At 43.4% G+C, this 129,848-nt stretch overlaps 3 protein-coding genes across 6 annotated transcripts; 1 reads left to right on the plus strand and 2 right to left on the minus strand.

Annotated features, from left to right (window-relative positions):
• Positions 1-26,659: 26,659 nt before the first annotated feature.
• On the plus strand, positions 26,660-81,113 carry LOC311024710 (nuclear factor of activated T-cells, cytoplasmic 1-like). 4 transcript variants are annotated; one of them, XM_084027252.1, is made up of 10 exons: positions 26,661-27,233; positions 30,359-31,457; positions 33,253-33,412; positions 41,902-42,104; positions 44,744-44,916; positions 45,884-46,024; positions 54,654-54,709; positions 56,665-56,797; positions 63,135-63,794; positions 80,961-81,113. In XM_084027252.1, exons 1-10 carry the CDS (start codon positions 27,113-27,115, stop codon positions 81,014-81,016), a joined length of 2,802 nt encoding a protein of 933 aa, XP_083883378.1. In that variant the 5' UTR covers positions 26,661-27,112; the 3' UTR covers positions 81,017-81,113. The 4 variants fall into 4 exon arrangements, with proteins under 4 accessions (XP_083883380.1, XP_083883378.1, XP_083883381.1 ...); XM_084027253.1 differs by lacking the exon at positions 26,661-27,233 and adding an exon at positions 29,076-29,234; XM_084027255.1 differs by lacking the exon at positions 63,135-63,794 and having other exon boundaries at positions 26,662-27,233.
• Positions 81,114-92,006: 10,893 nt separating this feature from the next.
• On the minus strand, positions 92,007-96,460 carry slc52a3-2b (solute carrier family 52 member 3-2b). Its single transcript, XM_084026869.1, has 4 exons — positions 96,345-96,460; positions 93,754-94,814; positions 93,423-93,546; positions 92,007-92,734 (listed from the first exon to the last, which is right to left on the minus strand). Exons 2-4 carry the CDS (start codon positions 94,779-94,781, stop codon positions 92,522-92,524), a joined length of 1,365 nt encoding a protein of 454 aa, XP_083882995.1. The 5' UTR covers positions 94,782-94,814; positions 96,345-96,460; the 3' UTR covers positions 92,007-92,521.
• Positions 96,461-101,884: 5,424 nt separating this feature from the next.
• macf1b (microtubule actin crosslinking factor 1b) lies at positions 101,885-121,518 on the minus strand. The gene is made up of 40 exons (XM_084027251.1): positions 120,748-121,518; positions 117,146-117,882; positions 116,866-116,922; positions 116,589-116,759; positions 115,837-116,003; positions 115,567-115,726; positions 115,372-115,456; positions 114,997-115,241; positions 113,999-114,118; positions 113,748-113,855; positions 113,421-113,639; positions 112,841-113,044; positions 112,513-112,744; positions 111,940-112,166; positions 111,722-111,844; positions 111,534-111,635; positions 110,974-111,075; positions 110,667-110,831; positions 110,345-110,500; positions 110,048-110,245; positions 109,549-109,677; positions 109,271-109,441; positions 109,030-109,185; positions 108,719-108,925; positions 108,498-108,617; positions 108,240-108,409; positions 107,996-108,155; positions 107,544-107,738; positions 107,228-107,353; positions 106,752-106,895; positions 106,469-106,657; positions 106,220-106,334; positions 105,894-106,060; positions 105,628-105,790; positions 105,357-105,511; positions 105,189-105,263; positions 104,884-105,001; positions 104,315-104,460; positions 103,827-103,947; positions 101,885-103,670 (listed from the first exon to the last, which is right to left on the minus strand). The coding sequence occupies exons 2-40, from the start codon at positions 117,800-117,802 to the stop codon at positions 103,645-103,647; spliced, it is 6,351 nt and encodes a 2,116-aa protein (XP_083883377.1). The 5' UTR covers positions 117,803-117,882; positions 120,748-121,518; the 3' UTR covers positions 101,885-103,644.
• Between the last annotated feature and the right edge of the window lie 8,330 nt (positions 121,519-129,848).

Consider the following 129,848-nt stretch of genomic DNA (forward strand, 5'->3'; position numbering starts at 1 on the left):
GATCCGACTGAACTCACCTGGTACTGGCAAAGTTGAGACCCAGACCTGATCCAAGACCAAGGCTATTAGTTTGTTGTTATTTCTTCTTCTCTCACAAATAAAAGAACGGTCCAATTGGTTTAACTGGGCGCCGAAAGGAGTCGGGCAGCGCTTCCCTGAAAAAACGTCCTTATTCAGTTACAAACCATAAACAAGCCTGATCCATTGGACCTGACCTATCTACCGCCTCTTACTGATAGGAGCAACTTTACTTTTGCTTCATGAATTCAAACATTCATAGGTTTAACAACTGTCTTTGAATATGTAAAAAGTGCGTATAAAACATCTATTTCCATCCACAGCAGGTTAACAAAACTCTCAAATGCAACTTCATTGGCAATGGAATTCCATATAAATATTAGGCCCACAGTTATAATATATAGGGTTGAACAGGGCTGTCTCCTGGAGCACTTCAGAGTGCAGTTCTGTGTCGTTATTGACACAGCTGCATAACTGAGGTGACATATTTTATTCCCTGCAGGGCCAGGGGGACAGTATGATCCCCCAGAGATGACTTCCTTTTGATAGCCCGCTCTGAAAGCTTCCTGTCACTTAGTGCAGTTTGACGGCATCATCACAGCGCCTATTGATCCGTTTGCTTGACTCTGCATTATTAAGATGACAACTGTGTGCGTGGGCTGCGCGCCGCGTGTGTCCCCGACTGTAATGCACGTCTCTAGATCCATTATAACCCGATTAGATTCCCCTCTCCTGGAAGTGCTGCTCTGTGACAGAGAGCATAATCTTTAATGGAATTTGTGTGAAATTAAATTATACGAGCATCAATAAACATAACATAATTCAGAAGAGTAAATGGGCTTAATTTATTGGATGGGCAGGCGTAATGGCACCGGTGTGTATAGAATAAAGATGTCAGGGAGACAGGTTTGGAGCAGCGGGGTAAAAGGGGTTGACAAATACATCATCTCTGTGTGTGTGTGTGTGTCTGTGTGTGTGTGTGTGTCAGAGCATTTGTGTGACACACTAAGTGAGAGAGATAAATGTTAACGATGAGGCATGGCAGGGTCTTCACTGTTCTTACTGTGCTGTGTGTGTGTGTGTGTGCGTGTCCAATATTCTGAGGCAGGAATTTGTAACAGCAGGAAACTGGCAGATTTTTCCTCCACATGAGTGGGTAAAGAAAGTTCAACCTTTTATTAGAGAGGACTGTAATTTAATGGGCAGGGTGCACACATGGACTGAGAGAGCCGAGCATGAGACGAAGACAGAGGGTGGAGATCAGGAGAGGGAGAGAGAGAGGAAGACAAAGATTAGATTGAGAGACAAATGAAAAGACGGAAAGAAAGCAATGGAGATGGAGACAGGAGGGAAAAAGGGGGAGAAAAAAAAGGTTGGGTGTGTGTGTGTGAGCTTTGAAAGGAAGATTTGATGGAGTGGCTCTGCAGCTGTAACAGTCAAGTGTTTGATTGCCCGGGTGGGAATCGTGCGAGTTGTCATTTTGCGCCTTAACCTTTTTCGGGGGAGCTTTTCTTTTTTTGGGCGGGAGGTTAATAATCAAAAATGATGTGCTTCACTAGAGCAGATAAATAGTGTCAAACACAGCTGGGACAGAGAGGGGCTGACTGGCCACCACAGAGCTAAATTGATGGTTGTAGCTGCAGAGGAGACGTGGTGGTGGTGGGGGGGGGGGGGGGGGAAGCCCCCTCGCTCTACTGTATGACATGAATAGACCACTAAGGTGTCGTTTTTTTTCTTTTTCTTGTTCTGCTCCGTCGTTTTTGTGATGAGCCGCAGTCAGAAGCCAGGAGACACAGATGTAAAGTGTGTGTCGCCGCAGACGTGGCAGCACGCTGCGGCCGAACCGACCGAGTGCCTTCACGACGGCCTTTCAATTTACAATCTGACATTTGGTTGACGTTTTTATTCATTATTTTTTTTTCTTCTTTCACTCAGATTGTGTGTGTGTGTGTGTTTAAGGAGTGCTCACCACAGTGTTGAATCTGCGTTAGGGATTATGTCATAGTAACACACACACACACACACACGCATGCACAATAAGACAGAAAGAGGCACATGCTGTTGAAGACATATGTCATTGTCACATTTTTTCTCCTCCTCCCAGAAGGCCCGACTGTTTTTGAAAGATATACTGTCCACAAAAGCCTTTTCTTCTTTATCCCATAAATCTGTTTGTGTGGCGGATAAAAGGAGATGGACTGAGCGGAAAAGAAAAGCAACTCAGTTTACTTTATCATCTTTCACTCTCCCCCTGCCTCCCCCCCCCTCCTCCTCCCCCTTGCCCTCACTCCAGCACCAGATTTGTGGCCATAATCATGGATAACTTACAGTATAATCTTGTTTGTTCCTTTCTTAAATGGAGCGATAACATCTCTCCGGATCATGAGTGGAACGACAGCGGGGAGGAAGGAGGAGGGGTGTGGGGGGAGGGGGGATTGAGAGTGGAGCAACGGGGGAGGTGGGAAAGGATAGAGAGGCTGTTGCACTTCTTTTCTTTATGTGGAAATCCTATAGTGCTGGCGTTTATGACCAGCTGCCTGACTGCTTCCACTCTACGATTTACAAACCCTCTCTCTCTCCCTCACACACACACACACACACACACACACACACACACACACACACACACACACACACACACACACACACACACACACACACACACAATCAACTGGCAGTGTAGGCACATTGTTATCTGGAGAAAGGACACTAATAAATATCTGCAATATAAGAGGTCAGCAAAGGTCGATCAGCGAGGAAGATCCCCTGTCATAATTTGTTTAAGGGCCGATGGCTGTTTTGGGAATTGTCAATGTTTGTGTGTGTGTGTGTGTGTGTGTGTGTGTGTGTGTGTGTGTGTGTGTGTGTGTGTGGAAGGGGGGGGATGGACGACAGTTCATTTTTCGGTGAAGTGAATTGGGCTTTTGTTTAGATGAGTCACAGCCTGTGACACTGCCATATAAATTGGATTAAAAAAAAATCCTTACTGGCAGGAACAGATTTCTGAGGATTGGTGATGTTGTATCTTGTTTATCTATTAAATACAGTGAAAATCAATTTAGTTTTTGAATTGAGTGCCTCTGTGGAAAAAAATGTATCCATGGTAAATTCAAAAGGCAGTCACATCTACTCTGAAAGCATTAATGCTTTTTGTTGATTGTTTACCTTATGCTGATCACTGACTGGAGATCAGGGATTATCCTCATAACAATTTTGATCTGCATCTTTATTCCAGACTTCCTGTTGACTAACGTGATGACAGAATTAATAAAAACTGAAAGATTGAAAAGATTGAAACTGAAGCCATATCTCCTATTGTTGTAATCTGCTTCTCAAACTAAATAAACCATAGAGAAACAGATTTGATTGTATTAGTTTACGTGTGTGATGAAGTTACTGCGATGTTCCTGTGCAGAAGTAATGTGAGGCCTGGCTGAATTTGCACACTTAAAGCCTGTTGTTTATGCCCCTGCTAGGAGGACAGGAACAGGGGCCATAAACAACAGCTCTGGGCATAAAGGACAGCTCTGAAATGCAGATCCCTCATCAGGAGGGCTATAGAAATGTACGCCTTGTTAATTATTTAAAAGGCTGTGCAGGCTTAGAAGCCTTACCGATAAGACCGATCAGAGATGAGGGGTTGTTTGCTCACTGTTGGGGGAAGAAGCACGATAAAGAAGACCCCGGCCTTTTAGACCTTCCTTGCCGAACCTCTCCCTTGTCCGAGGTGTGGCTGATGGATGGGCCTGCATTTCCCAAGCTGGGGATTCACCCTCTATAAACACACACCCATCCCCCCCCACCTACCATCTCCCCCCCTCCCCCCCACACTTGGACAGGTGATACAAGTGTATATTTATTTATTTCCTTTAATACTCTTCTTTATCTCCTTTGCTAGTAGGCCGGTGAGATTGATCAATATTTAATTTTCTAGGAGAAGGAGGATTCGGGGCTGCAGTGACACTCAGGAAGTCTTCCTCCACACACCGGCTGCTTTCTGGCATCCTTCTCTGATCTCTTGTCACATCCCGTCCCTCGATCTCCCCGACATCTTCCCTTTCACACCTTCTTCCTGTTACTCTGTTAACCACTGTTTCTCCATGCTGAACAAAAGTGCCCGCTAGTTTCCGATCGTCCTGAGGTTAACCTCTAATGTAATGAAGGATCATAAAGGGAGTTGCCGTGCCCTCTTGCAGGACGTTGTTGCTATGAACAGGGCCCTTTGGTGACCTTTGATCCCATATGGTCATTGCCCAGTGCTCTGATGTGCCCTTTAATGACTGAGCAGTCTAATCAATGGATCATTTTTCACTTTGGAGACTGGGAGGTCTGGCCTTATGCCTTAAGTAGAGGAGGAGAGCACAATAAGATTGTTCAATATACTACTTTTTCTGTGTCCCCATCTGTATCTGGCGGCGGTCTTAGAAGATGCTGACACGTGGATGTGCTAAAACCACTTCGCAAAATCCCTGAAGTTGTATCAGGGAAAATAAAGGATGAGCAGCAGTGACAGAGTAAAAACGCCACATCGCTTTGGTTCGAAAATGAGAAATCGGAGGCCAGGCCCTGCCAATAAAGCCTTGAGACAACTGCTTAGTCAGGTTCAACCAATCATGTGTTGTTGTCGATGTATTTGAGACGAGCGGATTGTCGTCGGTGACATAAACCATTATTATCTTGACCCTTGAGCCCTGTTTAATTAACCCGTATGTTTGATTTAATACCGGCTAAACTTCAATCTTTTCTGTACTTTCTCTTGTTCTGGACGTACAGATGTTACACACTGGAAAGTATGTAACCTTTTGTTTATGTTAAAGGCCTTAAAATCCTTTGATAGGAATCAGAGTCTACGGTCACTTGAGGCATCAAAGGAGTGCACACGTGTTGCGGAAAACAAGAGTATTTTTTTTTTCCCTTTCCGATGCCATTTTACAGAAGAATGTTAAATGGCTCTCCGTCCGACTGAACACATCTCGCAGTTACTTAAAAAAAGATGAAGCATCCTCACGTCGATCCTTGCGTTATCAGAGCTGCTGCACAGTAGATGATCATGAAAGGGAGCTGATAGTTTGACTGCAGGCCATGGACTCTCTTTAGATAGAGGGCAGTGCCACCGCCGCTCTCATTAGACCCCCCCCCCCCCCCCCCCCCTCCCCTTTGCCCCTCTTGGTAATCACCACCATAAGGATGGAGGAATTTCTCAGCACATGCTGGTGGTTTTTTGGCTCGTTTCAACCTCTGCTTCCCATCGAGCAGTGAGGAATTTAAATTTTCATACACAGCGAGGAGAAATTACTCTCGCAAAGTTGTTCCTCTCTCAGAATGTCTGGCTCGCTTTGAAATATAACCTCTAAAGACTTTGAAATCCGGTGATAAAATGTTATCAGGAGAGCAAACATAGAGGGGAAGGGGGGTATTCATTTAAAGGTCCCTCTCTCTCCCTCTCTCTCTCTCTCTGTGAAGTGGCAGCAGCCAGTTTTAGCTCCGTCTATCTGTGATCCACATACCTGACTAATAGTGTTGTGCAGCATGTGGTCTCTGGGGCTTCAGACCAGGTGTTGGTGTTAATGTTGGAGTCCTCACAACACCTGTTAGGGCCAACTTCAGCATCAGTACAGACGTCTGCTCTGGTTACTCTGCTTAACCAACCTGACTTACTCTCACTGAGACAGTTAGTCATCTGAAAAACATTACAAAGGAAGAATTAATGCAGATTAAAAAGCATTTTTTTTTTTTTTTATCTGGTAGAGGATTAGCATTCTGTCATAATTAGGCAATGTATATGGTTTATTTTCCTTTAATAGCATTGGCAGTATATTTAATTTATTGTTTGGCATTACAGAAAAATATGACAGCATACTGAATAGTAATGTTTCCTCTATATTCCAGTCCTCATACATGCAACAATAGATACCTTCATATCCCTGGAAAGCAGGCTGGCCAATCATAACGTAGCTTCAGTCAGCACCGACCAGGTTCAGACAGCTACCTGGCTCTGCTCCCCTCGACTCTGATGCAATCATTTTAGACTTTCTTCATTTTTGGACTGGTTTTATAGATTTGGAGCTCGTCAGTTAGAGTTGTGTAATAGCGATACCCACTATCCAGAGAGGTTGGAAGAAGATACATTTTCTAAAATATCACGTTTCCACGTAAAAATCTGTGGAGCTAATATTAGCAGAGTAAGTTAGGCCATTATTAATCAGTTTGGAAGGAAATGTGTGCTGGAAATAGAGCAAGATCATTGAGACGCAGATTGACAAAGGATGGTAAAACTCATCCTTTAAGTATTTTTTTTCTTTGCGTGTCAGCATTTACGTGGTTACTTAAATTGTGCCCCTTAACACTTTCTCTTGTTTTGAAGTTGCCCTCAATTAGCAGACCCCCGGCAAAAAGAGAGCTAGTGGAAAAACAAAGCCACTGTTCGGCATCATCAGAAGGTAACGGAGTGGAAGCGCCAAGGGTCAGGGCGAATGAAAGACATTTGACACTGGGTGAAACACAGTTGACTCACCAGAGAAAGGAACATTTCCCCATTGGGAATAAAACAAGTATATTAAATTATATTCCATGCTCCAAGACTTGGCCTTTGTCTCTTTTCTCAGGTGTCGTTACGTGACCCTCAGCAGTAGCAACCACCCACAGGTTTACAAGACGTTATGACCTCTTAAACAGTGGCACTTTAAAGTATTCCTCTCCCACTCAGTGGTCCACAGAGGCCAAGTTCTTGCCAGGGATTATCAAAGTTAACAGGATTTTAATGGGTCCGGGGAGACTGGTAAAGACCCTGCCAGGGCCAGGTAGTGCCGTTCTCCTGCTACCCCTCTCACTCCCTAATGCAGTCAGGCTGCACATCCAAGCACCAGCTAAATAATAAACAGATGGCCACTACCAAATATAGCCGGCCCCAGTTCAAACTACAAAGGGACCCCGAAATGAAATGATAGGGTTATTAAAGGCTAGATACAATTTGTGGGTCAAAATGTAATGGTAACCCTTCACTGTGCAAATTGAAAATTAACCTTTGGTGGCACTGAATCATTCACAGCTGATGTTCGTACATGCACGGCAGGCGTTTCTGCTGTAGGGAGGGGGAAAGGGGGGAAATCGGTGGCGATGAAAACGGATCATATTTATGACTCTGGTGGTTTTCTCTCATTTGTCTCTCCGCTCTTCAGGACCCCCGCTGCAGCCAAGAAAAGCAGGAATGAGACTGAGCGCCCAGAGAGCAGCACGTGTGGCGCCTTTGGGATCTGCAGCTGTCCTGTTCTCACATTTTATATCATCTAACAAAAGTCAGTTTAGCGCCACGCTCACCAATAACCAACCCTTTCTTGTGTGGTTAGAAGGTACGAGGGCTACCTTTCCGGATGATTACGTCTGCAAAACAAAATGCCACTCATTTTTCCCACGAATTATGGAATCCCAAAAACAAAATGAGTCAAGGTCCAGTGTATTTTTCTCCTGGATTAATGCATTTATGCAAATAGGCTGTTACTCAGGCATTAATCCATGCCCTAAACCCCCTCTGCAAGAAACGGCTTATGATGCTAACCTTGTCATATTCAGCAGCTGTCAGCGAAAAGGCCACTGTACCGGGCCAAACTGGTAAAGTGGCCTATTCATTATCCTAATCTCATTAGTTAAGATCTGTTAAGTAGAGACCGGTTTTAATGCATGCTTTTCCCTTTTAATTATTGACCATAAATACATTGGAGTGCATTAGGGTCCTGGGGGCGAAGAGCAGAGCGGCTCCTAATAGATTAGTGGACAGGCACATTATCTTAATGTATATATCTAACTAATCATGCATCAGCCGCAGCCATGTGAGCGTTGTGACATCAATTGCAGTTTGACATTTGACCCCGGCTGTGGCCAGGTGCAGTCACATAAAGGTCTGATGCGGTCCAAAGGAGGGGAAGAAACTGACGTCATGATTGCAGGAAGGCTCAAGAACACAGCAGCACGCACACACACACAAACACACTTTCTTTTCCCGTAATGATTAAGACCGTAGTGTTATTTCTGAATGCTAACAGATTATTTCTAAATAGCTCCACGGTTAATCATGTTACAGATTAAATCATTTGGGGATTAGCTTTGAATACATGAATAAGCACTGTACTGTGCTGTATGTCTGCCTGCACGCTGGTGATCTCATGTTGAGGAGTTTCAGGGGAGAAAGTGGCGGGAGGGGGGGGGTCTCACTCTCTTGCCTCTCCTTTCTCCTGCTTCTTTTCTTTTTGTCACTTTTGCTTTCCATCTGTTTTAAACAAGCATTTACTCTCTCTCCTTCTGCAACACACACACACACACACACACACACACACACACACACACACACACACACACACACACACACACACACACACACACATCAGTCATTCTATCAGTGATGAGGGAGAGAAGTGCTCCATTCGCCACACAGAGGGGCTCTTTTACAGTTGTGAGAGGCTATTGTGTAAAACAAGAGCGAGGGCATGCTCCTCCGAAGTATCATCCCAGCTGAGGGTCATACAGCGTGTGTGTGTGTGTGTGTGTGTGTGTGTGTGTGTGTGTTTGAGACAGGTTGTATTATCCAGTTTTTATCATTTTATTTGACATGGCTCAAGATAATCGTCATCCTTATCATTTACTTTTAGTCTTATTTTATTTCAGAAGGTTGTAATGAATCTTTTTTCAAGACGAGCTCCTTACAATAGTGGATCCTGATTGGCCAACCATGCCCGCTTTAAATTGAGGTAATTTAGGTGCGCGTCCGTTTTAAATTATGTCCTGATCCTTTAGTGATGGGAGCCAATCACGATCAATCAGCTGTGATGCGTTTACTAGGAATTGATCTGTAAAGGGGAGAAAAAAAATGTTTTCTCATACGATGGCTTCAAATTTAGACGCACTTCAACATAATCCTCACGTTATTATATTATTTACTTTAGGCAGCAAAAATACTAAGACCCCATGGAGATGAATTGAATAAAAATAATACATATATGGAGCGCCCTTTAAACTCAAGCCCTCACCTTCACCCTTTAGGTTGACTTCTAGGTGTTTCGAATCATTGACCATGCGATCCAGACAATGTGTAACAAAGGAGAATTTCTCTGAAAATATTTGTGCTTGTTAATGCAGCAGCGGGCTACAGAGCAGCTGTTGAACTCCACAGCACAATCATCCCCTCAGTCCATACCCAGGCAGAGATGCACAGAATAACGGCTATTGTCTGGTCCAGCAGAGATCCCTAACAGCATACAGTGCGTTTGTGTGAGAAATAAGAGCCTCAGTGTTACTTAGCCTTAATGACCTGGCTCCAGCAAAGTCACCAGGCGCAGCGTGTGCTGTAAGGCACATGTGTAATGTAATGTAAGTAACGTGGAGTCGGTGCATCCGCTCTCGTGTCCTCATCTATTTGCATCGCTGTATGACAACATGGTGTATCAGTCACATAAATTCAATTCAGGTAGAACTAATTGCTTGTTTTTAAAAGCATGTTCACGAACAGACTCGTCTCATACAAACATGACAATTGGGAGTTGCAGTGCTTTCACGTGCGACAATCAACTGTGTCACGGCTCTGCACTCTTTTCTCGATAACACACTACCAGCATGTGAGCATTTAATAAGCCGCTAAAAGGATTATGAGTTTTCGACATCATTATGCACTGAGATTGAAATGATACAAGCGTGCATGCATAAATGCAGTAATTACTGTCTTGTTTTGACACTAAATAAAGGTGAAGTTTCCCTTTAATCCATTTAATTACTGTATGTATGACAACAGTATATAGGACTTGCTTCCATCCGTTGCTTCATCATTATCAGGCCGCTCCATACATTACGGTCTATTTCCACTGAGGCGATTATTGCTTTGCTAACATGTATGAATGGATGTCTGAGAGCGGCAGGTCATAACAGTCATATTGTATTGGCCATATTAGCGAGTCAATAAGAGCCCGGGGCAGGTTGATTTAATTACACTGGTAGCCTGATTAGACTGCTTTCCCTGGAGTAAGTACAGGCTATATGTCATAATCATAACAATGGTGCAAATTATGAACTGGTCAAAGCAATATCCCTGTGTGGTTTGTCATTGCTAATCATTCTGGTAAAGGATTGTGTGCTGATGTGAATTCATGCCGTGCCTGCGGTGTTGATTTTATTGGGTTTTGACGAATTGTTAAGGGAATGAAAAATGCAGTTTTTATCTGAATACTGGAATTGAAAAAAAAAAAAAAATACATTTAACCTAGTATTTTTTTCCTTTTAGAAATGAATAGACACGTGACAATAGATACAGGCATGCTTAAATGACACCCTGGGGCTTAGATATTCATATCTCCTAAACGCATGCTGGGGAGAAAAAAAATGAAATGATTTTCTCTGTAATGTTCAAAGATTTAATGAACTATCCCAATCAAAGCAAACTTGACATTTAGTCGCTTTCTTAAAAATAGGTAAATAAATAAATGAATAAGGTTAATGTTTGTGTTGTCCTTGTTTTAAATTAAGGATTGCACCCCAAACCGAACACCTATCACGGAACAAAATAATTAATTTGGGAATGTTATTTAGACATAATTTACATATAAATGTGTTTTGTATTAAAATAAAGAAACAATACAAATACACCATAGTGATAAATGACACCCTCAAGACTAAAATTTACAATTAAAATGTTAAACGTGCTGATTATATTCAAGAACAATTTCTTCTTGACCTTTCGTCATCCAGGGAGCGTTTGGGCCTCAAATGGAATTTCACATGTTTGCTGTTGCCGTTCAGATAGTAATGGTTGACTTTTCATCATATGTATGATCTATATGACAAGACTTCTGTGTAACTAAAACAGCACGCTACCGGCCCGTCCATGTCAACAAAGATAGGAAAGACACAGAGGGAGAGCGTCTTCATTCTCTGCTCAGGCAACATGAATTACTACACTAGATCTTTACACATCAAATATCTATTCATACTGTGAATGATGTTTATTGTCCCTTTAATATTGTAAACATATTGAAGATGGAAATATTTTACTCCTATATCTTCACTTGTCCACTACATTTATTCAATTTTAGCAGTAACTAGTTGCTTTTAACTCATGTAACCAAAACAATGCTTATTAGTCATTATTATAAATTAAAAGGTGTTCACAGTCACTGTGGCTGATTAGACCTGCTAAGGTTGAAGTTGTGCAAAGCTCTGCTGCTGGGATCTACGTGAGGTCATCATGCACTAATAAGAATGGTAAAAAAGAGCCATTTTTATTCATTTATTTTTTATCTCGCTGCAAACAATATTTGCCTGGGATCTTCTTTGCATTTGCTTGGACGACAAAACAACATATTTCAGGACCTAAGGGGCTCCAGAATTGAACACGCCACCATTTGGCGTTGTGGGTGCTTTACATTTGATACTTGCTACTTTTACTTAAGTTCATTTGAATGCAATTCTGTTTTTGCTACATTGTATTTCTGGTACTTTTAAATAAAGTATATACCACTGAGCTTAGCAAGAAATAATGAAGACAAAAATGTAGGGATCACTAAAAAATAAATAATAATAACAAATAAAGCCTTAATCACAGTATTTCCAGTTATCATATATAAATGTCGCTCCAACTTAAATTTCCTGCCTAAATGTGTAGGATATGGACCATATGGATGCTTACAGAGGGTGACATGTCACATCTCAGCCACATGGTGGCAGCAAAGCACTAGACGTGTCTGAATGCACACCTATAATTTCTGTGTGTGTGTGTGTGTGTGTGTGTGTGTGTGTGTGTGTGTGTGTGTGTGTGTGTGTGTGTGTGTGTGTGTGTGCGCACCATCACATGTTTGACAGCGCTGATTTGACCCATGCTAATGAATGCTGCCGACGTGACTGACACAGAGTGACACCGGGACAAGAAAAAGACCCTCTTCTCTCCAACGCCTCCATTTCCAAGCCTTTAAATAGCCCCACGTAGCCCGCTGCGTGTTTATTAGTCATGTATCAGACAAGCAGCTGATGGACACGGATGCTCATTACCAGTTAGCGTTGCTTCAGAAGAGACCAATCTGTGCCCTGCGAGGGTCATCACTCAGAAGCAAGCGGGCCTGACACGAAGACAGACGTTGAACTTGAACAGAATTTATATTTAACTGAACCGAAACGCAGCCTTCTTTGACAGGAAACGCGTTCCTTATCAGACCAGCATACATGCAGTAGTATGGCAGAATGCTGCATGAGAGTTTTGACTAATAATAATGTCACTGTCCTCTAACCGCCTCTCCAGGTATTTTCTCAGTAGGTTAGGTTACCTTACATCTGTGTAAGTACCACACATCCCTTTTTTTCTTTATATTGAGATATCTGATATTTTGGCAAGTGTGCAGTGTGACATACATATGCCTGGGAGGCAGACCTGCTCTCTCTCTCTCTCTCTCTCTCTCTCTCTCTCTCTCTCTCTCTCTCTCTCTCTCTCTCTTCCATGCATGACATCACCATGTCTGCTTTTAATTAAAAGACACAAATTGGCAGTTGCGGGAAATATGAGCAAAATATTTGAATTTCAATCACTATTACATTTCCCTTATTTCACACAAGCTGCCTCCGTGGAATGTGGCTACACCGCTGCATATCCAATGATGGGATCAGTCACTGAGCATTAGGCCTGGCAGCCGAGCAGAAAGGAGAGGGCTGGACAGTTCACACAGGGACTGAAGAAACGCAGTACAGTCTGACAGCAGCAGCAGGTTCTTTTTATATCAGAGGGCTCGGTGTGCACCGATGGTGACGTTTTCACTCGATGGCTCTTTGGAGCCGCTACAATGTGCAAGGAGCAGTAAAATGTAAATAGAAGCACAGAGAAATACGCAGTTGCAGCAATGTGGGGGGAAAATGGTTAAGGGGACACACATCAGGTAAACATCTGCGTTGAAATATGCAAAGATTTGATTAAATATCTACTAATTTGCACACGTTGAACAGAAATCTGAACATCGGATGAAACTTTGGTTTTGTTTCATATTCGAGTCAAAGATTTTGGATATCTCTTTGTATCACTACATAAATAGGAAAATACTTTCAACAGCCATTAAAAAAAGAAATTGGCATTATATTTGGAATAAAATCTTCTATAAATCAGGATATGAATGATATGTAAACAGTAGACCCATTCAGAATCTAGAAATGAGTGAAACAGGAATGTTTGGTGTTGCTGGAGGAGAGAAAACAGCCTTTAAAAACATCGTAAAGTTCCATACACTTTGAGGACACTCCAGGCAAACGGGGCAAAATATTTAACTATTACATCACCCTGTCGATAACTTACATTCATATTATGTTTCAAATGCAACTAAGACATTATCTAATGCTAATGTTTTGTCAATTTTGGAGAAGTGAAGGGAATACATGTAGTAACATTACCACATCAATGTATATTTTGGATGGTTATGGAAGCAGAAAAGCTAAAAATCTCAAATATGTTTTTTTTTCCACAACAAATATTTGGTGATGCGAATTCAAACTAATGTACATTACATCCACCTATTGGCAATATTAAAGTGACAGGTAATGCCTGCATTGTCCACCAGATGGTGCAAGGCCCCATATAATATAGTCATCGCACCCTTTTACTGTAAGTCTTCTTTTATGCATCTTTGATTTTTTTAGGCCAATTAAGTCATCTTTGTGTTACACTCAACCTTCACAAAAGTCACATGATCTAATACATCCATGGAGAGAATGTGATATATTGTTCTCTGATATATTGTACTTAGAAATTAGTATATGGAAGCAATTTCTCTTTTTACAAACATTAAGTAAATCCTCTAAACACTAATTTTTTATTTATGTTTTGTTTTTATTTAGCTTTTTTTTTTTTTTGTTATTTGCTTTTTATTTGTGTATTTCCTGCACAAAGTAGCTTGTGAAGTACAGGCCAAAAAAAAAAAAAAAAAAAATACATCAGCAACCCAGCAGATGGCAGCAGCAACACATGAACTGGCATCACCGTTTGACAGCCCACACTTGGAGACGCAGAAAGGTCTGCAGATACCTGTCATTGATAAAAACCCGTGTAATGTAAAGACCGCGATGCATTAACTCCAACAAACTACCTAAAGCCTGTAGTGGCTACTTTAATTACATCACGTTTAATTTCATTCTCTGTCAGTGCACTACGAGGCCACACAGACCATAGAGTGACAGCTCCTCTAAATTATTAATATTCCATAATACTCTGTGATGGTGGATGGAATTGACATGAAAGCAAAGTATGACAGCAAATTCAACCTTTTAACTTTGTATCCATCTATAGATTAAAAACTTTCAATATCCTGAAAAGACCTGATGAGGTGAATAAGCAGTCTATTCTATGGTGTCTCCCTTTTGTCAGATTCATCCCAGAAGAGTTCACTATTACCGTTGACGTACTTTGAAGGCCAAAGCTAGAAAAATCCCCCCCAGAAAGTGTGAAATGAGAAATAATTTCGAGTGATTCTGAAAGTGATTTCAACATTGTGTGTGTGTGCATGTGTGAAAAAGATTCAACATGATTTCAAGGACGTCTGAAGGGTGTGAAAATACAAAAACACATGCAACCTGTTAGCTCTGTGACGATTGCAAAGTCTTAAGAAACTTAACAAATTGGATTAAAACATTATGTGACATACTTCTGCAGGACGCTGGTATTAATTTGTCACTCAAATGAGTTCACTTTGTTCAAACGCCAACCTTCAGCTTGCTAATATTTCATCTTGGCTCTTTTACTGGTTTAAAGTCAACTAAAAATAAATGTATCACAAACAGGTGCTGTCTTCTTCTCCCACTTTTCCTCATGTGGTCGTCACTGTGCCAGATTGTTCTCCGTTGGTGGACAGACACTTAATCAAATGTGCTGATGATCCACATGGCCCAACCATACATTTAAATGAATAATGTGGCGTGGTGATGTGGTTTGAGGACATGTCGGAGGTTTTCATGACTGAACAGGAGTCAGTTAAAAAACAAGAATGATGGAATTGGATGGAATGACAGAATCATCCATAGGTCTGTGGATGTGAGTCATGTGCTCTGTCAAATAAACTCCTCTCTGTGAAGATTTACAAAATTACTTTCAGATAAAGCCTATACAGCGTCAAACCCCCAAAGATCCATAGATTGTTCCAAAAACTACAACTATGATCTGTAAAACATTAAGTCATATGAGTGCACGTGTCAATATTGCTCTGTCCTGTAGTTATATGAGGCTTAACAATTGCTTTTCTAGCTAAGTAAATGGTTTGTACAGTCAAAAAAAACAACTTTTAAAGTGGTCAGTTTTGGTTTTGCCTACTCTGTCGGGCCCAGGAGGAACTCCCTGTTCAACATGGGACTTCAGGACACGTATTCCTCTGAAACCACATCATGGAACCATAACCGAGACATAATAACCTATTTGCGCTGCGGGTTTCATAACTGTCTGGTTGTTAAAAAAAAAAAAAAAAAGCCACCATGGCAGCCAGTCTGCACTCTGTCTCTGATGTGAAGCTGGGACACAGATCTGGTTCATATGATGATTTGTAAATACTTTCAGGTCTAAGGGCTAATTTTCCACCTTAAGGATCTCGGAGGTAAAACCCCCAAGGGGACGTACAGATGCTCGCAGACAGACAGACGGACACACTACTAATGCGTTCCGATGGGAGAGCGATCAAAAGCCCGGGCCGATGCGAAAGCGGGAAATCTCATTCGCCTGGAGATCGCCTCACTCATGGCCTGGCTTGGCTTTCTGGGAAGTGCGGGAAGCCGAGGCATTGAGTCACTCTAGACGATGGGTCAGGGCGGTTTCAGACTATTGGAGGAGAATTATGTCGGAGGGGCCAGCGTGGAGTGTGTATTCTCAGCTGGGGTAGCAGGGATTCCCTCTGACAAGACCTGAACTTTATTTTCTCACAGAGGGAAGGGGGGGGGGGGGGGGGGATGGGAAGGTCATGATGTGTGAAATTATATTGTCCAGATGTATTTACACCTGCAGTCACAATGAAGAGTAGAAAGAGCCATTATATGTGGTAACAAACGTTCTTGATGTGTGTGGGTGTGTGTGTGTGTGTGTGTGTGTGTGTGTGTGTTGGCAAACATCACTTTCTACGTACAAACTCGTGCACACGTGTGCACATTTCTCGGCATGCTTGTGTATTTGTTCTTTGGCAGCGTCGCGGCTCATGATCTCCGTTTTACCGGAGGATGATTATGGGCCAAGACGGTTTCCCAGAAGTCATAGCTGTGACGCAGATAGTGGCAAGGTTGTGACACATGGGAGTTGCTGAGTAACACTGCCTCCTGCTGCCAGAGCTGACAAGCTAACAAAGCGTGAAGGCATGCAGGATGTCGCAGTCTCATGTCTTTTTCTACGGGGGGTACACGCGTGTTTGTCCACTATACAGCGCGGTATTATTACACCATGTGTTCGCAGGACTGATGAATCCACCATACTTTCATGCACAGGAAAAAACAAATGTGCTTCCTACAGTAAACTGTATATCCCGCCTGACGCGTTGGATGATTAAAACAAACATCAGGCTGTATCATTTCTGATCTTTGTGTACACATGAATTACTTCAGCTGTAGCCGTGTCCTGTTTGAAAACACTAAGAGAGCACACAACTTCTGGCTGTCATGTCAATAGAAACGCCCAGAGCCCGGCAGGTGGGTACGCAATCCCGCCCTGCCCACTGAAAGTCAACGCAGTCGAGGCTAATCCTGGATACACTCGATTGATCGCACAGGACGGGAGGAGAGTATCCTGTTTGTCATCCGAATGCATAGGAGCGCTCACTACCGTCCGCCTCATATCTCCCCTGAATGTTTTATTAATTGCACAACATCCACAAAGGAGTGCAGTCCAATCCACATCAGGCTCTGATGAGTGTTTACTTGTTGGAAACTAATCAAAATCCATGAGTCATCACTTTTTTTCACTGTCACTGCGAGAAAATGTGACAATGTTTTAACTGAAAATGCTGATCTATACTGCGGGCAGCAAATATGACTGTAAAAAATTGGCAGGCACAACTGAGAAATTACAAAAAAAGAAAAGAAAAATGAATCCCAGATCCCAACAGTCACTGAATACAAAATGGTAATTTGTAAATTGAGACTATTATTTACTGAAATTATGCTTTTATAATAAACCATGCGAGTTATCAGCGGGAGCTGCAGCCAGTTTTCCTACTGGAGTATGTTTCCTGGAGAGGGATCCCTCATTACACGATTATACTATTTGGTTTCAGCGTAGAGGGTCCAAACTGCAGCATCAGGGTATTCCTCCTGATTGGGATCACTGTCTGAGGTCGGGAACACCGCTGTAGGATTCGAGTGAAAAACACACCGCTGGATCAGGTTTCCTGGGGGGGGCTTAAGTCTGCAGGGTTGAGTGGGAATAACTTCAGATGGATCCACAGCAGGGCAGCATGTTCTCTCTCTGCGGAGCAGCTCTTTATTACGTCTGGTTCCATCTCAACAGTGTATTTATTGGCATAAAATGGGCTGACAGGAAAAGGAAAACAGTTAGTCCTCTTGGTTTGATGCGTGCATGATTATGTGTGTTTGTGGAATTCACCTGTGAGTCATTTTTGATCAGCTCATTCTCATTTGGACCCTGTGTGTGTGTGTGTGTGTGTGTGTCTGAACACTTTAAAGTGCACGTGTGGTTGCTGTTAAACGTCGTAAAGGCCTCAAAAAGCAGAACACAGTAGTCCGGTGTGAACCTGACATCTCTCAGGTGATGTGAGGGCGGTGAAGGTCAAACCTCAGCGGAGTCGTCCGACACTTGAGCGTCACACTATGTGGCGTATTCCTCATGTGATGCGAGCTCGGCCCAGCCGTATCACAGCCAGATGGGGGTGAATCAAAGGGTAGGGTTGACTAATAATACAGTGTGAATCACCACACTTTTAACAATGGTTCGTGTGTGCCGTGGCCATATGCACATGTTGAACAGTGTTCCCAGACATAACACGGATCACTACTTCAGCAGTTTAAGTTCCGGGCACTGTGCAAGAACAAGCTGAATAACCGATAATTGTGATTGTGTAAGGGGATTTTTTCATAACATTTCATAACACAGCAATCTTTAAAAGTGATCCTGTGATCCACAGTTTTAGGAGATAGTGTGGACATCTACGGTGGCCTTCAGGTAACCTAAAAACGTGAAAGGCTCTCCAATGTTGGGTTTGTCCATGTTGGGCTACTGTAGAAACTTGCTGGTGCAACACGGCAGACTACATATGAAAGGCTCATTGTAAAGTAATGAAAACACAATGAGTCTTAGTTCCAGGTGATTATACACAAATGAAAACATAGTTATGAATATAATATTCCCTTTCTGCTAATGAATCACGAGAATTGCTAGACACCGGTCCTCAAACGAACAGAGTGGACTTTATTCATATCTGCCAGACAGAGAGGACCAAACGTGGAGCGTTACCTGTAAAAAGTACCCGTGCTGCTGTGCTGGTAAATATTATGGGAGCTGTAACTTTGTTTTTACTTTAAAAAAAAATATTTCTAATGGTAAGTGCTGTAATTGATCACAATATGCTTTATATTTTGGAGTTACAGACACAAAGACACATTTCTTTCTTTTGGTAATAAACAGCGGTTAGTGCAGCTTTATGGCAAAGTATGGGCTCTGTGAAGTAGGAATAATACAATAACCATAAGATAATACAACAAAAAAAAATAGTTTTTAAAGTTATTATTTGCCTTTTCAAGTTCCTTCATTCTCTTACTTGAATCAATTTGATCGTGTGTATCACAAATACATATTTATTTATGGGCAAAGAGGGGGATGAACCAATCCAATTAAGTTGAACACTGCATTACTTTTGCACGTATATCAAAATGCCAACATAAAAACTGGAACGCTTCCCACCCATATGCTGACCTCGTAAACCCCCCCCCCCAACACACACACACACACACACACACCAGTTAAAAAGAAGAAAAAAACCTCTCCCAACTGGACAGCTGCCATCGTTTCCAAGCAACTCACACAAACAGCAGGAAACAGAAGAGGGGATCCCATCAGAGGGGCCATGAAAAAGGAAGGCATGGACTAGAGACAGGAAGAGGAGAGAAAAAAAGAGTTAGGCGACGGGGTGGGTCCTTCAGTTGACCCCACCACCACCACCACCACCAACACACACACACACACTTCCAGTGGGTTTATGTTCTTCAGCTCCTCAGTCAGAATGCCTGTCAGCCGATCAGAGTGTGACTTGGTGCAGGACTGTAAGCCGGGGTCGAGCTATTTTTAATCTTTTTATGACATGTCAATACCAACGCCAAGGACAGGTCATACAATCAAAGTAACAGCAGTGTAAGTGGCCCGCCTCAAGCCAACTCTGGGTCTCTACATGAAAGGCCCAGTAAATCATACCTCTGCAGCAGCACTGAGAGACGCTGACTTCAATTGGTATCTTCCTTCTGTCAATCCGCCATGGCATCTTTAGAATCCATGAATGATATATTGCGAGTGTTAATCTTGGGACTAAAACGGTAAAAGAATGCGGCACAATAAGCTGATGGATGGGATGTTGTTTCAACTTGTCCCCGTTAATCTGGGCTGCGTGAGCGTCCTGCTTGTCTGGCGAGGCTAAAGAGGGTGCAAAAGCTGCTCCTCTGAAATGCGAAATAACATGCGGACAGTTCGAAGGAATCCACAACCTCGATTGGACAGAAGCATCGGTTGGCTTGGCCGCACGCCCAGTCTCTATTTCCAGTCAAATGCAGTCAAAATGTAAGGTTGGAGAGTGAATATCATGTCGTCTGCCAACGATGAATCCCAATGTCTGCGTTGTGGCATGCCGGATCACTTGAAGGGACCTTTCACGTATTGGACTGGACCGTTATGCAATTCTATTTTAGTAGTTGCTGTTATTGCTATTAAAGGCTCCAACGAGTCCAAAAGATCAGCTCAGTTCGCCGTTACTTTAACAGCCTGCATTACAACGTATGGATGAACTCAGGAACCTGCTTTAGAGTAGCCAAAGTCTGGCTTTTGGCAGCACTCGGAAGAAGGTCACCAAAATCAATAGTTTCCTCCTATTGGGAGTGTGAAAGCACAGTGCAAATATTATGTGTTTTATGACCAAAGACTCAGGAGATATAAATTGAATGGTTGGCTTGATATGGTGCCAGTAAAAGAAAGGTCATAGAGTCACCAAAACTCTTTTTTTTCCTCCTCTTGGGATATTGCACGCAGCAACAGTCATGCCAATCAGGTCATTAACGGGGGAAATGTCCATTTATTCGGTCACAGACAAACAAATAAATGGACACGTGGATCTCAGCATCTTGCCAGAAGTAAAAAAAAAAAACAATGAAATCTAAAAAAAGCCTTACAGGAGAATATAATGTAGTTCACACTGACGGAGACAAATGTGAAATGTGAAGGAAACCTGGCTGCTGCTTTTATCATGCACAATTTTACTGGTTATTAAAGAGTAATTACACACACTGTTCCACCCCTCTGTTTTCATGCACCCACTACACACTTAAAAAAAATAATAGTTGACCTTTTGGGGAAATAAGCATAAAAACCATCTGCGTCAGTATTAGAGGCTCGGAGCAACGGACGTAGTGTTGAGAGCGAGAGGGCAGGAGGGGAGGGGTGGTAGGTGGGTCAAACAAACACAGGACTTTTACTCAGGGGACCGGCGGCCCATGTCCTGTCATTGCAAGCAAACTTATTTCAAACCGTGATGTTTTTTTCCTTACAATTATATAAGTCGTTTTGTTGCCTAAACCTAACCGCCCCCTTTTTAAAATGCCTATTTCCCAAAACGTCAAACTACTTTAATGTTTATTCTAATCATAGGATAACAATAGTGTCCAATTAGTGATGTTAAGAATTGGGAAGTAGCGGAGAGAGTGTTTGATCTTCACCTGTGACCATAGCGCTATGCATCCTCGCATTGGTGAATGCTTCATTATACAGAAATGATCTCAGCTAATTCTAAGTATGGAATTCACTGCGTGCCTTGGGATTTTGCTTTAAATAACATATACATCACTCTAGCTCCTGTCCTGTCATCCTGTAGTTAGATAAAACAGCAATGGAAACAATGACTGCCTGTGACAAATCACCTCTCAGGATTTAGTCGACAAAATGATTCAAGACGCCGGGACATTGGGCTCAGATTTGTGAGTGACCCTTTCGCATAACCAGGACCCTGGCTGTGCTGGACTATATAAATGTGTTTTAATGTAGAGCAGCCAAGCTGGAGAGCCCAGCAGTAAAACTGGCCTTGGCATATATACTTGGGTTTAAATCACCGTAATGGACCTGAATGTGACAGTCATGGGCTAGAAAAATGAAACCATCCGCCCTCATAATCCCATAACCATTACTGGGATTGCAACAAAACTGAATGGATAGACATTTTTGGTAGAGGGAGGGGGGAAGCAACACTTATATCACACTGTTTTGTTTGAAACTGACAATATGGTCCTCCTCAGATGTCTTGCCTGAGTAATTAGCTGTGTTAGAAGTGATGTAGGAAAATTGTCTCATAGGTCATATGCCTTTGACCTAAAGAAGCTGTTATTGGCCACAGGTTCTGAATTAGCTACACATGTGGGTAAGAAACAGCACCCATGGTGGAGCTGTTATCAAATCTCACACTGTCAGCAAAACCAGTCGTCGAGAAAACAACCCTGACAGGGTGCAATAATGGGTTATTAGTTAAAAAAAAAACAATGTGCAGATATTTCAACCCTGTGGAGCTGTATTGAATCTAGACGATAACAAACAATAGAGCATTATCGTACTTTTATGATTTTGTTTTTTTTAGTAGGCACTGCTGGCTTGCATTGATGGTTGTGTATTCTGAATGCATTGCATTTTTTTTCGTCTCTTTGTTTTCATGCTTGAAAAGTTATGTCACCTCTTGAATTAACTTTATGATAAAGCACATTTGCAGGATGTGAACTCTTAAGTGGGCAGCGGCAGTGTTAAGTGTTAATATTAATCTCACTCGTTACACCAAAGCTGCAACAAATGGACGCCAGACACATGTTCAACAAACCATCTATCTGAAGTTTATCATGTAAACAACCATGACAAAGTACCAGCCGCACGCCGCTCCTTCCCTATTTTCCGCCGGCACAGAATCTTAGTCAATGGCCCGTGTGACGATGACGGCCCCGCTCCTTGGCTTTACAGGCCAGACATGTACGCTACTTCCTGTTCCTAAGAGGAATCTGAAAAAAGCCAGTAGCTAAACATACGGCGGCGTCCAGACATGCCTAAGATAGCTCCGGGCAGTTCTCCATTGTGAGCACTCTAGTGTGCACCTAAATACCAACAAAGGAGAAGTGAGGTTTCTGTGTACAACCGGCGGTGCGTGTGTGTGCAGCACTCATGCCAAAGGATGGGCCTGACCACAGCCATTCACAACTTGCCTCCATCAACCGCAGACAACCATCGCCACTCACATTAGACTGCAATCAAAGGAGATGAGTAGTAATCGCAGCCACCGACGCTGCAGGGTTCAACGCGACTGAGGAACAAACTTGTATCGACAGAGTGCGCACAAATTAGTGTTTATGGCTATTAAAAGCTGCCGGATTCAAGTTATGGCTCATAGAAAAACTTAGAAAATGGATAATAGTAGTGTAGGGAACTCAAGATGCCAGTTGTGCACATTTCCCCGGATATGTCAAACGTGAATTATACGTTGTTAAAAGGAGAGGATTAACTGTGCAGCTTTGAGGGAAGAGCTTGGGTTTTTGCAGCCTTGGATTTTATGTATCGCAGGGATTCACCCAGAGTTAGCTGCACTTTTCTTGGTTTTACGTGTCTTGTTAGTGTCCACGTCCATATTAATATCTACCTCCAGCTGTTTCTTTCCCCCCCAAATGGCAGCATTCCTGGTGTCGAGGCAAACAAATATGACAAGACTAATCCCCCAGCTTGGAGAGCCTTAGATGTGCTTATTTATACCTGTCAACTTTTGGTTTGACATTTACGTTTAATTTTTTAAGGAGGGTTCTAAGAAACCGTTTCTTTGGCCACGCCAAGATGTAGCCCGACCCCTGGGCCAAACCACTGGTAGTAAACGTTATAGAAACTGGCATTTAGTGCAGCACTCGTACTGAAAAACCCACTCTTGTCATTTATCATATCGTCAGCACTGTTGGCAAAGAATTCCTGTCCCCTGACAGCAATGGATCGCACTGAAGCAACGCACCAATAGCAGAACACAGGAAGACAGCCATAAGGACACAGGAGCGAGGTGGGCTCTCTATAAGTGTGTGTGTGTGTGTGAGTGTGTGTGTGTGTGTGTGTGTGTGTCACATAAGGAAATGGAGCAAAGACGAAACGCAACAGCAACATCTCAATCTGTGCAAAGCAGCACGTGTCTGTTTACAAGACAAGGGCAATGATAATTTTTTTGGTGAAAAAAGCTGCTCATAAATCTGAGCACAAGACTTAGTGCGTCTCTAATGCTCTCCGCAGACATGTTGTGGCTGCTCAGTACGCGTGGCGTCAGAGGGCCTGATGTAGTAGCACAATAAATTAGAATCGTACATTTCCAGAGAAGATGTGAAGGGCTGATTCTTTCCGGATGCTGCGTTTGACCTGTTTAGAGCTGCTCTGTTTTTTTTGGTCCATGTTTTATTTGCGCATTTAACAAACCTAAAGGACAGAGGGAGAATAAGTTAATACAAACTAAAACCATTTGTTACCCCCTACCCTCGCTGACACACATCTGTTAAGTTGGTGACAACATCTGTCCACAAACAGAGAAATATAAGCACCCTGGCAAAGTACTTCTACAAAATACATATGCATGTGAAGTAGAAACCCACTATGGGCTGATCTAAAATCCTCACCTACATGAGAGCAACACATATGGACATGTATAGTCTCATAGATGTATGTATTAACAGAGTAGGAGAACACTAATACTTGTTAAAAATGTGCCAATACGTGCTTTACTTTTCAATAAAAGCCGGGGGGGTTGCATGTGACTTGGTTGGACAACGTTTGGACAAAATGTTTTGACTGCGGTCGAATTTTAAAGCTTAGGCTTCACTGCTAATGTGAAGTGAATCAAAGTGTGGAACCAAGTCAGACAGACCCTCAGACCTGGTGCTCTCACAGAAAATGAAACAACAGGAGACTTGCAAAAGTAGCATGAGCTTCAGCAAATCACACACAGAAAATGACCTTGCAACAAGGAAAGACAGAAAGGAAAAATACCTAACAACTTTCTTACTCCTCGCTGTTTAGGACACGCTTTGGATTTGAACCTCCGTTAAGTTATGATTTGGCCTTTTCCCGCAAATGCAGAAGTGTCCAATGCCGTAGGGGTGTATTTTGGCAAATCGACACGGTCTCAGTATGGAAGTTCTTTGCATAAAAATCTTACCTCATGTGCAGTTAAACTGTGGCAGGGATTTGAACCTGAGCCTGAATCTCACTGCGCTGCAAAACGGCGGCCAGATTTATGATCTGATCCGGAGGAAAAGGTAGAGCTACTTGCATACATGATGAGAAGCATTGCGCCATCGGGTTTTTAGATTACAGACATCTTTTTAATGAAGTATAGACTGCCTAATGAGCTGATGTCTGTCGCTGCAGACATGGTCTGAAGTGCTCTGACTGTTGTTGACGGACGCTGCAGCTAATGGTACTCTACTCAGTAGCACAGAATCCATCAAGATAAGCCTTCAGACTGCCATTGAACCATGCCACACCACAGGGTTTTAAAGTTGTTCAACAACTGGGGTAAACCCATCCCCATGACAGTGCCAATCAGTTGTGCAGCTATCCTTTTTCTTTTTTTTTTTCCTACCACTGGTTAGTATCATAATTCATCTCCTAAAGTATGTGATGCTTCTGCTTCATCTTCGAGCTCACACATGCAGGACGGCCAAGCCGCAGAGCTACTGTAGGCAAAGAAAACATACTTACGTACTATTACTTTTCCCCCCGTGCAGTCTGCTCACGCTTGCCCCACAGCCTGCCTGCCCCCCGAAAATAAAAGGCAGCCTGCTTCTGATTATGTGCGATCATCCCCAAGCTTGCCAGCTACATTTCAGACTCATGGGAGTCATTTTTCTCTTTAAACCTGGCCCCCATTCAATAGGAATTACATTGTAGCTTGTCTAAGCCATTGTTAATTGCACTCATGGCAGCTACCAGCACTCATTGATACTCCTGATCTACTTGTTATATGGAGTTTTTTTAGTTTTTTTTTACTTATCATCATCAATTCCATACTATGTGTAGCCCACATAATGGAGACTCTATATTCAGTGCCAAAAGACATGCATTGAACGGTACCACTCATCGGACTCTGTTAATTTTAAAAGCCCCATCCAGTATCATCATGACACATAATCATTACAAATTAAAACACCATTCATCAGTGTAAGCTCACATTGTCCATTATTCCGCCCATTGCTTCAGTGTTCCTTTTATGAAGTTGGCAGCCAAAGATGAGCGGAGTGTTAATGCTTTGCTTTTATAAAAATGCATCTTAAAAGACCTCCATGTGTTTAGACCTTTCTCTATCAGTTTTATGACCCTAAAATATAAGAACATCATGTAATGGCAGCTATTACTTTGATGAATGGTAATATGAGAGCAGTTAAGGGAATAAGCTGAAAAGTAAAGCCCAGTATTTTCCCTTAACACAGGGCAAAGTGTAAGGCATTGCACCCGCAGATACACAGGGGACTGACTTGATACAAAGTAGTGGAAAGCAGAGAGGAGGAACATGGAGTGTTTGTGCTCTCGGTGGTTCGGGGTAGTTATTTTGGGCCAATCTGTGAAACCGTATTTCCCTCAAACATGAGGAAAACACATTTGGAAATGAAATTTGATCGCATTTGTGTTTTGATTTTCATCACAGGGATACGCTGACTGTTTGAATAGTGTCAATGATGATATAATAACAACATTGGCAGCATTAACGACGAAGGACTTTCGTATCAGAAGTTGTTCATGGTGTCCGTGAACGTCTCTTCTTTCCCTGACTCTAGGAAGTCAAAGGTCAGGGTCAGCTACAAACACAGTATTCATTGCATGCATCCTAATAATATACAGTAGCTGCCACTGAGATTATATAGTAGGCAATATAACAATAATGACTTACATTACGATTATTGATAATCCAGAAGGACAACTATTGACAATTTAATATTCAAAATTGCATGACAACTGTGCATCTCCATCTACCGAGGAAGCGAGCAGTTTGCAGACCGAAAGCTCCAAATGGCAACTAAAGGGACAGAGATTTTATTATATATTTTCATTAAAAAAAAAAACAAATATAATAAATAAATAGTTTAATTTGCAAATTGGGGGCCATTTAGCATCTAACATGACTCCTCTTAGTTATTTTTAGAATGCTATTGTTTTAAAATAAGACTGGATATTAGCACTATGGACCGTTTAAGTAGCAATAGTATCGTTATGATGGATTCATGCCACTGGATGGATGTAAAACAAATAATCGATAGAATAAACTTAGAGGCAAAGTCTCTCTCTCTCTCTCTCTCTCTCTCTCTCTCTCTCTCTCTCTCTCTCTCTCTCTCTCTCTCTGTCTGTCTCTCTCTCCCACTTCCCACCTCCACCGATGGGATCCCAGGGTAGAAGACATCATCAGGCGGTCCAGGAGGTTGCAGGAGCCGGCCGCGTCATCCCCGGATGGGCGGCGCACGACTGACGGGAGGACGGAGGGTGTTTTCCAGCTTTAAAAGCGCCGGAGCCGGCCCCTCTGACAAAACCGCGCTGCGTCATCGACCTGGGGAGACTCTTGAAAATCCTTCACTTGGCCGAGGAGAGCATAACTCACCTCACCCGCGGTCCGCGTAGCAGCGACCATACCTGCGCCGCTCTCCAGATCCAGTAGTACGTCTCTCTCCCCCCCCTCCTCCCCTCCCTCGCGCAGTCCACCGCGGCGCGGTCCCCAAGTTGCATACCCGCCGCGACTTCAACTCCGCCGGCGAATGATGCGCTCATTTGATGGTGTGTGAAGTGATTTAGCTCTTGCAACAGTATCATCGGCGTGGCTCGCTACACTCTCCCAGCCGGAGAAAGTTGCGCATCGCTTGTTGAATGCAGGATACCTTCTGCCCGAGCGCCAATTCCAAGTTCAGCTTTGGAGCAACAGCCGGTAAGGAGCGGGGACTCCAGTTTCCTACCTCTCTCGCCGCCGATATGAAGTCTGCAGAAGAAGGTAACGTATATGTTCACGTTTTGGTAGCTTTACTGCTTTGAGTTTAAGATGTGTTTACATAAAGTGCTATTTGTTTAACTGATACCACAGTAAAAAAAAAAAAAAAAAAGAGCTGTCAGTTTATTTTCTTTTTATTGAATTATAATGCAAATATCTTGATATGAACCTGAGCATTTGTATTGTTATTTACAGTTTGATCAATTATTACTAGTTATATCAAGTTTACATTTTGAGGAAACATCTTTGATTGATGCTCTGGTGTGACAATTTTTTTTTTTTTAAATGTCACCACATACACATACCTGGTCTCTGTATGAGGATCAAATTGTGAGCACTCACTCACATGCCCCCATTTAACATCCACACCATAAGGTGTCTTTGCAGGTGCTCCTCATGGTGTGTGTAGAATGTTGATGGGGGATACACTCGCTGTCACCTGCGCTGCTCTTGGTCAGAGGTCCAACTTATTTTTATTTATTTATTTTTCTAGAATAATAAAAATCATGGAGATCGTCTTTTCTCCAAAATGCACAGCTAGGTCAGAGGTCAGCCATGGAACGGCAACATCAGGGGTTGCTTAGGATTCTGTGCCCTGTTTGAATGATTCAGCCTTGGCTTACGATTAGAGAGAAAGGTTTTTTTTTTTTTAAGGCTGCTGGATTCAGCATTCATGGTAGCAAAATTTCATTTGCTCCATCAGACGTCTTTGATAGTCTGTCCTGTCATAACTCACAGCGTCTTCCAGTGCTGATGTAACTGGCTTTTTTGTGTGGATTTTGGTAATTTCATTTTGTCTTCGAGGTTTCAGAGGGACGGGTGCGGGCTGTGTTATTATTCGTTTCAGTCCCTCAGTCCTAAGCCTTATAATTGATAACAGATGTGTGTGTGTGTGTGTGTGTGTGTGTGTGTGTGTGTGTGTGTGTGTGTGTGTGTGTGTGTGTGTGTGTGTTTGTGTGAGTGAGTGAGTGAGAGAGACAGAAAGCTGTGATCTGTGCATTCAGGGATTTCGGGTAGCTTGACAGTGAGACATGCTTAACCAAACGCAGCTTCAGCAGTATGCCGAAGGCCACTTTATTATCAGACATATACATAAACTCAGATGTATAGACATGCAGATGCATGCAGACGCACACACACACACACACACACACACACTTACATTACTGGTATTTCGCCATAGCCCATATTCAGCCATGTGTGATAAGTGGCCCCTGAGTTCTTAGTTCCAGAGGCTGCAGATGACTTCTCTGGGCGACCACCTATCTCTCCCTGAGGTCCCGTCAGTCTGAGCCAGGCCTAGACCACAATCCCTGTGGATAAACCCCATCCATTCTTTAGTCACGCTGCTTCGGTTACGGGGAGAGAGTGTTTTGATCGTGATAGCATAATTGAGAAAAAATTGTGGAGAAGAAAGAAAGAGCACGCTATAATCAGTCAGTGTTTTGAAATGTCCTCCGTTTGCATTGTATTTTGAACAACTTGAAGAGGCTTTGCGTCGAGTGCTAGAATTACTCTTTTTTTTTTTCTGGTTCACCGCACAAATTTTGATCTGGTAGAATTTTGTTGGTTCAGCAGACGTGACACGTGTGACCCAGGAAAAAACTTCAAAATCATGCAGCACACGGCAGCGAAAAAGCCTCAGCGTGTGTTGAGTGGGTGGTAGAAGAAGTCAAGTATGTTGCGGCGGAGTGCACTGATCTCGAAAAGGAAAAGGAATAACAGCTGCAACTCTTGAGCAAAGTGAGCCAGGCCTGAAGTAAGGAGGTGTGTCACACCGGGTGGAGTGGGCAGGGAAATGTCATCTGTGCAGCACTAGAAGAGGGTGAACGGGAGGAGAAAGGCATCAGAGGAGACTGAGCTTGAAGCCACACGCTAGTTTTGATGTTGAGACTTTGCGTGCGATCACCTGGGAGGCGATGAATTTCCAGCATGAAGAGCAAGAGTTTGATTTCAGCTATGTGTTTGAGTACAGCCAAGGTGTCCAGCATGAACCTGAGAAAGGTACAGTGGAAGGTTTTTATTCTATGTCCTGTATGTTGCACAGTGTGAGGGTACTCCTGTGTACTGGGATTAGAACGAGTTCACTTTGTTTCTGTGTAAAAAAAAAAGTGTCACGTTAAACAACCAAAGATGATTGATTTTGATAGAATTTCATAATACGTTTCATGAATAATACGTGATTGGCACTGGTCCTTATGAATGGTGTCCTAGGCTCCACTCAACTTGTGGTATATCGAACTTGTCTGATGCACATAGCATAATCACCTCTGAAAATAGACTCTCATGAACTAATTTTAGACCGCCTACCCACACATGATGCGGCGTGTGACAGATTCATCATTTCATGTGATGCACAGCGTTGTGGTTAACAAATAGCATGCTGAATTGAGGGGAATGCCCTTCAGCCAGTTTCAGACGGAACGGTACTCATTCTTGGACTACTTTTACACTCATCGACTTTCTCAATAACAACAACAACAACAAAAAAGGCTAACGTGAGGTTTACAACTTGTGACACAGAAACCAGCCGATACGAGGCCGACCGAAGTGGCGTACCTTCTAGGCTGTAGGAGTTTCCACATCATTGCACCTGTCTGCCAGCGATTTCCTCGTGCGCCTGCTTGTGCGTGCCCTCTGTTTGTGTGTGTGTGTATCGCGGCACATCTGTGTGTAACGCTGCAGCAAACTCTCTTAGACTTAATCACAAGCTCAGAGCGATGCAAGAGTGCTGTCAGTTTTCCACAGGGGAGGGCCTAATTCACTCAGTGAGTGATGCAATCAATCAAATAAAGCATCCATCAGCGCTGCTGGAGGAATTCGCGTAGAGTACATATGACAGCAGGGAGTGCCAAATAGAGCCTTAGATGAACTGATCAAACAAACAGACTTGCAACTTGCGACTACACAGCAACCACATACAGTAAATGCGCCGAGATGATTGCTAAGCTTCTCCAGATGTTTGTAAAGAACGGAGGCAGTCGGTTTCGCTGCGGGACACGTTGGTAAGATTTGTGTAGGGGTATTGTTCTGAAATGTAATCAGAGTTAATGAGCATTTGCAGTGGTTTGTTGTCATTCTATACTTCCATATACTTAATAAACTTTTTTTTTTCTTTTTTTTTTCAGATGCATACAGCTACACACCAAATGTCAGCTTATCCCTTCCACTGGGCATGGGCAACCCCTGTCTGGCCACCCAGTACCACACCTTACAGTCCAGCCCAGTCATCTCAGTTTCCTCCTGCCACCAGACAGGCTACAGCCTCCAAAATAACAACCATGCAGCATCAGGCTATTACCTGCCCCATGGCCTGAGACCCAATGGGGCCCCGGCTTTGGAGAGTCCTCGCATTGAGATCACTGCCTACAGCCAGTATCCCGAGGATGAGGTAGAAGAGAGCAGCAGCGAGGACCACATCATCAAACGAGGCGTCAACTCCATTGTGACGCTGACGCTGCCCAATGCGGACGGCTACCGTGATCCCAGCTGCCTCAGCCCCGCCAGTAGCATTTCCTCCCGTAGCTGCAACTCGGAGGCGTCCTCTTACGAGTCCGGCTTCTACAACTACGACAACTCCCCACAGAACTCCCCCTGGCAGTCTCCCTGCGTCTCTCCCAAGGGCTCATCTTCGCTCATGTCTTGCCCCCACGCCAGTGGTCCTGTAGCTTCCCCTCACCACTCACCCTCCACCTCCCCTCAGATAGGAGCCGTGGCCGAGGAAGGCTGGCCGGCACAACCACGCGGCTCAAGGCCCAACTCCCCTTCCTGCAGCGGAGGCGGCGGAGTCAACGGCGGTGTCATCGGGAAGAGAAAGTACAGCTTCAATGGCACCACTTACCGTCAGATATCCTGCTCACCCAACCAGTCGCCCGTCCCATCCCCGCATGGCTCGCCCAGGGTCAGCGTCACAGACGAGAGCTGGCTCGCCAACACCAACCAGTACACCAATTCTGCCATCGTGGCTGCCATTAACGCTCTGACCACAGATGGAGTGGTCGACATGGGGGAGGGAATCCCAATAAAGACACGGAAGACCATGCTGGACCACTCGGCCTCCATGGGCCTGAAGGTGGAGCCTGGTGGCGAAGTGCTGGGTCTTGATGGGGAGCTCTGCCATGAGGACTACCCCTCCCGTCTGGCCCTCAAGAAGGAGAACTACTGTGGCGGGTTCCTTGATGTGCCCCAGCATCCATACTCCTGGTCTAAACCCAAGCCTTACCTCAGGTAAGTGGAGCCGGTCCAGCAGCTTAGTAGTACTGTGACAAAGTTAAAGCATACAATCCAGCCAGTTAGTGTAAAACCAAGCCAGTTGTCTCCAGCTTGCCTTGTGTTAACTTATTTAGACAGTCACATGCTGCCTAAGGAATACCGTAATGTTTTTCAGACCGCGCAAAGGGAGAAACAATTCATCCAATATTACCATTACTTTGTCCCGTTGTTGCACTTTCGTTTTCCATTTTGTGTTGTTAATTTATCGCGAGGACACGATTTCAGTTTTAGTTTTTAATCTTCAAAGGCCATATCAAAAGGAAGAAATCCAAAAAGTTGCATGCTCTTCACTTCCAAAGGAGTTCTCTTTGAAGATCAAAACTATTTCATAAATCATATTTCACAGGGTGGAGTTGCCCAGCGTGTGCGTGGCACTGTTGCCACAGCAACCCTCATGCAAACAGAAGAACGCATATAGACACAATCGCTGCAATACACACACACAGGCACTCAAGTATATCATGGATTTTGACTTTTGAGCAAAACAAGCTTTTTATTCTCAATTGCGTCCTTCATGGCATTTCCCCCCCCCCCCAAAGCCAATAACACACCGTCGGAAATCAAGTGTTTGATTAAGATAGTGAGCAACAGGAAGTAATGGTGACAGGCCTGACTGAAAGGGAAGCAGTCTATGGCTTAATCAGCCTGCTGGCTGCTGTGGTCTGTCGCGCCATCAGCCCATCTCTTTTTGTGTAGCTAACCTGATGTCATGCCCTGACTGGGCAGATAAAGCCCGGCGGGGGAAATCAGTTCGTTTTGGGTCAACAAACAGCCTGCAAGTTCCACAAAGATGCCAGAGATTGTTTTCAGTTGAGCCACCCTGAGGGTCAGGACTTTTCGTTTACCAGGCATCCGGCGTAGCGAAATATTGTCTTGCACGTGTTTGTTTTGGTTTAGATATCTCCACGGTGTTCACATGGGAAGCTCTGACTCTCCATCCCGAGAACAATGCTGTTAAGGGAGGCCAGCTGTAGCTCTGAGAAAAGAGATACCATGCTCCAAGGCAGGGTGTGCTGCTGACCTTATTCCATGGTATAACCGCATCCATTGTCTTTAATACAAGTGTGGCTGTGTTTTACAGTTACCAATCTGGAATATATACTTGTATCAAAGGGCAGGCTGATTGCCAGTTGTGTGAGATTTGTTTTTGTGCCCTAGAAATGTATTTTCCTCCCACTGTCACTGTCTAACTCCTGTCTGTTTCCACCTGTCACAGCATAATATAAAACACAGTGCTCCCTAACCAGGGCACATTCGTCTCTCGTTTATTTTTCATAAAAAGGGCCGCTAATTATTACCCAGGCCTGTAGGAATTACACGCGTCAACAGAAGACTTCAATTGATTAGATCACAGACCATGATGAAATGGAGAAGGATCAGGCCAGTTGATTACAGCTAAGTGTCCTAATTTGAGGCTAAATTAAAGCAAGTTCCGAAACTTTTGATTCCCGTGATGGAACCACGGAAAAGAAAGGCAACCTCGCTATTCCTACTTACCGACGGAAAATCAAATGTGACTACAGTTTTAAGATGAAATAGAATGAAACAGAGAAAGTAACAACATAATAAAAACACAATCATGCGACATGTTTTATTCTAAGCAACCTGGAATTGCGCATCACAGCATGTCTTGCATGAAAGAATAACCAATTTCTCTCGGGACGTGAATTCACCATTATGTCAGAATAACAAACAGACATTTTGTTGTATTGCTGTTTTATCCTAATAAAAGTGTGTCATGTTATTGCAGTCCATCTCTGCCCGCACTTGACTGGCAGCTTCCGTCCTGCTCCGGCCCGTACAACCTCCAGATCGAGGTGCAGCCGAAGTCCCACCACAGGGCCCACTATGAGACGGAAGGCAGTCGAGGGGCAGTGAAGGCGCTGTGTGGGAGCCACCCTGTAGTGCAGGTATGTCTCCAGCACAAGGTTCATGTATACATTGTACACGCTTGTGTTTATCAGAAACAAGGTTCACTTTGTGTTTAACAATTTCCTGTCATTCCAGAAAAGTGGTAACAAACAGAGAAGTGCATTCTGACTGATTAACAAGTCTTTTTTTTCTGTTCAACAACAAGCTGGTGACATGTCTGATGTTGACTTTATGACAGCATGTAGTCTCCCAGCAAAGTCAGTACACTTAATTGAATTCTGAACTATGATTTCCCTTCCAACCAGTATTGTGTGAAGACATACCACAGCTCATTCAGCAGAATTAATAGGTGACCAAAATGTATTTCAAGTTTACGAATTTACGCCCCCCAAAAAACCCTCTATTAAAGTTTGCATCGGAGGATTACAAACTATTATAAAACATTATCACACAACATTGCGAAGCCAATGCATCTCAAATGCCTTCAAGCCATTTCTTCAGCGGCATATGTGTGTATACACACACTACTGTCTATGTGTTACTGTATGTGCTGTTATTGCTGTTTTATTAATGTTCCCTGAAGCCAGGAGTCAATCTAGCGCTGCAAAAGGTCGTCCTGACTCAATTAGTATAGAGCAGCACCATCGCCTCTCACTATTGTGCTTGGCCAACACGTAAAGAGCACACGTCAGCCTCACCACAGCAGCACAGAGCTCCTTTCTCTGCTACGCTGTCATCACACTGCACCGACATCTTGGTTTACTTAAGGCGGGGATGTAGCGCTACGTGTCCTTCGGGACAACATTTGAACTCATAATAAACAGGGACATTTCGTTGATAGTGATTTTTTACAGACTATATTTAAAAATGCTAGCTGACGTTGTCGTTTATCATGAGGCCAAAGCAAGCACTGCACCCTGAGAAAACCTTGTGTTTGCAATAGTAAAGTTTCAGGTTGGTGGTCCATCCTTGTCACACACTTGGCATCAAACGCTGTTAGCGCCACAGCTATTTTGTAAATAGATGTTGTCAGCACATCCTGGTCTTCTCAATGCCAACCGCACTTGACAGCCATTGGCCAACGCGGGGTTATAAACAGGCCTGTCTCTGTAAATACAGGTAATTATTCCCTTTCTTCACAAACCTTTGTATATCATCATGCGGGTGAATCAACATGTTGCCCTCACACCTCCCCGACGAGGCTGACCATACTCAGGCACAGCTGTGGCAGGTGAGGCTGGCTTTTATTTAGCCTGCACCACTCTCTGACTCACTGTGGGTGCCTGAGTCAAAAGTCATGAGTAAGCGTCCTGCGTGTCTCTTTGCATACAGTGTCCACATTCAGATGGATGCTTCGGGTTATTCCTCCCGTACCACGCCGACGGCGATTAACTTAAGTTTGCGAGCATGTGTACGTTGAGCAATTATTAGTAAGTAGTAGTCATGGAGAAAATATGAAGGCAGCTGCTTTGCCGTCACACCTCCCCCCTCTACTCAGCATAGCTCAGACTTTACTCTTACTTTTTTTGGCGAGAGGTGATTTATGCGTCTGATATTGCATGTGCAGTCAATTGGAATATCTTGAGGGTTTTCCTAACAGTGGAAACCACTGGAAGCACGGCAGCTGGTTGAAAGATAAATCTATATGGATTACGCAGTCACGCGTGCACGCTAGAAGTCACACCGTAGAAGGAGAGCACGTGCGCTATCTTCGGGGAGTCTCGCCGCAGTTTGGAGCACAAATCATAAATTTGACTCAGTCTCACTCTCTCTGGCTCCTTTCGCCTCTGTTGTAGTGTTTGGTGAAATGGTGTTGTCTTGGAGGAGGGAGCGCGCTGTAGTCCCAAGCGGCCTGTTGTAATGAGTGGCAGGCGCTGGATGGCTGAGGCGCAGTCAAGGAGAATGAGTCAATAATGACACAGGGACACGGGTGTAGGAAGCAGCTAAGGAAGTGTGTGTGTTTGTGCTTGAGACTGGAGAGAGTAGAGAAAGAGCGAGATGGGAGCAGAGGGAGTCACCAGGCAGCTGGGGCCCGGCCCGGGCGCCCCTGGAGGTGCTCTGTATCCTGCTGATTAGGGCCTTGGGTGGCACCGAGGTTTGCTGAGTGTAGTGGTGGAGGGGTGGGGGTGGGGGTGAGAATCCCAGCACCCATCTGACGCCACCTCCCCTTTCTATGCACCGGTGCCTCCCTCCCTCCCCGAGGGGCCTGCAGATGTCACTCCATGTGAACCGTTCATCCCTCAACCATCTCCCAAACCCACACCAGCGAACCTCCCTCATTGGGAGCCCAGTCATCCACGGCTCTGTTGTTTTTTTGTTTTTTTTCATCGGCTCATGGATGATCAGACTTATGCGCCGTGAGTGATGGTGACATGTGTGTTGGAAAGCGGCGACGTTTGAAAAAAAACAGCGAGGTGAAAAACACGGAGGGACACACTTGTTTCTACAGCTTACAGTCCCCACGGAGAGACGGCGGCTGACAGATAATCAAACCAAGACGGCTCAGCTAACCGCTGTTGTCTTGTTATTCAATAACAAGCTGAGGTGTTTTCTTGACAAACGCCCAGGAAAGTTTAGCATCTGCGAGATCTGACATCATCCGAGGGCTGCAGCAGATAAACCGCGCCGCGTTCGCTTCTGTGCTCACGCACTGGTTGTGGAGGGTCTCCATCCAGCGATGAAAACGTCTAGATCACGGGTTACCTCGACTCATTACCACTCTGCTGCATTTTGGGGTTTCCGTTCCAAAAATGTCCATCATTTATTCTGGACGCGCACTCCGTCCTTCCCCTCCCCTCCTCCTCATCCGCAGCCTTTTAACCTCCTCGTTCCTGATTGGTCCCCTACCTGACCCCCCAGCTGCTTTTCCACTTTATTTCCTGCAGCAGACCACAGCGTCATTAATGGATCTAGGGTACCCTATCGGCTCCTCTCTCTCGCCAAAGCTAAGTCAAACGTATACAGGAGGACTTTCGAAGCGATGTGAAAAACAACAACCAGCTCTACCTTCACTTAGAATATCGCCGCAACCTTGATTGATGGGGGTTTTTTTCTCAGAGGAGAACACTGGAGAAAAGGTTTGAATTGCGCCAAATTATTTTCACTGAGCTCGGAGAGAGCGAGGACATGACCCGGCTCTGATCTAAAAACGTGGGTTCAGTTGAAGATGTTGCAAAGGCTTTCTGGTTCAATCGCATTCAGGAAAGACACAGACATCCGCCAGCCTTTGTGTAACAGCAGACAGCAACACCTGTGGAGTATTAAACCTACGCGCAGCGCACAGTCCTGCATATGGCGAGTTCGTATAGGATAATGACTGGCCTATAGGGCTTTCCCCCCTCACGCATACACACACACACACACACACACACTCGGTCTCTCATTAAATCTAAAGCAGCAACAGACATGGTGCAATTTCAACAGGATGTGGCCATCATCCCTATTAACGTGTGCGTGACTTAATACCCATCTCCCTTCCTTTGCAACTGTATGTAATGCACATTAAATTTGCAGTATGTTTCCGCCACGACAACATGAAAGACCTTGGCAAAACATGTGCTCGGTCCTTTCGCATATGCGGTTTCACCTTGGGATCCGGTGCTCGCTGGCTGCGTAATGTCTCAAAGAAAAAAAGCCCTGATCTACAGCATCCTATACTGTAACTGCTAATTGCTCATTAAATCTACTGCCGCCTCTTGTTTGATATTCAAAAGCCTTGGTGTACCCTGTAGTGCTGTTAGAGCTTAGTCAGGGCTGTTATCCATTGCCCAAAGGGGTATTTATGCCACTCTTAAATTGCGGTTCTCCATCTGCGGGGCTTCCCTTACATTGGTATTGGGCTACCACTAATTACCAGTTAATAGCACATGGAAAAAAATGGAGCGAAATGTGCATCGTTTTCACTGGTTTGAGGTGATAACCAGACAGCCCACAGATTTATGAGGTAAGACACTGGTGGGTAGCCGTGCTATTGGGGGGCACAGCAGTCAACCGTGCAATATCTAACTCATATTCCCTCCAGATTTGGATGATATTTCTTAGTGCAGGCTGTACTGGTAACATAGTCATTTTTTTAATATGGAATTTGGACCCTCACTGGTCTAGACATGGGCTAGAGCTTGAAACTCTGCCCTCAATGACATAACACCAAAGTGCTCAGTTTCAACAAAAACGTTTTGGTTGCATATAAAAAGGAGCACACTTCGGAGCCACGGCTATGCAGCACATGAAAGGGTTGCATACGTCGCCTAATGCATTCAATATAAGGCGCTGGAGACATTAGTAGGGCAGGAGGGTGATGGAGTAAAGTCTGGAAGGAGAGACAACTTGGACGAGTGTACATTTAATTGGACACAGCAAAGGCTGGCCGTGTGACTGTCAGCACTTGACAGAGAGAGGGGAGCGTGATAATGGGAAAAAGCCTGAATCTGCTGTTGTATCCCCCAAACCACCCCCCTCCTCTTCCTCTTCCTCCTCCACTGCTTCCAGTCATCTTCTGCTTCGTCTCTCCCCAATTCTCTGCGCCACGTGGACTTCTACGAGTCATGACATTTCTCCAGGCAGTGATGAAATCACTGTGGAGGGATAGAAGGCAGTCTACTGAAGGCCTGTAGAGTGTATTCACACTCAATTTCTAGCCGGGCCAGACGCATCTAATTTACTAGTGTTCAAATTAACTAGTACAGCCAGGTAAAGGCAGCATTGAGAATGTCATTATTACAAAAAAAGATTCAGGAAGAAAATGTCCTATATATATATATATATATATATATATATAAAAATCAGTTAGAAAACATTCATCATTATTTGATCACGATGGATTGTCAGTGAGTAAATAGCAGAAAATACAATAAAAGCCCTTGGGGCTGTATCCCAAGGGGCTGAAGCTTTCAATACCAATGAGGGATCTGTTTTGTCCAAAGGCACTGTGAGACGAATGGTGGAAAGTGCACGGGATGCAACCCTCCTCTCACTTTCTCGCTCGACACCCCTCCACATCATCGCAACTGACCCAGACAATACAGCTGCATGCGATTACACAATTAATGCGTCAGCTGCCATATCCGCAATGTTTTACTTGAGCCTCAGCTATCAGAAATGGCCCGTGCAGCAGCGGCTTGCGGTGGGAGGTGTAAATGGTTCTAGCTGACACAGTGGCAGAAGTTGGCACCCTGGAACAGCTGCAAATCAAGCCTCGAATTCAAACTCGGTTTAGATTATCTCAAAATAAATATACGGTGCGTGTGCCAGATAGGCTGCAGTTACAGCTAGAGCAGCTCATCTGGTCAAAATTAGCTGCGCTCTGGTCCATCCTCGCAGGCTGCATTAGGCACAAAATACAAAGCTGAGGTCACAGGTGTGTGTGCGGGTGTGTGCATGTGTGTGTGGGTGTGTGTGTCACAGCCCACACTTCAAGTTTACGATACTATCTTGACTTTTTTCCCTCCCCCAGTCTAATTCCCCCTTTGAGAATTAAAATGAAGAAGTGAGTTGTGCGCTCTGCTCGTGGCGTGCATTCGAAGGGAGCATCACAGAAGTTGAGCAGAAGCAAAAGGGGGGTCTCGGGGAGAGGGTCAGAGGAGCACATATGGTAAAGAAATCGGGGGAGGTCGCCCAGGGGGGACTAGACCGCCTTCCTTTGCTGCTGGGAAGACTAGCGTCACCAAGGAGGACTACCTGAGCTCATTAATCACTTCCTCTCCTCCGTGAGGTCACTAAGGCTTTTGAGTGCCGACGCCACCGTCATCGTGTGCTACCACAAGACGAGTGAAGGGATAAAGACACCCCCCCACACCCCCCCCTGCCTCGCTTTGCGGGCCTCCTCACAGCCACGTGGCGGCTGAGGTAATGGTTGGAGGTCACTGCGACATCCAAAGAAGTCTACTCGGGCAAAAGTGACAGACGACACGGCTTTGTAGTGCGGCTGCCTGCGTTTTATTAAATCATAAGGGGAACGTCATGCAATTTAACGCTCCGGCGTTTCAGATTTGTACCTCATGCTCCACCATAGCGCGCTCTCACGAGTCAATACACAAGTAACTGGTAGCATGTGTGGCTATGGATAATTACCACTGGTGACACCATAAGTAAAATATAACAAGCAGAGCGGGGTCTGCCGGTGAGATCACCGCACAGATGAAGTGGTCCCTTGGGATGCCAAGACTTCAAGAAGCCCCTGACCTCGGCCTAACTCGCTGATGACTAGCATGTGTGACTAGCTCACAGGTCAAGACAGCTGCTAGAGACACTACGTGGAGCCGAAAGAGGAAGATCGGACGGTTGGAACTGGAGATGGATGACAGCTTTAGGCTTCACCACTCCCTTTGCGCGGCCTTGATATCTGAATCAAAGCAAACCAGATAACCAGTGGTCGCTGTGAATATTGAGACATATGGATATATACTCCACTCGACTGACTAGTCAGATCCTATTTTTATTCAACGTAATTGGAAATGAAAATTGTTCTACTGGGGGCAAAAAAGGAACACATCATCTGCCTTGTCCCGAATCCAAAATAATCTGTCATCAAGTGCAGACCAAAGGCATTTACTGTTCATGTTTATTATCGGTCCAGACAACGTTTAATACAATATCCAGACAAATTTGTACTCAACCCCCCCCCCCCCCCACCAAAAAAAAAAAAAAAAGAAATGATGGCCATGACACTGCAGCACTAATTTCCGACTACTAATGACAAAGCTCTCCAGTCTTCCACCGGACTACCTCTTCCTCACACCCCCCATCTCTAACCGAGCTCACAAAGGTGATTATAAACCCATTAATCAGATTATGTCATAGGTTACATGTGGTCTGCATTTTGTCATATGACTCAGTGTCTTAGAAAAACAACAGGGGTCTTTTATTCCATCCGACGGTACCACTGCTTTCACTCGTATGGGGCTCAAAGAAAATTGGTCTGAAGCGATGCGCTTGTATGTGCTGGGGTAATTGACCAATTTGTGGGATTTTTCAGATGGCCATGGCTTGCTGAGCCCTGGTCTACAGTAAGTGATCCCTCACAGTAAATGTCACATGCGGTCAAGTAGCCACCTGGGCGGATCCACGGAGGTCCGCCCGATGAGAAGCCGTCTCGGTTTTCTCTCTGGTTTGAAGCAGATGGATTCTGCAGTTTTCTTACAGTTTTAGATGTGGAGAGTATTTTTTTTTTTTTTATTAAGTCCACACCAACATCCGCCCAATTGACCATATGATCACTTTGCACTGCAAAAGAGCAGGCGTATCCTGGGAGGTCTGCTTTCACTAAAAGTCCACATTTGGTTGGCAAATTGTTCTGGTCAGAAATCACTCACGAAGTATCAGTTGACCTTCACCACATTTTGGAATTTGCAACCTTGCCTCAGTTTTGAGCCAGTACACACTTGGTTAAATCATCAAATAAATGTTACCTTAGACATCGTCAGAAAAACATCCAGAGATGCTGAGTGTAAATTGGCAGTTGCACTTCCTATTTGAAGTGGCGTTGACCCCGAAAAAGTCAACAGTGTGTTTCAAACTACGCATGGCCATGAAGTTTTTCTTCTCTTTTTTAAAAGATTTGATCTTTTTATTACTTGAGCAGTAGCGGCTAATGGAGGCCTTCAAGAGGAAGTGGTAGTTGTTTGAAGTGGTGGTTCTGATACAGGAGTCTCTTTCATCACAGTGGGACACAGTCTCTGAGCTTTAATGGAAATCATAATGCATGTTCATAACTGCCCTAAGGTAAAGGGGCTGGATCCTGTCTGCATGCCGAGCTCCACAAAGTGGTTTGGTGTTGATTGGTGTTGGTTTGCAATAGCTGTACCTATATAGACACTTTAAATGTACTTGCATGTTGCGATTTGTCATAGAAAGAAATTAAGAGAGGATATCATGTCCTGTGGTAGTCATTCTAACACACACACATGCCGATTTATGGCATGATTCCATTTTTATTTGCACTAATGATTTCATACCATCCTGTAGCTGCTGCTCATATTTATACCAATCGGTGTTAGCCCAGCCATTCGTTTCATCGAGTTTAAACTCGGGAGACGGTAAGCATCTCACCTTGAGGCTGAACTGGGATCATTGCTCTGATTTCTTATTTTGTCTCTGTAAGGTCACTTTCCACTGAGTCACTTTTGACATTTTTATAAAATAACAGCAGTGAGATTTTAATGAACAGTGAAGTGCTGGGAAGCCAGCCTCTCCATCAGCCTCCATGTGTCTGTACAGAGGAGAACCCAGACAGACGTGGAGGCATCCAGCAACTTTTTTTATTCACCCTCCCCTAAAGGAATGTCGAGGTAGCTGAAAACCGAACAACAAAGACCCCTGAAAAAGGGTCTCCAACCCAACCAAAAAACAAACAAAGAAAGGGGGCTCATTTTCATAGCCCCTCTACCATGTCAGCTATCATTAAAGGCGCCTTTAACTATCAGTAGCCGATGTGCATTCAATCTCTATTTCCTAAATGAGGGGTTGCCTGAGATGGAGGTTTTAAAACCTGATGTTGCCTCTCACCTGGGTCTCTTTGTTCTCCCGCCAGCTTTATGGCTACATGGAAAGCGAGCCGCTTACCCTGCAGCTGTTCATAGGGACCGCAGACGACCGCCTCCTGCGACCACATGCCTTCTACCAGGTCCACCGCATCACTGGCAAAACCGTCTCCACCGCCAGCCATGAAGTCATGCAATCCAACACCAAAGTTCTGGAGATCCCTCTGCTGCCCGAAAACAACATGAGAGCCATGTGAGTGCTCTTAGACCTTCACACGTCGCCTATCAATCTTTCCCTTTCCACATTCTTAACTGGTAACCCCTTCTTTAAAATTCACCCACAAAAACACACACACACACACACACTCTCTCTCTTCTTTCTTTCAGCACCTTCCTCTTTGCTTTAGCTCTACAAACAGAATTCCTGATGATAGGTACTTTACAGCGCACACTTCTGAGTAGGATTGCAAAACGGAGATGTGTGCTTTCACCCTAAGAGATCCATGACATCTAAGGAAGTAGAATAAGTACTCAGTGTCCACACGCTGAGTTCTCAGGTGACTTAGGACTCTAAAGGTGAGAGGCTTTCAGCTGGAAATTAAATGCCCCAACAGGAGCCCTCATGGAAGTCCAGTGGAGAATTATTTGCATGAATAGTATCTTAAATAGTAACGACCGCACTAGAGCCATGATCGTTTGATGTAGTCCCGTTACTTAAGGCTTGGCCAATATTTGCCAGCAAGTTGAATGTATTCTGCTGAAAGGAATACTGCACCCAAAGATCTTGAGTCTCGTTGATATGTGAGCTCAAATAGAAATGAACAAACATATTTGACTTGGAGAAAGTGTTGCTGGAATAACTTAGGTATATCAGCCTTGGCCCCTGTCTCGTCCTTCCTCCGGACTTGCAGTGATCCAAGGGACTGTGCTCTGCAATGTGTCCAGGCAGTAGCTGCTGACCTGGGGCTCCATTCAGACTAGGCTGCAGTGAATGTTGTTGGACTGGGGCCCAGAACTCTGGGTTATGGATTAAACCGCTGTACCTGAACACAGCTAACATAAGATCCTTTGTTTATCTTCCTCGTTTGAACATTTTAAATCCTTAATTGTTTTTTGTAAAAAAGAATCACTTGCATGCAGATTCTGAAGATATTTATAGGACATTCATCCTTCTTTGGTTGAGCATGGTTGATTTTAATATCCGTACTGCCTTACAATATAATTTCCAACAATACCACAATATCCCTTATATTGTATCATATTTAGGGGCCCCCCTCACCCGTTCCACATAATGTGTCCCTTAGGATGAATCCGATATTGAATAAATATTCAAGAGGAAGTTTCCCTTCCCCTTTGTCGTGAGCACGCACGTTAAACGAAGAGGAGTGAAAGTTCTCTCTTTCTCCCCCGACTATCTGAAAGGTCAACGAAAAGCCTTTAACTGTCTCTTTCCACTGAGCTGTTTAACAGTCGCCTTGATAACGCTGCATCCATCTCTCTGCTCTCATGCCAGCAATCATCTGCTCGCTGTGTGGGATGCAAACAGTCAACGGCAATCAAACTTTCAGACCTTTTCAGTCCCTCTTCCTCTTCTGTTCTCTACACGGTAGCTTCATTTAAAGTAATGTATATCCTTCTGCGTGATCATAAGTGCCTGTCACTTAATCGGTAAGGTGATTCTTAGTGTATGTTTTTGACTGTTGTAACTACAGTAACTATGAAAGGGGTTGTTTTGTAGCCCACATATTGAGCTTGTCTTGCTTGGCAGAGAAGACTCGTCTCAACATTCCCTTGCTGGAGATTCATCCTGTGTTTGTTTTAAAACGACACGCAACACTTACGTCACGCGAGGCTGATAACGTCTGGGTAGCCAGCATTGGATATTATTTTTCTCTTATTTATTCAAATTGTCCAAACCAAAAAACGGTCGAGGGGAGAAATGGATTGGTATAAAAGCTGACATTTACCCTGTTCCAGGAATACTGCCAAAAAAGCTACCATGTAAAATAATAGAAATGCCAAACCATATCCCATTCGTATTCCCTCACTTTTTTCTTCTTTTTTTTTTTACCAGCCTCCCTTGTTTTATTTAAATTCATGAAAGGCCGTGTCTGAAAAATGAATGCCTTTTTTCCACTAACAAAAGGGGAAAGAAAATTCACTTCTTTGCCGTCCAAATTTTGAAATGAAATAAAGACAGACAGCTCAGAAAAGAGTCTAATGCTACACATGGCAATGATTAACAGGGTTTTTTGAACCCTAAACATGTGAAGTGTAAAAGGCGTCAATGGTGCGAAGGGACTAGACAGGCTTTGTGCACTCAGAAGGCCATAAAGTGACTTTGTGTATACGGACTACAGCTGATGGGACCACGTTTGATGATGCTACGCCACGATTTGCTCGGTCCAGAGGATTCCTCCAGAGAGCTGCTGGTTCTTGGACCACCGTGACCCTTTAAAACTGTGATGTGAAGCCATTAATGTCCAACTCTGTCTTTGATGACATGCTGGATTAATAACGACACGTTCACGCTCCAGTGGGTTTCCAGTGCGTGATCTGTAACACCAGTGGGCTTCACTGCTGCTCTTTAATGTGCAGCAGCTACTCTGCTCACTGTCTCAGCGTGAACAGCCAGAGTCATCAAAATCTGCCCCCCTTTGTACATACAGTACCTTCTGTAGAAAATATTATTTTTGGGAGTATTCCGCGCGATAATGCCTTGTGTATTAGCAAGAGAAGGCAGTGATTGATGCTTTCGTGAGACAGTTCCAGCATACAGATGTGGCTCGAAACCAAAAACCTTCACTTTTCCACTATCTCGAATATATATGCCATGTCTGAACGTATAACGTCTTTGAAATATGGTCTTTACCTTCCCCGCCTCTGTTCCAGAATTGATTGTGCAGGGATCCTGAAGCTGCGTAATTCGGACATCGAGCTTCGCAAAGGGGAAACGGACATCGGCCGCAAGAACACGCGCGTGAGGTTGGTGTTCCGAGTGCACATCAACCAGCCCAACGGCAGGACCCTGTCCCTCCAGGCTTCCTCCAACCCCATCGAATGCTGTAAGTCGCACACAGAAACTCCCAATTTGGCGCGCCTTGCCTCTTGGCTCGCCACTTGAGCAAAAAAGGTGGCATCTATTGTTGTAATCCAATAAACTGAGCTGCTATTTTATTACTCGCTGGAGAAAATTCAGTGCCTCTGCAGCCAATAAGCTTTACGTGATCAAAGCAATTTGCCAAGGAAATAGATGCATTGTACGTGATGCCAGACACACGTGTTGTCCATCTCCACTCACATTTTTATGACTCAATGCACAAGTTATTGTGTTAAGACTACCCCATTAGCACAGGTTCCACAAAGGTCATTTGCCAGCCCTCGGTTTTGGCACGGTTGAGTGAGCTCATTCAAAGAAACCCTCTGTTCCTTTGACATTCGTTTCTGTGTATAGGTGTGACATTATTTGCACCCAGGAAAACCAATTAAAGTGAGATGGTGAGAAAGCGCTGGCGATCTTGTTTACAATCTCAAGTGGTTGTTAACCTGAGTTGTTTCATCATTACAGAGATGCTTTATTATTTGTTGTTTTAGTGGGTTACTGTTCTAAAATGTTCTATAATGTGATAACGGAATAAACGCACTGTTATGTAATCATCAATATATGTGACCCTGGCTTCCATATGATCACCAAAACCCATAAAGTAAAGGTGACTATAGCCACAGTTGCAGAAAGCAGAGACAGGTGGTTGGCGACGGACTTCTCGATGGAAAACAGTGACTTCGGGTCAGATCGTGAAAACGTTGTTTTGATCAGTCGTCTGCCTTTTTCCGATGTCATTTAAGAGCAGCTGTTGGCTAAAAACCTCTTAGCTAGGGGTCATGAAATCATCATAATAAAGTTGATAAGTCTGTTTTACTGCTGTTTTGCTGGCTCTGTGCCGGCGCTGTGCTTCTCGGAGTGGAAGGAGATCCAGCAAGTGACTTTATGTGGGCTCACGCTGTTTTGAAATGTGTGTCCCCCTCCTGCAGCCCAACGTTCGGCTCAGGAGCTTCCCTTGGTGGAGAAGCAGAGTGTGGACAGCTACCCTGCCACCGGAGGGAAGATGATGCTCCTGAGCGGCCTCAACTTCCTCCCTGACTCCAAGGTGGTGTTCGTGGAGAAGGCCCAGGGTAAGCTGCCCTCACCAGGCCATGTTTACCGCCTCGCCATTTCCCCTCTTAATATCTCTTTCCAACGTCTCCCTCTGTCTCCCTCTCTGCCTCCGTCGCGTTTCCTCAGTCTCTCCTCCCGTCAAAATAGAGCAGGCCCTGCCAGAGTGCCACATGTGGTGTGCATTAAGCCGCTATATTTTTAACCAAAGCGTATTTACATTCGCTGAAGTTTCCATTGCCTGTTCACTGGTGCTCGCCACAAGTTAAGGAATGAATCACAACCAGGGCATGTGCAACGTCTCTCTTTCTCACTTTCCCTCTCTCCCTCGCTGTCGCTTCCTCCCTGACTCCCTTGCATTTGTCATTTAACCCTCGCTTACTTTCACTGCCGTAGCTCCCTCTTCCACGCGTTCTACTGGATAATCACCGAGGCTGCGTGTCAGCAACTTGTGCCAAAGAAGGGATTTCTTTCTCTTATTGTCAGTCTTTTTCTGCCATGAGTTTCCTCCCTGTGTGGGAGGGAGCGATGGTTAAAAACACTCCTGATCAAGTTTGCAAGTGAATGATCATTTCCTTGATTGCACCCACAGCAAAGGTCAAGCACAGTGATATCTCTGTCTGTCGAAACACAGTGTTGATGAGCAACAAGTAAGGAAGAATGAGGGAGGAATCTGTGATAGAATCCCATTAGTTTATAATTGAATTTCATCATTTGTGGTGATGATTTTGGTTTAAAAAATCCCCTAGTTAAACTGAAGAATACTGACTCTCTTTCACATCATCTTTCAGTGTTTTCCCTTTCTCTAACCAATTAATGAATTAATTACATTTTGTTATTATTGTGTCATGCATACAACTATGTCCAACTCGCATGGACTAACTTACAACTTGCAACTGTGTACCAGGTGATTTAGCTAAAAAAACATGATTCGAAAACTATTGAATCCATTGCTGGAAATAATAGAAAATACTTGCAAATCATCGTGACTGCTTCAACAAAGCTAAACATTTGTATTTGTGGGGGCGATTTTCACAAAATGTATCAAAATGTTGTTTTGTGCCTTCCAAAAAGAAGCTAAAAAACGTGCCTCACCCTGTGAGAGTGCTTCTAAGCACCTTAGGGGTTAAGGGATAGGTAGAGATGGAGTGAGCAGAGGGGGATGAACCTGGTAATATGGGGTCTCCCTCCTCCTGGCCTTACTTAGTCATGGAGGGGGATCCCCTGGAGAGGAAAGCCCATACACACACAACACCTCCGCCTCTCCACTACTTGCTATTTGAGACTCATGACCCTTTCAAGGTTGTCTTACCCCTTTTTCACCCCCTCTCTCTCTTCCTCACTGCCTACCTTGGGTTTCCTCTTAGTCACTCCTTTCACTCCCTCATCCTCCATGCTTCTTACCTCTATCCTCGATACCTGTTAAAGCCATTAGCCGGTGTGGAGCTCTGAGCTAGCGGGATCCCCACACTCATGCCTGCCATTGACATTTCAGTGGTTTGTTTTCTCTCTCTGTGGTGTGGAGAAGGAGAGCGGTTGTCCGTCCACTTCTTAGTCTGCTTTTTTACGTAAACTCTAATGACCCACCACTTCCAGGGTCTCCTAAGTCAAAAAGCCCATCACACTGCACACATTCATGCACGGTAACACACACATCACTCACTAATGGCAACTATCTGCAAGCAAGTATGAGCGTGGAAAAGTACTTATGTCCCGAATATACTGCTAAATATCGTCTTTTGGCATTTGAATCAGAGAATCCTGCTGTTTCATGAAGGCTCTCAGACTTAAAAGTTCTCTGATTGTTGATTTAGCAGGACCAAACTGGAATGAGGATAAAAAAAAAAAAAGAATCCAATAAAATTATAATTATATTACAGATTTATTCTATAACTTTGGTTTTATTTTCTTCTGGAAAAGTTCATGACTAAATGCACCCATGAAATACAGAGCATTGCACCGCAATAATTACTACTCGCAGACATGTGCTTCTACACACACACACACACACAGTGGGACACACACATGCACACGCACAGCCAAGCTCTTTGTACAGCACAACACCAATCACTGCATTCGCCGCAGTGGTGACAGCCATTACTGTCGCTGCCATCAAAGGTCAGGACGGCTGCTCATTTTCCAAAATTGACTCCAATAAACACCTTCCAGAAAATTCCACAAATCCTAAGGAGCAACAGACGGTTTTTGAGTGTCCCAATCCAACTTTGTGAATGATTAAATCAACCAAAGTTGAGTCGGAGGCAGATCACACGCAAGCACAAAAGCCTATTAGTCCAAATGAGACGCCCATGAATCTTAAATACGTGTATTTCTTTAACTGGTTCCATTTGCTTTCACACACCCAAGAAGCCGCTTTTAGCACAAACATACCCAGATGCCTGTTTTGGAATCGCCCTGCTTCGAAAAACAACGAGAGCAGATGCAGATTCATTACCAGACTCCTAAATAATGGATGACATCAACAATTGAGAGATTTGTCCCATTAACAGTTCCCGATTAAGTGATGAGATCAGAGACACCGAAAGCATCCACTAGTTAGGCAAATTGACACTTGTGCTCTGTGATTCTGAATTCATAAAATACCTACCAGGCGATCCACATTTATTTTAAGCAAAAAAAAAACAAGTATACAACAAGTAGTATATATCTGCTTCATATTATTTCATTTGTTAACAAACTGTAGTGTGTGCTTTAATAGTTTGCCCCCCCGAGATGTCCTCGGTAATAAATAAGCAGAGCTCATAGGCGTTGCCACTGCGGGAGACCTTAATGGGCCTTGAAAAATGATTACTTCTTATTTTCTAATGCCACGTCCATCCCCACCGCTCCACTTCATCACCCACAGGATAACTGATGCAAACTCTGTGCATCCACTGCATGTGCATGGCTGTTGCCGTGTGTGTGTGTGTGTGTGTGTGTGTGTGTGTGTGTGTGTGTGTGTGTGTGTGTGTGTGTGTGTGTGTGTGTGTGTGTGTGTGTGTGTGTGTGTGTGTGTGTGTGTGTGTGTGTGTGTGTGTGTCGCGGTTTGCCTGAGGGCCTGTTTGCGTTATTCAGTAGGAAGTGTTTTCAGTGAGTCATCCGCGAGGGATTCCCTGTGGAGGGTGAAACGGAAAAGGCAAGACCCTCTGAGGGAGAGAGAGGGGAGGAAGAAGGGAGGCAAAAAAGACAAAAAGGGTGTCCTTAGAAATCTTGCTTGTGACCTCACGTACCGAGACATCAGAGGATAGAAGTGATGGTATGCTGCTTTGATGTTTGATGTTGTTGCATGGATGTATACCAAGATTAGGAATAAATCCAGGTTATTTACTGTATACAATACATGTCATATGGACTTATATTGCATACAGTAAATAAACTATATTTATTCCATCAATATAGAATCAATTAAGCTGATGTTCCTATTTTTTTAATGATCACGGACCACACAAAGAGAGAGCAAATCAGTCTGTAGTTAGATAATGATGGATTCCACTCAGACTCAAGTCCACATTTTTGTTTCTGCTGTCATGTAAACATTCCTTTCAATGGTAATTATTGTTGACATGTACTTTTAATAGGCCTTATTTGAGTTGTACACTCTGCATAGAAATGGGAGCAATTTCTGAAACTTTCCATCTTCTTTTGCGTAGTTGGGCTTTGTTTTTAGTATATGCATGTGTCGAGGTTGTGTCAGTGTTTCAGTTTGCCCAAACCGTTCTTTTTGGCGCAGCGGTAACAGGACATACCTGGCGCACCTATTGCAGTGTGCGTTCTGGCTTGCCCTGCTTTCCATGGATGGAATGGAGTGCTAGAGGCAGGGAAAAAAGAGAGACAGACAGACAGACAAACAGAGAGAGGGAGAGAGAGAGCTGGGGAAAGCCTACACTCTGACTCAGAGGGGAGGTACGGGAATTCCCTGGTGAGCTGGATAGTTTTTACATCTGGTCGGATTGGAGCGTTGCCTGGAGCTCGGCAGCACCACACACGCCTGGGCTGCAGCAGGGAGAAGTCTGGTCTCCTCCACCTTTTTGCTCTGGTCGAGCTTGCAGCCAAGACTAAGAGAAGCCTGAGCTACAGTATAATCTGTAACATTAGGACAGGCACAGCAGAGTCCGCAATAATACCTGTCGGCTTCTTCTCTTGTCATATGGAAACTCCTCAGCAACAGGCTGAGCTTTTTGGATTCTCACGCCTTCATAATTCGAGGCCTTGCTGACTGTGATCTGTCCTGTTAGAATTCATTCGTAGACTGTTTACACATCGTCAAACACTTCTACCGTGGGCAAGTCTAAACACCAGAGAGATCGGTCGATGTATTTGTTACTTCTAGCCGTATGTCTAGACTGCCCTTTGGCTTCAGGCTAGGATCACCTGTATAATCTTGGCTCATATTTTGCCACTATGGCAGTGTACCAGTGGGTCGGCCTGCACTCCTGCTCCAGGCCAGAGATGAGAGAAGTGTGAATTACAGCGGCCTGTCTAATTAGGATGGTACACTGCAGCAAAATCAATGATTATATATAATAATTGAAGTTCCAGGAGGAGCAACAGAGCTGTAGGCGCCTAACCTCCCATGCCCCTTTGACATCCCCCATTAAACATATATGAACTGCGGCGGGTCTGCAGCTGTACCTACGGGAAAAGGATGGGTCAATTCCCCCAATAGAGCAAACCATGGCATACAGTATCGGAGGGTGAGACATCACTGCCAACTTTAAGATTAGCTGAGTATTATAGAAATGTTCAGACCAAGGGTACAACGTTAGACCTTTTGTGTCCTGCTATGTGCTGAAGCTTGTGTGAAATAGAACTGAAGGTTTGCCCTTCTTCAAAGCCTCTGGCTCATTAACATGTATTCCTACCATTGTTAAAGTTTCATCAGCAGCAGGCCAATGTGCCATTCTGGGAATGCCTCTGCTTTGAGCACATCCATGCATTGCAGGGATCGTTGGATCAGACCGGTATCATGACAGAATGATGTAAAGATGGTCCTGTGGCCACCCTTTTTTTTTTTCAGACTTGTCCGAACACATTATAGCCAGAGAAGTGGTTCAGATCAGAGAGAGACAATCACTTCCATTTCCCCAGGTCTTAAGAATCACTTTCCATTGAAAAGAATAGTTATAGATAAGTTAGTTAGATAATATATCTTGATGAAAGGTTACTGAATGCATGGGACTTATTTCTATTGCCTACCAAATATGAATCCACTATATATATTTATATAGCCAATAGTTGTTAGTTACTGCTATATCACTGCTCTGAATATTGCATAGAGAACCTTGAAAGAGACCCTGCACAAATATTGCAGTCCTCGTCACCATATAGTCAGTTTAAGGCTTTGTAAGTGAGGGTCTTGCTGTGAACTTCTGTCTCTGATGTACTGTGCAACACATCATGGAGAACAACCAGCTTTTATGTCTTCCATGTGAACACAAATATACATTGTAAACATCTGGATGATCTTCCAGCCACCCTTCTGGGTCTTCAGATCATTTACAGACTCAATGCCACACAGCTGGAGTTTTGATAAAAGGATATAATCCGTCTCTACTGGCCGTCGTCCTCCTCAGCCAGCAGCCATGGGTCAAGTCAGCTCATGCTTTTCCTGTTTAACACCAAGAATAACTCACTTCCTGACTATAAACCCATCACAAAACTACTGTCGGGTCATGATTTACACAGAAGCCTCTCAATATGAAGCAGACCCACCTTTCTCCAGTTTCACCACTCCTCAGATTGGCAGAGGTCAGGTGCTTTAGAGGGAAAAGCAGCTGCACTTCTGGGATCAGTCATGGGACAACCACTTTTTGGCCTTTTTGGCTTTGCTCCTCATTGGACAACGAGGTAATTGCTGTGAAAATATGTGTTGAGTTACTGAATCGTTTTCAGTCTGGGCAGCAACAGGAGAATGGCACTAATAATAAACTTGACGTACCTGTAGCGAGAGAAAAATACCTAAAGAGAAGAAAAAAAACTGCTGAAAATCGTCTCTGGAAAGGAGACATACTGTTGCTCCAAAATACATCTGGGTTGTTTCACAAGGAAAACCTCCGCAATTAAGCCTGTGAATCATATTTTCCATTCTCAAAAATATTCTCTTTTGGTCAATGGACGTTGTTGTGCACTACACAACACTTTTTTTAGGAGAGAAAAAAAATCACCTCTGGAAAGCCAAAACATCCAAGGTCAATATGAGGACAAAGATGCCATTACTCGGCAATCTGTGGCTTTCTAAAAACCCCAAGGACTATTATTTACTTAACAATGTAGTTGGACACACATCTTTATCATTAAGCAGACTTCAGTCCATTTAGATATGATGAATTTGTTTGTGTGAGCTTTACTACAACGGCAACACTGTTGCTGTGTTATCACCACGTCCACAACATTGTGTGTTGTCAAGAAATGAGGACTCCAAGCAGCCTCGCCCTACACGTGGCCTAATTGCCTGATGAATGAGTGTGTTGTCCCGGCTGTCTGTGTTGGTGTTAGCCTTTGTGGATATCATGTGCACAAGTGAGTCACGTACAGCAATGGGCGGACGGAGGGTTCACCTTTGAGAATAAGAATTTGTGTTCGTCTGTGGGTTCCCTTCATATCTTGTATATTATGTGCTTCTCCCTCGTATCATTCAAGTCAAAGGCAGAGGATACTGTGGCTGTGTGTGTGTGCGTATTGTGCCTGCATCTGTGCGTGTGTGCGTTGCGCGTGGGTGGAGGCTGCATGAAGGAGGAGGTGTTGTCGGGAAGCAGAAGCATTTTGCAGATGTTGCAGGGAAGGAGGAGTGAATGGAAAGTTCTGCGGTTATCAGTCGGACAGCGCTCTCTGACTCGCAAAGGTATGCCACATGTGGCCCCATCCCAATTCCGTCTCAGTTTTCACATATTGCTAAAGTCTGACGGAGTAATTACGAAAGGGTTTGCGGGAGGTGTAAAAAGGTGAGATAAAAGTTAAAGAGGGAGGTAGAGAAAGTGGAAGATACATTTGAAAAACATGTTTACTGGTGGAGTTTGGGGTTGATGCGCGGTCTAAGGTTTCCCCTCTTGGAGCGTCTCCCAGAGCGGAGGCGGGTGAGATTCCCTCTTGGATCCCCTAGACGTAACATGAGGAACGCTCATCTCTGTCTCTCTCCCTTTCTCTGACCTTCTCCACGTCTGCTCTGGCTCTAATTGCCCTTCCATACTCGGAGCCACTTCACAGCATTTTTACGTATGCCCCTCATTCCTCTCAGCATCTCCATCACCTGCCACATGCACGGCATCGCTGCAGTGCCCCACGACAGTCCTACAGGACTCTGCTTCTATTCCCCCCTCGTTTCATGCACATCATCTCCATTACAGCAGCCTCATTTCTCCATATGCAACTCTTATTCCCCCCCCAGTTCAAATAGAAAGCCCTTATCTGATCTGTTCGCCGTCTGTTTTTCCTCTTTTCCTTGAGTTTTTAATATGGCCGTTTTGGGAAAAAAAAAAAAAAGATATCTGCTGATGTTCACCCTCTGAATAATAAAGCTGACCACCAGCCCCCACTACCACAGCTCACCAATAATAAGCCGACCGTGACTGGGATCCTTTATTCTTTCACTCGCCGCATGATGTGAAAAACATAATGCCTTTGGAAAAAAATCAAGAGTTTTACATCTTCCAGAGCTGCTGGACTTTCTGCTATCAGTTATTTGGAAACCGACCCTGATTATCTTATCGGATGGCTTCCTGTCCCACAAGCCGAGCGCAGAATTTCAGCAGCACTTCAGCGAGGCACAGCCGCTGCTCACCCCAGCAAGCATACAGTAGCAGCGCCACAGTGCCCAGGCCGTTGCCTCACATGGTGTGCCACTGACACAAAGACTGTTCTGTGTCACTTCTATTTCTGACAGCCCTAATGAGTCATCGGTTCTGAAAAAAAAACAAGTAAAAAAAAAAAAAAAACACTGGCACTGTGGTCGCTGCTGATTGCCCTAGCAGAGCCCAGAGAGTCTGTTCACGAAGGTGTGGCATGAAATCACAGAGAAAACCCAAAGAATGTGAGCTGAGCTTCTGCAGGCTCCCAACAGCTGCAGTAGCTCACAGGCCTTTTTATTGCATGGCAGAGAGGGGAAACCTCCTCACCACAACAAGATGGAGATGAGAAGAAAGAGAGAACAAACAAAAAGCTGCTGAGAGTTGAAATAAGGGAGGATTAAGGATTTAATGAAGGGACAAAAATAGTGACTTATTTAACAGAGATGGATAGTGAATAGGAGAGTGGGCCGGCCCAGCTGAAGTCCCAGCAATTCATGCTTAACTTTGTGATATTTTTGTATAAAATACTGAAAACTACCCATCATAACTTTTCAAATTCTAAAATGATATCTTCCTTTTTTTCTCTTTCTTTTTTTAGAGGAGCAGGAAATACATTGCATGATATGACATATATACATTGAAACCAGATAATACTTTTGATGACTGGCTTTTAATCCATTTTAGACGGCGTGTGTAATAATAACTAAATGCTAAAACCCCCTCATACTCTCGCCCGCCGCCAGAGCACACATCTCTCCCTCTTTACCGATACGAGCATCATCTGCAGGATGTAGCCGCCCTCCATTTAAGGTCCATCTTGTTTATATAATGACACTACATTTGCATTTTATTCTTTTGCCGATAGATGGGCATCATCTGTGGGAGACAGAAGCCAAAGTTGACAAGGACTCCGTCAAAAGTGTAAGTGCACCTCACCGACGTGACTCATTGAAAATGCTCCCACTGTCTTTAGTCTCAACCTTCCCTTGACACTTTCTCCCTTCCTCTCCGTCTCCTCATCTGTCCCCTGGAATGATGTAACCTTTGCTAAGGCATTACAAGTCGCAACATAGACGATGATGATTAGCCCACGCAATCCTGAATGGAATTTTCACCAAATCTCTGTACCCTAACGAAGTAAACACGGGGCTGTCATATTGTTTTCGTCTCCAAAACGGATGAACACACTCGGATTACAAAATACAAGCATAAGCACACACACACACACACACACTCCACCTCCAGGCATAGCCAGACGTTTAGTTCACAGCAACGCGTGGTGTTGTGATGAATCGGACTAAAACACTTCGTCTGTGCCGAGCTCATGCAGCCAAGAGTGGATTACACTCCTGATTTTACCTGCTGCTTTTCATGAAAGCCGTAATGAGAAAATAAACCAGCGCGCCGGCTTCTCACCGACGCGCAGACACACATCCAGATTGTGCTAATATAAAACGGAGGGGAAAGGAAATCGTCAAGAGAGGGGGAACAACGTGAATGTTGTTCTACGTGTCACAGAAAGCCGGTTGTGCTCTGGAGTTAATTAAGACCTCGCCGAGACTCGTTAGGTCCGCCTTCATGTGGAGAGTCGAGTACAGGATCTGCGAAAACCTGTTTGCTCGTTCCTGATGACAGTATGTTTTGCATTGCTGATGCCTTTCATCAGCGGCCCCCACTACCCCCCCCCCCCCCCCCCCCCCCCCTCTTTTTTTTTAGTAAACTAACTGAGGCAATTTACACTTGCACGGGGTCTAAAATAACCAACGTGCATCCAAATGCTCTGACTTGGGGGTGTTTTTCTTCTTGTTGTTGCCGCTATTTCACTCAGGTAAATGACTCGGTTGCATCAGAACGGCAAATATGGACTCTGATGTCTAATTGGCCTGCGGGGCTGGCTGATGTGCTACAGCTGGGGTCCCAAATGCTGGAAAATTAGTGGGTGCGCAAGGCTCGGCCGGGGCGGTGGTGTGGGGAATCAAGGTCGATGAAAGACAAACACTAATGTGTGTTTATTTGTAGAACTAAAGAAACAAGTAGGGGGAGACGGCCAGAGAGCCCTGGCCTTCCTCTTATGCCAGTGGCCACCAGACGAGTCTAAAGTGCTCCAGACTGCCTGCCCGACAGTGTTTTTATTGCCATCCAGAGCGTGCTAACTTTCATTGGTTAGGACAAAGAGGGAACAGCCATGTGTGCACGCACATATACACACTTTACAGACTCAATCAGCCACCTGCATGTTTTTCTTTGTCGTCATCTGGAGGGCAGACCGGGGCGTAAAGGGGGTGCAGGTACCTCAAGCCCTCCTTCCACAGTGATGACCGACCAAAACCTGCTTCCTGTCAGTCTGGCCTGTATAGACCCCCATTAGAGTGACAGCCGTCCCAGGAATTAGACACAAACACACAGACAAATTCCCCTCCGTGTTCCCCCGTCAGAAAGAAAGCAGTCGAAAGTTCACATCCGTCCAGACTTGCCGAGGTCTGGCCTGGGGGGGAGGGGGACAGACGAGGCTCTCCACAGGGAGGCATGGCTGTGCAAACAAACAATCCGGCTACCTCGCTCCTCTCACGCTGTACACAGCTAGGGGGTTTTCCTCAGAGACAAACAAGGGCACTGGACCAACCTCATGGGCTCTACAAGCTCATTTAGACCAGGTCCCAGTCCAGCCAACTGTACCCTTAATGCAAGGCAGTGGTAAAATAAACATAGCTGTTGATTAATATGCTGCAGGCAGTCGTACCACCAACTTACAGTTGGAGAGTGCCATGAAATCAGATGAGTTGATGCAACTAAAGCACTTTTAGTGTTTGATGTTATCAGCAGCTGTCTTGTCTCATACAGTTGAAATATCATATGGTATCTTATTTGTATTTTAGAGCACAGTTGTTGTGGAGATCCCGCCTTACAGGAACCAGAGAATATCCAGCCCGGTGCAGGTTAACTTCTACGTCTGCAACGGCAAGAGGAAGAGGAGCCAGTACCAGCGCTTCACCTATCTGCCCCCTAACGGTAATCATCATAAATAGTACAACTTTCTTCTTTCTTTTTGTTTCCCCTTCTTCTTACTTATATATGCTTTTCTGCACACTCTGCGTTCATCACATAGAGTATTCCTCCAGGTCTTGACATCCGTCCGCTGTAGTTTAACCGCAGCCATCAATGCGGCATGTGAAGTTTGTGAAAGCGCTCGGCCTGCAGCCTGTGAGCGCGAGCAGAAGATGGGAGGTGTGTTTATTCTGTAGTGAGAGCGCGTTCCCCAGCGATGAGGTGTACCTGCTGAGTGACAGAGCCTCCGAGCGGTGTTGATGAAGAGAAGTCAATCCCCGGGCGAGCTGACTTTCACACCCCGCCTCACACAATGCCCCCCCCCTGGCACAAATACGCATCCATGCACACACACACACACACTTCCAGGCTTCGCCCTGTCATTCATGTAGTAACTTGAAAACCCAGGAATACCTCTCTCCGTGTTTTCATCATGTGTCCCTGGCCTCAGTGTTTATAGATGGCTTTCACATTGGAATGTGAAGAATGCATCGCCGAGAGTTTAGCCTCCAAATTACATTGTGAGGTATTGACTTTTCACAATGTGTGCAGGTGAAATATCAGATTTAGTATTACTTTCAACCATTCTGGAATACGGTTATTTTATCTGGATGCATTCAGAGAAAGTTGACGAAGCACGCTTGCTCTTCTTTTGGCGAAAACAATGCCTCCCATTTATAGTGCCAAAATCCTCTACTGTTTTAGAACAGCTTGACTGAAGCAGTCGGGACGCCGGTGTTTTTCTTAAGGCACCAAACAACTTTTCTGGCACCTGATCAGTAGTCGCTGAAGGCCGGTTTCCCACATAGTCCCAGCTGGTTTTGGGATTCCAACCAGCTACCTCGCATTTGCGAGACAGGCGTCCTTCCATCAGATCGAAACAATTGTATCTTCACGGTATATTCATTGATCAGTGTCTAATGGGTCTAATGTAGCTGGGAGAGCATGCATTGTGTTTTCAGTTAATACGATGTGACGTTTAGATTATCAGCAGATGTATTTATGGCCACAGGAGATAAGTGATTGAGATTTTGGACGAGGCTCTGAGAGAAAGTAAGAGCAAGGCCCTATATGGAGATGCCTGATTATATGACGACCAAGTTCATGGTGGGTAACTGGACCAGTGGAGGGCTGACAAACCGTGTCCTTATATAGCAGATCCAATTCATATACTGTACTTCTACAGAGAGAGAGAGAGCAGGGGAGACACAGAGGCTTATCAGCTCCACTATGCTGCTCTAAGTCATATCCCTGAGCATCAACACAACTCTAATTAAAAGATGACTTGTTGTGTTCTCTCTTTTGTTGCCAAGTAAACCACAGTGTGGACCACACAAGCAGGGCCGAAGTCTTTGCAAAGGAGCATAATTAACTCACAAGTGCTACGGCGACAGAGGCCATGAATCACAAGCTATTGGGTTCTATTTTGAGATTTAGCAAGGCTTTTGAAGACGCACAATAAAATATACAACATTTGCAAAAACAAATATTCCGTATTTCAATCAGTGCAATCTAGAGTGTACTGTTACAACTGTGCCGGATAACAGCTGAAGCAGAGTGGCTCTGGGTGCAGAAGTAATCTCATTTCAGGAAACCTCTGTGGGCGACACACAAAAAAAACATCTTTTATCTGGTGAAGTCGCATCAAAGCTCGTAGAGTCACAAGCAGCGTTGCAACTTGCAAATCATTGACTATACATTGTCAATTGGATTTGAAGAGTTTTGAGTAGATTTTATTTTTTAAACGTTTTTATCCATGACTGACTGAAAAGCATTCACAAAGAAATAAAGTTTATAATCAGTGTAAACAGTCTCTTTGTGACAATGATAACTGTAATACATTGATGGTTTCAATACGGCAACAAAGAATGAGGAAATCCTAGTGAAGCTGTTTACTTTTGAGGATTTCACTGTACTTTTGGATGTGTGTGTGTGTGTGTGTGTGTGTGTGTGTGTGTGTGTGTGTGTGTGTGTGTGTGTGTGTGTGTGTGTGTGTGTGTGTGTGTGTGTCAACACTGAGAGAAACATTGTGGCAAGATCCTCGGGGTGGGCTCAGGAGGAAGACACCCACACACACACACACACACACACACACACACACACACCGTTGTCAACACTTTTTTTTTTTTTTTTTTTTGCTCGCGTGTATGAAAAGGCTCTTCCGGCCCGCTGTCCCACTTCAAGCACAGTTGTGGTCACTGACGTTGTTTAGAGAGAACATTTCTTTCACACTCTGGTGGTGTCTGCTCATCTCTAGAAAGGCAAAACCCAGCTCTTTAAATAGCTAAACTTGTTTGAAACAGCAGAAGGATGAAGCAAACACTCTGGGACACAGATGCTGCTGAAAACCACCTTTATTTTCCATTCAGGTCATACGACAATCTTGTTATTCTTTAATGCAAATGTGGTTTGCAGCTACTACGGATGAACGCTGATGCTTGGTTTCACTATGTTGCATGTTCCCCTCAGCTCAAAGCGGGTGTTTCTATAGAGACTATATTGTTTCACACATGTAAGCAGATCCCTATCTTCTCTAGACCTCGCCCTGCCGTCAACGTGAAATTATAACACATTATCAGATGTAGTCTGTTGTGGATTCATAACTGGTCTCTCTCTTACTAGCTGATGGTGATATGAGTAGACCTGTTGTAAGCAGAATTTCAGCCACTCAGAAACATCCTCTTTGAGAGCCAGTATGTCAGAGAATCACATAGGTCATGTGTCTTTATGTCCTTCAGTTTGACTTCACTGAACAAAAGAACCTTTTTACTTTCCAGAAAGTTTAATCAAAGTGTTGAAAAAAATATCACATTTTGAAACGGTTAAACCAATAATGGGAAATGTTTCGCTTCTCATGAGTTGTTTATTATGAGATCAAGCTGCTCTGAGCAGATGGCTCGAGAAAGGCATTCGTAGATGATTGATACCACCAGTGGTATTGGGGGTCTGCTTGTCTGCGATGTCGAGGTGCACATACAGTACAAGTGCGATTGTCTGGCTCCCAGAGTGAGCCCACTTTTCCGAGCTCCCTTCCAATCATTCTTGCGTGAGTACAGACGTGACTAGTCGCTCTTCAAATAAGAACCAGTTTTCACCAACCACATTAAAACAAAAAAAAGAAAGAAAAGTCCTGGCAATGACCGAAAGCTCGGGCAAAGAACTTCTCGGAACCCCTTTATTTTTACAGGCCGTTTGGAGATTCCTCTGTTGTATCGAGTTCTATTCTTAACGCAAACGAGCGCCGGGCTCTCTCCGCTGCATTGGTTTGCGGTCGGACCTGGAAAGGGGGGAAACATGACACATACAGGAAAAGTTAATGAACTACACATTGTTCTTTTTTTGGGGGGGTAAATATTTGCACAGTCATGTTTTCTTTTCCCCAAATTTGGACAAAGACTGAACTGACTGTCATGTCTACAGCTCGGGGCTTTGTCAGACTCACCTACAGCATGGCCCACAGTATACTGGGTGAACAGATTGTCTACACAGTGGGACATGCACCAGGTACCTTTCGGTTAATGAACTACCACCTGCTCCTTGGTAAATGTCACAGCAGATTCATGCCGTTAGACCGAGATGAGTTCAGCATTTCTGCCACACGACAATCCCTGAATTTCCTTTTGGCAGTGGCGTGACGGAGCGTCGGAAATGAGAATCAGAACCTTTCGCATCCCATAATCCCCCTTGCCCAATGGCTACAAGTAGAAAAGGGTCTCCTTTGGAAGGTCTGCTTGTCCGCCCTCATCAAATACACCGAGACACACGTCTATGTCCCGATCCCCATTCCCTTCAGAGGAAACGGCTGCTCAATAAAATACCCAGATCAGACCCGATCAGTTTAATAGGAGCAGACGTAGAGGAAACTGCCAGAGATGGAGAGAAAACCATGTGCAGAACATCGACTGTCTGTGGGCCATAACCCACAGGTTGGGAGGAAATAGAAGCCAGCTGAAGTTGGGACTCGCCTGGCGAATCTGTTTTCTCAGCTCTCATACAAAGTGGAAAGGAGACACACAGATGGGCCGAGCTGGAGGGAGACCTCTGTTTACATCTCTTGCAGAGGAGGGAGAATCTCAGAGAGAGAAAAAAAAACAGTTTGAAAGTTAAAAAGAAAAGGCCATTAATCCGACGTGATTTGATTTCCTGTTTCGCCGAGCTTGCTCATAGTCAGAAGGCATAGAGGAAAACAATGTTGACAAATTACCTCACCGGGAATGAAAACTTTCAGCTGCAATAAACTACACTAACAAAATACACTCTAACTGGATTACAAAGTGGGACTGCAAAGGTCAGCAGCGTCCCATCCCGTTTTGAGATTGTGCTGATTTCCCTAAATTAAATTCTCATGTTGGTTTTTGGTCAAAGGCAGAGGTCTTGTGACATTGTACATCAGATTTGTTTGTTCTTGAGAAGGGCATCAAGTGGGAGCTGCAGTATCCAACATCGGCCAATCAGTCTCTTTCGTCCCTTTTTTTTCTCTTTGGTGTGAATCATCATTCATCAGGAGGATTGCTAAATTTGAGTGTGGTTCCTTTGGGCTACTTCCTTAACACCATGAAATTCTTTAAAAAAAATATGACTTTTTACTCATGTAGCTGCTGCAAGAAACTCATACATACAGTACAGTATATCAGGGTCTATCAGGCTTGATGATAATTTAATGTTCTGACTTTATTCAGCATGACTTTGGAAAACAATTTTATAAGGTCAAAAATGTGTTTCAGATGACAATGTAGTTCTTGAATCGAAAGCCAAAATATGAAAACGAGCAAATTGCTTATGGCATTTCCACATGACACCTTTGGCACCACACACATGGACTCCGTGGCACCGTGCCATCCATTCACACTGAGGCGAGGGTGGGGGGGAGAGAGCTAGCATCACAGAGGCTGTTGGAATCGAGTGTGAACCATGTGACTCGCTTGTTATTCCCCAGGCTGCGGAGAGGAGACCTGTGCATCATGGGACTCGCCTTACGATGCTCCCCCAGACACCAGGCCCGGTCCCTAGGCTCTGAAAGCAGACAGGGCTGACGTAAATGTGCTCCCTGCTGCGCTATCGCTGCACCACATCTCAGCGCCCCCAGAGGCTACAGGCGTGATTAACGTCTTTTCAAATCTAGCTCCCCCACAAAAATAATAACACAAGGACACAACAGCCTGTTTTTCATGAGACGCACGAACGCTTCGTACTATACATGTTCATATGCGCCGCTTTACTATCCATCAAAGGTTCTACTGTGTACAAATGCTCCGTGCCTTTGAGTGAATGCCACTTGGAACCAAAGACTCTTATTGGTTGGCATCAAACACTCACCACACCCATTAACACATTTTAACAATGTGCAGAAATAGAAACAGTGAGCCCGTTGTGACTCAGAAGCCTTTGCCATGCATCTGGGTGACTTAACACTGCCATATTAGTTCTGTGCTGCTGGCGTTATGTACTATGTATAATAACTCACCATTAAGCAAGTTAATGTGGATCCCGCTCCATTTCTCAACCCAGGCCATGTAGTTCCATTATGAAATTATCAATTAAGCGAAAGTTGTTTTCTGTAACTGCTCTTGACAGTGAACAGGAAGCATGTGATACCTGTCCATCAGAACTAATCAGGAAACCGTGCAGACGGTCTGCACTGGATGAGAAATTAGAAGGGAGGAGGCAGGATGATCAAGTGGGGTCACTGCATTCTCCTCCATTAGCAGAGGCCTGAAGCTCCTAAAACCACAGGCGCAGCTCGACAGCCTCTTAAGGAGCTCAGGCAGCCTAATCAAAATCAAATCATCTCCTTTTTTTACACTCCCTCCCTCTATCTTTTTGGTCCTGAGAGAAACAATTACTTCTAGAGTGTGGAAGAAACCTTGGGGTCCTGGGCTCCTTGAGCAGCAGCAGCAGCAGCAGCCCAGTGCTTTAAAGTAGTCTTTTATTGGATATCAGAGCTGGAGGAGAGTCCAAAGAAAATAGGTCTTATTCATTATTAGAGCCAGCTGTGGCTTTCCACACTGATGACTCATCCATTTTTCTTTCCCCCCTATTCTTTTGCTTTTTTTCTTCATGATGTGGTAAAGAGGGGTGGCGGTTGGGAGGCGTGAGGGTTTCTCTGTTAGAGAGCTCAGCCAAGTTGACACCGAGCCCGTATCCACTGGTGGTTGTTTGTTTGGATTATGGAGGGTATCGCGGCCGCAACTGCGCCTGCTCACTGCTTTACTCAGCCTTCACTCGTGCACTCATTGCGCCACGTGGATTCCCTGCACGTTTCTTAATATCTCCACCTTTCTTTCTACTTTTTTCCCCCCAGTGCCGATTATAAAGACAGAACCCAATGATGAATATGATTCTCTGGGGACTGCGAGACTGCCCATGCATTCAAAGCCCTATTACAGCCGGCCCAGGCTCACTCCCATCATGCCCGTAGCCGATCCTGATGCCTGCCTGGTCGGTGGCTACCCTCCCTGCCCGCCTCGCCATGCTGCCATGCCATCGTCGTCCCCCAGCTCCAGCCCCACCCTGCATGACCTGTCCCCCGTGGCATACAGCAAGTGCCTCCCCAACAGCCCCACCCATGCGGCACCTCCAGGCCCTGGGATGCCCCCAATCCAGGAGACCCCTGGCCACCCCAACCTCGCCCACCCAGCATCGCCAGATCACAACTCTCCCCTAGGGATGCTACATTCCCAGGGCAGCCCCATCCACCTCAACAGCCCAGGGCCTCATGGATACCACCCTATCTATGCCAACAGCAGTCCCTCATCCTCCCCGGTATCCCACCCTTCCACTCCTGGTGGGACTGCGGAGAGCCCGTTTGTTCAGGCCTACAGCCCCAGTCAGGCAGCAGCCAGCTCAGCCCAGGCCGGAGAGAGCTCACCCAGCCTGTTATCGGAGGATGCCAGCCCCCCCTCCGTGGCCGTCACCGTCAAACAGGAGCCCCAGGAACTGGACCAGATGTACCTAGATGATGGTGAGTTACGAGAAACAAGGTGCACATACGTTTTCTGCAAGTTTCCATTTAATAACAATTAGAATAACGGCAATTTTCAACATGAAAGCTTCTCTTTATTGGCTCTGTCCATGCCAAAAAATTTGCTGTTTACGTAGCACATCACATTTATTTAACACCTCTTGCTTATCTGCAAGCCCCCACACATAACCGCACCCACGCTGCACCCCCTCAATATTTCCTGTTGGAATTCTGGCAGCAGATTTACGTCACATTTGTTTAATTTTAGACTCCGGCAGATTTATTTACTTTTGGTGTAACGTTGCAGTCCGAGCTTATGTTGTCCAAGCGGCTGCTGTGCTGTGAAACGGTAAATTGCCTTGATGGGGTTTTGAAACAATCTGTCAAAATATCAGAGCACTGAGGTCAGCCGGGTTGCAGCAGAACAAAAACAGTGGCACACGCGTAGCGAGCCAAACTGTTGACACAACGACTAATGAAGGAAGCAAAACAATGGGTAGGGGTTTCCTGAACCACCCCCCACCCCCCATCTTTCTGGGAGGGATGCCGGGAGGCGGAAGGTAGAGGCTTTGTTTTCCTGTCTTTTCCCCGTAGAGTCGACACCATGCGGCTGTCGTCATCAGGGGAGGCTGCAGGGTCACTGGTCTCACTCTGGCAATGAAACCAGTCACACCCAAGGGACCATATGGTCAAGTTTATTGCCTCCCGTGTCCATCCCACATTATGCCTCTCAGGTCACCAACCTGTTATCTGTGATACCAGAGGCTCCACTTGTTGTTGTGATATATATTCATGGAGCACATCAATGGAATCGTGCCAGTTTGAAATGTGAAGACCCACCCAAGGGGAAGACCCATCACGTGCACTTTTTGTCCAGTAAACTGATGGTGTGTGTGTGTGTGTGTGTGTGTGTGTGTGTGTGTGTGTGTGTGTGTGTGTGTGTGTGTGTGTACGTGTGTGTGTACGTGTGTGTGTGCATGTGTGTGTCAAGCGTGCATGCTCTTCAATCAACAGCTCTGAGAGTAGAGGGGTGATAGGCATGAGGGGAACAGGGGAGTTTTGCTGTGGAACTGTAATTGAGTTGAAATGCAGTTGTCAGCAAATCTGTCAGTCCTGATGAGTCCCATTAGTCCTCACCTCATAAACAGACAGAGACAGGGGGGATGTCTGTCTGTTATCAGCTCTATAAACTGATTCCCAACTTTTTCTTTACAGTTTTTTTTGTCTCCCCTTCTTTCTCTTTTACTTTTCTCTTGCCTCATTTTCTTGAATTCATAGCAATGCTCTGGAAATCTAATTTGCGACAAAACTGCTCATTTGAAATTCTCTCTGACTGTTTTCAATAGTTAAGGCAGGCAGAGGCTTTCATGTCAGCTTTAATTGAATGAAATGAAACCGTAGCTTTGTTTAGCATTTCGTAATGAGGTTGGAAAGGGGTCCTTTTACACCAACAGTTTGAAGCTATACTAAATGTACATAGCAGTGCTCAGGTGAGATCATGTAATCTCGTTTCCCTTCCCCGCTACTCCATCCAGTGTCACTTTAGCACGCTCCATCTCCCCCCAGCCCGGTGGCCAAATGTATTCAGCCAGTGATTACAGTTGCATTAGGGACGTGCAGGAATGTGTATTGATTTGACCAAGGACAGCGATGCAGCCCCTCAGAAAAACCTCAATGCGCTGCCGTTTTGCATCACCTAACGTCTGCACAAGCGTCTGTGGTGAGTCCGTGGAGTCCCTGTAAGTGTGTGGTGGTAACAGCATACTCCTAAAGGCATCTACTGCACACCGGCCCGGCCCTATCCCAAACCCCCTCAAATGAGCCCTAAGCTAAAATAAATAAGATCGGAAGGCGGCTCGCGGGGCGTCCCGCTCCCCGTCCGCACGCATTACCACCGTATGTTAGCGAGCTGAGCGCTCCATTAGAGAGGCAAGACAAGCGGATGACCTCACCGCAGCGGCGGTGATTTAACGGCAGCCATGTAGAGCGGCGTTCCTCCCCAGCAATTGGGGGCCGGTGATTTGGAGTCTGCGGGAGCACATTTGATCTTCCCCAAGAGTGGAGCGCCTCCCACGCTCGAGCGCGGAGGCCTCCGGCTCTCATCAGCCAGAGGAAATGTGTCTCTCTGGCCAGGCCCAGGTTTTACGCAGCCCCTGAGAAATCACTCAACTTATCAACGGTGAGCTACTGTACCGTAAGGATCTCGGTTAGTATGGAGGGAGTCAGTCTGGGAGGTTAACCCCCCCCTGACTGCCGTACACAGTCTCCATTGTAATCTGCTAAATGCTTCCCTCTGCTGTGATAGAAGCTTGCTAACTATAGTGCAAGACGCGAGGCGATGATTCTGGTGTCTGCTGAGGTTTTTATGGGAAGAATCCAGTTGGCAGTCAGATCTACATCGCCCAAGCAGTTTTCACTCGGTGGCATGTTGGCTCTCACCTGCTTCAGTCTGACTTTTCGTCGTTGGATTAGGCAGCAGATCAGCTCGGTTTAGAAAATAGATCCAAGTAGTGGACGAAACGCCCCCAAAGCGGCTAGAAGTCCCCTCCTAGCTGCATTGTTGACTCACCGCAGTAAACGGAGCATGGTGGGACTCACATAAAACCCCCCAAAAAGTTTTCAGACAATTCGTGTTTACTCACGGCCCGCTATCTTTACTTTACAAGGCACATGACTGTGGGCAAAACACCAATGCAATGACTTCAGTGTATAAATACCGACAGAATTTATTAAAAACACGGCCTGCAGAGTTTAAGTTTGCCGTGTCAGCCGTACTAATTAGGCCCAAAAAAGAAATGCTAAAATGACGGCATGCTTGGTCATACGTCTGAGGGAGCAACGCCGGTGACATCATTCCCCACATCACTTGGTTCAAACCCCTTGACTTGAGCCTCTATTCCTGGTGTTTATAGGTATTTCGCTGCAGATGTGTGCGTGTAGAGCAGGAGTGGTGTGCTGGCTGCGCTCGGTCCTGCGAGGCTGCTGCCGTGTGTCCTGTCTCATTAGCTGCTGCTGTGATGGCTGATATCATGAAGTGCAGCTGAATGTTGCACACAGCAAATGAACTAGTGCTAATCAGAGGGCTAGATTTCTACCAGCTGCCTCTCTGGGAAAACAGAGGGCCCTTATTCCCCCGAAATAAGAAAAACACAGAGTGCAACGCAGGCTCTGTCGATTTCTGACATTTGACATATGCGCTCTGATTGCCCCGCGTTACAGAGTAGTTTTTCCTTGTGATTGTTTCCTCCCCGATTCAAGGTTGGTGCATTTGAAACTCTACTAGGCTTGTTTTCCCCCGAAATGAAAACAGAATTGTTGTCTGCCCTCCTTTCCTCCTTCGCTCCCTCCGGCAACAACAACAAAAAAAGACATTCTATCCTCCGCGAGGATCTCCGCCGACCATTGATGCTTCTGAAGGCAACTCGAGGCTTTCCTCATGGAAACTTTTACACATCCTGGCAAGTTGCCCGGACCCCAGGACTCCGCAAAAACCCTAATGATGATTGAGAGCGCGTCCACACCGCGCTGAAAACATGCTGAGTCGCTAACATTGGAGTGTGCCGCAAGGCTGGCTCTGGGATTGTAGGGGGGGAGCAGAGAGAGAGGATTTGGGGGGGAGGGGGCGGCGTGTTCATTAAAGTGGAGGTTGAAGTGTCTAATGGGACTCACTAAAGCTGAGCTGCTCCTGTATGTTTAGACAGTATGTATTTGTGTGTGTGTGTGTGTGTGTGTGTGTGTGTGTGTGTGTGTGTCTTTTAGTTAGCAGAATCCGAGAGATGTGGAAGCACTGTAAGAGCAGACATCATCCTTTCTCCACACTCCACCTCTGACCCCCCCGGCCTTTTAGGAGCAGGTCAAGCTCAAGCTAAAAGCTGTCTTGTACTTAAGTGCAATTCAAGAACACAGTCTCCTTCTAGACATAGTGATATTGACGGGTGATGGCTTTTTTATTATTTATGACTACAAAGAGGAAGTGTTTTTTTTCTTTTTAAGTCTTGTCATTGCGTCTCATATTAGCAATCCTGTTTTCCTGGCAGCTCTTGACACGGTGAGGTATAAGTAAAAATTTGGACTGGAGAAGTTTTATAGTCATAGGAAAAATTAATTGGTGGCTGCACTCTAGGATTGGCCTTTAAGCGTCATCGACCGCTTAAGCTACACTTTTGGGATCAGCAATAGATTTAATTCAATTTCTTCTCATTAGCATCAAAAAGCATTACTTTTACTGTGCGAGTAGAGCAGCGGTGACTCTTATTACCCATTATCAGATATTAAATATGTCACCAAGTACTTGAAGGGGGTCTGCTCAGTAGCAAACATGAAGCTCTATGCGGAGCTGGTTGTAGTCGAGGTTGCGTGTGCGATATAAATCGATCAGTTAGCTTGTGAAATCAAAACATGCTTGATCTTAACAAACTTGCTAATTGCGGTCGTATAACATTGGAATAGAAGAGCCGAATCTGATGGGGGAAAAAATAAATCTTTATTATCCCGTAGCCACGCGCGGTTGGAAACTTGAAGTGACTTTTAAAGCAGATAACAGTCTGTTAGTTGGTAATATAAAGTGTGGAAGTTACGATGTGAGTCCGGTAATGAAACCCAGAGAATACTATTACATCTTCGCAATAGAAGAGCAATACCTTTGCAGTGGAGCGGTAGTCCTCTGAATTACCTTCGCACCCTGTGTTTCCTCTTACATCTCTTTTATCTCTGTCCTTTTGGCTGAACATGAGAGCCTTGAGATTCCTGGTTGTGATCAGTTTTTTTTTTTTGCAACACATATCATGAAACCCACTCAATTATATACACCATTGTCCAAGATTGCTTGCAGTTTAGCAAATAATTGGATCTAAGTGGTTACACATGACAATGGCAATGGGGTCACGGTATTAGCCCTTTGATTTATAGCTCTTTGCAAAACCATCGGGAATATTATTAGCTTTGATAACTGCAGCAAGATGAATCTGTAAGAATTCAGTCCATTCATTACCGCAGCACGCTGGCTTTTGCGTGTGTGTGTGTGTGTGTGTGCGAGCCAGAGGATCTGGTCTGGTTTCAGTCGCTCCGTCATAATATCCACAGTCACTGAGAAAGAATGTGTCTGCTGAAAAACTGCAGCTAAATAATCTAAACAAATTGGGTTTCTTTTGTGTCTGGGAGCTGATACACACACCGCACACATTTAGATTGGAGACTTTGGATTTCCGATGGGTTTCGTGTTTATTTTGCTCAAACGTCAGAAATGGGTGACGACGTATTGGTAACTGTAAAGATGTGTGCTTATTCTCCTCCATTAATCCAGGCTGTGTAAAGGACTGGCACATTATATACAATCAAATACAGCAAAAGCCACAAGGCCACCTTCATCTGTTCATTTAAGTTCTATTACTTCAGTTCGTCATACGTCATGTATTTCTTATACTTTCTCCTGACACAGCAGTTTAGGCTGCTCGGTTTATGTGGCTCACATTCTGAGGTTTAGGAAGCACGCGTTGAAAAGCCACCGAGCCACACGGATCACAGCGGGTCAGGGCTCAGACAGGGCCTGTGGCTTGGCTGGGTTCTTCCCGTGTACATCTGTGATCATGGAGCTAGCACCTCACGCCAGACACGCTCAACACTGAATCATACGACACATGTCAGCGTGCTTGTAGGGTTGATGACTGAGATCGTCTCCTTCCTCCGAGATTCTGTCAGATTGGGACCTGTGCCTCTCTTACCTGCCTCTTTTCTAGCTTATTTCAATCAGTTTACGCTGCTTTCTGAATCAGGTGCTCACGAGGTAAAAGGTCTCCGTGGCATGTGCAGCGCTCAAGTCGCTGTAGTCTTTTCAAAGGTTTCAGTATGATTTGTTTGTGTGGTCGTGATAAAAAAGAACATTCTGTAATCTCCGCACCACTACTGAATTCTCCATAAAAACACTGTTCCTCTGCGGAGATAACTGATATTTCTGCGAACAACCACAAACGCTACGCAGTCACTCAAACCATAAATTAGCCTTGAATCTTGGATATTTCCTGCTGGCATTAAAAAATATGAGCACATGGAAAACTCATACGGTCCAGGGAACAAACTTAACACCAAACATGCAGAATTTATTTGCAGAAAAACACATTTTTTATTTGTTGGCTCTCTACCGGGAGTTCAGGGGTCGGGATCAGCTTCTGGACAGCATCCCCGGAGCTTGTGGAGTGTCTTGCTCAAGGACACTCGCGGTTGAGATTCTCCCATTTGAACATAAAAGAACTGGGCTGCAGTTCCACTGTTTTGTACTTGGGGGGGGATGTAAATACCTGCGGCATTCGTAAACAGGAGCAGGTCTCCGTCCCAGACCACTTAATAACAGCTCCCCATCTGAAATCCGTTAGCTCAGTGAAATAGTATCCTGTAGTGACGGATGTCAACAGAGAAGTCTGATCCAGCCGGTGGGGATGGGGAAAGCCTTTGGGTTTTTGCGACTCTTGGCAGAGTTCGGCGTCTCCACCATGTGCAGATACCTCATAAGAAGAAGAAGGTGGGAGGGGAGGAGGGGGCATGGAGACGGGAAGGGGACACAGATGCAGAAATAAACTTTAAAAGAGTCAGAGTCCCAGTAGAATCCGTCACAAGACTTTAAACCGAATGCACATGTCCCCTGTTTTAGTATACAGTCCATTGACAACTCATTAGAAACACAGGCAGGATAACTTAAAAAGCAACTGTCAAACTTATAAATTCCTCTAAAGCGACTAGAAACGTGCCATCTTTCCTGAGCCAAACGCTTGAGGAGAGAATCCATGTGTTTTTGTGTGTGTGATATCTGTTGTCATGGCTTGGACAGCTGTTAGTCATGGGATGTATTTTAGTGGTCTGAGATTTGGGGGTCAGGAGATTTTCGAGGCATGAGGAGAATCAGGTCTGCTATAGGAATAAAAGAGACAGACGGATTTAGAGAAGGAGGGGAAAATCTAGGATGGAAGAAAGTAGCGTGCAATCTTGGTGATTTTTCCCTGGCAGCTTCTCCCACTGTCCCTGTTCTTCTAACACACACACACACGTAGGCAGACAGTACATGCTCCTTTCACCGCTGAAGCTGTTAAAAGCCCCAAACTCTAAAAGTCAAAGAAAGATAAACACCGTGCAAAGTTAAAGATCACATTTTCTTCCTCTCCCACCAGTGGCCGCTTGCAGTGCAGAGACTAACCGAGCAGTAGGTGCGAGGGTTTACTTCAGGGGAGGGAGTGATCATAACCACTGAACTGTAAGTGTCCTACTGTTGACATATGACCCATGGCAGTTATAAACCTCAACGGGTCCCCCGACTCTCCGGATTGCACTCAGCTGAGCTCGGTTCCTCTCAAAACAACATGCTAACAAACAAGGAAATCCTTTCACGCTCAGTAAGCCTTTTTTTATAGTTTGCAGCGTTGAGAGATTAACTGATGAAAGGTTGCAGTGGAGTTACGCAAACCTCACCATTAAGGTCTTTAGCTCAAGAAAGGCCAGGGGGCTTTTAACTAACTGCAGTGCTGTGTTTAGCACTGAAATGTGGCACTTTATATTAACCAACCCCCGAAGCCTACTCCCACTTTCCTTCGCTTTTATAAGCGGTATATAAAAACATAATAAATAGTTTACAACACACTTGATATGGTTGCATAGGCAGATATTTAAAGTGTTTATTTATGTATATGTCAACAACAGCAATCCCTCCAATGAGATAGATAAAGATTCACAACATACTACGATGAAAACAGAGGAGTAATCTTCAGTCTTTGCCTATTATATGAATACTATCATATTGGTATACTTATTATAGTTACATGTCCTTTTCTTCACCTTGGTGACGACTGAGAAGCCTGATGAAGGCCATGAGATGCAGCTAAAAGCCCCGATAGAAAATATGGCAAGTGGACTCCCACATCATTAACGGACTGTTGAAATAATTGTTGAAAAGTAAATAAATAAACACTTGAAAATATCCTAATTTATGTCCTGCTGTAAACTATTTATGATGCTAAATATAGGGGGTTAAAGTATTTTTCCATGTCAAGCTTTTGCTATGAATTTTATGAGTTGTATAAGAGATGTTATTTATCATTCCTAAATAATTTACTAACTCTAACTAAACTTTCAGGGTATGTGGGCTTTATTAATAGCTTATAGGTGATTTAAAAACCTCACAAGTTATTTAATATGGCCATTAATTACAAGCTGTAAACACGTCATGAAGGCTGCCTTATTAGGAAGTGGTACCATTGTTTTTATCTCTTCCGTTAGACTCCTCAAATCCATTGGAAGTTCTCGCACTAGAAAACAAGGCAATTCTTTTGGTGTATGTTGTAAATCAGTCATGTCAAATCTGCAGGGAGCGTGACTTGGAGAGGGCGCCCCCTAAACGCCGAGCGAATGAAAATGTCATGTACATTTTAATTAAATCAGTTAGATTTACTGCGTCACAGAGTGAAATAACAGGCTCTTGTTTCTGTGAAGGTATTTAAGTGGCGGGTTCCCTCCCGAAGCCCCAGCGAACAGAAGCAGGTGAAAATGTGGCTCTGTGATTTACAGGTGACGGCAAGCACGTCTGCCTCACCTACAATCCCTGAAAGAAGGAGCCCCCCGTCTTCCTCTCTGACTCGGACACAGCCTGACCCGAGTTGCTCGAAAAACTATACACTTTCCAGATGGATGAAAGTTTGTCCGTCTATGAAAATCAAAGCGAGGTCGTTGGAGGGAAGATAAGTGGAACATTTGCCAAGATCGCCTCTCTGTCCGGCCTCCAGACTGGTCTACTTGAATAAGTCCACGATTGTGCCCTGAGGCGACCTCCTCCTCTGTGTCTCTGAATCCCCGCAGGCCGTTGAAGATTTAAAGTTGCAGGGCAGCTCTCGGGGTCAACAGACAGAGCGTTAATCAGATCACACTGTGCTTCAGTACACGGCACTCGAGCTCAGCGGGGGGGGCGAGAGACCACGTCCTTGTGTGCAACAGGAGCTTTCTAAGATATACTATTACGACGGTGTAGGGCATATTAGGGCCACTGTAGGAAAAAAATATATATACTCAGAGAAAAAAGTTACAAATCTGCGAGTTAATAACGTAGCAAATTTGCTACTTTATTACAATGCTAACAACCGGCATCTATGCTGGCTAACTTCCCATGAATGTACGCATTTCTTTTTCTAATTAATACATCACAACGTGTGACAACACCTTGCTAAGGTCCTTAGGGTGATGGCTGTTGATGGTTATTGTTGTTTTTTTGGGTTCATTTTTCATCTTATGGGTGTTCATTGACCGGCGGTTGGGCTAAGATGCTAGCAGTAGCTTTCATGCCGGTTGTTAGCATCGTAATAAAGTAGCAAATTTGCTACTTTATAAACTCTTTTTTTCTCTGAATATAACCCACCTCTCTTAGTTCCGTTTTTTTTTTTTTTGTGGCCCTAATACACCGTTACTGTGAAAATAAATGTATGGAAATGTTACTCTCATCAAAGAAGAAGAGTCTCGGGTCAACTCAGAGGCCTTGCTGCTCCTCACAACCAACTTGGTGTGAACAACTGACAAACCGAGTAAACAGTTCCGGCACGCTCGCAGGGCAAAACTCATGCTAACAGACTAAAACTCATGACGTCAAGCTGGTGCTCGGACGGCAAAACAGCTGGGTTCACCAAAGGCAACTCACAAGCAGACATTCCCATAAAAAAATAACAAAAGAAAAAATCTATCTGTGATAGATAGTGAACAATAAAGTTTGTAAACCGAGGACGCGGTTCCTCCGCCTATAAATAAACTAAAACTATTCTGAAATCCCACGTAACCTCTGACAGGCAACAGGTGATTTAAAGAAGCACAACGCGAACGCAGTTATAAATCGTATTGTATGCGAGCGCGCCGCCAAATCCACACTCAGACGGCTGCAACCCCGCCGAAGTATGATTGTTTCAATATGCTCATATTTTTTTTCATTGCGTGCCATTTAAAAAAAAAAAAAAACTGTGAAATCTCAAGCCGTCCGTCTAAGCCTCTGCGGTAACATACGTTTCTAATTCCGAATCAATCACCGCAAGTTTATCAGATGGCTGTGATATTTTACCATAGACCCCATTGGTAATGAGCCATACAAAGAGTTTTAATCCGTCTCCTTTCATATCTCAATCACAAAGATGTCTGTGTTTCCAACCATGAAAATACAGTTTTGGTATATTTTCAGCCTTTGGTGTTTGCTTTATGCGGCCACGCTTCGCTTGTTGTGTGAAACTGAGCTTTTGATTTCTCACAGTCTTGAGTCATCCACGCTACACTCAGTGTCAGAAGCTCTTCAGCTTGTTGCCCTTTTATATTTGCGTTTGATAAACACTTTGATTGTGAGCTTGGGTTGTGCTTTTCCTCCGGTGCAGATAAATAAATACAAGTCAGCGCAATCAAACCAAACCGTGTAATCCAAATAAACGGCAGCACCATTTGCTGCTTAGCATTTGAGCATCTGTCCTGTCGATCAAACAGTGTGGGCACTACTTTTCCTGTTGAAAAAGTGCACTCTTTTTTGTTCATATAAATACCACAAGATTATTATTCTTAAAAGGATAAGAACAGAAGAGAAGTCCATTGTTTTTGGACCATTGCGATCCATGTTTTACTCTGTTATTGTGCGATGCAGTCTGAACCGACTGCTCTGTGATTACAGAGAAGTCAGTGATGAGGGCACTGGAGAGCAGCTCCAACCATGTAAACACCTCCCCCTCATCCTCCCGGGAGACCCGCCTCGATTGAGCACACCCGCCGCCTCTTGGGCCCCGGGAGGAAATGAGAGGAGGAGGTGGAGGAGAGGGGAAGTGGCAGGCTCACAAAGGGAGACAGAGCGAGGTGAGATAGGGAGAGGCGCAGCACACCATGCAAGATCAAAGACAAAGGTTACGCACCTCTGTGGCCAAAGTAAGCACATCAGTGACGGTGCTTTCACTGAAAGTTGTTGTCTTTAGACTTCTAATTTGGGCTGTTTATTCTCCTCGGGCCCGGATCACAGGGTTTCTAGTAAATACCGGACTAGGCAGACACCTAAATTCTCGGGCCATTCCTTTGGCAACATGTCGGATTTCTGCTGACAACGATAAAGTGTGTCTGAAGAGCTCAGCTCCACTCTTGACTCTCCACATGAGGCACGGAGAGCGTGTCACCGTTATTTCTCGAAGGCTGCTCCAGCTCTCTTATCCGACCGAGCCAGGAGCCCTTAACTAAAAACAGCAGCAGACATATTGATTGGAGATCTTCTGTGACATCAGAGCACTTACTGTTTACACTCGGTACTTTAATTCTTCTTCTCTCTTCAGCTCTCCGTAAGAGGGGTCGTATGACTCCTCTTTTGGCATCCGCGCTCTGCCCCTCATGTGCCGTTGAATAAGGTTCATATACCAAGTCACGGTATTTTCAGTTTTCTTCAGACTTTTTACAGATCGTCGTCATTATTTAATTATTCCGGCATCCTTTTTTTTAACCGTTTATCTCTGTTAAATCACAACAAAATTGTTTATCTTGGGTTCATCCCTCTGTAGTAAACCAGCCGATGTGTGGCTTGCTATTCACAGTGAATACAGCGCAGTGAAATTCAGCGAGCACCACTGGGTGAGGTTATAAACTCAGACAGTATTGAAACTTATGTGAGTCTTAAGTGAGAATATCTACCTGAAACTATAAAAGTGAGGGGGAGAAAAGTAGGATTTCCCCAGTGGAAATCACCCCCTTGACTCTGCGTCTAAATTATACTTTCATTTTATTTCATGGGATGATTGTTCACCTTAGCAGTGTGAGAGGATGGCTGGCTGTGGCCCGTGGCTCTGCAGTGTTTTCACAGTATTACACAGCTGCTGCGGGGCAGTTGTAAAACCTCAGCTCTCAGAGTAAACGCGACATTGTTTTAAAACAAACTGTGGCTCTGCAGCCCTATCTCTCTCTCTCTCTCTCTCTCTTCTTTTTTTTTTTTTTCATCATCTTCTCCCCCCATCCCCTCTGTCAGTTGTGGAGACTGAGTGGTTCCACATGGGAAAGCCCAGGGCATCACACATCAGCCTAGCTGTGGGGATGAAATATGCTGTCTGTACATATCATCACATCATTAGGCCCCGAAGGGATCCCTGCGATGGATTAGAAGCTGTCTACCTGCGAGGCTCAGATGAATTTATGAAGCACTTTATCACGATGAAGCATTAGTGGAACACTCTGTCTCTTTCTATGTGTGTTTATCTGGGGGAATAATGATTGTGTCTCCCTCCATTTCGCCCATTCCCCTCTCAGTCTCTCCATCTTTATTCCTCTTGCCCTCTTTGTCATTCGTGCGTGTGTCCTGACCTTTGACCCCTCCCTACTTTTGGTTATCGGCACCAAGATAAGTGACGTTGCCGGAGTCTCTCTCTCTCTCCGTCCAGCCGTCTTGAGTCGTGCGTGGGAGGCAGCAAATTGTCCATTAAGTGTTTCAGCTGAGGCCAAGAGAAGATTTGATATAGTGGGCAAACAAAAGTCATATGTACCAGGAAATTCAATTGTGTCTCTCAAGCAACTTTGAGCTGCGGTTCGACTTCCCCACCAAATCACATGAAAGCAGTTCAAATGACGTTTAAACTTTGAGTCTGTCTTGCAGCCAGTCTCCCCTTTGCAGATTCGATGCCAGTGTTTATCTGTGTTTATGTGTAAGAGCTTTCTATGACTCAGGGTTACTTCCTCAAATGATGGCGAGTGCCACAATAGAAGGAAGCTACCTCCTCGTTCTCACCGATGCCATTTTGCTACTACAGGAGGTACGAGTACGTGTAGGAAACACCCCCCTTTGCTTTGGTCCTTGACCCTCACACAGCTGCCGTCTGCTCACGTAGTGAAAGTGAGAGACTCTCAGGAAGGTGCCCTCCGCTACTTCGGTGTCAGGAGACTCCAAGTGAGAACAGAAGTCCCCGGCAGGAAGCCTCCGTTACAAGCTTGAGTTCGGAAGGTTGTGTTGTGGATAGTCAGCTGAGGGAAGCCAGGGAAGGTGAAGTCACTCTCTGCCAGCTCATTGCCAGTCAGGCCTGATTTTGGTGGAAGGAGATCGCGTTACAGCAGGAACCTCCGAGCGGCTCTTAGGCCTCGAGGCTCTGCTTCTCACCAGACCATAAGGGCTTCCTCTGTGCTCTGAGGAAGCCCGGCTGTTATCGAACCCCAACACACACCGCTCTCCTCTAACAATGCTAACTGAATCCCCAGTGCAGGTCAGGTTCACACTGAAATCTCAAAGTAGCCAAATGAAGTCACGACGCCCACGCTTGATTACTGGACTGAAAAGGAGGCCGAATTTGCAGCAGCAACTCCCATTTTTTTCTTGTATCAGTTTACATATAATGTTATTATGTACATCACAACAATCCTTATTGGTTTCAATGGGTTTCAGAATCCATGCCCCATATTTCCATTGTTTTACAGCAATAGATGTTGGTGTTTTGCTCATGTCTCTGTGTCAGAGCCAGAAAACAACAGTGACAGAAAATGGCCAAATAAATGGGGCAACCAGTTTTTAAATCCTCAAAATCGATGTATTATTGCACTTATGTGTTTTCGCACAATGGACGGTTAAAATCCAAACACATTCTACAGTGTCACTTTATTCAGATTGGCCATGTTCCAGACCAACAAACATACCCCCCTTATTCACTCAGTGAGACCCCTGCGTTGGTACAAGTCCCGACACAGAGGCAAAAAAAAAACATTGAGCCCGGCTGCAACTGCTATCCTGACGTAAACTTTGCGATCATTAAAAAATGGAGGGGTAAAATGTCACGGTGGTAACTTTCCACAGTCGTAAAACCCTGCTTCATAGCATTCTAAACCGCTGTGCAGTGTTTTGGCGTCTTCCTTGCGGATCTCGGCACCTGAAGCGGCATGCCCAGGACCACGCAGCCCTGTGTCATTTCAGAGCTGTGCTATTTTTGGCCTCCTGTTATGGTTGGTCTCAGACGAGCTGTCACACACGGAGCAAAGCGTCGCCCACCTCTGCATGTTACAGAGGTGCATTTGATCAAAGTTGACTTGTGCTGTATTGCTGATGTAAGCACTACACTGGAGGTGTAGAAGCTTGCAGGTTGAAGGTAATCATTCCCCATCACTGTTGATACAGACGGATTATTTTAGCGGTGTCAACATTCATTGAGCCTGCAGTCACACCCAGTGGAGATGGAGAGGTTACACTGCCAAGAAACACTGGTAGGCCTGAATTGTCCATTGAACTGTTCGGCTGGCATCGGAGTAGTGCGGTCTTATTTTCGTGTCAATCTCACACCTGCCTGAAATAGATCTCCCCGCCCCGAGTCCTGACAGGTCCACACGTTCACTGATTGCACTACGGCTAATACAGGATGTCAGTCTGTTTAACTAAGACTAGAACGGCACGTCTTTTTTTTTCTTTTCTTTTTTACAGCAGGGGAATATTAAGAGTTCAATTTTCCGCTGTTTTTGTTTGTTCACGAGAGGGTGTCCTCCCAGTTACAGCTTTCCATTATTAACCTGGGCAACTGAAAAAAGGAATAACAAAGTAGTTTCCAATGCTGTCGAGAGGGATGCCAGGCCACAGAGGGTTCATTTATGTACATATCTGAGCAAAACATATCATGTTTAACATAGCATCTTTTATTAAAATAGCACATAGTGACCAGAAAAGGAGGAAAATAATCGGTCATGTTTTTCACACTGCGACTAGCTTTACGAGGCCCAGTTTACAGTGGAGAGCTTGAATCTTTGTGGAAACAAAGCGTGGCTTTCTGCCTCCCATTATGCTGCATATATGAAAACAATATGAAAAAGAAGAAGATCTAGAAAAGGAAAGGAAAGCCATGTCAAAAACGAAATAAAATCAATTCAATAAAGAAATATATGAGAACTAAATGCATTTCTAGAGCTGTAGCCCAAAACAACCTGGCACATTTGAAATATAGCATGTTTGTGTATTCATACACAGTCATTACCTGTTTGTCTATCAGCTTTCTTCGGCTGCTCCGTCACATTTCTTGCTTTCCCAGAAGTAGTTTCGACTTAACAGTGCCACGACCTACCCCACTAAAGAGCTATAAATAGCAGCTTGGTGTTGTGTTGTGGTTGTAACAGTTAGCCACATCCTGTTTCTGAGATGCGCACGTTGCTGTGAGTACATAGATTAAAGCACCGAGGCCAGACATTTACCTATCTTTCTCTTTTATCGCTCGTTCACAACGGAACATCGGCGGGCATGCCAACGGAAAATATTAGTCCATAACACGCAGCGAAATAACACTGCAGTTGATATGTGGGCGGAGGACACGTCACATTTTATTTTTTTACAATGACTGAGAAGAAGAAAGGAAACCACTGCTTTTCCTCTGAAAATAAAAGGGTGCATTTGTGGCTGCCAAGCTGTTGGGTTTTCCCTCCTTCACAATGACCTGGAGCTGTTTTCTCACCTCAGCCAACAGAGAAAAGAGCAGCGACATTAAAGTTTGATCATCTAATTGTTACGTGTGCTTGCTTGCACTTCCTTTATGTCCTGTGATGGCAGAGCTAAAAATAGCCGCGGCGTGTAAATGCTTGTTTAGCCCGGAGCGGACTAGGGTTGAAAACAGCCAGCAGTGTTGGCACAGGTGGGATTTTTCCAAAGGGAGTTCCACTTGTTTAGGGAGCTATGTCCCAACCTTGTGTGTGTGTGTGTGTGTGTGTGTGTGTGTGTGTGTGTGTGTGTGTGTGTGTGTGTGTGTGTGTGTGTGTGTGTGTGTGTGTGTGTGTGTGTGTGTGTGTGTGGATAGGGAGGTGTGTGACTGCATGCAGACAGAAAGTCATGCTGTTGTAGGTGTGTAGCCTACCTCTTTAAAAACTGCAATCTGTGACACATTATGTATTTAGTTATTTGCTTATGCATTTCGGTCTCCGTCCTTGGTTGCCGTGGTGTTTCAACACTTTATTTTTTTTGACATCGGTCCCATTGTTGTAAAAGAAAAGTTGTATTATTTTCATTTTCAGCAGCATAGTCCATAACATTTCACAGCCCTGAAATTTGGCTATTATTCCCCGTGCGATGTTTTCGTCTCGATCAGTGCAGATGCTTCGCCAATCGCCAAACAGTATCCAGTGATAACAAACAGTGGGCCCCAGGAGTGGGTGGACTTCCTGTCTCGGCTCCTTACTGAGGATGGTGGTCTCACCAGACTTTCTCTCTCGTTATCTGCATCAGCCCACTTTGTGACTGAGGTGCTTCTTGTTTGCGTCGAGCTCCAGGGCTCCGGGTCCTCGCCATCTTCACAGTCACTTCCCTCCGTTGTGCCAAAGAACACAGAGCAGATAAAGGCGGGGGGCTGATCTGTGTCTGCCCGACTGTGGGAAAGGCGAGGGCACAGGAACTAGTGCAGGAAAGACGAGACGGTGACTTCAAAACGGAGATGTGTGGACGGGGCCGATACGAGTTTTAAAAGCCTAGTAACGACAGAGATATGTTTGGATTGCACTGACTGAGCCAGTATTTTTTTAACTTGACCACATCTATGCCAAGTATTCAAGTGTAGCAATGCCTCATGTGACCTCACTTATTGCAGAAAAATAAATCGGAAATGTACCTACTGGGTCCCTATTAATCCCCTCATACCTCCCATTTCTCTACACTACAATACAAGCGTCCTCCAGATTTATTATATGGTGAATTGATTTAAGGCATTCACTTAAGAATATGCAGCATGCACGCCCAAACAATAAAGCGGGCCCCTCGGGGCCCCAGGGCAGTCGCCCCACTTTGCCTGGTTTAGAAATCCAGCTTTCACAGGGATTTACGACAGAAATTCAACAAAATCACTTGCTTTAGTATAAAAAACATGGTTTAGATGTTTTTCACATCATTTAAGTCCCAGACGTAAATTAAAACAAGCCCACGTTAACTTTTGCTTTCACGCAGGACATGAACAGCGGTCTCCAGGATGAAAGTCCTGTGTTTGTTTGATCCATCCATACCTACGCAAACGATCATTAGAAACATATTTTTGATAATTATTTTAAAAAAAACATGATTGATACTGCAGTTTTGCTGTGTGGAAAGATCATTTTTGGAGGACCAGACTGAAACTGACAACCTTCATTCAATGTAATCGTGTTTTAATGATCTCACTCAATGTGACAAGTTACTAATGATCCGCAACTTCTCTCTTCTTTCCACAGTTAACGAGATCATCAGGAACGACCTCTCCAGCATTTCCGTGCACACTCATGCATAGACGTCCAGAAGTCTTCTGCAGCACACACACACGCACACACACACACACACACACACACACACACACACACACACACACACACACACACACACACACACACACACAGCAGCATCAACAGAAAGAGGGGGGGAAATGAGATCCAGAAGATGAAGAATCCACTTTTGACCAGGATCTGCCACTACCATCATTATCATCACCATCAGCTGGAAAGCTCGCTGCAGCTTCACATTGACAATCACTGGCAAGCTCCGTTTGAACAAACCGATGAATGTTATATTTACAACGACAAAAAAGGGAAGTGATATCAGGGGCAAAGTATCCAACTACGCTTGCCTTAACTCACTACAGATGTTCTTTAGTGGACCAAACAGCTCAATGAGACTGATTAACTTCTGCCGGTGACAAATGACAATCTTCATTTCGAGCGTGATCTGTATGTTAATGCATGGACGAGCTAATAAGTGTCATTCTTCATCACTTTGGTTCATTTGTCCGTGCGGTCGGTCTGCCACAACCGAAATTGGTGCCTTACAGCGGTGATATTGACAGCAGACAACAGCAGCAGTGATGCACAAATGCAAATGGTTCGTTGTGACTCAAAGTGGAGGTTTTTATATGACATTTTTGTATCATTTCAATGATTTGTTTACAGGGAAACAATAAAAGGCTGGAAAATATGTAGGGAGTATGTGAATAGATTAGAATTGTATTTTTTCTTGCTTCCTCATTATTATCTCATTGTTCATTTATACTGAATGTTATTGTATGATATTCTTTTGTATAAACCTGTATTTGAAAATGTACTTATGTATGCCTTATGCTTATATCATGCAGTTTGCTATTTAGCGCTCCCTTTTCCTTCCATTTGTCTTCCCCTGATATGATTTGTACCATTTCTACTACCCCGCATTATGCTTTTCACCTTAGTGCCTATTTTTAGTTTTTTATTTTAATCATCCTGCCCCCGGTCTTCCATCCCTTCCACCCGAACCATGACATAATGATGCACAGACAATCATAGAAATATATAGTACATATCCTATGGCAAGAGTTCCTGTGTGGAGGGGCTTATACAGGCAGGTCTCAGAGGTTTCTTCTCCCCCAGCTATAAGATAGTTGAACAAAGGTATGCTTACCTGCTAAATTTAGATGAGCATACTCCTGGACAATATATATATATATATATAGATGTCTGTTACTTCTTGCACTGCAGGTTTGCATGTAAATAGGCACAGAGATAATCTAAGTATGCGGCAGGCTCGGTTTTACTCATCATCTGGGCGACTCCACTGAGGAGTTGGCAGGACTGTTACTTACAGCTGGCAATAATTGATACGAGTTAACCAAAGGATTTTATCTTTGGTGAAATTATTGTCCGAGTTTCCTTTTTCTGTCGGAGACTTTAGCGTAGAGTGGTTCCCCGTACAAAACGACAAAAACAACAACATTATGCACTTTACGGTAGAAACAGAGCAGGATTCCTTGCTTCCAGACCAAATATTGTAGATTTATTTCCACTGTTGTGTCATAAACGTACCTATGTCAACTCTTCTTTCATACAGCTACGGCCTTTCCGTGTTATCTGTCTTTTGGAGCATGCACGTACTAACGTTGGGGATCATTTAGCTGACAGTAGCTTAATATAGCTCCCTCATACATTTTTGGACATATAGTATAATAGCATGACTAAACTGTATGAATAAGGTTTCTGTTTTGTGCCTTACTCTCTTTCTTGGCTACAAGATCGTTGCAACTCTATAAATGCTTTTCCGTGTAGGCACAAGGTGAAACATATTTCTCTTTAATATGAAATATTTATGAAAAACGAAATGTGTTTTAAGTGCATTTAATGTGTTCTCGACAATGAATTAATAAATGGCATAATGGTGACCATACATAACCTAAGTCTGCAATTATTTTTGGTGTACAGAACATTAACTTTTTTTTTATTTACTGTTTGGAATGAAATGATTTGCAGAAACGTAGCTAGGTCTATGTAGCAGAGATAATGCATTTTGTAAAAAAAATAGTGAATGGATTCAATATTTCTCCTCTAAAAGCATTCTTTGACTATTACACAAATGGCCCATATGGCTATGCTTTATTTCTAAGGCCTTCACTTTAACTTGGCTGTGTGATTTCCTTCTGTTATATGGCCCGACCTTCGTAAACCTTACTGTTCCAACCTGTACCTATGTCTCTAATAAAACCTGAAATGGAGACAGTTTGACATTGACAAGAGTAGGAAAAATATTGGACTTTTTTTGGGAGGGGACAAAAAAAATATAAGGTATCGAGGTATTGAATGAATATTTATGTTTATGTATTTAAGGTCACTTGGCATTTGGTCTCATGTGTTTGTTGCGAAATAAGTGAAAATACAAACAAACCTTCCTCCGTACTCAACAGGATGAAATGCAACAAGCTGCTGATATGTCAAGTACAAGCAGAGGCCTGTGTATTTTCCAGTGAGTATTGTTAGGTGGGTAGTTATGATTGAAACAGCTCCTCGCCATGGGAGCTGTGTGCCACGCTCCTGTGTACCACCTGCCGGTCCTCCACACTTTTTCCATCCGACAAAGTTATGAAGCGCCCATCTCCATAGCGACGGAAAGGCAGGCCTAGGCGGTGCTCCCCTGTATTACCAGTGGCAAGCCTTAAAATAGCCCCACTATTTACAGATGCAGTCACGCCCCTTTTTCCTGGCACCCTGTCCTTCTTACCTTCGTCTTCCTCTGACGCCGCCGTCCCCTTTGACACAGTGGAGAGATGATGCCGTGCCATATTTCCACCAAGCAGGGAGACTAACTAAAGCACTTTAATATCCATGATATGAAAACAAATGGAGCTTCAAAATCTATTGACATATGTTAAATATATTTGAAATGTAATTTTATATATATGTATATATCTATGTATATATATTGTTAATAAGGTGAATAATGCATGCTTCAACATGAACACTCAAAAGCTTTATCTGGACTGGATTGGTTGAACTCTGCAGGATACACACCAACATTTATACACTTGACATTGTTTGTCAGGCACTCTGAGCTGCATTTTTCCTCTGCTTATTTGCAATCTTGCCAAGAGTTGGATGACAAGATTGATTCCACTCTCTATCTGTGAATTAAATATGATTCTTTGACCAGGAGATGGAATCAACACGTACCTCGGTGAAGTGTTATATAGCTTGAGCTTGACGTGTGAAAACAAATGATTGTTTTTTACAGCTTGTTATGTGCCTGACTATTGAAGTCCACCTGAAATTAGAGAGCTTGTTTTTTGCTTCAGCAAACACATCTGCTCTGTAAATCACTTGTTCCGTGTTTCGCCAGGGAAAAACACGCCACTAATGTCAGTTTGCAGGCGTGATGTCTAATTAGCTGCAGCACAATAAAAAGGCGTATAAACATACCTGCAATTATCAATGTCCGGTTAGATGCTGCTGTGGTCTTTACTCTCCAATACAACTAACGACACGCTGTCTGCACATAACGCGTAAACTACACCACATGTTTGTTTACTTGTGGCTCTGGTTCCGCTTGGCCCAGCGGCTGTCTTTCAAACAGACAAGCCCCTCCTCCAGCTGACCAATTACCGTCTACTGGTGGTGGTGGGGGTTGGAGCCGATCCTTAAGGTACACTCTGGACAGGACGCCACTCTATCACAGGGCCGACATGTAGAGACCAGACACACTCACATTTCATCAATGAACCTATCCCCATCGGAGAGAACCTGGAGAGAACCCTAACAGAAAGGAACCCAGACCGGGAATTGAACCCAGGACCCTCTCGCTGTGAGAGCCCCATTCAGCCCCCAGTTAACAATATAATACAATGATATACAATGTGTTAATGAGGTGCTGATTTTGTTACTTTTGGACCAGCCTGGTCTCACATCAAGGGCATCACATTGATCAATGAGAACCCATCCAGGTCAGTGTTATGTGCTCACAGCAACGTGTTTATTATTGAGAGCAAGAAGTCCCTTCATCAAACATACACATGACTTTTTCTCAGGGGACCAGTGTTTGTGTCCCATGTTAAAGAAAACGCCATGTGACAACATTTGACCATAATGACGTTTCTAACCTAAAATAAATGGGTTTTGAACACCTGAACCTTCAGCGTAAAGAAACTACGCACCGGGCTGTATGCCCAAGTATGACGAGCGTGGGGATGAAATCACATCGGTTGGACAGATCCGGGCTAGTTGTTTTTCCTTGTTTCTATTATGTTGAGCTCAGCGAACCGTCTCCTGTCTGTTGCTTCATATTTATTGGTCACATAAATAAAGTGCCATCAATTTTCCCATCTCACTTTTGGCAAGAAAAGTGAATAAGCGTATCCTCCAAAATGTCAATCAATGCCGTTCAAAGTGCAGAATGAATGAGGGCTTGGATGATGTCACAGTGCAGGTTTGAGAAGTAGGATCGCTATTCGCTGAGATGAAGGTAGCTTTGACCTTTTTGGCTTTAACTCATGTGGTGTACACATTTCTTCATTTTGCTCACCATCATGATCAAATGATGTGACTAACTGATGGACAGACAGACTGAATAAATGACTGAATGGCTGCAGAATCCAACAACATAGACGTGCTGAAAGTGTTTCTCGATCATAACGATTGCAGCGCGTGCCATTTTCTCCCCGGGGTCCCGGCGCTCACGGCACCTGGCGGAGGGCACGACTTAGAAGTTTCATTGTACGGATTTATAGCGTCTTTACGGCCCCGCTTCCTCCCCCGTCGTATTCCCACAAAGCCCTTGATTTGGGCTTTTCATAAAGTGAGCGCATAGGCACCGCTCCGGAGCCGCTGCCCTCGTCTCTCATCGGCCATCTGCAAGCAGTAAATCCTCAATATACCTCTGTTATGACGGGCATGTTGAGAGAACCATGGGGGTGGCTTTAAGAGATGCTTTCAGGGATAATTGTTTGACCATACTGAGGGACCTTTGATATGTTTTGCCCCATAAGACTCTCCTACATTTGATCCCTTGTGGTCCCACGAGTCAGTTTTGGTGATTCAGTTGACTACACACACAGACCGTCTTATCAATTACCTTAAGGATGATAAAGAAAGAAGATGAGAACCATGTGTGTGTTTATTAAAGCACATGTTTACATGTGTTTTCTAAATCTACTTGAGGGTTGGGAGGGGTTAGGGCTCCACAGGTGTACGCGGACCACTTTCATGGGACCGTTTCACATGTGACAGGACCAGCAGATGACCCCGCTGACATGGTCACATCGTTGTGGACCCACAGACAAATCACCTTTTTTTTTTTTAAAAGACACTTTAAGAGACACTCTGAAAAGCAACCAGATGGGGCCTGGAAAATCTTGTGCCGTCTTTTATTCCTCCATCTGCAATCATTCAGCCCTGATTCGCTCTCTCTTTTGTGATGCGTGAAATGTTGTGCGAGGATTTATACAAATTTAGCTGCGGGACAGATGTTTGAATATGGACAGATGTGAAAAGTGAGAATTGTCTTTAAAGAGACAATGTGTAAGATTTGTCCAGATCTTTAGTTTAAAAGATTCTGGGGGAAAAAACTTTTTCTTACATTGAACTTACATTATCAACAGAATGTAAATAGCTATCTGTATTGTGATGCAGAGATATGAACTTAAATGAGCACGCTAACTAGCTAGCTGCAGCCCGTAGTTTTAGACCTTTGGTTAGCAGTTAGCAGGGGTGAGTGCTAGCTATGCCCGGCAGGGTGGTCTCCTGGCCGTGGGGAGGACAAGACAGAGGTGCAAGTCGTTTTCTCATCTGTGCCGCTTTGGATTTATTCCAATAAACAAACTATCAAAACATACACAGAAACTATAAGCCCCCAGGTTAAAGGCACAAACACAGAGAAGGCTCACGTAAACTATAGGCTCACAAGACATCAAGATTATAAGATTACACTGTTATTTTCATCAAGTTTCAGCAGTTTAGTGTAAAGTCTGGTAATTAGTAGTTGTATTTTGTTTTTATTAAGACTGTTAATTTAGATTGATGGTAGAGGTGAAATGCTCAACCCTTTTTTTTGTAGCATGTGGGTTTAATGGTCCGTTTATATGATCGCAGCACGTGAGTTCTCTCTTCATCAAAGTCCATGTGTTCAATATCCACTCTGAGAGCTCTAGTTCTCCATGGAAGAAAAAAAAAAAAAACGCCAAGACATCCGAAGCAATCATTCTTCCATTGTTTGCTGTAAATGTTTCGGTACATACGCAGAATGTTTACGTTGAAGTACATTGTAGCGCACATTAGGGATGCTCTTAATGGGCTACAGTAAAAGCCCTTGCTAGTCAAGAGTTCAGGCAGGTGCAGACTCTTACAGTAGATAAAGGAGCCTGGCACTGGAGATGAGTTCACGACAATCACTGTGAGGCTTTTAGACGCCTTCTCCAAGCTCAATCTTCATTTCCCCTGACACTGATTTTGCAATAAGGATCCGGAGAAAAGGGGAATGTCCATCTATTCATTTTAATGATCCCTCATTATTGACTGCTGGCAGGGAGGGGGCGGGCAAAGGTAATGATTCTTTGTCTTTGCTGGCCAATCACTCCTCTTAAAGGAATAAGACTCTAAATAAGGCCACTAATGGATGCCCAGTATGACCTCAAGCTGACCCCGTATGCAGCCCAATGCAAACCGACTTCCCGACATGAGGGCGTGAGAGTTGCCTGCTTTAGTTATTTCTCGCGTTTTAGTGGTTTGGTTATGATTTGCCCAAATAGGTGGTTGAATCGTCATACGAAACATCTACCCACAAATTTCATGTGGTCTATAAATATTGATTTAGCAAGGTATGTTACTGAAGCCAAAGCCTTGATTCAGGGAGTACTTTTTTAACTTGAATTGTTAAAGCAACAATTGACATTTTCAGTGCACTTAGCACTTAGCTTAGCACATAGACTGCAAACGGGGGAAACAGCTGGCCCGGCCCTGTGCAAAGGTAACTGAATCTGCCACGGCTCTAAAGCACAAATATTAACATATGATATTGTTTTTTTGTTGGATTTTTTTACTTTTTAAAGGTGCTATTGACAACATTGGTAACATCCAGCCACTAGATATCACAACACAACTGTTGCTCGAAGCGCATGCGCCCTCAATGGGTTGCCAGTTTGTTGCACAGCCTGGGTTTCCATGGTCAAGTGGAGTGACACCCAGACAGACTCGGTTATGTCCAGTGATGAATCTTTCGTGGTATGAATTCATTTTGCAACATGTAGCTATAAATTTGGGTTACTTTGTGCGGTGGTGTTTCAAAATTCATGTAACGTTACCGTCAAACTCAGCCATTTTTTCGTTTTTTCCACACTAACTGGCAACCCCAAAGACTCTTGACCCCTGACTACGCAGAGATACCACGTGATACCAACGTCGTTATTCTATTGGCTCACAAGCCTTGCTAGAAGTCGCAGCCACACGTCACACATATACACAGAGGTAAACAAAATATTATTTTTTTAAATGATGATTCATTCACAAAAAAAAAGAAAAATTCATGAGAAGCGATACTTTGATTCTTCACCGTTCTAAAAGCTCTGTGGATGTATTTTTTTAATTATTCATTTGAATATAAATGTTATCAATATGACCTTTAAATCTTCTCACTCTCATTTTTTTCAAATACAGTTATCTTTATTTTTTCATACTGTAGCTAAACGTTATGTATATAAGATCATACAGTGTGTGCATTAAATTATTTAGCCTTGATTTTTGAATTTATGTATATGGGCGCATCTCAGCCGGTCTAAGCTGTCATCAGTCTGTCAAGGTAATGAACCCTACTTTACTGCAGCCTCCAACAGCTCTTTAAGGCCTACTTCACACCACTGAAGAAATACACTCAGGTATTAGTTCTTCTGCCTGGACGCTCTGCTGGATGATGGGTGGGCGGGGATGTTATTAGGAGCATTCATCTCCAAGGCTCCCCAAGCCATACTATACTGAAACTGACCACAAGACAACCCTATCATCCTCAAAGATTACCTGTCTCCTGCACTGTATATGAATGTTTTATCATAAAAGCTTTTCTTTTTTGCTAAGTGCCTCCTTGAGTGTTTGCTTTTAACTTTTGATTACTTTATGTCTTGTTGCAAAGAAGAAAAAAAGAAAAAAGGCCCTGGCCCATTTGAATATAATGGACTTAACGGGAAAGGTAGTCTCTCTTGCTTCATTTAAAGGATATATCACTGTGGTGTAATCCAACACAGCGGGTGTGAAAAAAAGTTTGAGCAAAGTGGTAATTCCAGTGTTTGAGTAAGTGGAGTTTCTCTCTTGATATTGTCAAAGTGGGCCGAGCAGGTGGAGCGAGTCAAGGTAGAAAACAGACATGACACCATCATCTAAATAAAACAGTATGACAGGCTGAGTATGGGATCCATATGTTTCCGCCTTTGAGGAAATATAGGATGTCATGCGTTGCAGTGTAAAAAGACTCATTTACAACCATTAAAAGTGGCTCAGTTCAACATATCTGCCTTTGATGTGGTGGATCACGTCTCATTTGGCTCTTTTTTTAATAAAAGATAGCTGAGTTTTTCTTTCATATTGTCTTCAGTCATTTTAGAAGAAAAAAAATATTTTTCTGTTGTTTGGTCTAGACGTTGAGGTTTCCAGCCCCTACTCCCTCCCCTCCTCCTCCTCCTCCTCCGCCTCCTTTTCTAGGCTTTACCAGACGTCGCGTTGCGAGAAGGGAATGGTCGATTGCATAACGGAAGGCGAGACAGGATCGTTCCTGGCCTTCTCACAAAATTCAATCATTCTCTGCATACTCCAATCCCATGACGGCCTATTAAAGAGCAGCGCGGGCTAGGATTTCCCCTCATGTGTTTTAAATTGAAATTACGGTCACAAAGTCTGCCATATGCATGAATGGAGGAAGACAAGGAGCGTAGGGAAAAGGAGATATCAAAATAGTTGGACTGAAGGAGAGAAAGGGAGAGGCAGACAGGGAGATAAGGAGGACTCCCGCTTTCTCCCGACAGATTACTTTAATCCTGCCACCCACGCTCACATTCACATTATTTGGCAGACTGTCCACCTTGTCTGAGTCTCACTGCCTCTGTATCATTGTTGAAAAAACAACAACATGGACAGGACACTGCAGGAAGAGGTGAAGTGTGAGACACAGGAGATGATGACCCCAGATGTTCTCTGGGGAACCACTGGGGTCTGAATCACACTGTGACTGACCATGAGTTCCTCATTCCTATTTGGAGTGGAAGAAGGACACACACACACACACACACACACACACACACACACACACACACATTAATACACCGACATGGCTATGAGACTCTCTCTCTAGTATGAGGAGGATCTGATGCAGACGTGACCCTGGACAAACTCCCCAGATGTATCACTCCACCGAAACTGACAAGAACAGTATCTCTATAATTTTGAGAATAAAAAAATTCCTTATTTGAAGGCCAGTTTATGTTTATGCTCAGGTTTAAACTATGTTGGTTTTATATTATTCAAAGGACATCCAAGATCCATGTATTTAAACACAACTTTTTTCTTCCTTAACAATTTAGCAAACGTGACTTGACGCAACAAAGTTGGGATTCTTTTTTTTAATGGTTTATTCTGATCATTCAATACTGTAGCACTACTTGAATATTGAAGCTTGACTGCAGCTGAGATGACAGCCTCAGTTCCTTGTGAGGATCTTTCAATCACACAGTGACATCTAGTGTTGGTTTCAAAGATGTGCAGGCTATCGATGCTAATGAATTGTTCAATGTCACATCATCAGAGGTGTCAAAAGTACAGACATACTCAAGAAGTACATATACTTGTGTTGAAAAAGACTCTGGTAAATGTACAAATACTGATTCAACATAATTACTCAAGTAAAAGTGAGACAGTACAGGCTCTGCATGTACTCAAAGTATCCTTATGAAGGACATTTCTACTGGCTGTTTTTTATTTCAAGCTTTAGCTGAATTTCACATCATATTTATAAGAAAAAAGTAATTATTAATTCCCCTCAAATGCATAATGTAACAAGCCTATTTGAAAAAGTAAGGAAAAGAAAGTACAGGTATTTGCTTTAAAATATAGGGAGTGAATTAAAAAGCTATCAGAAGTTACTGAGACCTGAAAAGTCTACATAATACAACAAAGTACTTTGTCACTTCCCACTTCTGCATATCATATGACAAATGTATGCATATATTGAGACAATAATTGCTTATTGTATCATGATACCGTGTAAATATGGGGGTAAATAAGCACAACGTACACCAACAGCGACCCAATTCACAAAAGACCTTATCTATAAATGTGAGGCGTGAATTTGTGCATAAATGAACATTCCAGACCATCTCCACATCACCTTATATTAAATTGAACAGATAAACCCTCCATTTAGAAGAGACGTTTTTGATAAGTCACAACTTTCTTTTGTGCATTCATTATTGAAAACACATTTGTTATGTATAGATCAATGCATTTAGACGTCATTGACAGGAAGTCTAACTTTCTTCATTTCCTCTCATCTGTTATACATTAAGGTGGAGTTAACAGGCTCAACAGGTGTTTCCTCTCATCAGTAAAACAAACAGAATGTGTACGAGCCTTTCATGGTAAAAGTAGGCGACACTGAAGAACAATTAAAAAAATGAAGGCTCCCTCGTGTGGCTCAAATGTGTACTGCAGTTGTAAATATTAAATAAAAGAATATGGAAGAAATTCTGCTAATTAATCTGGCGACCCAAATAAAATCTCCTGCGACCCATTCTTCGGGAATGACTGCATTAAAGGATGGATGGACTATTAATTACATGGCTATTCCACTTTAACAAAACACACAGCAGAACATATTTAAGACAGCTCCATGACATTTGGATCGACCCTGCTGTGGTCCTTTTTCCCCTCTGTGCCCCCTCTACCCATAAAACCTTCTGCCCCAGCTCACTTACAATAAGGGGAATGTTTATGATCATTTTAACCAAAATGCACTCATTAAGACAACCTTAAAAACATGTTTTATTTGGTATTTTTGAACAGTTTCCCAACACAAGTAACTTATACAACGCATGTTAGTATGTACAAACATTGCACCAAAAACCAGCAAAAACCTTTCAGATTCTCACAATTAAGGCATTTCAAGCCAAAAGTACCACAAGTTCTTATAAAAGCAACAACAATCCATTATACTTTCACATCACATCACAATTCAAGTAAACTGGCTATGACCTCTGAATTGAGAAGGGATTGTAAAATGACAGTAGTGATAATGTAGGTGTCATCTCAGCCTTGTGCTAACCCCACACGTTAATAAAAACAGACATCTGTAAATAACATAAACCATCATGTTTAGATAACAGCAAATGAGGTAAACGTCCTCAGGGAGTGACACTGTTGTAGGTAAACAGATCCGTTGAAACAAGTATGATGACTACAATGACTTCAGTGCATCTAAAATAAGAGCTAGTTATCGTTTAGTTTTGTTCAGCAGTGTTTCACTTAAACATATTTATTCACTACATTGGACACTTGGTGTTGCAAGCATCACCTGACTTGAAAAGTCCATATACACTGACCAATGGGAACATAGATAAAGCCCCAACCATGGAGCCCAATTGCACTACTGCTCCACACCACACAAGGGCACTGTGGCCCTCATCCCTCAGAATCACCCCAATGATGACCTTCACGTAGGACAAGGACAGGGCAAACAGCACCCAGGCCAGCACCTGCAACACAGAAACAGGGCAATATTGTATATTACAAAGATCTGACACCTCAACAGGTTGGGAAAGTATATTTTTACAATCAAAACTGACTTAAGTTCACCAGTGTTCACCTCCTCTCTGGAGAAAGTGCTGCCAGTGGTTTTCGCGCTCATACAACTTGATCAGGCTGCTTATAGCACAGATTTAGACTTTATTGTCAGAGCACCATTAAAAATTCACAAATGTTGAAGACGTTGAAGCAACATCTAAGCTAAGACTTGACTACTAAACCCCAAATTGCTCAGAGGGAAACTGAAGAGAAGCTGACTCTCAACATCTCTTCAGGTCAAAATCTGTCAACGCTTTTATTTTTATCTCGTGTTCATCAGTTGCTAGCAACTTTTGCTGCACAGTTCACCTCTCGCTTTCTCCTTCTTTTTCATTGCTCATAGGCGAGATTTGATTATTGTAGTTATAACAAAAGAGTGACAGCTAATTAAGCAACTTAATCAGGTCAGCCAAGACAGAGCTGTCACAATTTATTCTCATAATCCGATAATCACACTGAACATTAAGGTGTGACCTTTAGAGGTGGATTGCAATTTCATTCTTAGGCGTAGCACTTAAAAGGAGGAACATAAAATCTAAAATTAACTGCAATTAAGTCACATATTTTGCAGTCCAAAGAAAGAAAGAAAGAAAGTCTTACGATGACTGCAGTTCCAGAGGCACTGTTGACCAGCAGGGGGCAGGGACTGAGAGCGGCCATGGCCATGATGTAGGCTCCAAATCCAGTCCCAGTCATGGCCAAGAAACCCATGAGGATTAGAGACCTGGACAAAAAAGATTGATGCATTTTCTGATCATTTTATGTTATGTTATGTTATGTTTTATGTTATATAGAACCACTTTGCTTCATGAAACGCCATAATACAAGAGATTAAATGATTTCAGTACTTTAAATCTACGAGCTCAAGTGATGGCCAGAGATGGACAAAAACCTTTAAGATGTAGAAGCTGGTTCTAGTAATCATACCTACCTAATCGGCACAAACATGGCGATGAAGCAGGCCACTGGGTTGGCAACAGCTGCCATGGTGGCAGCTAGATGGTAGGCCTTGTTCCCATAGGGCAGGCAGGAGTACGACTGGACTGAAGGCAGCACCGCGTTGGTCAGAGCATTGACCCAAGCCAGTATAACAAAGATGAAGACCACCTCCAGAATGCTATAAGTCCCCCTCCCAAAAGAGCTCCTGGGCTCCAACAGGACGGCCTCCAGTGGGCAGATCATAGGCTTCTGCTCTGGTGTCTTGGCGTGCAGAGAAAGACCTTGCTCTCTCTTCCCAGAGTCAGGATCGCTACTGAAGTACAGGTCTTTCTGTCTCTCTCGCGCCACATCTGGGTGATGATTGAGCAGGATGAAGGCTACAAGGCACACGACCATCATGGCGCTAAGGAACACGAAGAAGACCTGGGCGGAGAATCTAGCTGGCTGGTAGACGGCTCGCAGCTTTTCACCACCAACCTCAGCTGTTTGGTTGGCTGCACCAGCCAGCGTGGCGTTCTCACAGTGGACTACGCCCACACCTTGAATCAGAGCCACCAGCGCAGGCACCAGGCCGCTGAGGCCTTCGCCGGCAAAGTACGTGGTGAGGTACTGTGGAGGCAGGCGCATCATGAAAGGCAGAAACGTAACAGAGGAGGTGCAGTCCACCACGGAGAGCAGGAAGCTCAACACCAGCAGGGGCACGCTGTGCAAAGAGCCCCCCCCCATCGTCACCGTGTGCTTCCAGAAGAACGCCAGCAGGAATGTAGCGACGATCCCCAACCCCACAATGCAGTAGATGACTGGCCGCTCCCCTAGCACCCCCGGGCGGAAGCGGTGCATCAGAGTGATGAATAGAGGACCTATGTTGGCCATCTGGATGATGATCGTGAGGTACGATGGCAGATACCAGCCCTCCGGGAGCTCCGATACGACCAGGGGCAGCTCCACCCACATCCCGTTGATGGCCACCCAGGATCCCATGCCGAAGAGGCACGCCAGCACGTGAGTCAGCATCGACATGACGGAGGCAGAGGCGAGGGTCACTCAGGGAATCTGAAATCCAGGCACATGATGGGACAGTTTTATCAACTTCACCAAAATCTAGAAAAAACATAGATAATGACCAGCTGATATATTTTTAAAAATTGGTGTCTGAGCCTTTGATGGATATGCTAAAAAAAATAAATGTATTAAATTATTTCAACTCACCTCTCACTGTCCTCAGACACAGCGGAATGTTTTAGCAAACGATTTAAGAAACACAGGTGTTTAAACACGATTACCTTATTGTTTGGCATGTTGACATAGGAATGTCACAGGTATTTAATCACACACCAAACGTATTACTAATTAAATATATGCCCTGCTGTAGGCCATCTTATCTTATCTAGTTATTTTTTTTTTGGACCCCCACTTTCAAACTAGTTCCGGCACCACTGTGCCACAGCCAGTGTTCCCAAAATTATAAAATTTGGATTTAAAGATATTCCACTCAACAAGAGAAACCATTTGCCGTTTGCAGCGCAAAAATATCCGACACATCCAGCACCACGTCAAATTTCATCCGCCATTTCCGTCTACACAAAGAAAATTAAGAAACGTCTCTAGCTAGCTTCAACATTCTTTTTAATCTAACGTTTGTTGTAAATAAAAGGAATGGTTTGCTGCCCTTCCCAAGATAAACTACTGTGTTGACTCTGTCCGGTAATTATTGTTAGGTACACCTGGCCCTGTACTCGTTCCTAGTAATTCTGATCCCGCTGGTCCTAGTGAGTATTTATAATTATTCTTTAGCCTTATATCCCCTTCCTCTATTTGTTAGCCCTTTTGTGCAAAGGAAGGCTACATAAAACTTAGGCTGCAGTCTCTTAAAGTTTTAAGATGGTTGTCTTTCAGCTTATTATATTTCTATGACTTGACTTGTGACTTGCTTGACCTAAGCTATGACTTGACTTGACTTGACTCGACTCTCACAAAAATGACTTGGGACTTGCTTGAGACTTGAAGGTTAAGACTTGAGACCTTTATATGTGTGACTTACACCCATCTCTGGTACATCCATAGAGAGACATACATGTTTGTACCAAGTTTCACTATAACCCATCCACTAGTTGTTGATGTTTACTAACTACATTTGAGCACAGCTGAATGTCATGTGTTTCTGAGTACAAAAGCATATCCCCATGTGGCAGCGAGTAACCTTCCTGGTCTCCCTTTACTCTACTTTACACTCCAAACCTCTGTCATGTGCTGTGAGGATGCCTGACCTTTCCCACACTGACACACTGCTCCCATTAAAAGCCCCATGTGGCTGTGACATAAACAGATACACTATATGGAATAAGTTTGCCTATTACTTTCTGTTACTGAAACAAACCACAGTCGTTAAACATGATTCTTGCTACCTGCTTCTAAATACAATATCTAAAACCTACACAGGCATCCTGGTTCATTTTCATCCCTCTAAGGGAAGCTTATGGGCAAAGAGTTTAACCTTGTGGTTGTAGGATAACCAAAGAACTACCAACATCCTCCATACATACACCTTCCACAGATCTAGGGAGTCCAAACATCCCATCTTACCTTGTTCAGAGCTAAACCCAGAAGCTCTCCTCTTCCCTCTTTCGTTTCATAAACTGTCACTCCATTGTGATCAACGTTATTTCTGTTAAATCAGCTGCCGTGTGGGTGTGGGAAAGTGTACGCATTTCCCTCCCCCCACACACCCATTCACACACACACACACACATGCTACCATTCTGCTTCCGTGTCTCTGCTGCTGCTGCACTTGACAGGGGAGGAGCTGCACAGGCGCGCATGTCCTCAAATGACACTTCTCTCCTTCTATTGGAGGGCAGTTTGAAAGTCATGCGGCCATGTGGTCTGTGTGAGGGAGAAGAGCTCCTCCTCTTTGTGCTCCCTCCCCCAGCCATACGGCCTTGAGGCCTGTTCTCCTCTAAACACACAGGCTGCAATGTGGAGTCGGACTAGTGAACCGGCTTTTGGTTTCACACTCAGTTAACTTATGTATGAAATATTAGAAAACCACACAGACTTTCCTTCTATTCCACCGTCCCCGACTCGGTGCGTTTCTTATAGCCTGCAGAGCCTCTTTTGGTTTTTCACTGAGCCAGCAGCTCTTTCGGGTTGCATCCCTTGTTTCACAATCATCTTGGATGATACAATTACTCAACTGAAAAGACCAGTTTGTTAAGTCGAAAAGCTCAGAACACACAGCGTGGCGTCTATTCATCTACCCTGCAAACAAAAACCCATGAGGTCTATCTCCTCTGTCCACCCTGGTGATCCTTTTGTCTTTTGAATGAATTGCCACAAAGTCTGGTGCACACATTCATGCCAGAAGAACTTTGGTGATCCTTTCCGTTTTTGTCGAGCACCATCATCAGGTCAAAATTATAATTTTTAATAATTCTTGATTTCATTTAACAACACTGGTAGTCAGATTTTACTACATTCTCAGAAACACAAACCAGAATGCTTTTCTGCAAGCTCACACGCACCTGTCATAATATTGTCCACAGACAGTCAAAGCGTTGCGTTTTTGCAAGGTTGTCAGCTACAAACAGGAGGGTTGGGAGCTGCCTTGGTGAAGCTAAGAATGTAGAAGAATCCATTTTATAAACATTAAATTTGCTTCAAAGTTGCTTTCTCATATAGCCTATATAATATTGAAAATAGTGTGAAAATACTGTGTATTGACACTGAGATCTTAAATTGCAATTACACATTAAATAGATGAAAACGTGACCTACATTAAAGTGATTTGAAATGAATGTGAGAAAGTTTGTGTCATAAAATGTTTAGGTATCATTAAAAATGCGTATTGCAAAGTGCACTTTTCCAAAAGGAGAATACTCAAACAATTCTAATCCTATACAGTTGCATTAGAGGAGGACCATTGCTAAGGATAAGGATTTGTCTGTGTGTGTGTTTTACAAAACTCTAAACTGGACAATTGAATTCCTCATTTGTCGATACACAATAAGCTATCTGAAAGTTGTAAATCACATCTATTCATCATTCTAGATAAGACGAGACACCACCTACCTGCTTGTGGGGAAAAAGCAAAGTCAGTTCTGGTGAGAGAAAGTGAGCTGAGGGTTACTCTGCTCGGAGGTGTGGGAGCACAGTGGCCTCCTGATGTGTCTTTGTGTAGAGTTCACACACACACACACACACACACACACATCGGGGTTTTGCACATTTACTACTCTGGATCTCTGAATCTGTGTCATGTGACTGCAGAGGGGGCTGAGCCAGGGGTCCAGTTATGGAACCAAAGTCCTCAGCAGCAGGGGTGGGTGGAGGAAGGGAATGTGGACAGTGGGGAGGAAGGGACGGATCTAGGATGGATGGATGGAGCTTAGATAACGCTGGCATGAAAGTACTGAAAAGGGAACACACCATATCTTCCAATTACTACACGAACATGAAGGTTCTCTCCAGTTTGGTACGGGGCGAGCACAGGCAGCTTATCCAACCAGAAGATTAATTTGGACAGCGTCCTGAGTGTTTTTTTGATCGAGGTCAGTCTGACTTTTGTTCAACACAAATTCCAGCCCAAATGAATGACACCCATTGCGCACTCACGTCACAGTATTTCACCCTTGCACCCACCTCTGAGTCTGCCCTGACTGGTACTAGATGTTCCCTTCTTGAACAACAGCGTTTCTTTGCGAGCCAGTAACAGCAACGTGAATGCCTTTTGATACAGGAAATAAAAAGCTTACAGAGCTTTTGGATGTGGGTTCAAAGCGATTGCGGAGTGTTTGTTGCTGCATGCCAAAATACCAAACAGTGTTTATGTTGAAATGATTCATTCGTACAAGGAAATAAGTATTGCTCTCTGTATTGCTCTCATCCTGTTTTGTTGTTTGCAAGTTGGCCTTTGAAATGTTTTGAATAAACATCACATTTAGTCCAATTATTAGCTTAATTGACTTGAAATGTCACTGAAAGGGTCGACACAGACAGTCTCTGTTGTAACAGCAGGATGTTTGCATAGCCAAGTGAACGTTATTGTGGCGTAATTGCATCACCTCTCTGCTACACTCCAAAATATTGCTTCATCCTAAATGTGTAAACTCGTGAGCAAATACACTGACGACCAGCCACGGGACAGAGTTGTTTTGCTAAAACCTCAAGACTGTCATGGTGAATGTTTGTATAGAAATGCTGTAGAAGGGCTTATGTGATTAAACAAATATGTGCTGTTGGTGCTGCACGTACGTGTAAGCGAGTCTGAAAGGTTCACTTGTTAGACATTGCCAGGGGGGCAACCTGAGCTGGGGATCCACAGATCGAATTTGTGCCATTGAGAATTTATCATTTAATATGATACGAAACTAGTAAGTCAGAGGGGAGAACAGGCATTCAAGCATTATATCCAAAACATAATATGGAAGTTCGGGGAACAAAACACAAAGAGCAAGCAAGCAGCTTGAGAAATGAACACAGTGACCTCAACATTTTCCATCATAGGAAAACATCCAACAGGTCTTTGTGATCTCTTCAATTTACACAGAAATCTAAATATTGACAGAGAAGTCAACAATGTGAAAAGAATATTAGAATGTGGAGAAATTGTTCAATCGATTTTGAATAAACATTTTTAGATTCAAAATGAATGGAGGAATAAGAACTGAAGGTGGCAGTAAGGAGACAGCGTGGATGCCAACTGTCAAAGAAGAAGCAGAAGAAGAAGAAGAAGAAGAAGAAGAAGACACTGGAAATTGGAGGCACTACCAAGTGGAAACAGCTGTCCCTTCACAGTAGGCTCTCCTTACAATTCAAAACGTTTTTACGCCTCAATAAAACCGCTTTTATATAACAGCATTTCCCCTCATGTTTAATGGCCCTCTCTGTTCTGTTTTGCATGGACAGGAAGCTCAACATTTCTCTAACCAATCAGTGAAGAGTTAAACCACACCAAAGCAACTCATCGATGAAAAGTGAGAAAAAGAGGTGGGCACTTGTCTTTATTCATTAAGATAATTATGAATTGTACAGTGCACAATGGACAAAAAATGTAATTGCTTGAGAATATGATCACCTGATCGTCTCTTTTAAAATAACCTGTATTAAAAGTTTATCTAGGCAGCAATTATCCGATAACCTAGTGGACTGTATGTCGGTTTAACAATCAACAATAATTTCTTATTAAAGCACATTATAGTATGTTGAAAAAAGCAATGAAGTCATAGTATAGTATGTTGAAAAAAGTTAGCTAAAAAAAGTCACAGTATAGTATGTCAGTCAAAAGTTCATAAAGTCATGAAAAGGTCATATTAATGTGTCAAAAAAGTAATAGTATAGTATGTCGAAATAGTGAAAAAAGTCATAAAATAAGTCATCATATAGTATGTTGACCAAAGTCATAAAATAAGTCATAGTATAGTATGTTGAAAACAGTAATAAAATAAGTCATCATATAGTATGTTGACCAAAGTCATAAAATAAGTCATAGTATAGTATGTTGAAAACAGTAATAAAATATGTCATAGTATAGTATGTTGAACAAAGTCATAAAATAAGTCATAGTATAGTATGTTGAACAAAGTCATAAAATAAGTCATAGTATAGTATGTTGAAAACAGTAATAAAATAAGTCATAGTATAGTATGTTGAACAAAGTCATAAAATAAGTCAGTATAGTATGTTGAAAACAGTAATAAAATATGTCATAGTATAGTATGTTGAACAAAGTCACAAAATATGTCATAGTATAGTATGTTGAACAAAGTCATAAAATAAGTCATAGTATAGTATGTTGAACAAAGTCATAAAATAAGTCATAGTATAGTATGTTGAACAAAGTCATAAAATGTCATAGTATAGTATGTTGAACAAAGTCATAAAATATGTCATAGTATAGTATGTTGAACAAAGTCATAAAATATGTCATAGTATAGTATGTTGAAAACAGTAATAAAATAAGTCATAGTATAGTATGTTGAACAAAGTCATAAAATATGTCATAGTATAGTATGTTGAACAAAGTCATAAAATATGTCATAGTATAGTATGTTGAAAACAGTAATAAAATATGTCATAGTATAGTATGTTGAACAAAGTCATAAAATAAGTCATAGTATAGTATGTTGAACAAAGTCATAAAATATGTCATAGTATAGTATGTTGAACAAAGTCATAAAATATGTCATAGTATAGTATGTTGAAAACAGTAATAAAATAAGTCATAGTATAGTATGTTGAACAAAGTCATAAAATAAGTCATAGTATAGTATGTTGAAAACAGTAATAAAATAAGTCATAGTATAGTATGTTGAACAAAGTCATAAAATAAGTCATAGTATAGTATGTTGAAAACAGTAATAAAATATGTCATAGTATAGTATGTTGAAAACAGTAATAAAATAAGTCATAGTATAGTATGGTGAACAAAGTCATAAAATAAGTCATAGTATAGTATGTTGAAAACAGTAATAAAATAAGTCATAGTATGTTGAACAAAGTCATAAAATAAGTCATAGTATATTGAACAAAGTCATAAAATAAGTCATAGTATAGTATGTTGAACAAAGTCATAAAATAAGTCATAGTATAGTATGTTGAACAAAGTCATAAAATATGTCATAGTATAGTATGTTGAACAAAGTCATAAAATAAGTCATAGTATAGTATGTTGAACAAAGTCATAAAATATGTCATAGTATAGTATGTTGAACAAAGTCATAAAATATGTCATAGTATAGTATGTTGAACAAAGTCATAAAATAAGTCATAGTATAGTATGTTGAACAAAGTCATAAAATATGTCATAGTATAGTATGTTGAACAAAGTCATAAAATAAGTCATAGTATAGTATGTTGAAAACAGTAATAAAATAAGTCATAGTATAGTATGTTGAAAACAGTAATAAAATAAGTCATAGTATAGTATGTTGAAAACAGTAATAAAATATGTCATAGTATGTTGAACAAAGTCATAAAATAAGTCACAGAATAACATCCTGAAAACCCCCTGTTAAGGGTCCTTCTATGTGGAGCATGTTGAAAAAAGTATAATCAATAGTATTGATTATTGGCAAACTAGCTCATGAATCTGAGGCAATCATCACAGCACTTACTTTTTTATTTTATTACAAAATGATTTATTTTTTTATGCAAGTGAACGTCAAATTATTAATGACATTCATCTACAGTTTCCCTAAATTAGACATTAGAATGAGTGCTGGGTATAGAAACATTTACAGTACAGAAAGATTAGGGTGCATAGCAATAGAAGTGAAATCTGGGTTTTTACAGTACAGTCAAAGTTTCAACCGTCAACGCACTGAGGTTAAGAGGAAAAGGAACTTCTTCATCATGTAAAAACATTTTTGACTTTTGAAAAAATTTCGACAACTGCATAGACCAAATGCAATCAGGAACGTAACCTCAGGTATATCTAGTACAAAGGTACACATACAAATAGTAATTTTACACTGCTGATAACATATTACGAAGGATTAACTGCTCTATAATAGAACCAGGAAAGCCAGGCACAGTGCAACACTGAACAGCCTCTGTTGTAGACTGATGGTAGAGCTGATGATGCTTCTCTCTCAGAGAAAATGTATTTCAGTGTTTTTTTGCCAAAACAATGCATATTGGTATCCTCAGGATCATGAGTAGTGTTTTACACATTCCCTAATCACCTTTTGAACGTAATAAAATCAAGACAGTTGTGAGAAATTTGGAGTAGATCGGAGGTCAGAAAAGAAAAACACAAACAGAATACAGAAATGTAAAAAATATATAGTAAAAGTTTGGTGAAAAAGACTGAAAAGAGAAAACAAGCAAACCAAAAGGTAGATTTCACAGAAAGAATTACAATGTAAACCCAGACATATCACCTCCAGTGTATTCTCATGACAAATTAATTCTCTTACTCATGACAACTGACAGATTTCAACAACAATCTATCTTAAAGTCGGACAAAGAAAAAGTGCATATTTATGAAAAGAATGTGCTAAAGAAAACATTCCCAGGAAGTACACTGAAAAAAAAAAAAAAAAACACATCTACAACTTCACAGTAATGTTCCATAGAAATACAAACTTTAAAAGGCAAAACCAATCCTGAGAAAATAATCTCTACAAATCAACGACAGTGCATTGTTCATTACACAATCTCCAGTGTTTAAAACATCCTTACAAAAAAAAAAGGATAAAAATACATAATTCATTGAAAACATGGTGTCAAAAAAAGTGAAAGACAAAAACAGTGTGGCCCTGCCAACGTCATCTTCATGGAATTAATTAAAAAAAACTAAAAAAATAATATCACAAAAAAGAAGGGCAGCATACTGTACCCTTCACATGCTTACGGTTTTGGTATATGTGTTTTTTTGGAGGCTAGTAGGGGAAGTCAGACAGTCCAAAAACATTTACATACCACATTTAACACACACAAATGTGTTGTCCTTTTTAAATCACATGCACCACATTTCTGCTCACAACGGAGCGTTTCTCTTGTGTTCAGGTACCGTCTGACTTTTAAAAAACAAAAAAAGAATAACAAGCTAGGGGGAAAGAACTAAATATGATTTAAGCAAGGCTCTGGCTATCATGCAATAAGCATCCATGCATTCCTACTCTATATGCAATCAGATACTACTGTTCTCCAGTCTGCTGACCCCCTCCTTGTCTACACATGGACCTCACACAGATGCCTCACAGTTAAAGACCCTTCAGTGTCGCCTCCAGTGACCTTCGCTGCACTCTTCTGTCAGTGTCCGCTATTCAGATGTGACCGTTGCTTTGTTTTTTTGGCCCCTCTATCACGTTTCTTCTGCTTATCACTCTGTTTCGGGGCCCCAAGGCTGTGTTTTGAGTTCATTGCAGCAAACACATGGTTATCATGTGGGTAACCTCTCAGCTTCGTCTAGACGGTGCACAAGAATGAAAACAGAAAAGGGGGTTAACTCACTATCTCAACTTATAACTTCTTTCCATGTTTGCGTATTTTGAGACAAAAGTACTTTGCAGGATCCTTGTCAAATGCAAATGTCCTTAAAAAGAACTGAGGTGATTGGCTGACCTGATGGTGAGGGAGAGTTGTCACACCCTGTTGTGGCAAACTGTAGATCAGACCCCAAAGCAGCGATTGAGCTCCTGGGACGGATGCAGCGGTCACCTGAGAAACTTCTGCGGAGTAATGCCTAAAGAAAGACATGATAGACTAATAAGAGTAAGATGAGGTCAAATATTTCCTAAGAGCTCATGCAAAGTGGGTAGGTGTATGTTTTGTTCCTCAAAAATACATTAAAACCTGTCCTGATAATCAGTTTATAAAGCATTTTGAATAGTTAAAGGGACAGTTCACCCCAGACTCAAAAATACATTTCCGTATACCAGCACAAGACTCGTCCATGAGTATATGTACGCTTCCTGGCTGCCAATATTATGAAAAGTGTGATTATGGTAAAAACAATAATGCCTCAAAACCAGTGTGGTCCTGACATGTTGGTATTAAAACACTAACACCTGGCTCAACTACAGGATAACAGGATACAGCTTGTGCCTTGCCTTGCGTGTCATGGGGCTGGTGGGGGCCGAGGCGCTGCTGTAGAGGCTGAGGCTGGAGTTGGACCTGCTGACAGTCAAACCCTTGGAAGTGCTTCCTGCAGGAGACAAGTACTTCTCTTTGATCTTCAGGTTGGTCCTGCCTTTCACTGTGGGTGACACAGCAGGGGGGATTTAACAGAATACTGTAAAAACATGTTTAAATGTATAGCAGCCACTCCTCTTGTAAGAGCCAGCAGACCCTGTATACATAAACAAAAATAAAAATAAAAATATCTATATTCAAATGTTAGACCACCAACAATTCAGTGGGACATCCTGGCATGTCTGAGCAGTTTTTATAGCTGCATGCATTCTCAATCATTTTAAAATGCTAAATGTATACAAACAATATCTGACATTAGCAACAACTATACTGTAGGATGACACGGCATCAAAGTGAAAATAGAGGGTTTGTATTATGTAAAATGTTTGAAAAAACAAACAAAAAAACGATTAAAAAATGTTCATATTAAACCAATAATGTGTGATTTTCATCATGATTTGGGAGGGATGGAAGTTAGTTTGCTGACCTCTGCAGGGGTCATTCTTGACCAGGAACTCATCTAGAGCAGTCCAGCCTCCTCCCACCCTCACCATCAATGTGCTACGCAGGATACGAACCATCCGCAACTGTTGGGAATCTCCAAACTGCACACAAAATACATATTGCATGTTATCCTTTTTGAAGCATATGTTGCTTTAGCATCTCCACACTACATTTTTGCAAGACAGCCCTGATGTTTCAGTGAGGCATGTTCTTCCCAATCACAGTATCACTTGCAATTATAATAGCAGCTTCAGAATGTTTGAATCCTAGTCGATAAAAAGGACTCACCCTGTATCTATTGGCACTTATTTGCTCCACTTGGAACCTCTTTGGACAGTTACACTGCGATACCTGTCGACTCACCTAAAGAGGGCCAAAGCGTAACAAGGACAGTGTCACAATAAATAAATCACTCTAATGGATCTGTCTGTTTTCTGGTGCACACACTGGCCATACCTCTTCATTGATCTGATCTGGATCCAGCGGCCTCCTGTAGGGATCTCTGCTCGGGTGAAGGGCACTCACAAACTCATAGTAGTCAATGAAGCCGTCGCTGTTCTGGTCGAAGATGTTCGCCACTGCGTTCATCTCAAGAGAGTTGGTGGGAAATTCTACAATAGAGAGTCGTAAAGTCAAGGGGATTTGACATTCTGTACAGACACAGCAGCAACAGGTAAATATGGGAAACAATGTAGATATTGCCGTAACGACAAAAATACAAACTTACTGGAGGCAAGGACATAATCGACAAACTCCTTCTGGCTGATGCGTCCGTCCTGGTCCCGGTCGATGCTACGAAACACGTCTAAGATCCGTGACTTCAAATGACTAATCCACAGCATGTAACGCTTTCTCCAGATATTGAAGTCGAAGTTTGCGAACTCTTCCATCTGAAATGCAAAACATCACATCATCTATCCTGGAGGGATTGAACTCAAATGACTTTTCTTCAACTCTAATGGCACCAACCACCATTCAAAACAGAACAATAACCTCTTTGAGAGTTTGCTGTTGTTGCTCCAGACGGGTTTGTCTCGCCACCGCCAGGAGCCAGAGTTTCTGCCACTGACTGACCAGCTGACTGAGCTCTACGGTCTGGGGGTCGAGGTGCTCCAGGGGAATAGGTACAACGGGCTGCAGCTTGAGAGTGCTCCTCCTCTCTGGATGGAGAAAACAGCAACGTGGGAGTCTGGAACCATCTCGGGAAAATCATTTCTACTTTACACATCATTAGCTGTGAGATCAACATCAGGCTGTCAAGCTTATTTTTACAACAACTTTCAGCAGAATGTCACGATACTTATTTCATGGTGGCTTACTTGTGAGTGGCCGTTTGCTGGGGGAAATGTGCTGTTTTGAAATGCTCTTGTGTTTGCAGGACTTTGTGGCATGTTCAACCTCTGGAAACTTTTTATTCAACTCCTCCATGAATACCTGCAGAGAGAAATTACCCAAAATTGTTTTGGGTGAAAGCATCCCAATGCTGCTGTATGAATGACATTCACGCATCTTAGTACTAATCGGTAAAGTATTAATATCAGTAAGAGAAGAACAGAGAAGAATCGTACCGTGTGCTGCTCAATCAGTTCTTGGTTCTGCTCTGTGGTCTCCGGCAGAGGCTCCTGCTCTCTGAGGTTTAGGGCTTCCTCTGCTGCAGAGATCCAGTCCAGTAGCCTCTGGACTTCCTCTTTCTCTGCCTCCAGTGCTGCCAAGCTGGCCTGGATCTTCTGGCCCTGCTGCTGAGCCCAGGTCTGAACCTGACTCACAACAAAACAGTGAGAGTTTTTCAGTTACCTAAATGAAAGTAATAGTAATCAACTATATTCATCCCGAGGGAACATTTGCACTCACCTCCTCATAGCGGGTCTTGGTGACACTGATCCAAGACTTGAGGGTGATGATAGAGTCTGGGTGACAGGAGGCCAGGATCTCCTCACCCAGACGCTGGATGTTTTGTAACTCCACTGACTGAGCTTTCAAGGATTCCATTGATTCCTTAGAGAGGCGAAGAAAAGGGATTTATTCAGCATTTTATCCAGTAAAACACAGATTCTCATGCAGGATGAACCATTAGCATGTAATTTCAATTCTAGAAGCATTAAACAGTGTGTGGCAGCGAGGTTATAACTACTGGTGGAGTATCCATCCTTCAACTGGTTGAATGGGTTCAAGTCGACAAATAGCCAGCCTGCTTAGCGGCCCTTGAAAAAAACTGATTCCTTATCGGCTCCAACTTGTTGCTCTGTAGTCAACCCTGACCTTTGACCTCTCCTGAAGAAAAATGTATTTCCCTATAGGGAATCGTAAAAACATCACATTATACTGACCTTGTGTTGTTTGCTAAAAGCAAGCAAGCCGTCCTCCACCTCTGGTATCACCCCGTATTTCAGTGTCCTCTCTGCCTCAGTGAGGCGCTCCATGAAAGAGTGGACAAGGCCATCAAACTTTTCAGCCTAACAAGAACAAAGACAAAGATTAAGGTGAGAGCAGGGGTTGGTCCTGCTTATCAACCTTTACAAATGGTCAGATATCAGCCAGTCATGACCACAGCAACCTGAATTTTAGACTAAGACTGTATTTTGCAATGACTACAGTTTCTACGAGAATACAAGCTATTTTATCTTTATTGTTTGTTCCAACTACCAGCTGAAGTGCAGCCTCCAGTCTGTCTTGCTTGCTGACGGAAAGCTTGCACACAGCCTCCCAGCGGCCCTCCAGCTCATCCATCTGCTCCTGCAGCCAGTGGGCGTCGGCTGTGCTGCTCCTCGTCAGATCCCTCACAGATCGCTTTAGGGTCCTGATGCACCCGGCTCGCTTTCCTAACTCCTTTTGGAAAGCCTAAGAGAAAGCACATGTTTGCTAAGAAACTGCAATTTCACTGCAAGACAGCATTGTGGGGCAAAAAATACACCATGCAAAGACAGACATGTAGCAACCTAATAGTACAATCCCTGTAAATAAATTAGCATATTTTTAATAGCAAAATGAATTTCACAGAAATACAACACAATTTAGCATGAATCCTGCGTTTTAATTGTAGATATGACATATACATAGCAGCTGTAAACTGTTGAAATGCATGCTGGGTGTTGTACCTTGTGTTTGTCTATCAGGTTGTTGACCTTGTCTTTGTCTCCACCAACGGGAACGTCCTCAGCTAGTTGGGGCTCCGCTCTATACAGCCAGTCATTCAGTGCCTGGAGAGCATCAGTGAATCTACCTGAGAAAAGCAGCGCTTCCTCCAACTTGTGTTGTCTGAGAGAAGCAAAGCACAATTCAAGATTGGGATTTTTTTTTAAATACTAGCTAGGAATTATGAATGTAAATACAGATCAATACCTCTCCATAGACTTGCCACTGATGGTGTCCCATGTGTCTTTGAGTTCAGCCAGCAGATTTTCCAGATGCTGTCTATCATGGCCCGTTTGAGCTCTTGCGTGAAGGCTGCGTCCGTTCTTCGATGCTGCTTCATACATGGGCCTCTTTGCTCTCAGCATTTTCTGGAACTCCTGATTAGAAAACGAGTGATCAGTGACGGCACGGAAAAGAAATAGAGCATTTTAAACCATGTTGTATACACTGTGACGCCGACTGCACCTTCTGTTCAGTCAGTTGTTGTTTGATCTCCTCGTGGGACACAGCAATCTCTTTATGCGTGTCTAATGTCTGTTCTACCTCCGTCATCCAGTCCAGTAGCAGGCGCCACGTTTCATTAAACTGAAACATGACAAATAAAGACAGATATTGTAATCAAGCTCCTCTGGGTGGCACAAGTCACACCTTAAGTCCAAAAAAAGATGGAGGTCATTGTTGTATACCTGTTTGGCATTCTTTTTCACCTCCTCCAGCATCCTGCCTCTTTCTGAGGCACGCTGCTGTAGCTTTTTGTGGCGATCCTGGACAGTCATGATAAGGTTATGAATGACATCGCAGTCTTCCTTCCTGCTCAGTTCTATTAGCCTGCGGGCTGTGCTCTCCACTGAGGTCTTCTTCTCACCGTAACCCTTCACCTCATTGACCAGTGCCTGTACAAATCAAAGTATTTCATGAAGCAAAGATGAATAATTCCAAGTATGCTGTGGATCTAGAGCGGAGATAGAAAGTCTACAGCAGATGTAAAAAGACCTACTCTGTGTTCCTGCAGTTGAGTACAAACTTTGTCCAGGACAAAGCTGGGAGCAGGAAAAAGCCCAATAGATTCTTCACACTTGCTCATCTTTGTGAGAAGTTCCTGGACGTTACTGTGGAAGTCCTTGGCCAGACCCAATCCTTCTGTAAGCCTTGCCTGTGGGAACAGCATGACAATCAGATAGAATCATGCCCTAAATGAATGATAAATCCATAGGATGACACATTAAGGGTGAAATAACCTTTCGCTCATGGACTTTGTTGTAAACCGACGCCCATTTCTGTTCAAGAATACATAAACTGTGCTCGGTGCTTGATCCACGCACAACGTCGCTGCTCTCCAGCATCCTGTGGATGGCATTCTTTACATCTGTGTAGGCGTGGAGCTTTGACTCCATCTCATTGCACAACTCCTTTTTGAGGGTGAGAAGAAGACAGACATTAGTCTTTAGAAAAGACGTTTTTTTTCATTTCTTGCATATCTTTTTATCTGTAGAGTAAAAAGTCTGGTCTTTTTTACCAAGTGTGCATTAAGCCTTTCGCTGGCAGAGTCCGGCATACCCCACATGGTTTTAGAGGAAGACAATCTCAGGTCTGTGTTGTCCAGCCACTGCAGGAGATCCTGAATCTCCATCGTAACATCTTGTACCTGAAAGGAAAAAAACTAAACAGAGTGAGTGAAACGTCTCCAGGGGGTTGGTTATGCATATGAATTGTCATCAACATTTGTATCATATTTTATTAAACCATAAGTGGACGATGAAATATTATTACAATGTATTTTTATTTATAGATATGGTTTGGGTTTTAAGCGTTGCCATCATTTATGATAACAAAAGCTGTAAGTATGATGTGGACTTGCCTTCACACATATTGATTACAATCACCACAAGAGGGCGCCATGATGACGTGATGAAAAAATGTAAAATGCAGCTGCCTAATATATAGCATAAAAATGTACTGTAGTCATTAACTATTCTACTTGCTACTTAATAAAATAGAAGACCTTTTTTCTTCACCTGACTCAATCTGTTCTCTAATTCCAGCTGCCTGCGTTCAGTCTCACAGCGGACAAACTCCCAGCTGTCATTGAGTTGCTCCAGCCGAGTCTGCAGACCGTGTGGACTGTCCGCGGACCCAACCTCCAGCAGCCCCCTGCCAGCCTGGTTCAGGGACTCCATCGTGCGAACATGGGACATGACATCGTTGCGCAAGACCTTGTAGGAGGAAGAAGCATAAATATAATGTATTGCTTGGCGGTGTTGGCAGCTGACTATTTAACTGACTATTTAAATTTTATTTAGGCCACCACCAACCTTGTGTTTGGCCAGCTCTATTTCACAGGCCTGCAGGTCGATGCTGATAGGCCGGCTGCCCTGCAGTTGTTCAGCGGTTCGGGAAAGCCATGTGTGCAGCTCATCCAGTGTGTTTTGGAACTGACCCAGACCCAGCAGAGCACACTCCAGCTGATGCTGATGTCCGCACAGGAAAAAAAAGCAAAATATTGATATTTACTTTGAACAGTTTCCCAGCTAAATGTAGTAGCACTGGGGCAGCTCTATGTTGTTGAAACATACATTTTAATGACTATCATGGTGACATTGTGCATATAATGGATATCTGCTTGCATATTCTTACCTGTCTGCTGACAGTCTCCGACTCCAAGCTGTCCCAGCGCAGTCTGAAGTCACACAGCGGGGAGACGGAGCCTGGACGCTCCGAGTCAGGAGACAGCCGGCAGACAAAACGATGGTTCAGGCTTTCTATCTCTATTTTCTTCTGGTAAAGTTCTCGCTTAAATTCCTGAGGGACAGAATAAAGACAGAATATATGTTTGCAAATGATTATTGTCATGAACACACATGATGAGATGAGACAAACATACTTATTGAGAAGAAACGTTGATCATTGCTGGTTACGGTTGCACTTCAGCGTATGAACTCACCTTGAGGTCACGTAGCTGATCTTTGACTGATTCCAGGTCAGTTCCTACCATGAACTCTTCAGTAGACCTCAGCTCAGCTGACTTCAACCACTCAAAAAGACCCTATTAGCAGACCAAGTACAGAGTGTGTACAAAAAATTATAAACTGTTCAACTATTCAGCAATGAATTCCAGCCATGCTTTGTGATTTAACATCAAAAACAAGAAATGTTCCTCACAGCAACATGTTATGTTGGTAAATAAATCTAAATACACTTTGCATAGTTTTCTTTTCACTCTCTCACACATTCTGCACCATTGAATTAATTTGCCTTTGGCAAAGGGCCAAACTAACTGTTGGTCACACAAACGGAAAACTACAGGGAGTAAGAGACTGAATCTGTCTTGTCGACTGCAAGAAAATAAAAGACTCGTTTTGTCTTCGGCAGAATGCCACAACCCTGCTTGAGTCAGGCAGGGGAGGCCGACGTGTCCTGTGTGATCTGGCTTTGATCCTGACTATGAGATATTTGTTAGTTTATGGGTATGCATATGCAAATATACTGTATTTAGACACAAACCTGCATTGTGTCTTGATAATGTAGTGCCAACAGCAAGGACTCCTCCAGCTTTATGTGACATTCATTCCACAGTTTGCTCAAGTTGTTCCATGTGCAATAAAGCTTTGAGATAGAAAAGAGACAAGGTTTTTAAAACTACACAACATCATGAGTTCAACATTATTTTCTTATCCAAAAGTATTTCCTACTTCATCCATGCTCTTTGTAACATCTGGTTTGTCTGTATCGCCACACGCTGACATTAGATCCATTCCCAAAACACCAAGGGTATCCAGATCTCCCTGTAAACTGTCAATATCCTCCCTGACAGTCTATAAGTTGAAAAGATGGAAAAGGTTATATTGTGTCTTTTATATCACAATGTGGGTTTCTCATACATAATTCCATTAAGAGCTTCCAGACAAACCTGCATGGTTTCAAGGCTCTGGCGCATCGTTTCGGAGTCTGTCAGACTTGCATTAAGATCCAAAACTGCCTGCTGAGCATCATTGAGAGCAGCCGTGACGTCGCTGACGTCACTCCAGAATTTCAATGCCAGATCCATGAGTTTGAGCAGCCAGCTTTCCCTCTCCTGGGCTTGGATATGTGTCTCGTCCCACAGCTGGGACAAGCTGGACACTCGCTCCTGGATTGCTAAGTATAGAACAGGGATATTGCTTAGAATCAGACCTTTTCCCACAGAAGTGTTGCAACTTGCTACTGTGGCGACTGTGAGCAGATAGGTGGGTCGTCAACCAGTTGGAAGATCTATGATTTGATCCCCGGCTCCTCCAGTGAGCATGTCCAGTGTCCTTGGGCAAGATAATGAACCCCTCTGCCATCAGTGTATGAATGGGTACATTGTGGGATGAAGTGTAAAACGCATTGAGTTGTCCGAAGACTAGAAAAGCACTATGTAAAGTTCAATTTAAAATCCACTTATAATTTACTTGTAGCCCCATGTAGTAATAAATATACTTTAGATATACTAGATCCTTACCTGTGCCGACGGATCCATCGCCAGCTGCCTGCGTGTTAGCCAGCAGTTCACATGCCTGTGTCTTGACGCTGCCGAGGCCCAGCTCAAGCTTGGACAGCTCGGCCAGTGTGTGCTTATTGTCCTGCAGCTGCTCCTGGATCCTTGGGGTGAGGCCTTGAAGAGAGGTGGGAGTCTGTATGCGACTGCGCAGGCGGTCAAGAGTCTCTCGGATAAGGGTCATCCTCTCGTTCAGCTAATGATACAAGAAAAGATACGGTTGTGTGTAATACACTTCATTTCAAAGGGTATAGTTATTTAGATATTTTTTTGTATTGTCAAGCAGTTTTACCTGCGTCAATCGAGGCAATGACTCTTCTAGAAGATTAGCAGTCTCTCTGACCCGGTCTCTGATGGTTCTGTGCTTCCCCTCGGCCTCTGTTGCCTTTTGACAGTACTCATCCCCCTGAGTGGGGTTTAGTTCTGACAAGCGTTTTGCCAGAGAGCATAAGCGTGCAATCAAGGGTCTATGTTCTGCTATAGACTCCCTCAGACCCTTAAGAGAAAGGAGATAAAAAAAGAAAGGTTTAATTCGATGTGGAGAGCAGACCTTTTTCATAAAGAAAAATATTCTAGTTTAATCCTTAATATGGATAGAGGAAGTTTGCCCCAAAAAATCCCCAAAAGAAACCTTCGTCTCACTTTTCGTGGCATACCTGACAAAATTGAAATGCGATTATAGTTCACAGGTGGTAAAGTAACCATTGCAGGAAGTAGATAACATGAATGAACTGTACTTGAACAGAAGAGCTCACTCACCTAGAGGAACTAGACTGTGAAGTATAAAAGGACTCTTTGTTGAGCTGGCCAAAGAAAAGTCATGATAAAGACAAGAAAGAATAGCTGGCACTCTAATGGCAGCTTCCCTCTACCTGTAAGAGGTCCTGTTGTTCCCGAAATGCCTCATAGCTAATTGTGCTCAGGGAGAGCTGGCCAATTAGGGATTCAGTTTCTTCAAGCCACGGCGAAACCTCAGCGAAGCCCTCCGAGAACTGCAAAAGAAGTGATTGAGCGTGCTCGAGCTGCAGGACCACATGGGAGTTGGTGGCTGAGGTGATGTTGCATTGTTCTTGTAACGCGTCCAGAGGGGTCTGAATAGAGAGGTGACAGAAAAATAAATACAATTTAAATATAAACATCTTCAAAGTACATTAGTTTGCTTTGCCAGTAAATTGCATGAAATGAAGTATGGAGAATACCTGCAAATCGCCAGTTTCTCCTTCATCACTATATGTCAGCAAGATTTCAGCAATCTTCACCATCTTCTCAATGTTGAACCTGTGTTGGAGAATCTCCACTGCCAAAATCTATTCAGCAGATTATACATAAAAATAAAAAAAAATCACTTACCAAAAATCACTTAAATGAATTTCTAAAAATGTGCTTTTTCAAAATTCAAAGTGGAAAAATATTTATTATGTTCATTAGTTAACAGTTATAATGTCCTGACCTTCTGCTCATAGAGTTGTTCTGCTATGAGTTCTGGATCCAGATGAATGGTCTTCAGCTTTTCAAGACTCAGCGCTGTGTCTCTGAACCATGCCATCTCCTTCACCACTGCTTGTTCCAGCTGATGGGAATATAATGAAGGTGAGCAAAGCATTAATAATAATAATTTTAATATAATTATCATACATATATTATACTATGACATTATCATATTTGAAAAACGATACTATTATTTCTGAAAACACCACTGGAATTATATAATGGCAGTACGTGTGTTATACAAGAGTTGTAATTAGATCAAATAATATGATGGGTACCAGTGTACAAATTATTATTTCATGTTCAAAGAACTCAAGTATTAGTGTATAAAAAGAGCAATAGAACATACACAATAGCAAATAAAAAAATATATATTTTGGTGATGTGTCAAACAGGCCTATGGCTATTGCTTGTAAATAAATAAACTCAGGTATAAAAAGTTGGTACTATCTTTGTTAATTTAGTAGGCTGTCTGCAGTACATAAATATGCAATTTCAAACAAAGCATTTAAGTGATGGCCACATATAAACATGCTCACATAGCTAACAAGAAATAAGATACATAGACTGGTTTGGTCCCTCTTTTAATTAGAAAATCAAGCTCTTACTCTGGAAAAACAAATTACTTGCTAGCTTCACAAGTCAACAATGTTCCCTTGAACAGACGTTTTTATAGCAAATTAGGTAACTAGCTAGCTAGCTATTGTTAAGATTTATTTTAAACATAACAAATAATAAGATAAATAAAAATTAACAGCAAACAATGTGACAAGTGTAAACACTTATAAGGCCCTACCCCTTTCTATAAATGAATGTTAGCTTCTACAAATGTGTATGCTACTCAGAAATTAGCTATTTGTATGTGATGCCATTTAGCGACATGGAGTGACATTTCGAGCAGGCTTCAGCTACTGCTAAAGCATCAGATTGATTCATTGGAGGAAAGTGTGGCAGCATTACCCTCTGTCTCTCAGCCGTGCAGAGTACTGCATCTCCAGCTTGTGTCTGCACGCCTGCTGCCCCCAGGAGCTCCCTCTCGATGCGGCCCAGCCACAGGTGGAGGTCCTCCTGGCTGGAGGTACAGCGACTGGTGGCCTCCAGGGCCTGCTCCAGCCTCTGCAGCACATCCAGACTGCTTAGACTGAGCACAGAGCAACGGATACGCAGCGCATCCATCTTCTCCTGCACCTGCTGGGCTTCCTCCTCTGAAACAAAGACAAACCATTGAGCGTATTTCATTCACTTCCGATATCTGTTGTAAATGTATCAGACTTCACAAAAAAACAAATGCATGAGTATGTATTGATATTACAAAACAAATATTTATCCAACTACCTGAAATCACTTCCATCAGATCATGTCCCGACTTTTGTATTTTCCCGAGCTCAGCAGTTTTGACTTGAATCTCTTCAACAACAGCCTAAAGAAGAAAGTGAAAACATGTCAAAATTATAATTCTCTACTCAAAGAACACAATGCACCTTCAATAAACTGTACATGCAGTTGAACCATACATGGTAGATTTCCAACCTTGGCCCTGTCTGTGGCCTCTGGGACATGCAGCATCACTCTCTCCGCGTTGCGTAGTTCAGCTAGGGCCTGTTCCACAGATATGAGCCATTGTTGCAAGCTGTCGACTCCTTCCTGGAATAACTTGGCCCTGGGCAGAATGAGCTCCAGACTCGCTCTCCTACCAACGACAAAATGTCCACTGATTGTTACCATCAGTGAGTCAGAATTGTATCATGCAGCAAGCCTTGGCACATTGTCACTGTGCCATCGCCAGTCAAGGGAGCTGACCTTTGCTCTGCTCCCAGCTGTAAGGCCTCCCACTTCTGTTTAAGAGTGGCGAGCTTGACTTTTTCCTCCTCCCCCTCCTCTCCTGGGTGGGCCTCTATTAGCCGAGGACCCTCCAACATTATGGAGTCCATACTACGCCTTCGGTCTGTTAGGAGGCGCTGCAGGAGCTGTAAAAGAAGATTATAAAAGGAGGATATTGACTCCTATTTGTAGAAAGACAGAAGATTCAAGAATAAGAACTGAAATTCTAAATATGTCGAAGCTCTCCTTTAGACTCTTCCATATTAAAGTAAACCAGTTCTCATCAGTACAACAGAAAATGTTTACCTTATATTTGAGGTTAAATTTCAGAGAAATTACATTGCTTCCAGTAAGAATTCACATCCATCAAGGCCCCATTCTTGTTTTGTCTGCCTTTGGGTCAGTGCGGAGGAAGCCCTGTCTCGTGTTTCAACCTTACATTGTCAGGAGTCAGGCAGGTTTCACCTCATCCAAAGAGCTCACAATGGGTGTGAATAAAGCTGAGAGACTACCTTGTTTTTTTCATACCCCGAGACAATGTTCACAAAGACTCACAGAAGCTCATTGAGACGATGAACGCCACCCATTCACTGCTGAATACAACTGAATTTATATTGTAAAGGAAGCATTTGAGCATTTTCCATGACCTCACCGCACCTTTCTTTAGCTAAACATTCCAGGTGTATTCCCACTACGAAAGATGTTTTTTGGAACAAGAAATGAGGTGATACCTTTTGTTCTTGGAGTTGTGCTTTCACCACTTTGACCTCCGAGGATGGGGGTTTCTGATTGGCTGTGAGTTCCTCTATTTCACAGACCCATGTGAGCAAAGCTTCCAGGTTTTGGAGAGCTGTCTCAGAATCTGTTGACACATCCCTCAGTGCCAAGGCAGATCTTGTTCCCTTAAGAGAGATGATAACAAAAGTATTAGCTCAATGAAAATACTGTCAGCAAGAAATATGATCTTTACTGTACACAAGCAGAATAGAGTTACGGGTAAAACCATACCCTCCATCTATCCAGGCTGGAATCCTGATCTGAGCTTGAGTGTCCATCACTTTGGAGCTGCAAAAAAAAGTCAGTCGACATGATGTTTTAATTAATAAAATCACTGCTTCACTATATTATAGAACCACCCAATGTCATAAAGACAAAACATCACTTTGAAAGAAAGAGTCTAGATGAGAATAGGTGATATTTGGAAGTTCAGATGAGAAGAGCAAAGCATGAAATTGACAGAAGAGGTGAGATTTGTGGTGTTTGAAAGTTGGTGTTTTTTTTTATCAACCTCAGCGAGTTCCTCGGCGACACCGTTCAGGACTCTAACAGTTCTGGTGACAATGGGGTCCCCTCCCTTATCTCCAGACGGATACTCTGTCACCTCCACAATTTCCGTCACCACCGTTTCTGTCACTTCCGTCACCTCTGTGACCTCACGTGATGCCAGAGTCTTCCAGGACCAGGGGCTTCCTTCTCTGGAGTCTCTCCTCTGGAAGCTGGCCCTCCTCTCTGCAGCGCTCCTGTCCGGGTGAGCCAAGGGGGATCTGGTAAACTCCGGAGGCACTGCCCTCCTTGTTAGTGACCCATTTCGGGATGTTTTTATCGGAGAAGGGCTGCTGTGCCAGGCATTATCCAGCGTACTGGAGCTCCTGATTGTGGAGGTGGGAGAGCTGCGGAGGGGTTTGTCCGAAATGGGAGTATTAACTTCCTCCTCCCTCTTATGATCAATTCCCTGTTCCTCCTTTTCTCCGTCCAGCTCTCCTTCCTTGTGTGCATCCTCGCTTGCTTTGGCTTTGACCACCACTTCTGGTTTGGCCTCCACATGTTGCACCGGGGGCTGCCACTCTCTTCGTCGTTGGTAGCACTCCTTCAGGAAGTCCTCGTCTGACCTCACATGCTTGGACTTCTGGCCCAGGCAGCTGGGCCGGCTGACGAGGTTACCCATAATCCTTCAGCCCAGTGGCTAGTGAGGTAAGAGGTGAGGTAAGGCCCCTCGGCCATGCATGCGGAAGATCCTTCAGCTACCTAAAATAAGACAAGGGGCCTCTGGGTCATCATGCAGTCAACAAGTAAATCAACAAACATATACCACTCATCTTCTTTCTTTAAAAGCACAACTTCCCTGTTTTAAAGTCACTATGCACTGCCACAGCATACATCTTCAGGAAACTGCTATGAGATAAAAGTCTCTCAGATCCTTTAAATGCTACATTTGTGTGCCAACGTTGCCCTTTTCTTGGCAATAAAAGACCAAAGAGATACTTGGCCTGGATATTCTCCGTCCCTTTGTCTTCCTTTAGACCACATAGACACATGCTCCCTATCTATCGCACATCACCAACAGAAATATTCTGGGCTTAGAAATCAATGTGACAGGCCTGTCGAGGATCCCACTGTTGAGCCTGGCACGCAGAGCCGGTGGCAGACAGCCAGCTCTTTCTCTGACTGAGTCCTGGGAAACCCGCTAAGGATCTGATCAAATATGACAGCCATAAAAACGCAGACATCGCCTCATTTCTCAAGGGTGACAAAAAGAGGGGGGGTAGGAACACAGAGTGCCATGGGGGCATTGGGGGGTAGTTAGGAAAAAAAGCAGCAGTCAACAGTATTAATAGTAGCTACATGTGCAGTATCTTTTAGGATGATACAGGGCATTTATCTCACTACTACACCACTGCATCAGACAATGATCCCAGCATATTGTTTGATTCAAATGTGTATATTACTGAAAAGACTGTCATTGGCAGTGACTGTCAGCCCGTCTGCTTCCCCCTCAGCTCTGTGCCTTCATTGTTTTGACAGAAGGGTTAAAGGTGAATGTAATTATCTTGGTCTGGAGGAGCTGAGGTGAACCCATCAGGAGGTCTTAGGGAGGGTTCCTGTCTGGCTGGGTCCTCCCTCTGAGGTGCGGTTGGACTGGTCCATTCAGAATTATACAGGTCACCTCAGGTCATGCTTTTTGACTAAAGATCTGTGGGGGGGGGGGGGGGGGGGGCTAATATGGGTCAACAAAGTGGAAATTGGGATGTTGGCTCCTAAAACAACTGAGGAGGATTATTTTTCTTGTTGAAAAAAGCAGAAGAGTCAGATTTATAGAGCTGTATGGTTACAGTTACATGTAGCAGGCATGCTGTCGGCAGACAAAATGATGCTGAACATGCAGCTCTCTTTGCCAGAGGCGAGACACAAAGACAATGTGCTACAAAATACCATTTTAATCAAATATTGCTGGCTTGTGTATGTCTGCCAAACTCATTTAGAATTATGGTATGTCACGGCTTTTAACTGAATGAGAATCCAAAAATGACCTAGTTTGATATGATGGCTCCATGTACATTAGCCTAGTAATTACCTACATCATGCAAGTCTGCAGAGCAGATGATGTAGTCAGCGGATCCACAGGGGAGAACACAGTCAGATCAGAGAGTGGTGCCCAGACAAAGCCCTGGCCTCAGGATCAATGATTACCCAGTTAGCTCAGATCACTGCCCAGCGGTCTCCTGAGGAGGGCAGAGACAGCGTCTGTGGCCGTGTTCGTATGGGTTAACAATTCAAGAGTGAGGGCGTGCCGTGTCTGGTTACTGCAGCGCATGTGTGGTCGTTTGCTAAATTGCACAGTTGCATTTATGATGACCTCACAGAAACATGCATTATGTGGGTTAATGCCGAGTAGTCTCATTAGAGTTTATTAAAATAAATATGCAAATGTAGTTATCTGTATGTCTACTAGACTGGGTCATTCAGATGCTGATATACAACATACTTTTTGAAATAAAAGTAATTGTAATCATTTTGATATCCTCACATAAAATAATATAAGAATACTATGACCTACATTATTCTACAATCAAAGCAAACCAGCGAAACCCTCACAAAATACCCCAAGCCAAGCATAATGACAGTCGAAGGAGGACCAGATGAACCACTCCACCTTTTAACTCATTCTGCGGATGACCTCCCCATTCCATTACTTAACCTATTTTGAAATGGCCCTTAATTCAGACCAGCCCTTTCTCTGCTCTCAACAGTGATTTATGACACATGACACACCGCAGTCCATTTCCTGATGAATTTGATTACAACCACAGAATAGGAGCTTCTCCATGCAAACAGCATGTGAACAACAATCATATGCCTTTCTTTGCAAATACATCAGTTTCACATTTAATATCTAATTCTTCTCTAAATCTCAAATGGGAGATGTTTGTATTCGCTTTTGAGAAACACCCTTAAATATCAAAATACTTCACAAAAGATTTAATGTGCGTCTTATGAATTGCATCGCCTGACTCATTTACATGATACAAGAAGCATTGTGAGGGTGGGTTTGTAATTAGTAGCCCAACAATAACCATCAATCACAACAGTAGAGTGCCATAATGTTGTGTCACTGCTGTGTGTCTGCCTCTGTTAAGGGTGGTCCTGAAGTAGTAATCATGGTAGTGGTCCCTAATCAAGGATGGCAGCTGTGCATTCACCCGTGAGACTCATAACATTTTAGGGTGGATATGGTAAAAGCTCATCTCAAAGACAGCCCTCTAAACATGCAACGCTGTTCTACTGTGGAGAATCAAATGTCAGCATGGCTTTTGCAAAATTAATAGTTACTGAAAATGGCGTCTCAAAATGAATGTTTACAAAGAACAAACTGTTGAACTGAAGGAAATCTACTTACATCAGAATGATCCATGTACTACTGGAATATTTCATTGCCTGATGCACTTGTACTTTTCATTTGATTAGAATAAGTGTTGAAAATCTCCCAGCCACAACGCGTTCACTGACACATGGCTCCCTTAACCACAAAGTCCAAAATCAAACTCCCTCTCTGAGCCAATCCTGGGTTACTGGCAGTTTTGGCGGTTTGAAGCTTACGTGAATCCCACTTACCCTGAAGCACAGTTGGGCCAAACAGCGTGAGTAAAGGAATCCAGCCAGTCCTCAATCACCATTCAAAAAAGGAGAGAAAGGAGGGGGAAAATCCAGCTTTGTTTGAGCATCCTTTGAATGGCCTACCAGCTCCAACATCCCAAAAATGAACACTCCTCAAACACACACACACACACACTCACATGCATACTCCCTCCGATGCACAATCCATCAAGTCCACTCATTCACACATGCTCACAAACAAACACACTTTCTAAACACACTCACACATGCCCTGATAACTCATGCTTTTCCGTTGCCCACAGTCACAGGCAAACAATGTCCTCCTCTCCCCTCGCAGTGCACCCCTCCCCTCCCCTCACTTCACTTCTCCTCCCACCAGCTCTGCTCCTCTCCCTTTCTTCTTTGTTGTGTGAGCTGTGATAGAGGAATTCCTTCCTTGTTAACGCCGCCGATGGGATAGTGCGCCCAGATGGAGACAATGTATTCCAACGGCTCAGTTGAACTCCCACAGTTCCCAGCCAAGAGCAGTTTTCACATGAAGGTCAGATTGAGCCGGTTCCACCTAACGACAACTCGGTGGCATTTTCACCAGCGCTCTTGCTGCTGCTGCTCAGGTTGCTCCTGTACCGGGCAGCGAGGCGGCAAAGTGCCCCCTTTACCTTCCCCAAGCTTTTTCCTCTCACTCCCCTTCTCACCCAACAAAGCCCCTCCTCTGGGTCCGACTGTGGTTCAGAAACTCCATGCTGCTTTAGCTTGAAAAATGGGATGGGTGTGGGGAGAGTTTTCTAAAGACCCCTGTGCCGCCCTCGGAACATTCACATGTTAAGTGACAGCTGCCTCAGTCCATTCCCTCTCGCGATGGCGAGGGAGAGAAGTGCAGGTTACAAAAGAAGGGACCCACACCCACCCTGCTACCCACCCACTCACACATTCACCCCCCAACCCCCTTGCAGTCCCTTCTTCCCCATTCACAGTCAGTGCAGCAGTCTCCACAGCAGCAACAAAGACGACTAATTACTGTAAAACATCTCAGATTACTTTTCAACTCAGTTCCAGCCATTGCAACTACGGCCCATAAACAAAGACGCTGAAAGCAAACACACACACACACACACACACACACACACACACACACACACACACACACACACACACACAGTATTTTCTCTGCTTTTGGCATGGGAAAGCAAAGGAAGGACCCCCATTGTGAAATTCTATCATGTCCCATTTCAATAAGACACAATATTTGTCTTAGAAATGCAGAACACCAAACATACTGTATGCAAACACCATGACAACAACACTTACTCACAATTTCCTGTATTCGAACTAAACCCTGTGAACGTTTTTTTTTCCCAGCTAAATATAGGTATATTAGTGTATATTAGATATGAGCTATGGGATCAACAACAACAACAGTTTTAGAACATCAGCAATATCTCTTTGGAAATGACGTAATGTGCAGGTGAAAGCCAACAGAAGCACGCACACAGGTGATTGTCTCACAAAGAGTGTTTTCACGCCCCAAATCCAGCACTCTTTAGTCCTTTCCTTCTGTCTTTCTCCAGCCAACCAAATGATCAACCAAACGACCGATCCAGAAAATAGATTCTTCAATATACAAATCATACAAAAAGTATATTCTTCGCCTGTATTAAGTCTCTTAGCCTGTGCAGTCAGAAATGATATTTTCTCTGAAGAGGAGGAATGTTCATGTGCCTCTCTGTGCAAGGACATATATCACCTCATAACATATAGTATAATCAATACCACCCGCTCCAGTGTAAAGTGCCTTCTGTGTTACATGTGAGGGGAAATGTCTTTGAACCTGTCAATGCAAACTCGGTTTATTCAGTGTGAGATGTGTAAATCCGGATTAATTCTGTTTGGGCCACAGGATCATGATGAAACTCCATTAACGATGTCTTAAGTCCACTATATTCTGCAGGGCCCTCATGTAAGAATTAAACATATACTGTTTAGTTCAACCATACAATTATTGTCATTAGTTAAAAGTCTTAATTGAATTTAGATTCAGGTTGCGTCACTAAATAATACGATATAAGTTGACAGCCCTGCTAGTGGCCCTGTTAGGATGTTCTCAGGCATAGTTGCGATTTTGGCTAAATATTAACATGCAAATCTTATCTATCAGTAATAGTTCACCATTGTAGTAAAGAACCTTAGTTGACATGCTGGCAATTGTATTTTTAGCATCAAACACAACAGCTGATGGGAACTTCATTTTGCAGGTATTATGTTCAGAACATTTTCTGCCAGTTGTCAGAAACAGAAACCAATTAATAATCCAGAGAAAAGTACAGAGAACATTTCGTAATGCAGTCCAGTCTTGTAAAAGCGTATTGTCAACGATTCAACCTGGCAAAATAAGGCTGTTAATTCTGCTTTGAATATGCTTCAGGGTTTCAGAGCCATCCTCAGCTTTTTACATTACTGTCCCATTTCTCCCCCCCCCCCCCCCCCCCCCCCCCTCCTCCAGCCTTAATATATGCAAATAGTGAAAAAAAAAACAAAGAGGAAACTGAAAATGCCTGTCACTGTGGCCGATGCGCGAGAAAGAGAATTGAATAGAATGACCCCTCTAGGGTCAAGTTATTTAACCCCTGAGTACTCCAGTGCTGATGCAAGACTTCCCAGACGCTGTTTAACTACACCACAAAAGGTGTAAGTCACAGTCTTGGAGGTGTACAACAGTACAACAACCAGGAAATCATTTTCATATCATTATGATTATGAACACTGTTACCTGACAAGACAGTTAAACTGTAAACATGCACAAACTCACATATAGCTGTTTCTGGTCACTTGAAGAGCTAATGTCTTTAGCTGAGCAAGTAAGGCCTGCATTCCCCACCCCCCCTTTCTTTATCTGAAAGGAGCTGGCAGTGATGTAGGCACCACTTTTCCAGGCAGACATTGTTGTCAAACCATGACACCTGATCCCAGCTTTCTGCATCCTCCAGTTTCCTCTGTACTAATTAAATGATTTTGCCAAAACCTCTCGTCTCCATTGCACGTTATGTTCACATAGAGCCTGCACACAGTTCTTGAAAAGACAAGAGCTGATGTGGTTAAAGAGCAGCTGGCACACTGAGCTATGTAGTGATGCAATAAGCTGCTATTGGTGGCAAGAAAAATGCTCACCTTTCCCGTCAGCAGCCCGCATTATCCTTCCAAAATGCATGGTTGGGAGATAGATTAGAGTGAGTCTCTAAAATGAATGCGATTCCAAATTAGCCTCCAACGAGAGCGTGAATTTGATCACTGATCCCACATGCAAAAGGACCCGAGGGAAAAACAAGAGATTAATTTAACAGACTTGTTTTCACCCTCCTCTGCTATCTCCACCTCTCTGCTGCCTTCAAATTAAATAAGACCTCAATGGCTCCTCTACAGAACATGGTAATTAGCCCTCTTCATGAGAAATGAAAAAAAAAGAGGGGGGTCCCTTTTAGGGGTCAAACCAGAAGCACCATTCAGCATGCACACTGTCATTTATCACTAAAAGAGCTTGCTTCCCAGAAAAGTGGATGAAAGGCTGATGGGCTTCCCTACTGGGTTGCCAGGGTGCTGCTGGGCTGCCTGGATGCAGAAAATCACAGTCATGTATGAGATGAGGATTTGGCCACTCAGGGATAGAGGAGCTCAACTCATCATCAGCACTGCGTTTGATTCAACTGCTCCGAAGAGAGGATTTGCAGCCATAAGTCCACATTTTCCATTCAGCATCGGAAGCCAGGGGCAATAAATCCTGATAGTGTGTGAATCAGAAAAATCTGTTACGGGAGAGATAACCTAAAGTGCTATAAGATGAAAATCAATCTGACACGCTGAGCTAGAGAAAATGAATGAATGTTACGTTCAACTTGAGTCTTTAGAATAAACGAGTTCATTGTACTGCCATCTAGGCATCCTTCATTCTTCATTTGTCTTGTATGTGATTCACAGCAATGAAAACAAGCCACAGTGTTGCAGAGCAGGGATGATGTTTGCTGGCTGTCAGAAACAGAGAGGGGAGAGGATAATAGGCTGTGATCTCTCACCCCTCTTCCTGAGCCTGTTTGTAACATGTGTGTACAAGGCGTATTTAGGATGCAGCATCTGCCACATGCCCAGAGCAACCAGAGACCTCTGAGACACAGAGAGCCTTTTATCCAGAAGAGCCTCAACATTAGGAGGGCAGGAAAACAGAAAGAAGAACTTTTGACCTCAATCTGACTGTCAAAGTAAAAAGATGTCATTTTGACTCATCAATGTCATAGTGTTACTGACACAGTGTAAAAAAGGAAGTTAAAATTGACATACTAAATTCACTATTACTTTGGTACATGAGGATTTCTTATTATATTTCCTATTATGACTGGAAAATACTGACTGACATTAGAATACCCTTTTGCCACCAAAAATAGTGCGTACAGCGTGGATGGAAAGATCCCATTCGTTTTTTGTTGAGGGAACCAATGCGATGCTAACTTCCGGGTTAAAAAAATGTCATCCCTGCAGCACTGTAGGTGGTTGAAAAAACATGAAAACCTGCTAATAATAGGAGATAGACTCCTTGCCTATTGTAATCATTCCTAATAAAGACAAAAGCCAGATATTAATGAGTGTTGGTGGGTTCTTCGTCCAGTGGGAAAGGGGCTTTACTGACATGATCCTGGAAATATGTCTTGTGATGTTAGCTCAATATAGCTGTTAGCCTATTAGTTGTTACTGTAGTAAAGATTAGCCTCGCACCAATTTGTAATCATCTTTATTTTCTTCCTGAATACAAATATAAATATGTTGTTTTTTGTATTGTTTTTTTTGCTAAATCACAATTTCAATTTTTAACCATACAAAGACCTTTGGTTGGGAATCACTTGCATGTGTATTTCACGAGTGAATTCCTGATAATATATTAAAAATAAATAAATTGTATTAAATGAAAGACTACAGAACATTTAATTAAAATGGTTTCCAAAAAATGTCAGTGGAGTCTTCATCATTGCCATGAATGCCATGAATTATGACAAGGTTTGACCACTTGCCACACCTTAGCATAATTCCATTGTTGATATTTTAGATTTTTTAACAAAATGGAGATTACACCAGCGGGCGTCATTGAATAAGGATTCTCATTACAAAGTTCATTCAGTAGCTCCTTGGGACTTTTTGATCATAACACTGTGATATTTAATATATTACCAATATTTTTCTTGAGGCTTTGTTGGTCCATCATCCCAGTTTTAATGGGGAAACAGTTGAAGATTGCAAGAAGTGCATGCCTTGTGTTAAGAAGCAGGTGTGTCTCTCTCCAGTGTCTTGCAAAAGGGTCTGTATATTGGGGGCTGCTGCCAAGGGAAGTCCTCATTCATGCAACTACCTAACGAGTCCCTCAGGCCCAGACTGAAACCAGTAGTGCAGCAGACTAACACCATTACCATGACAAAGGTCTGTGGTCGGATGCAGTACGATAAAGGCATGGTACAGATAAAAAAAAAAAAAAAGCACCCCCTTAGTTCACGCACTCTCGTTGGGGGACAGACTAAAGCTCTGCAAAGTGTTGGAGCTTGATAAGACATGCCTGAGTGTCTTACATGTCAGTTCCCAAGGAAACAGTGGCTTTACAAAATGTAACATGGAAAAATATTTCTAAACAAAGAAGAACGTCTTCTGCTGATGAATGTTTTCTCTTCCTGAAAATGGTGATTGGTAAGTTTCTTCAAAGGTCATACAGGTTCAAACAGATCGTATTTTGTCTTTTGGCACTTTTAAACCATACCAACAAATAATGGCTCAAACATTGTCAGGACAATAGAACAATACTACGTCAATGGACCATATAACTCAATCAACCTAAAACATTTTTTACTTAACAATAAAAACATCAAACTCTTGATCCCTTTGTGAAATTGATTCACAGCTCATTGAAGAAGGTGCAGTCACCCTTCACTAAGGACATTTAAATAAATTATTACTGCACCATCTCGCTGCATTATGGAGCTGTAACATGTTCCTGTTTTGTGCTAGAATAGTTTTCAGTTGATGCTGTACAATAGATTAAGCTCAATGAATATGTTTCTTATCTAAAGGCTGAATTTATTATTTAAATGCCAACGGACAACAATTCACAAACAAAATATCACTGTTCCATTGTTCCATTGTATGGATAAGCAATATTCAGAATAAAAGTGAACTGATAGATACATCTGATTGGTTGAGTTATACTTGATGAGAGGATCCTAAGCACAAGCTGTTTAATGGTCAATTAGAGAAGGTCACCATTAGCACACTTGCTGACCTACCGTCATCACAAATACATACACGTGTTAGTATTTTGATCAAAGCTCTTTATTTGGCATTTTAACCAACCCTGTCATGTCTGGCTGTAGCATTAACTGACAAATCTGTACAAATATTGGTAGTACATGACAAAGTCTACAGTTGGTATTCAATAAATGTCTCCATAGTCACATCTGAGCGCTCTTACAATAAAGATCCTGCTTTTCTTTTTTTCTGCCCCCTTGCCCCATCCTCCCATACGGGTCTAATGTCTTTTCAGCGTGTGTGCTCATGTGTGCAGTGGGCCTCCAGTGCCAAGCACTTCTCTAGCATGGCTGTCCGGGCCGAGCACAATGGAATCTGATTCACCAGTCCCTCTGTCCCCCTGTGGCCTAAAGAAGTCTCCCTGCAGGAGTGAAGGAGGACCACCTCAGTATCCATCGGAGTATGTTGGATTTTTAAAAACATCCAGTCCCTGTTCCTTTGGCAAGTCACAATGACACAGTAACTCTGCTGAGTGCAATGATGCCGCCACCAACTTCAGTCTATTTAGATTCCAGACACCTAATACATCATCTTTTTAATAATCAACTTCAACTACTAGTGTAATGATGCCTCCCACCGGTCTTCATGGGTTATGAAAGTGGCGGGGCTTAATATAGGAGTTATTACTTTTTATGAGTGATACCTTTTCATCACAGATTGTGCTGACCAAATTTGAAATGGCTCTGATTTAATCTGTAGGAGGAGTTTGTGAAAGTACAGAGCCTGAACTTAAAGGGGTAGCGGCATCTCTGCATACTGAACCCAGCAAACCATTGACATAACTTTGTTCAGGTGTCCACTTACTTCTTATTACTTATAAGTGTGGCACCCCTGAGAGGGAATGGCCACATTAATATTATTTTGTATAACGTGTTATGGGACACTTTCATTAATATATGTATTTATTTTCATTCATTTTATTTAAATATAGAGTACCATATGAAAAGGGTCATTTTATTTTGAAAAGCAGTGGGGCGGAACATTTGTGGTTGCTCCAGGTGTTCGGGGGGTACGGTAAAGGAGCCCCACCTTCCGCTGCTACCTCAGACACGTTCTGGAGGAAAACAGAGATGCATGGTGTCTTCATTACTCCGCTCTTCACCTGCTTTTACAGGTCGGTAAACGGTGTGAGAACCGGAAAATGTTGTTTGTGTTGTCGCCTTGTATCCATGCTAATGTTAACAAGAGAGTTTAAGAAGGTTTGCTTGAGTTATTTACGAGTAAAATGCACTAGAAACGGGAGAAATTTCCAGAGCGGCCGCCATTACGGCCCGAGTTAGTTCAGGTCAAGTGCTCGTTAATGAGAGTCTGTGCCCTTTATACACTCTAAAAAAAACCACGGGTTATGTTTTGTATCTTTTTTATTGAAATTTATTTTTGTTAATGTGAATATTTACAGTTATATTTAAAAGTGACTGAGTTTATTAGCTAGTGTAGCACAAACACTATGAGCACTTCCGTGTAGCTAACAGATGCTTTTAAAGGGTTATTCCAACATGCTGGATTTTCATGATACACTGTGGATAGTGATTTCTACCAGTAAAATACTGAATTAGACAAACATGTGATGTATTTACTGAAACTGTTTATTGAATATAACTGTGTAGGAGAAGAAATGATTAGAGAAACTGAAATAGCTTAAAGAGAACATATTTCACTGAGGTTGTGGAATAGTTGAATGTAAATGACTAGGAACTAAGAACCAGCTGAATTGCATAGTGAAAACTTGTGTAGTGTTTACATAGCTTTTATTTTGTGTAAAATAAATCAGACTCAGACACGTTCTGGAGGAAAACAGAGACGCATGGTGTCTTCATTACTCCGCTCTTCACCTGCTTTTACAGGTAACATATTTGTCACCACGGTCCTCATCCTTGGGACCCGTAACCTAAGCATCATACAATATTGTGTTAGTCAAGTCAAGTTAAACTGAGGGGAAAGTCGTCCTGGAGGATGTGTTTGCCAATTTCCTTGATGAGCTCCAAGAGCAGAAGGAGGACAACAGTTGGAGCCACGACAGAGATCAGAGGCACTAGATTGCCAAAAGTATTAGCTCACCTGCCTTGACTCGTATATGAACTTAAGTGACATCCCATTCTTAATCCATAGGGTTTAATATGACATCTGTGGCACACGTGGCACAATGCAGTCAGACAAGTACCGTTCTCCTGGCAACTGCCAAACCCAAACTCGTCCATCAGAGCTCCTGACAGCGACCCATTCTTGCACAATATTCATAGAAAAAGTCTGCATGCTAGGTGCTTTCTTTTATACACCTGTGGCCATGGAAGTGATGGGAACACCTGATTCCAATTATTTGGATGGGTGAGTGAATACTTTTGGCAAGATAGTGTATTTTCCCTCAAAGCCCAGCTGGATGAGACTCAGGCTAACAGCAGGGATACAGAGTATCTGCAATCCCAAATTGGAAAGATCTGCCCGATGCTCAAAAAGACCTCAGGCAGCAGAATTCCAAAACCAAAGACCTGCAAGTCCAACTGGACCAGATGGAGGTAGAGAAAGAGACCCATCAAAAAGATTTGCAATCAACATGGAGCTCTCTGCTGAAAAGGACTCTGGTCCAGTGGTCATATGCAACCTTGAGATGACCATTCATTACCTGAGGGAGCAGCTGAAAGACACAGCAGAGTTTAAGGCTCGCTCAAGAGCTTTGGCGAGCACTCTCAAGTTTGAGAGGGTTCAAGTTCAGGAGGAGCTGAAGAATCAACTGGGAAAGACGGAGGAAGCTCTCTAAAAAAAGGAGGAGT

Source organism: Eutrigla gurnardus, assembly GCF_963514095.1.
Source record: "Eutrigla gurnardus genome assembly, chromosome: 14".
Lineage (NCBI taxonomy): Eukaryota > Metazoa > Chordata > Actinopteri > Perciformes > Triglidae > Eutrigla > Eutrigla gurnardus.

What these genes read in the sequence shown, in the direction of transcription:
- LOC311024710 (XM_084027252.1), top strand. Translation starts at nt 27,113, where the DNA reads ATGCAGGATACCTTCTGCCCGAGCGCCAATTCCAAGTTCAGCTTTGGA. An exon ending in TATGAAGTCTGCAGAAGAAG is followed by an intron (nt 27,234 to 30,358) that starts GTAACGTATATG and finishes TTTTTTTTTCAG; the next exon opens with ATGCATACAGCTACACACCA. An exon ending in GAAAACAACATGAGAGCCAT is followed by an intron (nt 42,105 to 44,743) that starts GTGAGTGCTCTT and finishes CCTCTGTTCCAG; the next exon opens with AATTGATTGTGCAGGGATCC.
- slc52a3-2b (XM_084026869.1), bottom strand. Translation starts at nt 94,781, where the DNA reads ATGTCGATGCTGACTCACGTGCTGGCGTGCCTCTTCGGCATGGGATCC. An exon ending in GCCATGTTTGTGCCGATTAG is followed by an intron (nt 93,547 to 93,753) that starts GTAGGTATGATT and finishes TTTTTTGTCCAG; the next exon opens with GTCTCTAATCCTCATGGGTT. An exon ending in CCTCTGGAACTGCAGTCATC is followed by an intron (nt 92,735 to 93,422) that starts GTAAGACTTTCT and finishes TCTGTGTTGCAG; the next exon opens with GTGCTGGCCTGGGTGCTGTT.
- macf1b (XM_084027251.1), bottom strand. Translation starts at nt 117,802, where the DNA reads ATGGGTAACCTCGTCAGCCGGCCCAGCTGCCTGGGCCAGAAGTCCAAG. An exon ending in ACAAAGTCCATGAGCGAAAG is followed by an intron (nt 109,186 to 109,270) that starts GTTATTTCACCC and finishes CTGTTCCCACAG; the next exon opens with GCAAGGCTTACAGAAGGATT. An exon ending in CCAGCCCCATGACACGCAAG is followed by an intron (nt 103,948 to 104,314) that starts GCAAGGCACAAG and finishes GTCTTTCTTTAG; the next exon opens with GCATTACTCCGCAGAAGTTT.